We start from the raw sequence: 144,179 nt of genomic DNA, 5'->3' as shown, positions 1-144,179 counted from the left end.
AAGTATCGGGTGGGTCACTAAGGTGTTTCCCAAAATTCACAAGGATGCCAGGCTTTTGCATATAGTCTGGCCATTGTCTGCTCTCAGTTTAGGGACGAAGAGATGACTACTCTTTTTTTTTTTTTTTTTTTTTTAGTAAATATTTATTGTTCAGATTATTACATTTGTTCCTCTTTTTTCCCCCTCATAGCTCCCCTCCACCCAGTTCCCACCCCACCCTCTGCCCTTACCCCCCCACTGTCCTCATCCCTAGGTGCACTCTTTAATGGAAGATTCCAACCGTGCTGGCTGGAGCAGCCGGCACAACAAGCAGCTGTAATCACAGTGATATTTTCTTCTTTGCTGTCTAAATGCTTCAATTTTTATAATTTGAACTAAAACTTTGAATCACTCTTAAAATGATGCCTTATTATTTAGAGCAGTTAGAAACTCCCTGGGTCTGTGGATTCAAGTAGTGAAAGAAATTGTTGAGGTCAATAATTATTAAATTAGTTTTATTTCCAAAATTGGTATATTTTACCAAACCAAAAAATCCTAAAATTTGAAAATATTTTTTATAAATATAAAATAATCTTTTAATATCATGTTCATCATGAGCTTGAATTACAATGACTTAAATGGGAATGGAGTATTCAGAAAAATTGATGTATTCAAAAGGACACAATTACAGATACAACATTACCCCGATAGGTAAATGGACTAACAAGAAAAAATGTGAAACAAGATATTTACATAAGTACATTGGCATATAGAAATAGAATTGGTTATCATTTCTTTTTTAAAAAATGTCTTAATGTACAAAGATGGTCGTTTCATTTAACAGAAAAAAGCTACTTTTAAAAAAATTGTTTTTAAAATTAGTTTTGAAACTCTTCCCCCCACTGTTGTAGGAAAGTCAGGGTATAGTTTCAGAATATTTTCTTTTCTACTTAATGATTATTTATGGTTACAGGAGACAAAAATTTTGTTATAATTATTTATAATTTTTTCAAAGCTTTTGCCACGAAAAGAGGAAAAAAAAAACTGACATAATAGCTCAATGTAAAAGTCACATAACTTCAGAAGCAATATTCATTGAGTAACTGTTTTTTCTCATGATATGGCTATTTTAATTTAGGTTGTTTTTGTTTTTTCCCAAGTAAATATGTACAGATCATAGATTGCCTTTTTCTCCTTCTTTTCCTCTTCCTTCTCCTCCCCTTCCTAACCCTCTCAACCTTTCTCTTCCCCTCTTCCTTCCCCCTTCCCCTTCTCCCTTTGCCCTGCCCCTTCTCTCTTCCCCTCTTCCTTCCCCCTTCCCCTTCTCCCTTTGCCCTGCCCCTTCTCTCTTCCCCTCTTCCTTCCCCCTTCCCCTTCTCCCTTTGCCCTGCCCCTTCTCTCTTCCCCCTCTCCTTCCCACTTCTTTCTTCTGCTTCTTCTCCTAAGGCATGTGTGGTAGATGATGACAAGATGGGAGGATCTTAATACCATGTATATAGGCATCCACAACTAGGAAAATGACATAAACTTCTTTTTCATAAAGGCCAGAAGCAAGAAAGTTTAGAATAAAATTTACATAATTTTGTGGAAATATCTTAAAGTGAGGTTTTAAAATGCTAATGCCAGTAAAACCACAGTTAAATGTTTTCTGTGAACAATCTCCTGTTTTCTTCTGTTTCATCAGAATTTTTTTAAATAGTCCCCACTTTAAAAAAAATAAATCTAAGACCCAATTATGCAGAAAAAGATAATATCATGCCAGGTGCCTAATATATAGCATTATTTTTATTTTTTGCTTTGATATTCTAAAATAAATTTGTGCTGAAGGAAAAGTCCTTAAATAAATCTCATTCCAAATCCTTTTAAAACAGTTGTAATTATATTCACTGCCATCAGAACTAGCAGTCTTGTTGGGTGAGCATTGCAGCTTAAGATGTTTCTCCTGATTTCACTCTCAATTTCCTTGCTGCATCTATAAAAGAACAATAGAAATGTTCTGTTTCCCTAAGTCAATACATACATACATACATACATACATACATAAATTTATAAATAAAGCAGTAAATTTATTGGTTGTTAAATGCTTATTCAACTTGGAAAAAAAATTCAAAATCTACATATGTGTGCATTTTCTCTCACATATAGGAAGATCAGAGTTAGGGAGACTGAGCACTCTAATTTCTCTTGCTTTGTGGTTGGTATAAAGTAATTTTTGCATGAAATTTAAAAATTGCTTTAAATGATTTTCAATGTATTTACTTTCATAGTCAGTAGGTTAAACAGTATTAAGTATGTGTTCACTAGTAGTCATTTATTTCTTCACAGTAGCATTAGATTTTTACTTTCTACAAAGTTTGAAAGACTTTTTATTGTAAAATTTGCAAATAGCAGTTGACAGTGAAACAGGAAAATGTAATCATAAAGAATTATGTGACAAAGCTACATGTTATTTGGCTGCTTTAACCATTTTCTAAAATGAAATCTAAACATTTTATAAAAATATTTAATAAACCATAAGTCACAGCAAGATCTTTTTAGTCTTATTCATACAAATTGACGTTTCAGTTTCTTTTTTAATTTGAACTTGTAATTACTAAATATGTTCTTAAAAAAACTTCTTAATTAAACTTTTATTTTACAAACAAATATAAAAAAGCACTATTTTTAAACACCCACTCTGTTGGAGTATAATATTTCACTCAGTTTGGAAAATATATGGTACCTGCATTTTTGAAGATTAGCAAAATCTCTCTTCTCATACATGTGGCATTTTAAAAAAGCCAACAGGGAAATGTCAAAAATGCATTTCTCTAATCCATTGCTTCTTGGTTGAAGTACATGGCTTAGGACAGGATTGGATGGGAAATTTTGTCTGAATATGCTTACATATCTTTTGAATTTTAAATTGTGTGAATATATTATTGATTCAAAAAGTCAAATTAAAATTCAAAAGGAAATGAAAGCATTGTCTCCATTTTATATCTTATTTATTCTCATATTCATTCCTTCATTTTCTATACTATCAACTTCAAATTAATAAACAAGGAGGTAAATGAATGTTAACTGGAACAGTTAGGCACATTTCTGTTTGTATGTGGGCTTAGAGAACTAAATAACACTTAGTGCACATAAGTTGGATAATAGGTGACTGTTTTTCCTTCTCCCAAGGAGGACAAATACTAACACAAATTACAAATGCTTAGACCTAATCATCCTTTTGGAAGGAAATAAACCATCTTTATGTGAGTTCAAATGATAGTAAAGTCTGAGTCCCTTTTTTAAGCTCAACCTAGATTTATTTCATACCTTAATCAAGCTCATTAACTACCCTCCTGCTTGTATGTTTTGGGTTCATTACTATTTGAACTCAGCCTCATTTGCATGTTAGAAGACCCTTTCCTTGGAGCAGTGGTTCTCAACCTTCCTAATGCCGTGACCCTTTAATACAGTTCCTCATGTTGTGGTGACCCCCAACCATAAAATTATTTTCATTGCTACTTCATAACTGTAATGTTGCTACTGTTATGAATCTTAATGTAAATATCTGATAGGCAGGATGTATTTTCATTGTTCGCAACCCACAGGTTGAGAACCGCTGCTTTAGAGCAAGGTGATGCCAGGTGATGCCAGGTGAAGGTTGAATTAACAAGCATTTGTAAGTTGTCTGATTTGTTTTCATAAGTCAGTCATAGGATGATAGGTACTACAATAACGCTTTCTGACAGGAACACAATAAGCATTAGAGAACACATATTTTATCATTTAGTCTTTGCAACAACATGTCTGTGTGACAGCTAAGAGAATCTCTTATTTATGGAAAAGAAAAACAAAAAGTTAAATATAGGAGGGATTTACCAGAGAAAGCACATGTTTTGCTCTGCCTCTGGATGGTTTTATTGGTGATGCAACCTTCCCTAGGAATTAGAACTAGCACAGCGCTATAGGCATGGCATAGGGTTTATTAGGGAGAACTGACTATGCAGCTCTCCCTGTATTGACAGGGCAGTGCATCTCATTTTTCTACACTTAAACAATGTGTTTTCCTCTTTGGGCTACATTCCTTATCTTAGTTCTCAGTAGCCAACATGCTTTTGGGGGTTTCCTTTTTCTTCAAAAATACTGACATTACTTTTTCCTCCGTATCTGCTATGCTTTAAGTGTAGTCTGCAAGGACCTGAGGGTCATTGAGATCCTTTCAAGAAATCTAAGAGCTAAGGACTAGTTTAATAAGAATACTAAAATATCATTAATCCTTTGTCACTGTGTTGGCTGATGGTACAGAAACAATGGTGAGTAAAATACTGACACCGGAACATTGGTACCCATTACACAGGTAACCATCGTATTCTTCCTTGCTGCACACTCACAATAAAAACAAAAGCTAGTCACACTTAAAAAAGTCCTTAGTGAGTAGTGAAAAGTATTCATTATTTTTGTGGGTTTTTTTCGGTCTTTTTTCTTTAAGTATTCATTTTTATTAAATGTCTACCTTTAAATATACTAAGTCTCACAGACTAGGGTCTGTTTGGGAAAACAAGTCATACACAAATAGTACTTCTGCTGCCTGACAAAGACCAAGGTTTTATCTCTAGAAAAGCACTTGTACAATTATTGCAGTTTTGAACTGTTTGCCTTTCTCTCAAACCACTATTTTTACTTGAAAGAACAACTGAAAAAAAATGGTTATTCAGATTAAAGAATTCAGCAGATATTTTCTCAAAATTGATTGAAGTTGATATTGATATTGAATAATAAAAGGTGTCAAAACTTAAAAGATTTGCATAAATAAGTGAATCACTATTTTCCAAATGATCACTGGATGATGTTATGCAATCATGAATGAATAAATGGTCCTTTCAGAGGGCATGATAGAGTAGTGGATTTTAGTGTGAAGAGCAGAAAAATCTTTTTGCGTGGTTTCAGTTTCTACATAACTTAAGTTCTGGTGTAGTAACAAAGAACAATATCCACAATTATCTAAAAACCCTATTAGCATATTCATTTTTCTCTAACTACATATGTGTGTGAGACTAAGTTGCCTCTACACACAAGTAACACAATATCTCAATGGCATGCGTGATTGCAAAAATCTATATGAGACTCAGCTTCTTTTTTTTCTTTTTTAAGAAAAATCTTCATTGTTGAAAGTATTACATATGTCCCCTTTTTTTCCCCCATTGACCCTTTCTAGCCTGCCCCCACCTTTTACCCCAGGCCTTCACCACACTATTGTCTGTGTTACAAAAATATTCTTTTTTCTCCCTTTATTGATTAAGGCATTACATATGTGTCTTTATCTCCTCATTGCCCACCCCCCACTCATGCCCTCTCCACCCCCTGGTGTCTGTGCCCATTGGTTAGGCTTATATGCATGCATACAAGTCCTTTGGTTGATCTCTCTCCCTTACCCGCACCCTCCACTACCTTCCCTCTGAGGTTTGATGGTCTGATCGATGCTTCTCTGACTCTGTTTTTATTCATCAGTTTATGTTGTTCATTATATTCCACAAGTGAGAGAGATCATGTGATATTTACCTTTCTCTGACTGGCTTATTTCACTTAGCATAATGCTTTCCAGTTCCATCCATGGTAAGAATTCCTTCTTTTTTACCACAGCGTAGTATTCCACTGTGTAGATATACCACAGCTTTTTAATCCACTCATCTGCTGATAGGCACTTAGGCTGTTTCCAAATCTTAGCTATGGTAAATTGTGCTGCTATGAACATAAAGATGCATATATCCTTTCTGATTGGTGTTTCTAGTTTCTTGGGATATATTCCTGGAAGTGGGATTACTGGGTCAAATGGGAGTTCCATTTTAGTTTTTTTGAGGAAACTCCATACTGTTTTCCACAGTGGCTGCACCAGTCTGCATTTCCACCAGCAGTGCACGAGGGTTCCTTTTTCTCCACATCCTCTCCAGCACTTGTCCTTTGTTGATTTGTTGATGATAGCCATTCTGACAGGTGTGAGATGGTACCTCATTGTTGTTTTGATTTGCATCTCTCGGAAGATTAGTGACTTTGAGCATGTTTTCTTATGTTCCTTGGCTTTCCTTATGTCCTCTTTCAAAAAGTATCTAGATCCGTTGTCCATTTTTTGATTGGGTTGTTTATCTTCCTTTTGTTAAATTGTATGAGTTCCTTAAATGTTGGAGATTAAACCCTTACCGGTGATAACATTGGCAAATATGTTCTCCCATGCAGTGGGTTTTCTTGTTGTTTTGTTGATGGTTTCTTTTGCTGTGCAGAAGCTTTTTATTTTGATGTAGTCCCATTCGTTTATTTTCTCTTTAGTTTCCATTGCCCTAGAAGCTGTATCAGTGAAGAAATTGCTTAGGCATATGTCTGAGATTGTGCTGCCTGTGGATTCCTCTAATATTTTTATGGTTTCCCATCTTATGTTTAAGTCCTTTATCCATTTTGAGTTTATTTTTGTGTATGGTATAAGTTGGTAGTCTAGTTTCATTTTTTGCATGTATCTGACCAATTTTCCCAACACCATTTATTGAAGAGACTGTCTTGACTCCATTGTATGTTCTTGCCTCCTTTGTCAAATATTAATTGAGCATAGTGGTTTGGGTTGATTTCTGGGTTCTCTATAAGAACAGACATATAGATCAATGGAGACTCAGCTTCTCTTGTATTAATTCAGACATTAAAGAGTATTTGAAAAAATGTAAATAATGTCTCTCTTCTCACTATTTTTGAAAATATTATTTTTATAAAATAATATATTTATGTTTACATGTAATAGTCTTATCATTTTAAAATACCAAATAAATTAATGAGATAATAAATATAGTTAGTTTTAATCTCTAATGTGCCAAATCTCTCTCTCTCTCTCTCTCTCTCTCTCTCTCTCTCTCTCTATATATATATATATATATATATATATATATATATAACTTATATAAACAAAACTTTTTTGAGTCCTCAATACGTTTTAAGCATCTTAAGAGATCCTTCAAACAAAAAGTTTGAGAAACACTCTTCAACAAAAAATTCAACTAGATATAGAAACAAGATTAATCACCCTATTTATTTGCAAATATCTATCAAATTGAGATTATGCTAATAATAACTCAGTCACTGAAAATTGACTGATAATGTACAAATCATCTTTAAAGATCAGTTTGCTTAAATTAAATGGAATAACAGACAGTTGAATCTTGAACAACATGGGGGTTAGGGATGCTGACCCCTCCACACAGTCAAAAATCCATGTGTATCTTTTGACTCTCCCCAAACTTAACTACTAATAGCCTACTGTTAATCAGAAGCCTTACTGGTAATGTTAACAGTAAATTAACGTATTTTTATATTAAACTAGTGGCCCGTTGCAGGAGGATTCCTGCAAGAATAGGGCTTCCCTCCGATCTCTGCTGCTCCTACCCCACCCTTCTCAGTGGCTCCTACCTCGCCCATCTCTGTGGCTCCTACCCCACCTGTCTCTGTAGCTCCTACCCCACCTGTCTCTGCGGATCCTACCGCCCATCTCCCCGGCTCCTACCCTGCCCATCTCCACTACCTTGGCTCCGTTGCTTGGCTTCCTTCTACGGTATCTTCAGTCTTCACTCCCAGTGGGTAGATGCAAATTAGCCACCATCTTTGTTGGCGGTTAATTTGCATATCATGTTGATTAGCCAATGGGAGGTATAGCAAAGGTATGGTCAATTACCATGTTTGTCTATTATTAGATAAGACTAGAGGCCCGGTGCACAAAAATCTGTGCAGTTGGGGTGGGGGTCCCTCAGCCCGGCCTGTGCCCTCCCGCAGTCTGGGACCCCTCAGAGGATGACCACCTGCCAGGGTCCAACCCCAGCAGGTCCAGGGGTTCCCAAAGGCGTAGACGGAGTTGGCGAAGAAGGAAGGACATGGAGACAGTGTTCAGTTGATCAGCAGCCTAGCCAGGATCTCCAGCCAGGATCTCCAGCCAAGTTCTCGTCTGGATCTTCAGAGAGGTTCTGGTTAGGATCTCCAGCCAGGTTCTGTGTCCATGTTCTCTTGCTAGGTTCTCCAGCCAGGTTCTGTAGCCATGTTCCCTCACTAGATTCTCCAGCCAGGTTCTGTCCAGGTTCTCAAGCCAGGTTCAGTCACCAGGTTCTAGTCAGGTTCTCTTGCCATGTTCTATCCAGGTTCTGTAGCCAGGTTCTGTCTCTAGGTTCTTCAGCCAGGTTCTCTCGCTAGGTTCTGTCTCTAGGTTCTGTTGCCAGTTTCTGTCCAGGATCTTTTGCCATGTTCTCTCCAGCGAAGTTCTGTCTCTAGGTTCTGTGTAGGTTCTGTCTTCTAAGTTCTGTCTTGTTACATCTGTATTCATACCAGTTGATTCCAATCATATCAATCTCTATTTCAAAGGTTAAGGCGTTTCTAATCTCCATTCCAGGGAGTAAAGATTATGTAGCTTAAGCATAATTGTTCATAGTTAAAGTGATTAATTACCCGCCTGGCACTTAGTTAAGAGGTTTTGTTCCCTCCCTAACTTCAGGGGAAAATCCCTACCTGGGGAAACAACCTTTCTCAGAGAGAAGACCTTGGTTAAAACACATAGTGCCAAGAAGGTGAGCAAACATATTAAGAATAGTATGCCATATATGCCAGGTCCCTTGAAACAGCAAGCATGGACCGGCTCCCGGCAACCACCTACTGGCTTAGGCCTGCTCCCTGGGGGATTGGGCCTAAGCTGACAATCAGATATCCCTCTGGCAGCTTGGGAGCCCTCGGGGGATGTCCACTTGCCAGCGGGGACCAGGCCTAAGCTGCAGCCGGACATCCTTAGTGGTGGGAGCCCCACCCACCTCCACCGCTGTGCTGGCAGCCATCAGCCTGGCTTGTGGCTGAGCAGAGCTCCCCCTGTGGGGGCGCACTGACCTCCAGGCGACAGCTCCTGCATTGAGCGTCTGCCCCCTGGTGGTCAGTGTGTGTCACAGTGACCAGTCATTTCCAGTCATTCTGCTGTTAGGGTCAGTTTTCATATTACCTTTTTATTATATAGGACAGAGGCCTGGTGCATGGGTGGAGGCTGGCTGGTTTGCCCTGAAGGGTGTCCTGGATCAGGGTGGGGGTCCTGCTGGGATGCCTGGCCAGCCTGGGTGAGGGGCTGAGGGCCATTTTCAGACTGGCCAAACACCACGGCAACAGAAGCTCCCAGCCTCTCCTTTTTTTTTCTTCTTTTTTATTCTAGGATTTATTTATCTTCTATAATTGAAACTTTGTTGCTTTGAGTGGAGCTCAGAGCTGGGAAGCTTGGCTTCCTCCATCATTGGGGCAACCAAGCCTCCTGCTTGCTCCAGCTCTGTGGCTGCTGGCTGCCATCTTGGTTGTGTTAGTTTGCATATATTCACTCTGATTGGCTGGTGGGCGTGGCTTAAGGCATAGCGAAGGCATGGTCAGTTTGCATGTTTGTCTTTTATTAGTGTAGATGTATTATATATACCATATTTTTATAATAAAGTAAACTAGAAAATGTTATTAAGAAAATCACAAGAAAAAGAAAATACATTTATAGCATTTATGGAAAAAAATCCACACATTAGTGGACCCACACAAACCCATGTTGTTCAAGGGGCAACTGTTTTTTCTAATTTCTTTGAAAAGTTAAATAGACAAAGAGCTCCAAATTAAACCAAGTTAATTAAAAGCAGCTACCTCTTCATACATCCTGAGTGATTTAACACCCTTTAGTGGTGTTATTTACAGTGTTACATGTCTAAGCTTTGTTGTTATTTTTTTCTGGAGTGTTAGTTGAAAATGAAATAGCTAATTTGCATGTTTGTATATATTTGCAAATCATGCTTTAAAACTTTAATCCCCAGTACGTAAACCAAAAAAACAAAAAAAAAGAAGGATGAATTAGCACAATTTATAGTAATTATATTTATTCATGACCAATATTTTGGCATTAAATAATCAATTAAATCTTTTAAATTAACTAATGTGACACAATTTAAAACTATATACAGATAAATAGTGTAAAACATGTATTAAGAACTCAATATAAGATATAGATAACCTTGAGTGGGGTGAAGATGGGGGTAACAGGTAAATAAACAATATGTACAGAGATAAGATATTCTTTATCTTCCCTAGCTGCACTGTTATACAATGTATATTGTAAACACAGTCAACCCTAAACTACATTTAAACATGTGTGTATATTCTCTATATTTACATATATTTTTCTATAGTAGTATTTTTTCACCCCTGAACAAATACTTCAAGAGTTTTATGATGTCCTTGACACCTTTGGCAGGTTGTCATCTCCATAATGCAGTTTAGATTTTGTAATATTTCAGTTATTGTACATTTTGGTTTATTTTATTTAAAAAAAAACCCTGTTTTTATTCATAGAAATACAATTGAGGCAAATGTACAAATCATTGCTTAATGTCAAAATCAATGAATAGCCTCAATAAAGCACTCAGTAGATTTAAGCTTAGCGCAAATGTGACAAAAGAAGAAATAATGTGTTTAGAATTCTGTGATACTTACAACATACATAATTTTAATATATTAATAATATAATATTGTATTTAATGGATGACATGATAAGATGGATTGATATTCAACCAGGGGAATCCATAGACATTGTAAGGATACAGTTTGATTATAGATTCATTTTAAAAAGAAGAATATTCTAGAAATTATTTTTTAGGGGGGATAAAGTTTATGAGAGCATTTTAAGCATATCTTACCTTCTTCCTCAGACAGTTCTCAAGATATCACGTAGTGATCTTTTAAACTACATAATAGATCAAAAAGAACTCTTCAAATACTGAAATTGCACTCAGAATAAAATTCAAAATCTTTATTGTTTCTTTCCCTCCACTCTGACCTCACTCAGAATCACTTTCCCCTCATTTACTACAAACCATTATGGTGAGACTTCATCAGTTCTTTGCATAGGCCATGCTTCCTGCCTCAAAGCATTTTTACTCAAGCCCAATGATTCTGTTGAAACCTCTACCCTTGCCTAGCTGGTATAGCTCAGTAGTTGAGTATCGACCTATGAACCAGGTGGTCATGGTTCAATTCCCAGTCAAGTCACATGCCCGGGTTGCGGGCTCAGTCCCAATGTAGGACGTACAGGAAGTAGCCAATCAGTGATTCTCTCTCATCATTGATGTTTCTATCTCTCTCTTCCTCCCCCTTCCTCTCTGAAATCAATTACAAAATATATGTTTTTAAAAACCACAAGCCTCTACCCTCGTCTGGTTTTTACTGATTGATAAATGTTTCCAATTGCCCTTTTCCCCTCCCCCACCCCAATGCAACCCCTCCAACCTAAATTATTTTCTTTTACCTTATACTTTCTTAATTACCTGTGATTTTCTTGCATAGTAAAAATCATACTTTGTAAGTAGGTGCAGTATTCTCATATGAAAGTATGGTTTCATAATATCTTTCTCCACTTTGGAGAATGTTTAAATTGTATTCACTGTTGTGTTCTCAGTATATAAAATCTTTCACATAGATAACTCTCAATATTTGTTAAATTGATTTTTTAAAAAGTCAGTATGACTATCTATGCTCAGTTTCTTGCTCAGTAACCTGAAAAATGCCCAGCTCCGTGCCATGCTCAGTTACCATTAGTCTTTCTTTTTCCACATGTCATGTTTGTTCACATTATTAAAATGTGATCTTCTGTGTTTGAGTTATTAATAAAAATATTACCTTGTATTTTGCATGTCTGCTTGTTTTTTTCAAATTTATTTATTTTTTAAAATTTATTGGGGTAACATTGGTTCATGAAATTATATAGATTTCAGATACATAATTCCATGTGATCTGTATATTGTACTGTGTGTTTTGCACCCCATGTCAAGTCTTCTTCCATCAGCATTTATCTCCCCTTTCCTTTCTTCTACCTCCCAGATCTTCCCTTCCCTCTGGCTATCACCATACTATTGTCTATGTCCACGAGTCTTCCTTTTTTTACTTCTCTTAATCCCTCCACCCTCTCACCCAGTCCCCTACACATCCCCTCTGACAGTTGTCTGTTCTTTGCATCCATGTATATGTCTCCACTTTATTAGTTTATTTTGTTCATTGGATCCAACATATAAGTGAAATCATATGGTATTTTTCTTTCTCTGTCTGGCTTATCTCACTTAGCATAAGACCTGGAGAGTATTATGTCTGCATTTTTCAAAAAATGGCTTTATTTAGATATAATTATCATATCACAAAATTTAATCATTTAAAGTATATAATTCTTGGTTTTTAGTGTAGTTACAGAGTTCTACAGTTATCCTCATAACAAGAGGCCCGGTGCACAGGATTCGTACACTGGTAGGGAGCATGGCCTGCAGGGATCAGCCCACTGTGGGAGTGCCGCTCATTCCTGTCTGCCAAGAGGCTATGGACTGCCCTCTGAGTGGCTGTTCCCTGGTACAGAATCTTCTGTTGAGCTGGAGCACTTACCTCTCCAGGGTACCTGGTCAGGGCCAGGCCCAGGGACAATAGCACTGGAAGGCCGTGGAGTAGGCCTTAGTCCCACCGCGGCCGTGAACCCGCCTTCCAGCCTTTGGGGTCAGCTCTGCAGCTCTGCACTGTGCAGCCTTCGAGTGTCTGGAGGAGGTGGCAGGGAGTGAGGAGGAGGAGACTGGGGCAAGGAGGTGGCATTCGCAGCCTAGGTTCCTGCTGGTCGGCCTAGGGTTTACAGTGTGAGCAGCTGCTCATCCCAGTCAGCTGAGCAATGCTCCCACTGTGTTAGCACACTGACCACCAGAGGACAGCTCCTGTGTTGAACATCTGCCCCCTGGTGGTCAGTGCACATCATTGCGACTGGCCAACTGGTCGTTTTGGTGGTTCCGCAGTTCAGTCGCTGGGCTTTTATTATATAGGATGTTATTTTAGAACATTTTCATCACTTGGAAAGAAAACCCAGTACTCATTAGCCTCTGCATGTGCCCCCTCCTTCATAGGCAAACCACTAACATACTTTCTGTCACTATGCATTAGTTTAGAACATTTCATATAAATGGAATAATACAATATGTGGTATTTTGTGACTGGCTTCTGTTTTTTTAATCCATTTTTTAGTCACTAATATTTACTCACTCTTACAAAGATATCAATCTGTCATTGATCAAGACTTTAAAAAGAGGGTCCTTATCTACAGATAATTTGAGCAGCACTATTCTTAAAAAAACAAACAAACAAAAAAACCTCACCCAAGGATATTTTTCCATTGATTTTTAAAGAGAGTGGGCAGAGCGAAATGTCAATGTGAGAGAAAGACTTTGTTGGTTGCCTCCTGCACAAGCCCCTATCAGGGCCTGGGCTGAGGAGGATCCTGAAACTGAGGTACTTGTCCTTGACTGGAAATTGAATCCGGGACCTTTCGGTTTGTAGGCAAATAATCTATCCACTGTTCTATTTATTTAGTTCACTGGGAAAGAAGGGAAAACTGGCATGACCCAACCTTTTACCCTTGATTCCAGGACAAAACACTATCAGGACTTGAATATTCTCTTTAAAGATATGTATCACAATGAATTTATTTAGAGATTCTTCCTGGAGCCAGCTCCTTAGTCTTAGCCCCCTTCTCATTCTTCATTTTCTTTTTTTCCAAAATGTAAGCCCAGGAACGATGGAAGTTTCAGCTTATTTAAATCACAAGGATGAGCACGGCCACAGAACCACCCCGTGTCCTGGAAGAATCACAACCCTGTTCATCCCAGAAGCCACTAGTTACCGAGCTGGTCTTTAGATTTTTCACTGTCAAAAAGATAATATAAACAATGGGCTTACTTTCTGTTGAATTACAAACTCCTGAGGCCAGGTCATAATAAGTGAGTGCAATGTAACACGTATTGGTTCAGCTGCTTTTTTCTTTTTGCTTGATGAGACACATTTTAATAATGTGTAGGCATTACAGCATGTCTGTGATTTGGTCAGCACTTGCTAACACCCGCAAGGTTATTGCTTTGCTTTTGCACTTTTTAAAAATTTCACAATATCTGCCATGGCTAAATCAACTTGACATTTGCTTTGTTTTTTCTTCCACTACACAAGCAAAGGAAACACAGATGGTACTTATAGAATATTTCTTATACAGTTCTGTTGAAACTAATGAATTGTGAAATGAATCTATTCTAAAAATTGTCCCAACCGTAACTAGAATACCTCTTGTGGATACACTGTAAAAGTCAACTTCTTCACTTAAACTTACCTTTTTATTTGAAGATTCCCATTGTGACAAAGATTCTCATTGAGAATTTCTGAAATTAACATAATATATAATTTTTGTCTTAAATAACAAATATTACAAGAACCTCACTAATTTTGCCTAATCAAAATTATTTTTGGATCATAGTATTTTTATGCTAAATTAGGCCTATTAAGTGATATTGACTATTTTTTTAATTAAAGGCAAAACAAAACATAAACCCAGCAAGAATACCTAGAAACGTAAAAGTTCTTATTTTTGCTGTATGAAAATCTTTTTCCAATTCTCTCCAAATTTTAGATATGAAATATCATCTTTTCTGAGAATTCAAATGTCCTATTAATACTTTTATATCTATGCTTTATAAACACTAATCAAAGCAGATCAAAGGAAAAAAACAAAGAAAAAAGATTCAATTTAATAAATGTGTTCAACTCACAAGAAGATAAAAGAACACTGAGTTTTTTTCTATGAGAAAAGCTACCCTTTCCATGATCTTCAAAAGCTTGGATCTCCTGGGCAAATGGAGAAATCAGTAAAAACAAGCATCAGCTGTTTTTATTGATATTTACTTTGATCGTGTTAGTTAAGTATTCTTTGTGTCAGGCTAAACTTTACATAAATAGTTAATTAAGCATAAATTAGTATGGCATGAGGTTTTCTTTCCTACCAGTTTGAGATATTTTAGTTATTACCAAAGAATAGCCTAAATAAAAGGCTCCATTAGTGCTTAGTTTAATAATTACATATTTTAATTATTTTTCAAGATTGTGCATTCCTTGGCATTATATGTTTCTAAATTTTACAAGGAAATGAAAGAACCGGAAATGGTAGCTTCCATTAGAACAGTGGTTCTCAACCTTCCTAATGCCGTGACCCTTTAATACAGTTCCTCATGTGGTGACCTCAAATCATAAAATTATTTTCGTTGCTACTTCATAACTGTAATTTTGCTTCTGTTATGAATCATAATGTAAATATCTGATATGCAGGATGCATTTTCTTTTTTTTTTTAATTAAATCTTTATTGTTCAGAGTATTACATTTGTTCCTCTTTTTTCCCCCCATAACTCCCCTCCTCCCAGTTCCCACCCCACCCTCCGCCCTCACTCCCCACCCACTGTCCTCATCCATAGTTGCACGATTTTTGTCCAGTCTCTTCCCGCATCTCCCACACCCCTTTCCCCCGCAAGAATAGTCAGTCCATTCCCTTTCTATGTCCCTGATTCTATTATAATCACCAGTTCATTCTGTTCATCGGATTATTTATTCACTTGATTCTTAGATTCACTTGTTGATAGATGCGTATTTGTTGTTCATAATTTGTATCTTTACCTTTTTCTTCTTCTTCCTCTTCTTAAAGGATACCTTTCAGCATTTCATATAATCCTGGTTTGGTGGTGATGAACTCCTTTAGCTTTTCCTTATCTGTGAAGCTCTTTATCTGACCTTCAATTCTGAATGATAGCTTTGCTGGATAAAGTAATCTTGGTTGTAGGTTCTTGGTATTCATCACTTTGAATATTTCTTGCCACTCCCTTCTGGCCTGCAAAGTTTCTGTTGAGAAATCAGCTGACAGTCGTATGGGTATTCCCTTGTAGGTAACTGAGTTTCTTTCTCTTGCTGTTTTTAAGATTCTCTCTTTATCTTTTGCTCTTGGCATTTTAATTATGATGTGTCTTGGTGTGGTCCTCTTTGGATTCCTTTTGTTTGGGGTTCTCCGCGCTTCTTGGACCTGTAAGTCCATTTCTTTCACCAGGTGAGGGAAGTTTTCTGTCATTATTTCTTCAAATAGGTTTTCAATATCTTGCTCTCTCTCATCTTCTGGCACCCCTATAATTCTGATGTTGGTACGCTTGAAGCTGTCCCAGAGGCTCCTTACACTATCCTCGCATTTTTGGATTCTTTTTTCATTTTGCTTTTCCGGTTGGGTGTTTTTTGCTTCCTCGCATTTCAAATCATTGACTTGATTCTTGCGCTCCTCTGGTCTGCTGTCGGGAGTCTGTATAATATTCGTTATTTCAGTCCGTGTATGCTTAATTTCTAGTTGGTTCCCCAATATAACATCGAGGGTCTCATTAGTTTTCTTGTAGATCTCATTAAGTTTATCGGCGGCTTCTAAACAGTTCTTGAGAGACCTTAAAAGTGTGGATCTGAACTCTAGATCTTCCATTGACAATTTTGTCCTGTTTCTTTGTCTCCGCATTTTGTTATGCTTCCTTGGTGCACCCCCTAGTGGTCTTTGTGCGCAGTCTTATAGTTAAATCTTGATTGTTGTAGCTAATTCCAGGGAGGGTTTGACCTCCAGGCCAAGTGGCTATGAGAATCAGCTGTTTCTGCAGTGAGAGAACTTCTGTCCTCTAGGGAGGTGCTAATCTAGCCTTTGCCTGAGGCTATCCGGCAAATGCCTCTGTGCAGGGCTTGGGCGGGGCGGGTTGCACAGGATCAATAGGGTGGGGCCGGAGAGAGCAGTTATGGCGGCTCTCAGTCCTGTCCCCAGGGGCTCTGCCTCTCTGAGTCCCAGCACCCCCTGCAAAGCTCGGAGAGAAAGCTGCACTCACTCTGAGCAAAGCCAGACAGTCCCGCTTCTCCCGTTTGAGTCTGGGTCCCTAAAGACTCGCCTGTATCTGGAGCTCAGAGTCTGCGACTCCCTCCCGATTGAAAACGCCAACCGTGCCCTCCGCTGCCAGCCCGCTCGGTGCACTCCGCACCTCAGAATTTGACTTCAGCACTGCGCCTCCGCACCTCAGAATTTGACTTCAGCACTGCGCCTCCTCTGAGTGTCCGTATGCATTTCTCTTTCCTCCTAGTTGTAGGACTTCCACTCAGCCAGCGTTCCTGTGGTTCTGGGTGATGTCCCTTCCGTCTTTTAGTTTCACTTTTGAAGTAGTTGTTCAAGGCAGCAAACTCCGGCGTTAACCTATGCCGCCATCTTGGTTCTCCCCAGGATGTATTTTCATTGTTACAAATTGAACATAATTAAAGCATAGTGATTAATCACAAAAACAATATGTAATTATATATGTTTTCCGATGGTCTTAGGCAACCCCTGTGAAAGGGTCGTTCGACCCCTAAAGGGCTCGCGACCCACAGGTTGAGAACCGCTGCATTAGAACAAGCATAATGCATTAATGACAGAAGCTGTATTGGTTTTGGCACAAAAGTAGGATTTGTACAGCACATTCATACACATATAATCAAATTACTTGATCAATATAACAACCAAACTACAGCAGGAAGGCCGGGGAGGGTGGGAGGGCAGGAGGGGGGTGGGTAAGAGAACAACCAAAGGACTTGTATGCATGCGTATAAGCATAACCAATGGACATAAGACACTGGGGGGTAGGGGAGGCCGGGGGATTGTCAAGGGCGGGGGGGGAAAAAAGGAGACATATGTAATACTCTTTGTAATACTTTAAGCAATTAAAAAAAAATAACAACTGCATGAAATGACTGAAATGTATATATGCTAAAGGAAAACACTGCTTATTAATATGGAAAAAGGAAATATTTCTTAATAATTTTAGGAAAAATATAACAAAGTCCATGTTCCATTAAATATTTTACTTCATGATCTACTCATATTATTAGTTATTTCTTTGTTAATTCTTAATTATTTATCAGAAATAGTTCCCAAAAGACATAAATCTTTGTCTTTAGCTCAGATACAAATACATAGACAATAATCCCCTCTTAAATATTCTAAGTTATTAATAAGCTTTCAGAAAGTTCAATTTATTATCTATCTATCTATCTATCTATCTATCATCTATCAACAGAAGATCAAGTGTGTAAGTGGAATTCAGAGAAAGGGGCAAATCATCCTCTCCTGGCCCAGTGTGCACTTGGCTTCTTAACCTTTGCCTTCTCCATTGAGAGCTGAGTTTTAGACCCTAAATTTCTTCCAGAGGTATTGGAAGCAAAGGCCACTCATGTTAGGGGAACTGAGGGCCATGAATGAGGGTGGGAGGTCGTGAATATTATCATAGACAGGGATTAAATCTATAATGACAGGGAAAAAATATAAGGATTCAAAGGGATAAAATATGTGGAATTGACATACTGGAATTGACATATGCAATGCAAAATACAAATATTTATTATTTTGATCAGCTGATGGCATCGAGTGATCAGGGCCAGTGCCTGGCACCAGAAGCAAGGGTGAGCGGCTGCTCTGGCTTTGGCGGTGGGTGCGAGCAGGGATGGTGCCGGCAGCAGGTGTGTGCACCCAGTGGGACTGCAGCGCATGGGAGTAAAGAATTTTCAGTAAGCACCAGAGGCTCGCCCCAATGACAGTGAGCAGTGCCCTGCCTTGGTCTGGCACCCCCACTCATCTGCTCCACCATCCCGCCATGACCAATGCCCACCTTGTTCTGAGCTCTGTCTCCTGCTGCCAACATCCACCATGTTCTGCGTGTGCCCCCTAGCGGACAGTGCACATCATAGCAACTGGTTGTTTGGTTGTTCCACTGTTCGGTCTATTTGCATATTAGGGTTTTATATATTTAGATGCCCAATTTGGGGAGAACATTGCTAATGTTTACATATTAAACTTAAGAGTTCTAATGTCAATGTCTGATTTTGAAAACAATCATAGCAATGCTTACATTGCTCTAAAAGTTACTTGGAGATTAAAAAAATTGACCGTGCTTTCTATTTATAGAATACAATTTTACAAAAATCCACTCAAATGGATAAAGTCTTGAATGTAATACCTGAAAATATAAAACTCCTAGAAGAAAGCATAGAAGTAAGCTCCTTGACATTGGCTTAGAAAATCATATATTTTAAATTTGACACCACAAGCAAAGGCAACAAAAGAAAAAAATAAGCAGGTGGTACTATATCAAACTAACAATATCCTGCACAGCAAGGGAAATAATAAATAAAATGAAAAGGCAACTACTGAATGGAAGAAAATATTTGTGAACCATATATCTGATAGGGGTTAGTTTCCAAGATATATAAAGAACTCATACAATTCAATAGCAAAACATAAACAATCCATTTTAAAAAATGGACAGAGGAATTGAATACACGTTTTTTCAAAGAAGATATGTTCGTGGTCAGAAGGTACATGAAAATATGCTCAGCATCACCAATCATCAGGGAATGAAAACCACAATAAGGTATCACCTCATACCTGTTAGAATGGCCATTATCAAAAGGACAAGAGATAAAAAGTGTTGTGGAGAATGTGGAGTAAAAGGAATCGCTCTGCATTATTGCTGTAAATGGAAATTGGTGCAATGACACTGAAAAACAATATGGAATTTTCTCAAAATATTTAATATAGAACTTCCATACAATTGGACAATCCAACTTCTGGGTATATATCCAAAGAAAATGTAAACAAGATCTCAAAGATATATCTTCACTCCCTTGTTTTTTGCAGCATTATGCACTATAGCCAAGATACAGGAGCAAATTGAGACTCCATCAACGGATGAATATATATATATATATGCTTATATATTATATATATATATAATGACTTATTATTTATTAATGAGAAATAATATTAAGGAATTTCTGCCATTTGGGACAATATGGTTGAGTTCAGAGATCATTATACCAAGTGAAATAATAAATAAATACATACATACATACATACATACATACTATACATTATCGCTTAAGTGTGGAATCTAAAAAAAAAATAAAAAATCAAACATAGAAATAAGAAGAAACACAGGTATGAGGGGTGGGAAATTGGGAGAAGTTGGTAAAAGGGTACACACATTCAGCTTAAAAATTGACCTTGTTTTTGATTTACCTTTTAATAATTCTATATTATTTTAAATCATGTTTTTACTAGTTTTCCACGTTAGTATTTTTGAAATAATAGTATTCATTAGTTTCACATGTGTAAACTTTTACATCACAATTTATTTAAAAATAGTTAAAACAAAAATGTTAAAGATAGTCTGGTAAAACAGAAAAGGAGGGACGCCATAGTATGATATTAGATTAAGAAGATAAGTCAAAGATAAATCTTTATAACCTGTGTTTCTTTACACCTCATTCTCTTTGAGCCTCATCTTAAATGTCATTGAGGCCTTTCTTGGCTACTCTTTTAAAATGGGAGATACTGTCCTTCTGACCGCACTCATTGCTTACACTTTTTAAAAGAACATTTGTCAGTATCTTCTAGCTAAAAGACAATTCTCCATAAGTCTGTCTGATGTGTTTCTTCTGCACATCTTGCAAACAGAGAAACTTTTTGTTCTTTACTCTTTACAAAGATGTTTCTATGGGAAACGTTCTTGGAAGATACAGGACATATCTCCCTCCAGAGCAAAGTCAGTCATTTTTACTGCCCTTTATAAAGATTCAGGTTCCCAAAGCTAAGCGAACGATTCCTCTCTGGTAGCCCAACGTGTTGTATATATGGGCATCACCTGCCTTCTTCACTTCTTCCTGCGTGAATTGGAGTCAGAGATCCGGCAAAAGAAAATGATACCCTGGATAGTGCTTTTGCTTTGGGTAATTAAAATCCGTTGGCCTCTGATCTCATGTTTTCTGTCAACACCCACAAGACTGTGGCAAGCCGATTTATTAGTTTACTAGTAGAGTAAAATCTCAGACATTCACAACTCTCAATACCAATATGATTACGTTTTACTTTCTGATTTCTTATTTTCTGGCCTCCCCATTATGGTGTGTTGGACTTCTTGGAAGCTGTCCACCTTTAATAAGAGGGTCTATTGGATAAGGGGACAATGGCTCAACTGTATAGTGGGACTGGCCAGACAGGATTATTTTTGTGATTGACATTTTTGGTGACATATCAGTAAGAATGTTAACTACGACAATGTTATTCTAAAGAGCATTCAGGCAGGGTTGTCTTTTTCTTTTAGCTAAGAAGGAATCTCTATAATAAATACAATGTTATATTGTTTACAATTTTGTTTTAAACTGAAAAAGCATTTTTATTGTAGCCTACATTTTGCAGCTAATATAAAGACATATTATGTACCTGCAAGCTTTTTACCAGCGCTTGCTTGTCACATGTATAGAACATTTAAGCTGTGCCTCCTTCCACAGCTTATAGGCATCAAATTTTTATACTTGTTCATTAAATAACAGCTTGTAAACAGCCTTCTGTTGCATAGTAGTATAACCTGACTTCATTAGTTAATTTTGTTTTTATAATCTTTCTTATAATGTCTTACATGTATACGATTTTCACTTTCCAGTCCATCCTCTCTTGTTTATCACAATCTTACCGAGGTAGTGCACATACTTGCTGGGTTCTACCTCCAGTAATTTGGGGGAGGCAGTGCTGGAGGTAGAAAAGACAGATGTTGCAGTTTAAATCTACTTTCATATTCATATTTAGGCATACTTTTTATTCCTTATGCAAGAAGCTGCTAAAAAGAATCTATTCCAATCCTGTTGGAGGAGTATCAGCTTTCTGACTTTTTGTACTTGCAGAACTCTTGCTAATTACACGTATAATTGCATTTCTGTATATTTCATTCTCTTCATGGGATCTATTGTGTAAGGGACCTGTGTTTTAAAAATATATATTTATTGATTTCAGAGAGGAAGGGAGAGGGAGAGAGAGATAGAAACATCAATGATGAGAATCATTGATCAGCCGTCTCCTGCATGCCCCCTACTGAAGATCGAGTCTACAACCTTGGCATGCGCCCTGACTGGGAGCAGTGACCTCTTTGGCTCATAAGTCAACGCTCAACCACTGAGCCACAGGGGCCAGTCAGGGACCTGTTTCTAAGTACTTCTTGAAAAATAAGAAGTACATTTTATGATATACCATTTCTGTAGGAGGAGTCATCTCTCTTTCCACATCTCTTAACTTGGTGTGTAAATATTTTATTAGGACCTTTAGCTTAAAAATATTTAAAGATATTTTGTTATCCCTAAATAAAATTTATTTTATAGTGGATAGTTTTTTTTTTTACTAAAAAGTGTCATATCTGAAATTATAATATGCAAAAAATAAAACAGTGATCAGAATTAAGATATTTGTATTTATAAAATACTAGAGGCCTGGTGCACGAAATGTGTGCCCTTGGGGGCAGGGTGTCCCTCAGCCTGGCTTGCGCCCTCTCACAGTCCAGGAGCCCTGTGATCAATCACCCCAAAGAGGTAGGCCCTACCCACCCAGCCGGGGATCCACAATGGATAGCCCCCACAGAGCGAGGCTCCACCCATCTGCTGCAGTGCTGCTGTGGGGTAGCCTGGACCTTCCTCTTTGGGACGATTAATCGTTCCCCGTAGAGGGAGACCCTGCCCACCTGCCAGATCCTGCTTGTCGGTGGCCTGGGCCTCCTTGTGCAGGCGAACATGGGGCAATGGCCAGGCCCCCGACCAATCACCTCTCACCCGCCTCGGCCTGGCGCCAGTGATTGTCATAGCATGGTCGTCCAGAAGGTAATCCAGAAGGTCTTTCTGCTGTTCAGTGGTTAGGTTGATTTGCACGTTATGCTTTTATTATTATAGATTATTTTAGAAAACAATATGTGTAAAATATTACTCATCTATGTTGTGACAAACTTAGTAGGTTCTTTCTCTTGTTGAGCTAGGGCTTTTGCCAGCTAAAGTAGTGCCCATTAGCCTAGAAGATATTGATTTCCTCAATAACTATAGGAGGCATGAAGGAAAATATTTTCTCTTCAACTTAACTAAAACTATTCCATATAAAAAAATTCAGAATCTTATGAACAAAAATTATATATAGGTAGACTTAAATATATTTTTTCTCTTAAATTGCCATGACAATTTTATCTAGTGTTTTTCTTTATTAGAGAAAAATGCTTCAGCTATGGTATATCATAAAAAAAAAATCTGTCTTTACTCAAATCACACAGAAATACATTAACAGCTCTGAGCCCAGATTTTATTAGTTTATAAGACTATAATTCCAACTTTACTTTAAAAAGCATAGCATCAGCAAAATACACCCTGGCTTGCACCAATTTATGTGTTTTATTGAACTACCTGGTTTTACAACAGCAAAACTTTTCCACATAATTCACACGCCACATCAAGGAAGAACAGATTTGTGAAACCAGGTGTAGGAGTCCCACTGTTTCTATCCACTTTTTTAAAATGTGTGCTTTAACTGGAATTTTTGAAAGGAAAGGATTGCAGCAGCAGCAGTGCAACAGCCAAACCTGGGCCCCCAATGATGATTTGGTATTTGTTTTGTAAAGGCTGAATGTCCAGTAAAGTGCCATATTGATGAAAATATTTCGCCTCTTTGGATCTTTGTTCAATATTTCCACTTCCAGTCATACAGCCCATCTACTTGGAATATGGCAGGTCTCCAAGTAAAAGAATGTTTCAATAAATTCCACTGGCTGTTTGCATAGTTTACAAGTATGCTTCTAGATTTTTAAATTGGATTTTTAAATCAGGTTACTTAGGTTATTGGTTACTGTCATGAAACTACTTTGCTTGCTCATATTTTTGTGCTCTTTATGTTAGAATGATTAATATAAAATTAAGTGAAACATGTTACTGTCCTTTGTAGGAATACAATTCCAACATAGGCTAACAAAATCATTTCCTAATATGTATTCATGCATAAGATATGCCAAATGGAAATACTGATGCTTTATATGTCTTTTGCTAGCTTTTAATTTTAAAAAAATACATAAATAATGAAAATAAAATGTTTATATTTTTATTTATCCCCCCAAATGATGAAATTACCCAGTTATTTGTAACTATTTTATTAATATTATTATTTTAAAAGCAATATATTTTTAAAACATAGTTAAAAACTTTATTTCATAAATGTTAATCGTTTTCTTTAGAAGGAAATACAAAATGTTAAGTTTCAACATAAAGTAAGACTCACCACTGAAGATAAGGTTCTAATGACACCTAAAGCTTACCTCTCTTGCTTTGTAGGATGAAATAAATGGTGTGATTTCTGCTTTTAAAGGATAATAGAACAGAACAATTCTAAGATGCATTTCTTGAGAAATGAAAACAGGAATATCTTCTACCATTCTCCTTGTTCAACACCATCTTTTTTAAGAAGGAAATAAAAAAGATTATAATCTACCAAATAAAAGATATATTAAGATAATTCTTTTATGATATTTACTGCAGGTTTCATATATCTTGTAATAATTCCAAATCTGCAACATATTTCCTTCTTCTCAAAATTTAAGCCCAGAATCCTTCCTCTCAACCAACTCCCAGTGGCTGCTTTCTTCCCAATCAGAATGTTTGCTCAGGATTCACTGGAGGCTGAGCTTATGAGACACAAACATGGCCTGGCTGTGGTGGCTCAGAGGTTGAGCATTGACCTATGAACCAGGAGGTCATGGTTCAATTTCTGGTCAGGGAACATGCCCAGGTTGTGGGCTCGATCCCCAGTGGGAGTCATTGATGTTTCTATATCTCTCGCCCCCCTAACCCTAACCTTAATTCTTTCTCTCTGAAATCAATGAAAAAACATATATTTTAAAAGACACAAACTCAAAAGTTTGATCAGTCCTTATTTGTAGCAATGGCTAGGAAAACATTCAGAAGATTTGCTAGACTTTTTGTATTATACTCACTAGATTTGTTTTGCCATTATATGGATAATACCCAGTCAAGAGTTCCAGTGTGACAGGTATTGCTGAATAGCCTGGGCTTAAGACAGATAGTTTTCCCACTGAAGGCATCCTCATGGGCACCACCCAACAAGGTCTCAACCCATTTATTCAAATGGAAACCTGAGTCACCTTATTACCTGTACTGATGCCTCCCCGGTAGTACTCACAGCCAAAACCAGAAGATGTAAGAACAAAGATGAAAGCTTCTCAGGAAACTTGAGCAGCACTACCACTTTATTGATGTAATTCACATGGAAGTCTCATATTTCTCTTTAAAATAGCTATCTGTGCTTATATAGAATGGGAATCTAGAGGAAAATAACCATGTGCTTTGGGCTGGCTTAATACTGGAAAATATCTCATTCTCTTCCATTCACTGCATTTTATTCCACCACAATTAGACTTTTAACAATAAACAAGGATATCTAAAATATTTTACTGTTTCATAAAACCATCACATTGAAATGGAATTGACTGTTAAAATATAAGATAATCTGTACTTGCGGGTCTTATCTAATTTATGCCATTTTTATTGTTACGTTGCTAATGCTCTGCTATATACTAGTATACTTGTATAGAATGATTGCAGGAAATGTTTCACAGTGTTCCCATAATATCTATTGACAAACTTTTAAAATAGCTTATCCTCATCCCTCTTCTCATTTTGTTCAATGGGAACATTTCTTACACTTGGGTAAATGGAAATTGAATTAACTTGTGATCTGCTAAGGTCAGTTTTAAACATCATTATTCACTCAGTAGAACACATCAAAAATGATTAAGTATTTCATAAAAGGTGCGGGGGCACCAAATGGAAAACAACTAACAAAGTTGGGATTTATTAATTTTCTCCTCCAGCTTTAAATGTAACCAACTTTTAGACAAACACCAGCTATAGCATGAAGTTTAGAAGCATATGTAGCCAACAAATCAACTGAGAGACTAAACCTATCCCATTTACCAAAACCAGAAACAGCAGTCTGCTCATTCTTCATGTTTTTGTAAGAAATAAAGAATGTAGGTAACTGGAGGAGGGGGAGGGAATCTGAGTTATTTTATGGTTGTCATCTACTCTTTCCATTCAAGAAAGCATAATTTTCTCCTGGAAGGAAGCAGATTTCATGCCTCGGGCTGGGTATAAATCAAACAGAATGCTATAGCATAGACTGTAATTTTATAAACTATCATGTTGTGGAAAATAGAGTTAAGCTGCAATCTATGATGTAGTTACCATCCCTCTATGGAATAATTGAGTAATGGGCAAACAGCTCTAAAGAGCTTTGGCTGTTGTGATCTTTTGGCACCTTAGAGAATGGCTAGCCTCCTTTGGGTAATGATCTGGGGATGTTTTCCTCCTGCCTTTTGTAAAAATAGAAGAGTTGCTCATAGGCAGGTTTCAGTAGAGCCATGAACATCTCTTTCACAGCACAAATGTATTTTTTTATATATATTTTATTGATTTTTTTACAGAGAGGAAGGGAGAGGGATAGAGAGTTAGAAACATCGATGAGAGAGAAACATCGATCAGCTGCCTCCTGCACACACCCCACTGGGTATGTGCCCGCAACCGAGGTACATGCCCTTGACCAGAATCGAACCCGGGACCCTTGAGTCTGCAGGCCAATGCTCTATCCACTGAGCCAAACCGGTCAGGGCAGCACAAATGTATTTTTAAGCTATTTTAAAAATAGCATTTTTCCCAAATAATATTTATATTAACAGCTCTAAAAAATGTGAGGCATTTCTTGCAAGAGTTTACATTTAAAAAACAGAAAAGAAAATTTTAATGAAGCAGGATACGTGTTAAAATTTGATAGAGTTTCAGAATATCTTAGTTTACAATGATATAAATTGAATAAGTCACTGTGAATCAGCTCCAGCAAAACAGATCAGTTGGGACAAACAGTGACATATTAAATAGTGATCTTTAGCATTTACCTTGCATTTTTCATACTCAAAGAATCATCAGCTCTCAACTGCCCAGTGTGCTAATAGCATATAGCTTTTACTTTTTGGTCCATTCTCTGCTGCCTGCCTTCTGGGTATTTCGCCAGTCATCAGGCACCTCCATCACATGCTAGCCAGAGGAAAAGAAATGTGGAGTCTCAAATAACTCAATTTCATTCCTCATTCCAAGTACTTTTTTTTAACAGACCAGTGGAGGATACTTTAAAATCATCACTTAAACTCAAATATTACATTAACTTCATCTGTCTCTTATCCATATTGTGTCATTTGAAATTACAAGTATTATTCACTTTTGACAACTTGAGCACAGAATGTAGAGTCTTAAAGATATGTTTCTATGTTTTGTGCAAAGTACACTACAATTTAGGAAGTGCTTGGCAAATTCTTGCCTGTTTATTGTCATAATCTCTGTCAGATATTTTACTTATAAAATTTATACTTATATGTTTATTATAAGGAACCAAACCATATAATTCTGAATGTTATAATTTAATATTGTCAATAATATTAATAATGCATTTATTCCACTATTTATTTGTTCAAGCATTTATTAGCAGCTTTATGTGTGTTACATTATGTGAAATAACTCATACCATACTTATCTTTAAGAAGTACACTTAATTACGGCAAAGTTAAAATAGCATTCATTAAAGTATGCTCATAAATATTTGGGAGACTAGAGAGAAGAAAGCCAGTGATTTACTTGGTTTGGTAAATTGGTAGCAATATTGATTTTCAACATTCCAGACAGATACAAACTAACGTCAATATTAGGGTTGGCTCTTTAGCATAAGTTTATGAATCACAGAATCATGTCTAAAGATTGTGTGCCTTTCTTTTGAGCTGGAACTCCTTCTAATCTCACTAATTAATCATTTTCAGTTTTGTGTTTTTTTTTATTTCAAGTGAGAAGCAGGTGACTCTTCCTTTAACTTGAACAATTATTGACTATTATAGAGTTATTTATTGACCTAATTTCAATATTGTTGTGTCTCAGATAATAGGGAGCCTCAGGGGAAAAGAGAGAGTGATGAGGAGTGGCCCATAGGTGGAGCAGTCAGAACATATACAACATTTATTAAGTTCACTGTCTTGTATGGATACAGTTCATGCCCATCTCATTACAATAGTAACATCAAAGATCACTGGTCACAGATTACCATAACAAGTATAGTAATAATGAAAAAGTTTGATATATTTCAAGAATTAGCAAATGTGACACAGAGACACAAAGTGAGCAAATGCTGTTGGAAAAATGACGCTGAGAGCCTTGCTTAATGCAGGGGTGCCACAAACCTTAATTTTTACAAAACGAGGTATGCCTGTCTATATGTATATATACACGCATTTATATTTATACATGCACAAATAATTATCAGTCTGTACACCTAAGATTTGTGCACTTTCTTGTGCATATGCTATGCCTCAAAAAATTAATACCAGCAATATGTTGGTTATTTTAATAGAATCAATAGAAAGGAGAAAAATCCAAAGAAAAAAGAAAAAGTACTTACTGAAAGTAAAGTACTATTGAAATACTCACAAAGAAGGAACAAAGGCATACTTCTTGTCAACATAATTGTCAAGTCTTGAAACCCACAGGTATTTAATGTTGAAAAATGAAGCTAAGTTTATGAAACTCATAATCATAGAAATCACTACATAGCCAACTGCTTCCTAGGCAGCCACTTCGTTATGACATGTCTTTTTCTTTAAATGTCAAGTCCTTTTGTAACTTTCTTTAGTTTTCATTGTGATTTTGCACAGAGTATTCTAAATCGTTTTGCTGGGGGTGGAAGCCAAACCTAAATTCCACATGTGCAGGTGTGGAAAGGAAAAAGGAGGTTGTTGACTGTGTGGTTGAGGGGTAGCAGGCTGGGACAATACGAGTGAAATGATTCCCCTGTGACATATTATTGGTCAAATGAGGCACCTACAACACTTTTATTGGTGCTCCCTAGTCATTACTCGTTCCATTCTAATACAACCTTAAGCATGTGAAAGACTCATTATTGAATACCAGTTTCAGATATTTATACGGTGTGATATAAAGGTAAAACATCTTCGTCCTTAATTTTAACTTGATTTTCTGGGCTTTCTCTAGTCTCCAGCGGGTGCAATTGATAGTAGGTTTCTCAGGATTGTCAACAAATTGAGATCTTTCACATTTAACTACCCATGCAATTTTTATAACTTTAGTTTAATCTTGTCCTAAGGAATAGATACACACATTTTTATCACCATCATATTATTTTCTGGCCCTTTACTTTTGTTGGCTTTTCCCGATAAACTTTAAAATGCCTCACTTTAATCCCCTTCAGTCTCTCTTAAAGAACTTGTCCTTTCTGAAATGTTAACTCTAATTCTGACAGCTATATCCCATAGTAATTTTTTTTTTATATTCAGAGAATGTTATTGAGATGAATGTAGAACCTCTTTTTACTAATTGTAATTCTCGTGGTGTTATAAGTAACTAAATGAGTAATGCAAAATATATTGATTTTCATTAACATGTCCTTGTCCATGATTACTGGTAAGTGGGATCTCACAGGGCAAATGTCATTGAGAATAAAAAGTTCCCTGGGAATGGGATGAGTAGAATGACTGCATTTTGCCTCAGTGCTAATATGCTGGTGTTTCGTGGAGTTGTGTGAAATAGGAGCCAGGTAGAAGGTTGCACATTGAACTATAGCGTGTATTCTTGGTGAGCTCTACTGAACTGTAAAAAGCTAAATGAGCTATTTAGTAAAACCACAACAAAAACAATAGACCTCAGCCTCTAAGCCTCTTCTCATTCTCTTTCTATATCATACTGGTTTTCTTTGTGAGTTTTTATTACTCTAAAGCCCAAGACTCTGTTCACTTCTTGCCTCTTGTCTCTCTGTAATCTCATCAGTTACAAGGTTGTATTCAGTTCCTATATTCTAATGACTCAACTATATATTCCTCTCTTCCAGATTTCTTCTATTTACATAAAATTGGGGTATTTAATAAAAACCACAAAGATAAAATATGGTGATGATTTATTTGTGCCTGTATATTAGGAACAGTGCTTGTCTGACATTTATTAAGATGTCCTTTCCTTAAAAGAACCTTAGTGTTGTATCTTATACCCATTCCTCAGAATGCATCTTTTCTTGCCTTTTGGCAAGCTTTGTAAAGTTGGTTGAAAGCCAAAAAGGCTTGTTGTATTGGGAAAGAGAACTGAGGGAAATAGGCCTTTATTATGACAACTAGGGGCCCGTTGCATGAAGATTCGTGCAATAGGCCTTCCTTCCCTTGGCTGCCAGCACCGGTTTTCCTAGAGCACCTGGGACCCAGGCCTTCGCTCCGGCCACTGCCTTCCATCTTCGCTCTGGCCAGAGCTTTCAGTCTCCAGCCAGAGCACTGTTCCTGTAGCTCCTTCTGCTCCCCACCCTCCCCCTCATAGCAGGCGTTCCGCCCCACCTGGCCACTCCACACCTACATGCATGCTGCCCAGAGGCCCGGAGTGGCTGGGGGATGAGGCTGCTGCCATCTTTGTTGGGTTAATTTGCATACCACTCCTGAATGGCTAGTGGGTGTTGCGGAGGTATGGTCAATTTGCATCTTTATTTTATTAGTGTAGATTAGTTGCTAAAAGCGGGCTGTATTTAATGTTTACTGTAACTATGGGTGAAGACTTAAAATTCCTCCAGTCCTTGTTTATGTATTTCTCCACTGTTAACTTCAGGGCTTCCTTTCCCTGGTCCTGCTGCTCAGAGAGAGATTGTACTTACAGTTCTCACAGTCCTGCAGATGGGTTCCCTACTGTTATCCTGGAGCTTCCTTAGAGTGGAGGCAGAGGAAGGGGGCATTCTATGATCTTCCAATCAAGTCTTTCATTTGGCCTGTGTATTGGGGCTGTGGTCTTCACAGGTGTTTCAGACTGACCTCCATTGGTGTAACATTGTCTCCCTGTTGCCTACTTTGGCTTCAGTCCTCCTAATCTACTTCCTTGGAGGCCTGTCCCCCACTGACTATTTCCCCACTCCTAGGTGAGAAAGGCTGGAAGAGCTAGGGTGGGAAGGAATTATTTCCACCTGCTGGATAAGGTTTCTGAATTGTGCTGTGGCAAAGTGGCCCTTTGTTAAGGAGACTAGGACTGATTCACAAAGGGTCCAAGAGAAGTCATTGATTTTTTCTTTTGTCAAGGGCTTCTCACCCAAGAATATTTTTTTATTGATGAGAGAGAGAGAGAGAGAGAGAGAGAGAGAGAGAGAGAGAGAGAGAGAGAGAGAGACTGGTTGCCTCTATAGCAGGTGACCTAATTAGGAATGGAACCTGCAACCTTTTGGTGTAGGTAATGATGCTCCAACCACTGAGCCACTGGCCAGGGCAAGCTGTTTCTTATTGTAAAGATGGGAGCAATGATTTCCAAGGTCTTTATATGTAAGAAACTTGAAGCCCCTGCATAGTATTTTTAATAAAAAAGCATGAAATTTTATTTACTTAAATTGAACAGTATTAAAATAGAAGTTGAATTAAGGAATTCATTAGCTTAATTAGGATAAGAAAAATATTGTGAAAAGCATTTTAATGTTAGAGTGATTATTTTATACCATGTATTCCTTCTTCATCTCATATAATCAGTTACTTGTTTGAGAAAATGAGGAAATTAATGCATTTATATTTCATCTCACTTTGCCAACTATGCCCCAGTATTTTTTGTTCCTTCCGATGTGCCTTTCATTTTGATAGTGGCTTTATTTTATCTTTTTCTATTCCTTTTCTGATTTCTGGCATTGTGCTATTTATCTTCTTATATAACTTACAATTTCTTCTTTGAACCTGTTTCTGGAAATACCATATTGTTGCCAACTTCTTTGATTCTCTGACAAAATAATTATCTACATTTTTCCATGGTACCCTTAGGTAATTCCTCTTATAAAGTATGCATTTCATGTGTCTTTGTTCTTCCCTCTTGTCTTATTGAGGGGGGTGGGGGGAGCTATTTCTAAGCATAGCTTCTCTGTTGATTTCTTTCACATTGCTGCTCATCTGTGAAAGGTGCTAGGTACATGTTTGAGAAAAGCAGGGGGTAGAAAGAAGAGAGATAGAGCTCCAGTAATCTGCAGTGTTTATTTCAGCCTGATGCCTCTTACCAAATCTATCTCTTTTTTTTTTTTTTTTAACCCAGTGAGGAAGTCTCTTTCAAAGCTACAGCACTCAGGTGTCAGCATGGCTCACGGCTAAGTGCTTTCGTTCAAGTTTCTCTCCATCATGTTCCCTGCCTGCCTGGCCTTCTCCTGTGACATTTACTCCGGGCAGCTTCCTTTGGCTAAGGGGCTAGATTATAGAGAAATAAATGGCTTGACAGCACAATTTAATTTTTCAACTCCACTTCCATTGCTGTTCTCAATTGTCACACTGACTCAGTAGAGGGGAAATTCGCACTTCTGCCGTGGCTCACCCAACCTCTCTTTAATCGAAGAGTCAATAGAGAAATTCTTTCCTAATTGTCACTTGTAATATTAGAAAAAAACTGCTTCCAATTAGGTGTGAGGAGGCTGTTGGTCATCTTGCAGCTCCACCCTTTGTTTGGGCAACATTTCCCAGCATCTGGCAGAGTATCATTCATAGTATCTGATTGAAGTTATGGCCTTATTTTTTGTCTTGTTGCTATTTTGATGAGTTAGATAAAGGGGAGTAGAACGATGAGATAAAAATGTCATTTTCTGATATCAGAAATAATTTTTGTTTATCAGTTAAAATAAATAATACTGCCAGGGAAAAAAACAAGCACACAATGAATACCACTTGTCTCTTTTCTTCATTAACTTAGGAATTTTCTGAATAAGGTACCAATACATTTTTGTCTTTGAGGTGGGTGATGAAATGTTTTGGGCAGATTTTGAGGTTAATTAAATGTGTGTCAGATTGGAAATAAGCAGCAAGACCATTTCAATGGAAGGACTTTTATCTCTAGAAATTATTCTGTGCAGATCTCTTTGAAATCTGAGGATATCAGGTCTCAGAACACAGGACCAGACCTATGTCTTACCTGAGCATCTTCAAGAGCAAACTTGAATATTAATAAGTTCTCAGAGTGTTAGGATTCTTTTCTTTCTACAATTTTATCTTTCAGGTTATTGAGATTGCTTTTGTATTACTACCTCCATGTTTGTTGTTGTATATACTTCTAAAAGGGTACATGTTACCATAAACTCTAGAACAGAATAAGGAGAAGTTCCTTTCTGAGATAAGTATATGTATATACGATATTTAAGAGTTAACATATAAGAAAGACCAAATTTATTTTTTATTTTATTATACATTTTCAACACTAAAAGAAGCAAATAGCATTTTTGTTCCAGAGTATAGATATAGAAATAGTATTGTTGTTACAATGGCAAATAACATCATTTCCTGTAAGTGCCTTCTTTAAAGGCACAGATTTATTCCAATTATTTTGATGCCTAGTGTGTATATTACATTTAAGTTGCTAAAAACTTCCAGAGTACACTTGTGCAAATATAATGAACTAGAAGACCGGTGCACGGAATTTGTGCACAGGTAGGGTCCCTAGGCCTGGCCTGCAATCAGGGCCAATCGAGGCCAGGCTGATCAGGGCTGGGCCAGAGAAGAGGTGATGGTCAGAACAGGCCAGATGCCAGCGCTGGCATCCTCGGCACCCTGCTACTATGAGCTTCCCTGCCTTCCTGCCCCCCCCCCCTTGCTGCCAGGCCACCACCATGGCAGGCAGGCAATGGGCTGATCAGGGCCTGCCAGCCGGGGGGAGGGACAGGGCATGGGAGGTTGGCCACCACCCCAGAGGAGGGAGCCGGCCCTTGATCCCCCTGGAAAAGGGGCTGCATCTGCCACCACTGACCCCCGGTTCCCCGTCCCAGCCCAGGGGCTGGCCCCGATTGCGCAATCAGTGTCTTCCAGTGGGGGGAGGGACCATGGGAGGATGACCAGCTGCAGGGAGGGACCTTGGGAGGTTGGACAGCAGGCCACGATCGCCTGCGGGAGGTTGGCCAGCCAGGGGAGGTTGGCTGTGGGAGTGCACTGACCACCAGAGGAAAACTCCTGTGTTGAGCTTATGACCCCTGGTGGACAGTGCACATCATAGTGACTGTTAGTTCCGGTCGTTCCGGTTGCTTAGGCTTTTGTAAATATACTAGAGGCCTGATGCACAAAAATTTGTGCACTCGGGGGAGGGTCCCTCAGCCTGTCCTGTGCCCATTTGCAGTCCAGAACACCTTGGGGGATGTCTACCTGTCAATTTAGGCCCACTCCCAGGGGGATCAGGCCTAAGCTTCCAGTCAGACATCCTTCTGGCAGTCAGGGAGCCCTCAGGGGATGTCCAACTAAAGGCTTAGGCCCCCAACGGATCAGGTCTAAACTGTTAGTTGGACATTCTTAGTGCTGCCACGGAGGTGGGAGAGGCTCCTGCCACCACTTCTGTGCTGGCCAGCCATGAGCCAGCTTCTGGCTGAGTGGCACTTCCCATATGGAAGTGCACTGACCACCAGGGGGCTGCTCCTGCATTGAACGTCTGCCCCCTGGTGGCCAGTGCATATCATAGCAACCGGACATTCTGCTGTTCAGTCAATGTGCTTATTAGCCTTTTATTATTATTATAGAGGATGTCCCTATTTCCCCTCTTTTGCCCCCTCTACCCAGCTCTTGCCCCCCACTTCTCTCTGCCCATCACCATACTTTTGTCTGTGTCCATGGGTTGTGCATATATTTTCTCTGGCTAATCCCTTCTTTAAATTCACTTCTTTAAATTTTTATTTTTAGATAAGTGCTTATAACTGCACTATTATATATTTTCTATTATATCATTTAGAATTAGATATTTTTTAATTGAACCCTTGTAAATTTTAGCACAATTTAATAAATTATGCTAGAAGCAATTAGGAGATTTTTCATGTAATGCAGATACATTTCAATTAATATTTTATTAATTTTTAATTTTTTATATTTTAATTTGAAATAATCTCATACATGTAGAAAAAACTATAAAATACTTCAGCATATTATATGTACCCTTCACCCAATTTCTTAGGTGTTAATAATTTAAGCATAACCATTATACAACTAACAAAATTTGGAATATATTTTTCTTATAATCTCTTTAATGTTACTTAATCCATTTACTTTGTTTTTGTTAATCTTCACCCAAGGTATTTTTCCATTGAATTGTAGAGAGAGTGAAGGGAAAGGAAGAGATACATTGATTGGTTACCTCCTGCACATGCTCTGATAGGGACTGCAACTGAGGTACATGCCCTTGACTGGAATCAAACCTGAGACCCTTAAGTCCACAGGCTAATGCTCTATCCACTGAGCAAAACAGGCTGCAGCTTAATTCATTTACTTTTAATCTATATGTCTCTTTATATTTAAAGTGGGTTATGTTTTTGATTCACCCTCATAATCTGTCTTTTAATTGGTGCATTTATGCCACTGACTTGCAGAGTGTTTACTGATAGAGTTACTGCCATATCAGGCAGCTTCTGGGGCTTCCAGGGCACACCAGCGACCCGGGATCAGATCTTTTCACAGGTGGCAGGTGGTTTCTGGGGCTTCCAGGGCTGGCCAGCAGCCCGGGATCGGATCCAATCACGGGTGGCAGGCAGGTGACTTCTGGGGCTGGTCTGTGGCCCAAGATAGGATCCAATCACGGGTGGCAGGCAGGTGACTTCTGGGGCTGGTCTGTGGCCCAAGATAGGATCCAATCATGGGTGGCAGGCAGGCAGCATCTGGGGCTTCTGGGGCTGGCCTGTGGCCTAGGATCGGATCCGATCACGGGGGCAGGCAGGAGGCTTCTGGGGTTGCACACCGGGGCCTGGATGGCGGCTCACGCTGGAGGCTCGCACTGTCCCACCCTGCCCGCAGTGTGCAAATTAGCCACCATCTTTATTGGTTAATTTGCATATCACCCTGATTAGCCAATGGGAGGTGTAGCAAAGGTATGGTCAATTACCATGTTTGTCTATTATTACATAGGATAGATATGAATAACTCTTCCTTCTCTATTCTGAGGAAAACCCAGACAGTTTTTTATGTAATTAGAATCTCACAATAGGGTTACTGCCTTTTGTTATTGCCTTGCTTATCTGAAAAAGTGCCTAACTCCATTATTACTGTTAACTGAATATTGTGTAGTCACATAAATTTTTAATAAAATTTAAAATAGCAAAGTCAAAATACTAAAACAGTGAATCAAAATGCAGAAAATAAATTTACGTTGTCTTAAGTTCTTGAAAACTCTGGAGGTCCAGCTTTCTGAATTAAGAAAAAGAATTTTGGGAAATTTTCTCTTTGTATCTTTTTATTTTTTGTGTGTGTGTTGGCTGTTGTCATTTTTTTAAAAAAATTATTGCTTAAGGTATTACAAATAGTAGTACATATGTCTCTCTCTCTCTTTTTTTTTTTTTTTCCCCCACTGACCTCCCTCCAGCCTCCCCTATCCTTCGGCATTTGCCCTCCTCCCCTCGCTCCCAGTGTCTTGCATCTGGTGGTTGTGCTTATAGGCGTGCATACAAGTCCTTCAGTTGACCTCTTACCCCCCACGCCAACTCTCCTTTACCTTCCCTCTCTAGTTTGACAGTCTGTTCGATGCTTCTGAAAACTCTTTAAAGTATCAAATGTACTTCTTTAATATAATGTAAATGTAATGTGATTAATATCATGTATTATAACTTAAATATTTGTATTGAAACTTGAATGCATTGCTTCTCTTGTGTTAGAAAGTGCATTAGGCTCAAGTACAAATGCAACTTCCATCTACTACTTAGTAAAGCAAAATGTCTGAGGTACAGCATCGATAATTGGCAATTTCCTTTAAGCATCTTTTTAAAAATGATTATAATTATATGAGTTTCCAGTGATAAACACAATTAGTTAAACTTTAGCACTAGGTCATTAGGGTATCTTGTCACATAACATTGATGCATGTTATAAAACTGTGTTGTGCTGAAAGTATAGGACTACCAGCATGCAACAACTTCGTTAACTAGGCAATTAAAATTCTTGACAGTACGTTTCTTCTTGAATTAAAAACAAAAACAAAAAAAACAACAACAAGGAGCTAGCATTTCTTGGTTCTGGCTTAAAACCAAACAAGGAACAAACTTTTAAAATATCATTCCTGCTATACATTAACAGTTTTACAGAGTATCAATTGTAGGAGGAAAGAACTAAGAACTAAGGATACCGTATTGTAGGGTTTTTATCATCTATTGTGGGTGAGCATTCTTCTAAATTGTACAAATAATCTCAGGTGCATGGCGCTCATTAAATCGACATATGAGGTGACAAGGCAAGCTTAGAGGACTCTGTAGCAAGAGGTGGCCTCCCAGCCTTTTAATATCAGCTGCAAGTTTTCTTTTATTCCTGCCACAAATTCATTAACCTCAAACCCATTTTCATGTTTATTTACTTGAAACTCCTTACAAATGCCATTGTCTCCTACAATGGAATACGTTCTTTTTTTCTTTTTCTCCCCCCCCCCCCCAGGGAGATAAAATTAGCTGGTTTTCCCCCGTCATCAGAAAACCATGGTTTTAAAGTTTGGAAACCATTGTTTAACTCCATCTGATTCTAAAGGCATTTTCCTTTTCACCAGAGAGATTTTCTGATGTGGCTGAGATGTTTGCTGTTTCATTCATTCTCTATTTCCAGCAATTTTCTGTTGGTTCATTTTTGTTTTCTGCGGGTTGCTCCAGGACTCGCTAAGGAGTGACCTCCCCACCCTCATTGGAGAATGAGTTCGCATTCCCTGTGGAAGGTCCGAGAGGTCTTCTTTGCCAATGCAGTAGCTCCAGTCTTGCTTTCCTGGGTATTGTTTGGTTAGATTTTTCTGTTTTCTCCTTCTGAAGACTGTTGCCTCTAAGTTGAGAACACTGCTTTCAAGAACATATGCTGTTGCTTTTATTCCAAATAATGTCTTCTCTCTGATCTAAGAATTCTTAGTGCATTCCCAGTTAGAATTTTCTTGATCCGTGGATGTATTTAGTAGGGCTAGATGAGGGACACTGACCCAGAGTCTCACAATTAGTAACAATTCTAGCACCAGGACCCAAATGTTTTGATTCTCAGCCAAGACATTCACCCAACATTTTAAGCATTCTTTTCATTTTTTAAAACTTATCTTTATTGTTGAAAGTATTATAGATGTCCCCCCACCCCCCCCGCATTGATCTCCTCTACCCTGCACCCACACCACCCCCAGGTCTTCACCAAATTATGGTCTGTGTCCATGGGCTATGCATATATGCCTACCTGGAAGAAGAATCTAACCAATATGGATTGCTTTTATCAGTCTGTATACCATAACCTGAATGAAATGTTTTATAGTGATTAAAGGCAGTGTTGCATTGTCACGTATTAGCCATTTAAATGTTTCAACACTGGAGGTAGATTATACTTTTGAGAAAACTTAAAATTAATATAATAAGCATTTATTTTCAATGCAATATCTAGCCCATGGTTTCTAGCTACCCATATTTAGGAACAAACATGTAAATATGGGAATCAGCAAACTACATCCCATGGGCCAAATGTGGCCCATCACCTGCTTTTGTAAATAAACTTTTATTTAATTTAGTTACAAAAACGTATTTATTTATGCCTGTTTTCTTGCTTCAGTGGTAGAGGTCATAGTTGCAATAAAAATTGCAAGGATTACCAAGCCTAAATTATTTGCAATCTGGCAATATTTGGATATCTTACAATCTACAGAAAAGTTTTACCAAACAAGGTCTATAACAGTGATGGCAAACCTTTTGAGATTGGCCTGTCAGCATTTTGAAAAACCCTAACTTAACTCTGGTGCCGTGTCACATATAGGAATTTTTTGATATTTGCAATCATAGTAAAACAAAGACTTACATTTTTGATATTTATTTTATATATTTAAATGCCATTTAACAAAGAAAAATCAACCAAAAAAATGAGTTCGCATGTCACCTCTGACAACGTGTGTCATAGGTTCGCCATCACTGGTCTATAGGAACAAACATCTATATGCAATTCCTTCCTTCAAATAGCTTATATAGACTATACTAGTGGCCCAGTGCACGAAATTCGTGCACAGAGTAGGGGTGTCCCTCAGCCCTGTCTGCACCCTCTCCAATCTGTGACCCCTTCCTTGATGGATGTCCGACTGCCAGGATCCCTGCGGGATCAGGCCTAAACCAGCATTTGGGCATCCCTCTCACAATCCAGGACTGCTGCCTCCTAACCGTTCACCTGCCTGCCTGCTGATTGCCCCTAACCACTTCTGCCTGCCAGTCTGAATACACCCTAACTGAACCTGCCGGCCTGATTGATGCCTAACCGCTCCCCTGCTGGTCTGATTGCTTCCAACTGCCCTTCCCTGGTGGCCTGATCACCCCAAGGCTTTTATTAGTATAGATAGAGCAAGGGAAGTAAAAATAAATAAAATCAGTAATATGAAAAATGCTGTTAGAATGACACTTATGAAATGTGTCTAGAAAGACTAGATAGAGCACAGTGATCCCTCAAGTTCTTTCTTTTTCGAGCAACTGAGTGAGGAGAGAGCTTCATAAGGCATGTGTTATTTCTGTTGGTTCCTGAAATATAACTGGGTTTTCTAAGCAGAGGACAGAAAAAAGCATGAGAAAGGAAATAGATGGATATTGGGACAGTGGGAAGTGATCAAAACAAGAAAATACCTCCGCAGGACTTAGCATTGATTACTCCTTCCTCTTGGAACTTTCTAAAGCATCTGTAATTTTCTGAGATGATCATTAATACAACTGTTCATTAACACAATTGCCTCCAACCTCCAGAAGGTAAGCTTAATATTTGTGGAATGGATGAGTAAATGAATGACTGACCAAATTAATTCATGGATTGTTCCATTAGGCATGAAAGACTGCTGGGCAGTCCCAGAGGTCAAGCAGCATCACCACCTGGTAACACTGAACCTGGGTTGGTGACCTTTGGTACAATTGCTGCACCTTCTGTATTTCCTTTGAGCCGTGCTGGTATGCTGGTTTTTCTCCTACCGGTCTGCAGATCATAATTTTCCTTAATAAAGATGACAAAAGCAAGCAAAAGGGGAGTTGTATAGCCAGTTCCTTCCCAAATAGTTATAAGCATTATAACATCTGCTTTTGACCAAAGTATTTCTCCTTCCAGCTACAAATATAGTTTAAAAGTCTTTTTTCTGCAGTTTTATCTGGAGTTCTCACAGAAGCTTTGGTCACAAGCAGCCAAACCTGCCCCAGGGGTTTGCCCTGAGGCTTAGATCTATCTCTGTGGTCTGTTATTTCAGTCTTAGCAGCGGCTGACAAGAGCGAAGTTATCAATCCAAAGTGTTCCTCACCTATGCAAACATGCAGGTCCAGTTAACCTAGTCTGTTCCATAGCCACTAACTCTAGCTCTAAAATAATCTTTGGAAATGCATGTGGATCACTCAGTGTGAAGGGCCAGATGAAAGCCCGTGGGAAAATTTGTCATTTATCCATAATGAACATTTCTGCATAGGCTCAAATACTGATTGAAAGAAGCCATCATAAATTATTGTCACTTTGATACTTACATATGTTTAGCTTATAAAGCTATTACTTTATTTTTGTAAAAAGTATAGCTAAAACTTTATATAATGAACGATTATATCATATTAAGTGCTTTTTATGACTTTTTAAGAATTAATACTCAGGGTAGGAATAATATTATATTTATAGATTTTATTTCTTAGGTGAGATATAAAATGAATATTTACCCTTATTTAATATAATTATAACTTCAAAATATTATAACTGAATTTTAATTTTACCAGGATAGCAATTTTTCTAGTTTCATTGGTTTGCTAATATTATCTAACGAAATAGTTACCGTTTTCTTATATAATATACAATTGATGTTCTTTGACGAAACAACAACCCTTTCTCATGTTTCTTAGCCTTTCTGGAGGGAAAACGCAATTTTATGTTATGGTGAAATGGTCACACAAATGGGCTGTGATTTTCATTTTCAAATAAGATTGTTTTTTTATAAAAATGGAGGAATCAAATTCTATTCCAAATTACATGACTGGCTGTATCAGGCCACGGTTGGTTACTCATCTATGCAAACATACCGGTTTATGCCAGATGAAACAACTCTGGAAATAGGATTTTCAAGATCTGTAGAGGCAACGCAAATTGTTTGGTATGTGTTATACTTAGAAATTATTCAAAGCTTTTAGTACAAGAAATGTGACCATAGGGTTTAAAATTTAAAGTACAGGATGAAAATAACTCAAAATAAATCATGCTCCATTGGGTCTTTTGGTATTTTACAGTTTTGAGAAAATAAGAGAATTATAGATATTATGAAATAAAAAAATGAGGAAGAAATTATAAAAGACAAAAAAATTTAAGTGAGTATAAGTCTAAATATGCCCACAGATGTCTTATTTTTAGTGTTTTTGTATCTTTTTTTATTTTTAAATCTATTTAGAACAAATTTATTATTAAGAATATTTTCAGAATTGTACACTAAAATTATTCTACTCTATTTTCAGTAGTCTTTAAGAGAAAATATATATAAATACATGTATATATACATATATAATATATATATATATATATATATATATATATATATATATATATAGTTGCAAATGAGTGAGCAGTGAATTTGTTGTATCTTGTATGTGATAAAAATAAGTTTAATAAAATTTCTACATTAGTTATGTCAAACATGTTTTGGAGGCTAACAGACATGTTGCTAAAACTTTTCCTTATTTGAAGTAGATGCTTTGAACTGAATTGAAATACAAAGCAAGCTAGTTTCAAAGCCCATAACTCTTTTTAACCAGGCCATCCTGAGTTATAAATGGTAGATATATTTTTGAAGCTTTTGTTTCCTAAAAATGACTTTCTGCAGGAAAATAAGTTTGAAAACAAAATAATATTTGTCCCAATGGTATTCCAAATTCTTTCCATATATATCTTATTGTAGAATCCATATGTTAAACATTTTTGTACATTCTGCAATATTCAATCAACATCTGGCAGAGAGCAATCATTTACCCATAGCCATTTGGATTTCATGGCTCCATGTTCATTTTTTTGTTGTTGTTAGAATGGTCACTATAATTATGCAAAGTTGGAAGAGTATATCACAGATGCAAATATTCAAAACTAAATGCAGTTTGGACTAAATGATTTACAGCTGACCAATAATTCATTAATACATTATTTGGAAACATGTCAGGGAATTTACTGGGGATTCACTCTGTATATAGTTATTTCAGAGATAGGGCTTCTGGACAAATTAAGATTTAAAAAAAAAAAAATAAGAGCCTATCATTCCTGAATCTACTACACAATTTCAGTTGACCAGCTTTTAACATTTAATTGTTCTGGAACTTCATCCTGAAAGTTAATGTCCTCATGCTTATCTTATTTATTTATTTCTTAAAATATGCACAATTAGGTAGACTTTGTTCTGGAAATGTGTTTGCTTAATAGCACACAGAATAGTCTCTAAGTGCACTGAGAAACTTTGATAAAAGATACTTTATAAATCCCAGCTATTTTCATATACTGTTACGGTCTGAAAGAAAATGAGAACTACTTAGTGAGTAAAAACTTGGCAGTCATTTCCTCACATACAGGACCCTATTTACACCTACACAGCTTTTCAAAGGATGATTTTATTTCTCTGTTCAGTGTGAAGTAATTACTCTGCAGTTTCATTTCCGCGAGATATTTGCAGATGCCATCAAGATGACAGCACCTCATTGGGGGCAGCAGGCAAAGGCAAACAGTTAATCAAACTGTGGCCGTGACTAGCCAGATACGAGGGGCAGTTTCTCACAGGTCTGCAGCACCTGGATTTCTTCCGAATGGCACTCTGGAGCACGTATGGTTGGCTCAGCAAATTCCAATATCTTAATGGAAAGCATTTTAGAGAAGATAACAGAGGCACAAAATGCAGGCTGCAAGGGAAAAAAAGTATTTTTTTAAAAAAATGAGTTTTAGAGAGCGAGGAAGGGAAGAGAGAGAGAGAAGCATTGATGTGAGAGGTGCATTGATCTGTCTCCCGCACAGATTGATCCAACCACTCCTGACCTGGAATCAAACTGACCACACCTAGATGCATGGGTCAATGCCCAACCAACTGAGCTACAACGCCAGGGTGAAAACCAGTATTTAAAAACATTGAGTAAATTTATACTTTTATACATAAAATGGAGACTGCCTGCAATAAGCTCAAGAAATCATCCTTAAACTGTGAAGAAGACAAGAATTAGAAAGCCATGGTGATGGTGACAAATTTGCAAAATGAACTGCTGGTAAGAAATGGAAGTAAGGTGGGGATACCTATAATGCCATCTGAAGAATACTACGTGTGAACTGAGGTTCAATTAACATAAAGAAATAGCCAGGCAGGCTTGAAAAATGAATATTGCCCTTGCACTGTTTCTAGTAATTATGTCATCTAGCAGCAGGCAATTGCATATCTGCATTCTACACACCCAACACTGCAATGCTTGTTATCTTTATGTTCAAGATGTGAAAACTAGAATTATAAGGATGTGCATTGCAAGATTTTCAGAGATGACTTTGAAAGTCTCTACAGAACTCATAAGAAATTCAAATGATCAAAGCTTTGATGAAGAATTGAAGTAATATATTATCTAAATATTTGAACAAAGCTGCAGGTGATACCAAAAAAATCATAAAAATGTGAATCAAAGACTATGGTGTCGAATTCTCATTACTAGAGCATCTATGTTTTAAGAAACTCTTCTTCACCTATGAGTGAACATCCTGAATTTTAACGTATGTTCAAATTTCAAGCTTAAATTCAGCCTGAGAGTGGATTTAGATATCCCACCACCCTTTGCCATTAACCAACCATAGGAGTTTAGCAGAACTTCTGGCCACTGGAGTGTGCCATAGTAGGCCAAGTATTCAGTACAAAAAAAGTACCAACACTGCCATCAATGTCCTAGAGGTCCACGAAGCTGCTAGTCCAATTCTAGAAAAAAATGTTTCTTACAGATAGCGGACAGGACAATCCAGATGATCCCTGAGAATGAAGGTTAGTCAGTTTGGGCCATCATGGAGAACGAAGTCCCTATCAGTAAACTGAAGTTCAGCTCACCTACCTGCATCTCTGGGATTCTCAGACCAAATTTCCTTAGAATAAACCCGGTTGAGTTTAGTAATAACATTGATTTACAAGAAGAAATGTATTAAACCATACTCTACCTACTTCCTGGAACTAATAAACACTCAAAAATGTTTAAAGAAGAAAACAAAGATATGAAAAACAAAACTAGTCATTATTAAGCACACTGAAACAGCTATGATCAGTTAATAGTAAGAATATTTTCCTCAATTTTCTAGAGGACCAGAATATAGAGTGGATATGGGAAATTCCAACATCATGTCTGAATATGAAAAATAAAATGAACTGGGGTCACTGAAGTTGGAAGTAGAATAAAGGCAAGAATCTGTTACTCTAGTTTTAGTTCCATTTAAAAAAAAAAATGTGTAGCTCAGAGTGATCTATCATAATACCAGACAGAATGGCTGGTCACATGGCCCATCTTAACCAATACAGGACTGATAGTTATAAAAAAAAAATATTTCCACTGGTGGAGAGAAATTTCCCAAACCTGAGAGTGACAACTATCTCAGTGATTTGCATAAGAAAACACTATATTATATTAACTCTCCTCAACAGACAATAGGAGGAAACTGAGATGGAGTGATTAAACAACTTCATGAAAGTTGGCCTCAGAGACAACAAGCATATCAACTAGTGTCAGACAGTAGAAAGGACTTTACTTTTGTATAAACCTTGTACTTTTAAATTATTTTCCCTCCATTTTCTCAATTAACCTTTGTGAGGAAACCCCTGGATTTTAATCACTCACATTCTTTTGTCTTGCTTTTATCATTTTAACTGAAAAATAAAAAGATGGTACTTTATTTTTATTTCTGATTCCATACAGTTCTTCAACTGGGTTTAACATATTTTTTAACTTCTTTTATGGTAAAATATATGCAACATAAACTTTATTATCTTAACCATTCGAAGTGTACAGTTCTTAGTACAGCGATCTTAAATACATTCAAATTATTATTTAACTATCAGTAACACCCATTTCCAGAACTCCTCATCCTGCAAAACTGAAACTATGTGCCCATTGAAAGTGGTAAGTGAATAATACTTATCCAAAATTGCAAAAGAAATTACACAAAATATAATACAATAATTTTGGTCATCATTTTTTACAAATATAATTTACTTACTTAAATTCTACCCATAAATTTTCCTTTGGACCTAATTATTCTCGATAGAACATTTATCTTGAATTTTACTTCTCATTCATTTACTGCATTTATTAATTGAAGACAAGGGAATAAGAAAATGAAAAAGATTCTCATTATTGAATTAATTGAATTGGGACGTTGAAATGTGAAATAATGAAAGGAGAATGAAATGTATTTCCACAATCAATTGATCATTTTATACAATTCTTCCCCTTACATTCTCTCATTTTTCTTATTAACTATTTTATTTAATTTTGCCATATATACTTCTCTTTCTTGTTTGATACAGGCACACACATTTACATTTTTCTGTCCTTACTTACCCTGTATTCTCACAGGCACAAACAAAACAGCATTTAATCTTTTATACTCTGGGGTTTATGACTTCTTACACTTCTATTTTACATGTTGGTAAATCAGTTATGCATATTGGTGAAAGATAAGATTTGCAGAAATTGCTTGGTATTCAGAACCCACATTCTGAACAGAGAACCTCAAAATTAAATATTTCCATGTACCAAAATAGGGACTGGCATGGGAGGTATAAGTATACAAGTAGGGAAGGGAAGGAAAAGGACCGAGAATAAATGAGTACAGGGCCCCTGTGAAAAGGGGCCAGTTGCTACTCACTTCTCAATGTCGCCAAACATTCTGCTTTTTCAAAAGAAGCCAGAAATGTTGTTGTCATATAAAATGTTCTTATTTTTAAATGTTTACACAGGTTAAAATCTCTGAAGGCCCAGCAAAGTTAATCTGCATACCAAATGTGTTTTGTGTGGCTCCGATTTCCAACAACTGATCTAAAGCAACACATTTTTTTCATTACACTGAACAGAGCAGAGGCTGTCAGAGCTCTGTTCACAGGACCTGCAGACCCTTGAGAGAGTTTAAAGGCGTCCTCATCTTCCACTCTTCAATATACTTTAACAATTTCATGTTAACTAAAAATTGTCTAAGAATGCTTATATTAAATTGAAAAAAGAGGAAGTTTTTCTTTTTAACCAACATATTTTTTTCCTTTTCCTCTTTTTTCACACAGAGAAGACTCAGAATAACATATTTGCTTGCTTTCATTATTTCTATGTATTATCCATAGAAACCATTATAAATACTATTTAAAGACAGCATTTCATTTTTTAACATGCATATTAAATGTGATGGAACAAATATGTTTTAAGTGACTATATATTAATGTCCCAGAATATATTTCAATAATTATTAATAATTTTTTATCAATTATGTTTCCACTACCATTTTCATATTGAAAATCTTTATGTTGGTTCCAGATCCCCAAGCTTATATATTACTTTTTCAGTATGTGGAATTTTTTTTTAGTATTTCTGCCTCTCTAGTTACTAAGTTCATGTTTATTTATTTGAAAAAGTTTTTTCAAATAATTTTTTTAAATTTACTTTGTTAACATGCTTTGATATTTTGACTTACAAAATAATTGAGCTCTGCAAAAGTTATCCAATTATTAAAACTTAATGAAGAAACTTGACATTTAAAGAACCACTATAACAAGTATTTTATGAAATAAATAATGAACTCTTGCTTTAATTTATTATTTGTATAAAGGATCTTATAAATGTTAGATTTGTTTATAGCAAGTGCACATTTCCTTGGCATCTCTCTTTAGACTATAATTTGATAAAGGCATCGACATTATCTTACATGCCTATGAATTATTCAGATTTCTCCACATGCAATGTATATTCTGATATCTAAAGTCAGTCCAAAAATACTTTCTGTTTAATTTGAGGACATCTTTAACATTTTCAAGAGGGATCTATTTCTGTTTGCTTATTTCAAATAATTACCATAGCTAAGATTTATTTTCTTGGGTAGAGGGGTTGTGGAAATCTATAGTTAAGCAAAGGACAAAGTTGGTGGTGCCCCTTGAATCTATTCTACTATCAAGACTGTATTTCTTGTCTTACAAGTGACATTTGATATATGGTTGACCTTTACCTCTAATTCTAAAATTGTCAATTTTCCTCCCAATAGCCTCCAGTCAGGAAATTAATCAAAAGTTTAGGAAAATAAATTAGTTATTTAACTTTTGTCACTCAGCACTAAAAATAACATGAGAAATTTCTTGGTGCTTTCATAAGAAATACGCAGTGCATGGTTTTCTTTCTTTGACTACTTGGTATTCTTTCCTTGATTATTCTTTCTTTATTTGATTATTCCTTTTACTCTGGCCTCAGAATCTTCAACTTTTCAGTAACACTGACCTCTGTACCAGTCATTTGAGGTCACTTTCATTATCACTTGAAATTTTGTTAGGATGGCCTTCTCTGAAGCATCACTCTCTGAGTGTGTCTCCTAATGGTTTATATTTCTCACTTTCAAATATCTATTAACTAGATCTTTATCATTACCAAGAAGGAGCTCTGTAGTTATAGCATATTCTTCCACACCCCCTCAATATGGCATCACTTGCCTCTCTTCCAAACCAAAATCTTATAACCAACTTGTTCAAATTATACTTTCCTAACTATTCTTTATTATTATTATTATTTTTTTCATCATGATTTATCCCCTCTATTCCCTTTCCACCTTCCCCATGCACTCCAACAATCCCCACACTATTGTCCATGGGTTCTCTCTCTATTTTATTTTTCTTTTTCTTGCTCAATCTTTCTACCTTTCCCCAGCACCTTCCCCTACCAGACCTGTCTGACTGTTCTCTATGAGTCTATCTCTATTTTGCTTGGTAGTTCAGTTTGTTCATTAAATTTCACATGAGTGAAATCATATGGTATTTGTCTTTCTCTGACTGGCTTATTTCACTTAGCTTAATGTTCTCCAGGTCCATCCATGTTGTCGGAGAGGGTAAAACGGACTATTGTTAAGGAAGAATTATATAAATGGATTTATTTGCCCATCTGGTGTAGCTCAGTGGTTGAGCATCAGCATAGGAACCAGGAGGTCACAGTTCGATTCCCTGTTAGGGCTGATCAATGATTCTCTCTCTCATCATTGATGTTTCTATCACTCTATCCCTCTCCCTTCCTCTCTGAAGTCAATGAAAACATATTTTAAAAAAAATTAACTGGAATTATTTTTTTTAATTTTATTCATGAGGAACAACAATAAGAAACAATACCTCAAATGAGTATTCCAAAGTTCTCAGCAGTCTCTTCTAATTGGCTTGTTACCTCCACTTCCCAGGAGGATTATTTCTTAGATTGTCTCAGAATTAGGTCTACTAGAAGACCAGAAAAAGGACTGGCATTTCTAAACTCCTCCTCAGGATACAGCCCAAAATGCTCTGGTGCTCATTGTTGTATCTTCATGGTGATTCTTGCAGTGGTTCAGTCATACCAGATGAATGGCAATATTTACATCTCTATGGCTTTGATATTTATTTGAATGTGTGAATGTGTTTCTGTTTCCCACTGTATTTTATTTGCTTACTCAAATCTTTTCTTCATGTAAGCAGGGCATAAATTCCAAACTAAATGCAGGTACACCCGCATTAGGTTTCACAGTGCACATCCGTGTAGGGATCCAGACCACATGCCTTGCTAGAAATAATGCACACTACAGTGCCATGCAATTCAGAATATCATTTGCATCTGCATGAGGCTAACACATTTACAACAGTGAAAATAGGTTGAAGTTTAAACAAAGAAAGTGCTACATTTCTCATCTTAAGCTTCCAAATACTTTTCCCATTTAATAATAATTGGTACTGTAGTAAGGCTGGATTCTTTTCTGTCCATGCTTGATCGAACAAATACAGAATTTCTGATTGTAAAACAGCAGTGACTGAACAGAAACTAGAAGCAGTACTCAGAAGCCTCTCAGAAAAGATCTCATTGGGGCCTCTAAGCTCTGAACTTGATTTGCAAGTTAGATATAAATGCATAGGCTGGTAGAAACCTTCCAAAGATAAATGTGTAGCACTTTCTTGGTTTTTACTTGATCTTTTTTTTTTTTTAATCAAAAGGAAAAGTCTTTTCATAGTATCTGTTTATTCCTATGTTTGTTCTCCCTACTTACCATCCCAAATACCAGATTTCCTTTGCTTTCCTTGGGAGATAATTATGCTTCAGTAAGTACATAGGTTTTTTTTTTAAACCATAGTCTGCCTTCATCTATCCGTTTTAAACCTGTTTATGTGTCTTCAGAGGAATAGTTCCAATGACTATAATAATTCTGGAGTATGAGCATGGGTATTCCAAACAGCTGTGCTAATTCTCATGAGAATTCCCAAGAATGCTCCCTGAATACTTCATTTCAAGTGATTCAAGCTGGGAACCCCAGCATAGTCTTTCATTCCTCCCTGTCTCTTGCAACCATGCACTAGTCAAGCTTCTCCTATTGATGATGGTTATTTTAGCTTTGCATTTTTCCACAGCTGTTCTTTATTATTAGTCCTACAGTTTTGATTCTAGGGCAGAGTCTCCTGACTTCAAACTATTGCAATAACTTGCTGATGGTCTCTCATCTTTAATTGGAACCCACTCCCTGCCCCCTCTATAGTAGACAGATATGAGCAGAGTAGGAATGATAGGCCAGGTTACAGAAGTTCACTAGGGTGAAAAGCCCCAGGTGCCTAGAAATGGGCAAAACTGGGCTGGAATCTTGCACCATGGTGACCTTCCCATAGCATATAAAGTTTAGACCCTGTGATCTTTTATTTCACTGGTCATTCAGTTCAGGCCCTCCCCTGACCTTCTCCCCCCCCCCCCCATGTCACTCACTAGTCATGTGGTATATCCCCCTAGGAGAGAAACAAGGGGGTGGAAAATATCCTCAAAGGTCTCTCATACAAGCTCTTGCACAACCACTCCCTTAAGCATTAAGCCTGAGAGATAACATTTAAGCCTCAGTTGTGTTTCAGCTCCAGTCCTGAAATGCAGCAATGCCGGGGGGGCAGCACCATGGCTGACATCAGGACCAGCTGCATGACTAGTGGTCCCCTGCCCTGGCACTGACCAATCAGTGGAGACCATAACCCTGAAGAGACACACCTGGAAAGTTGATGACTGTTTCATAGAAATCCTCTTCTGAGACCTCCAGATAAAAGCCCTTAAGACTAAGGACCCAGTGGGTACACTCCTTCTCTGTCTGTCTCTCTCTTCTCTCTCTCTCTCTTCTCTCTTTTTCCCTCTTCTTCCCCACAGACATGTTTTCTCTGCTTTTGTTTTTCCTAAGCTCCAAGGGCCATTCTTTTTCTTCCTTAACTTTTTTCCTGAGCCCACACAGCCCAGCTGGCTCACTTCTTTTACAGTTCACTTCTTCTACCCAGCTAGCTTTCTAAATAAACTTTAAATTGTATTTGAGTTCCTTAGCTCTTAATTATTTCTTAGCTAGAACTCAAGGACCAAGGTCTAACATCTGGTGCTGTTTTGCCATTAACACATCCACTGCTGATAAGATTGACTTATCCAACAGTGAGATAATTTATTTTCCCTTAAAAAAACAAGCCCAAGCACCTTAGTACAGATTTTTTAGTAAATCATGAATTATCTGTTTAAATGTTCTTTTTATATTATGTTAAATACTAAAGAGAAAATTCAATAGAAATATATCAATCACCTTATTTCTTTATTTTAATTTTCAAAATAAGTCTCCAAAAATGATATATGAACTCAATTAATTACTGAGTCATGTGTATATTTTTTCACTAATAAAACTGAATATTTGTAGTATCTATTACTAACATTTAAGGTTCAGTTTATGTTAGAGGAAAACAAGACAGTAAGTGTACTCAAATTAAATAAATAATTCTAAATAGTAAAACTATAATTTACCATTGTATTTTAATCAGGAAAACAGAAATACACATGCAGGAGAAATGGTAAACATTTTTTTCCCCACTTGCTTTACTAAAGGAGATGATTGCAGAATTCTAGAAATACTTTCAACATTCTGAGTTGGTTGCATTTTTAATAGAAATAAGAACATCCTAATATATCTTGAAGAATTACTTTTCTTTCATAAAAATCCAATGGAAACACTGCTTTATCTCTCTTTGGCAGTCTCTTGGTTGGGCAGATAAATATCTTTGTTCTGAAAAGTGTAGACATATTTTCATGCCATTAATATAATTGGAACAGAAGCAACTGAATTTTCTCAGCTTCTTACACTATTATTATTATTTTTAAGTAGTTCCTTTTGAGAGCAACTTGGTAATTGGAAATTTGTCAACTTAAAATTCAGGATCTCTTGGTGGAATCAACCTCTTTAGAGAAACATAACTGGTTTTGAATATGGCAGCTGTATGGATAATGTGGGTTCCTACTTTGAACCTTTAGCCAAAATGATAAAGTATTTTTGTGCCTCATTCAAAAACAGCTTTAAGGGTGTTGTTATATTACTTTAACAAAGGTAGAGATACTGTGAATTATTTCAATTTAATTTAATTTGACTTAGAATGGAGAAATTTCCTTGGAAGTTTTCTTTCTTTCCTTTTTTCCTTCCTTCTTTCTTTCTCCCTCTCAATATTTTATTAAACAGCATTCTTGCAAAACTGGAATAATTTGTCAAAGTAGATTTTTTTCTGTAGCAAACATAGTCATCTGTCATTGCTTCTTTCCATTTAACTAATCACATATTTACAGATACAGAGTAATGGGTCCCCTTGGGCTCATACACAATGTATTTTAAAAAAAATGGTATAAAGATAAACACAGAACATATTCCCAATGTCAGCAGCGAATAGATGGCTGCTAGGATATTTACTTCCCTATTTCTACTGGTGTTCTAAACAAGAACACAGCCCTTACGTCCCCACAAAAATCATTATACAATCGAAATAAAAGCAGTATAAATAAAACACTTTGACAAGTGTCCTAGCTCTCTATTCCAATTGGATAGCTACACAATGACCTTCCTATTATGAAAAAGATTGGAGTAACATTACTGTACTTTTCTTCAACCGCAATGAAAAGATAACTACTCAGTGCTTTATCCCACGTGCGAGGGAATAAGTCTGTCTTGTTTATGGGTGGGTGAGGAATAGCTTAATATTCCTTATCTGCCTTTACTGGAATGAACAGAAAACATATCATGAATAATAAATATAGTGAAATACACAATGCTATTTGTCATATTCTGTTTCTTCCCTCAGTATTTAGTTCATCCTTTCCTTAAAACAATTTATAAAATTCTCCCAAGCCAGATTTGATTGTACAATTCCTGCCCATGGTTTTAAAATTTAGGATTGGTGTTAACTACCCTAGAAGGCCTTGTCGACACCATGATTCTATGGCAACACTCCCTGTGTATCTCCACCCTATACTTACTGCAGTGTGCGGAAAATATCACTGTTTCACGGAGCAGGTTGAATTCATTGGACTTATCAAGATACTATTGTTTTTCTCCAATATATGCTTATTCTAAAACATGCTTCTACTGTGCTGTTTCAAATCCTTCTTTTTCTCTCTGAGTTGTACACTCTATTTTTGAAATCATGTTCTCAATCTGATTTCATAAAATAATTAACTCAAAACTCAAGTTGTGCCACTCCTAAACAGGCAATGATTGAACATATTTTCAACCAGGAAATGAAATATTATCTTCCCCTTCTTAAAGGCCTCACTAAATTTAACAAGTGCTTCCCTGGGAACACCCTTTCTTACCTTCAAAACACTAAGCAGATTGAGCTCTAACTCTGACTGGTAAAGAGGTGAAAAAAGGCCTCTCTTCTAAATGATATATTTACACACACACAAAAGCCCAGGCTCCCTACCCGTTCACATGCTCTTCCAGGTACAGATCTCCAAACTAGCGTACCACTCTTGCCACTGTTCACCTAAAGACTCTATGCTGAGAATAAGAACTTCTAACTTAGTCCTGAATTATTCAAGGGAAGACTATCTCCACCCTGATTCTCTGCACTATTAAAAAAAAGAAAAAAAACTCGAAAAACCTCTGGTACTGGTAGATTTCAGTCAGTATCTTACACTACCGTTAACCTGTTATAAAGTTATGCCTTTCTTTGTCATGGTACCTTTCCTACAGGGTAAGCACAGTGGCCTTTTCATCTCTGTATCTCCACAGATGAAACCTATAGAACCTAGAGAAACCTCTGCAACCTATAGAAATGTGCAGTACTATAGATTAGAGTAAATGATTTTTGACTAAATGACTGAGTGAAGCTAATTGTTGAATTAACTATCTCTTGAGATATGTTTTGATAATAACTTAACCTGTCAGTGTATACTGTACAAAATATTATACTAAGTGCTTTATAGATTCCATCTTGAAACTTCAAACTACTCTGCACAGAAGTTGTGATTATCATTAATTTGTCATCAAGCTGAGACTCAGGAAAAAAAAGGTCTCCCAAGGTCTCAACTTTAGAAGCAGAGTCAGTATTTGGACGCATTTGATTCCTGAGTTTACATCACATCTACTATAACATAAGGCCTTCAATTAGTTGCCCAGATAAAAATTTTTTTTATCAAACTTCCCATTGGCAGGTTATATACACAAGTGCATATGCGCAGAAGTGCACACAGAAATAATTATTTAGACACATAGTATACTTATCCATATGCACACATATAATATACACATATTATATATGATAAACACATATGTTATAGCTATATCATCTATAATAATAAAAGCATAATATGCTAATTAGACCAGTTGTCCTTCCAGACGACCTTCTGTGCGAAGCCGGGCTGCAAGGGAAGCCTGGTCCCAGGTGCCTGCTGGCGGCGGGAGGGAAGCCCGGGTCCCTGGCTCCAGAGGGAAGCTGGTGCCTGCAGCTGGGGGAAGGAAGGCCTACTCTTGCATGAATTTTGTGCATCAAGCCTCTAGTTTCTATATAATTGTGATTTATTATACATAATTTCCTGTTTTTATTTTCTTATATAAGGATGTTAGAGCAATGAGTAAAACTGTCTGAAAATTACCTTAGGTACTCATTCTGGGTTGCTTAAATATTGAGCTACCTGGCCTGGCCTATGTGGCTCGGTGGTTGAGTGTCCACCTATGAACCATGAGGTCAAGGTTCGATTCCAGGTCAGGGCACATGCCCAGGTTGCTGGCTCGATCCCCAGTAGGGGGTGTGCAGGAGGTAGCCAATCAATGATTCTCTCTCATCATTGATGTTTCTATCTCTCTCACCCTCTCCTTTCCTCTCTGAAATAAATAAAAATATATTTTAAAAATATATATTGGGGTATCTGGTACCCTCTCCTCTCAGTGAAAGGTGATGTACTTAGGCTCAGGTTCTCAAAGAACTGGAATTTTCTCCTTATGGGGATGACCATTACATACTTTGGACTCAAATGTGTAAAGGGCTGGGCAACTGACATTTCCATGTCTCCTGTAAAATGCTGAAACCACTATCCAAGCTTCCTGGCAGCTTGTTTATTGTTCCAGTGACAGAGATGATTTCTTATACTTTCCTTATAAGATAGGAAACTCACGGGAAATACAGTCTCTTCACCGAAATGACTTATTTAACAGATGCCCTGATATGTCTCACTGCGAGAAGAGAAGCTGGAGGATGGGTGTACATCTCTATCCTGCTTACCCTTATCTTTAGGGAATCCTTTTTCCAAGATAACACCGGGAGCTAAACTCATATTAAATACTGTTGAGGATGCCATCATGAAACCTGATGTGTGACCTGGTGAAAAATAGAGAAATGATTGGAATAAGAACACAATTCTAAACAATGGAGAAACAACTGCAAAGGCAGACTTAACCAAGGTTTTAATGTGATAGGACACAACAAAGGTATCTTATCTTCCTATCCTTCTTAAAATTAATCTTGCCTTTCAAAGAAAGGCTGGAATCCTGGCTTACCATCCTATAGGTTTTCCATCATCCTTGAAAGTCTGGAGGCATAAGGAGGAGGGCAGGGGGGTAACGAGAGAAGGAAAGGAAATAACTGAAATAACTACTGGAGTTCCAACAAAGATGGTTCACTACTATTGTCAGTGAGAATTCAATGGCCATTAATGTCACCATTCCAAAAGAAAAATTACCTCCACTTTATCTATCAAATCGATATCTGCACAGAAGGAAAGTATCACAGATTGTAATCAGCAAGAAGCTCAATATATTGTCTGAGGTTCCTAAGCCACATTAATCAGATCCTTGTTTGAACTGCTATTAATGTAACATATTCACAAATTGTATTGAATATTCATCTGTTATTGCAGGAATACTTTTAAACTCCCCTACCATAAAAATATGGTTCGCAATTATATGAAGGTGAGGGGCAGGGGCAGGGAGGCAATATTTACATATCACCTGAGTAATAATTAAAGTTTATATAAAATTTCATAAGTCACCTATTGAATAATATTATTAATGCTGAGGGAAAAGTGATCTATATTGTCTTCATGACAATGATGCAGCATGGCTGTGTTATATTGGATAAATCATTTTTCTTTCTTACTGATTCCAGTTCTGCTATTGACTGTCAGTGTGTGCTTCCTGTATCTCCGTCATTGAATGCCTCTAAAGCGTTTCAAAGAAAAAAATCTTACTTTATTCGCTTATGTTTTTCACTTATGTTATTATTTTCCTAAAATACAGTGGTGGGGGCTGCACTGTTATGATGCTATCATTGACAGAACCATCTGGGCATCCTGGTTGGTTAGGTTGAGTATCTAAAGCCACTCCCTTCCATACACCTTCAAGTGAAATGTCTCTGCTCACATGAGGCCTTTCCTGAGTGCATTTTGTTCTCAGTTGGATACTTCTTTGCTGAGTGTGGGTACAGATACAGAAACACACACAAGTACGGCATTCTTTGCCTTCTGGAAATCCTTTATTAATACCGAACAAAGAGATGAGCTGCAAACACTAAAGTACTCATTGGAATGTTGTAAGATACTAGGGGTTTGCAAGATGAAAGTGGCTTTGTAAACAACATCAGAATATGACTTTTAGAACTAGGTGGGCCCCTTTATTAAACAGTTTCTTTGGCCTAGCTGGCGTGGCCCAGTAGTTGAATCTAGACCTCTGAATCAGGAGGTCATGGTTCAATTCACAATCAGGGCTCATGCCTGGGTTGTGGGCTCAATCCCTAGTGTGGGGTATGTAAGAAGCAGCCAACCAATGATTCTCTCTCAACACTGATGTTTTTCTCTCTCTCCCTCTCCCTTCTTCTCTGAAATGATTAAAAATAAAATAAGTTAACAGTTTCTTTGGTGTTAAATGATGATAAAAATTATTTTCAGAGATACTGTGAGCCAGACTTATCTTGGTTCTTCTAAGTTACCCCAGAAACTTAGTGTCCCAGACCACAGACAAAGAAGCATCAAGGGCAATAACTTTGGTGGGAATCAGGCACTGGGTCCAGTGAAACAGTAAGATAGAAGTTGTCTTCTTCATCATGAAGCTTAGTGTGTTATAAGGAGACCAACTAATAACAAAAAAATAAAATCATAAGAAACCATTAGTAATTAAATCTTATCTATTCCTGTTTCTAAAGAAGGATAATTTTGTATGCTGGGCCTAGTTATTGGGAAAATAGTAATTGGCATCAGATTTTGGTTGTTAATATTTTACTTTCCTCCATCTCTGCTTTCTTGTCGATCCTTTTTATCAAAATAATCTTCCTAAAATAAAAACTGATATGTGACTTCCCTGCCTAGAATCTTTCAATAACTTTGTGTTGCCTTCAGAATAAAAACCTAAACCTGGCAGGAGAAGGAAAGCTTGTCACTTCTCATCACTTCCTTCTGGAAAACTTATTCTCCAGTCACACCGAAGGATTTACGCCTGCCCCAGATGCCAGCTTCTCTCATACCTCTGAGCCTTTGCTTATAATGCTCACTACATGGAAGGGCCATCTCCTGCCATTCTCTACCTCCTTCTCCTCCTCTCCACACCTCTTTATTAACCGGTGCCTAACCAGCCTTCAAAATTGATGCAAGTGGTCAGCGCCTCTTTAATGAATGACTCGATCAGAGATCTATTAAGGGCTGATTACATGCCAGAGCACTTGTGATTATTGTTGCCTCAAAATTGCCCATGCTCCTCCATCTAGATTTCTTCTTCTAGGCCAGTGATCGGCAAACCGCGGCTCGCGAGCACATGTGGCTCTTTGGCCCCGTGGCATGGACCACAAAGTTTCAATCGCACTGTAAGTGTGCGCCCGAACATGGTATTTTGTGGAAGAGCCACACTCAGGGGGCCAGTTTGCTGACCACTGTCTCTAGGCTGTCTTTTATTTCTTCCAAACCAAGTTACATTTGGCTTAAGATTTAAACTCTCAGCATTTCTGTGGCTAAAAAAACTCACATTAACAAGTGATTTTTCTTTTTCAAAACACTTTGAATTTATTGGAAGTTTCTTAAAGCTTCTCCTCCCAGTACCTGGATATATTATTGAAAAGGCTTTTTGCACCGAAACCGGTTTGGCTCAGTGGATAGAGCGTCGGTCTGCAGACTGAGAGGTCCCAGATTCGATTCCGGTCAAGGGCATGTACCTGGGTTGTGGCATATCCCCAGTGGGAGATGTGCAGGAGGCAGCTGATCGATGATTCTCTCTCATCGATGTTTCTAACTCTCTGTCTCTCTCCCTTCCTCTCTGTAAAAAATCAATAAAATATATTTTTTTTAAAAAAAGGCTTTTTGCTAACCTCCAATATATTATTTCAAGTTCCTATGTGTCTATGAATTTGTGTGAATATTAAATTCAAATAGAAAAATAGCAATGTTTGATAGGTTACATAATAGTTTATTCACAGTTATTCAGTCTTCAACATAATAGATAAGAAAATTATCATAGCTAAAATATTATTTTGTTGTTCTTATTAAGTGGGACACATTTGATGATAATTTAAATATAGTTGGTCACATCCAGACTGTGAAAATTTGCACAATGTTCCTCAGAAATACAACTAATGAAAGTAACTGCTATCATGAGTTCTCTAAACACATTTGGCTCAATTTCAACTTCTATTTTTAACAGTTTGGGCATATCAACCTCCAAACTGCAGGCATCACAAGACCAGTGGAATAGGAACTCCCTGGTGATAAGCAAATGCACTGCTCTTAGCAACTTTCTCATCAATAAGCCAAAATGAGACCCGTTAAGGACCACAGTGTGATGCACAGCTTATGAAAATGGCAAATCCTGCTGTGTTGCTAAAAATAAGGAAATTCAGAGTTGTAGGTTAGAAACATTTATTCTTTTGTGAAGAGTTCTTTCCAGGTTAATGACACAGACCTTGAAAGAAGATTTCTGTTTCCAATTCATGGTGAAGGTAGATGGGAATCTTGAAGCTATGGAAGCAAAAGTTCTATTACTTTAAAACTATTGATTATGTTACCAAGGAACCTTTGTTACCAAGGAATCCTTAAAAATAAGCCACTGCCGTAACCGGTTTGGCTCAGTGGATAGAGCGTTGGCCTGTGGACTGAAAGGCCCCAGGTTTAATTCCGGTCAAGGGCATGTACCTTGGTTGCGGGCACATCCCCAGCAGGGGTTGTGTAGGAGGCAGCTGATGGATGTTTCTCTCTCATCCATGTTTCTAACTCTCTATCCCTTTCCCTTCCTCTCTGTAAAAAAAATCAATAAAATATATATTAAAAAAAATAAGCCACTATTTGATAACAACATCTTCATATTTCAGAATCAATGCTTTTCTTGACAGGGTTCTCTCCAGCAAGGCCATGAAAAGTTGTTATAAAAATTCACAAATTGCACATCATCCACAATGGAGGATTCTAGATTAGAGTAAATCTTCACTTAGGTTGTCTGTGGCTTTAGCCTAAACAATGTATCACGAAACCAATTTTACCACTGGGTTAATTGACATAAAGAGCAGTGAAGTTGCCAAGCATCTGATCAATGTTATAATGGCATTAAAAAAAAGGATGTCATTGGAGAACCTGCTGTATTTCCATGGAGCTGGGCAGCTTCAGGGTAGCAGCTCAGGGATGTCTGGCTGGGGAAGGGCTGGGTCGGAGCTCATGGATGGGACTCCAGCCGGGGCTAACCCTCCCAAGGAGTGGCTCTTCTCTTACCTGACGTCAGGAGGGATGTCTACATAAACTCTGAAAAATGGTTACCAGGAAATGTCAAGGGTGGAATAGGGGCAGAGGTATTTCCAAAACCTTGTACTCACGGCCTTATAATTGGTACAACTGTAACTTATAAACTTACTTTTTAAATAAAAAAGGATTCTGAGACTATTGTGTGTTTTAAATCCACTACTCTCAAATATGCTTATTTACTCTATGTACTTCAGAAGCCATTTAAAGCACCACTAATTTTAAGGTGTTTGTTGGAGTGTAAGCATTTTATAATATATTATAAATATTATATTTATTTTAGTTAACATTTCATAATCAAAATATGCAACTGTACAACTTAATGTAAATGTGTTTAGGTGATTTGGGAGCATTAGTAACTATTTCATAAGCCATCCAAATAATAGAAATTTGCACACAAATACCAATGTTCTGTAATTATTTAACAGATATTTCACAATATAATGCATAATCTTTAAAGTAACTTGAGTGCCTCCTGGTGTGTTATAATTGCTCTTTGTTGTAAATACCACATAAATAATTTATAAGCTTTTTAGGCAGTGCTACATTCTCTCTCCTACATAGCTGGTAACTATTTTAAAATACAAAACTCTTTTTATTAACTGGGAATGTATCACTTTAAAGTACTGCTACATTATTTTGGGAAATAATTGTCTTGAACTTTTGGAAATATCCTTAGAAATCATGCATTAGTGCCAGAGATTTAAACATATATCTCTCTATGATGACTAACATGATAAGATTCAGAATGAAGAACATCATTAGACTTTTATGAAAGTCACTATCAATGAGTTATTTGTATATGTACAATATGCATTTACAAAATAAGTGTCACAGAAAATTTGAAAGCAATAACTACAATTATATAACTTCTGCAGTCAGGTAACTTAAATTTTGTTTGAGGTAAAAGTTATTAAACATGGAATAATGAGATGGTAGTGATGTATTCTACTAAACACTCTATTTTGAATATGTCACGGCTGTGGGTCAATGGACAAAATGGGTGATGGGTCGATCACAAATTGATGCTACCTGGAATTAATAAGGTCTCAATTCTTCATGCCAAATATTTTACACATCTCTTCCCTATCATATTCCCTGAAGATTATTCCAAAATATCTCTGCTTGTTAATATCTTTGAGTCCTTCTATCCCACCCCCCGTAAACCTTCACCATTTGGAAATCAACTCACCTTAGAGTTTTGAAATAGAGCATAGAGATGGTCAGTAAGTAGGTGCAGGCTTTGAGGACAGAGAGAGCCAAAATCAGGAGGGCTTGTGTACAGTAGAGAGAAAGCGAAACAGTGAGTGAGAGTCCTCATGTGGACATTATAGAGGCAACCCATCAACGGCACAATCAGCATGGCAACAGTGCTCACGGAACAGGCATATGGTAGAGAATCAGGTAGGAGATCCACTCTCAGCTTCAGAAAGTCAGGCCGCAGGGACACTCATCTCCAGACACAGACCTACCAGCAATTCTGGAGGAAGTGAGCTAAACCTGGGATCTTGGAATATATGATCAATGGAAGGACTCAGGTTCAGATTTGAGACTCAGTTTTTCAGCCGGATACAGAGCCAAAGAGCACATATAGCATACATCTTGATGTGTTAATGACATCTGTTTACTGATCTCTTAAGCCTGGGCCAGGATAAAGGAAGCAGGGCACTTGTCTCGCGGAAATAATAAAGGGGATGTCAAAATATTAAGCAATCAAATTAAATAACATTTTATTGGAATATTTAAAAATCAAGTTAAGGCAAAAATTTATGATGAACAACATATTAAAGTTTTAAATTGTTAATCTATTTTTACTTAAGTAGCAACATAAGAGATATCATATAGCCTTAGGCACTTAACTGCCAAACAGATGATATAAACAATAAATATCTTAAGTGTATAAAAACAAAGAAAATTATAGATTTGTGAGGACTATAAAGATTTTTAAAATGGTTAAATCATTTTATTTTATTTAAAAAGTAAGTTTTAACTATATCTTTTAAACACCTGATATTTTCCTTAAAAAATAGTTTAGTTCCTCTTTTACAGGAAAAAGCATGTCACTTGCAAATTTTTAAAATTCTTTATTGTTTAAAGTATTACATATGTCTCCCTTTCCCCCATTGAACTCTCCCCAGTCGTTCCCATCCCCTCAGCACATGCCCTCACCCCGCTACTGTCTGTGTCCATGGGTTATGCTTATATGCATGCATACAAGCCCTTTGGTTGATCTCTCACCCGCCCCCGCTATCGCCTGTTCTGCCCACCTTCCCTCTGAGGTTGGATGGTCTGCTCGATGCTTCTATGTCTCTGGATCTATTTTTGTTCATCAGTTTATGTTGTTCATTATATTCCACAAATGACTGAGACCATGTGATATTTATCTTTCTCTGACTGGCTTATTTTACTTAGAATAATGCTCTCCAGTTCCATCCATGCTGTTGCAAATGGTAAGAGTTTCTTCTTTTTCACAGCAGCGTAGTATTCCATTGTGTAGATGTACCACAGTTTTTTAATCCACTCATCTGCTAATGGGCACTTAAAAAGTTTCTGCATAGCAAAAGAAACCACCAACAAAACAACAAGAGAGACCACTGCATGGGAGAACGTATTTGCCAATGTTATATCAAATAAGGGTTTAATCTCCAAAATTTATAGGGAACTCATACAATTTAACAAAAGGAAGATAAATATTCCAATCAAAAAATGGGCAAAGGACCTAAATAGACCTCTTTCAAAAGAGGACGTACAAAAGGCCAAAAGACATATGAAAACATGCTCAAAGTCATTAATCATTGGAGAGATGCAAATCAAAACGACAATGAGGTACCATCTCACACCTGTCAGAATGGCTATCATCAACAAATCCACAAACAACGAGTGTCTGGCGAGGATGTGGAGGGAAATGAACCCTCCTGCACTGCTGGTGGGAATGCAGACTGGTGCAGCCACAGTGGAGAACAGTATAGAGTTTCCTCAAAAAACTACTAGTAAAAATGAAACTCCCATTTGACTCAGTGATCCCACTTCTAGGAATATATCCCAAGAAGCCAAAAACACCAATTAGAAAGTATATATGCACTCCTTTGTTCATAGCAGCACAATTTACCATAGCTAAGATTTGGAAATAGGACTGGAAAGATTTTAGAAGTAAGAACTGACCTGGAATTTGAAGTAGAGGCAGAGCTGGCCAGTACTGAAAGCACTAAATACAGCTATACTCATAATTATCACAACTTATAAAAACAATAATCAATTTTACCCACCAGATTTTCCTCTTGGAAACAGTATTGTATTGGAAGGATTGTTTTTATTAACATCATAGGGTGAGAATTATACTTTAAGGACATGTTTTTAATAACAAGATATGATTCGACTTATGTAAGATATTTTAATGGATAGGTGTTTTTTAATAATGACCAAAAAATGTCAAATTCACTGTTCCAACAATTTCCAAATGCAAAGTACAATAGTGTCAACCACATGCACATTGTTGTGTAGCAGGTCCCTAGAACATCCCCATCCTATATCCACTGAACAAGCAACATCTCCCTGCTCCACCTCCCGCCAATCCCTAACTGAAAGATTTTTTATTTGAACATTTAGTCTGAGGTACCATTATCATGTTTGAAGATAGAAGCTGGATAGATCTGAATCTTCTCTCTGGCATCAGAGGTCAAGGCAAGTAGGCACAGTAAATCTGAAGGCTCTATTGCCTAAGGGTAAAGATGGGAACTATTTTGAGACTGCACAGTGAGGGGGTTTGATGAGGTAATCAAATGATGAAAGCCTGATTGTCTTGCTATTTGATGTGTGCTGTAACCTGTCTCTCATATATCCCTAACATATCATCAGCAGTATTCACTAATATTTTTGTGGAAGTCAAGAAAACAAGGAAAATCATAAAGAGGATGGTGAGGAAGAATAGATATGTAGATAACACATGAAAAGACAAAGTACCTGCTTGTTTTGTTGGATATTTTTGCATTTTGTAGAAGGGTACATGAAGTCTCTTTTAGCTAATGTGGCTGTGAAATGATTCTGATAAACCTCCAATTTTCTGATAAAACTGCTGAAAAACTGACATTTGCACTGAGAACTAAAGACGAGGACATTGGCTATTTTTTTGGAACATTTATTCTACATCCATTGTAGATGGTGTGAATTGCGAAAAATTTCCCCAAACTATGCCTTTATGCTTCATCCTTTGAAATGGAGCAAGGCAGGTATCCTTAATGGCCATGGGCAAATAATTAACTCTTCCCTACTCGTTGTCACTACCTCAGGATAGATTAACAAACAAGTTATCCTACTACGTTGAAATCATTTTATGAACCAGAAAAAGCAAAAGCAAAAAAGAACCTGCTACTTCTTCTTCCTAGAAATAACCTTCCAGGATATTAATACAGATAAAAGAGAAGGAGAGATGAGCAAAGACATACAGACATCAAGATGTTTAGGTAGGGGGGTGGGGAATAGAAAGCAAGGAAGGAGACATACAATTTCTGGGAACAATGCAGTGGGGGGTGTAAATTTTTCATGCACTAAAATTATCCAAAATCATCAGCACTCAACATATCTGACTATACATTCAGAGACGACTCTTTATGCTGTAGCCTTGACGTAGATCACTGATGCTTAGGCATTGCAATTGGCTGTACTCATTATTCTGAACTATTTTATATTGCAGAATTTAACAGTGATGAGAAAAGGGCATTGGGAGAGAATAGGTCATTCCACCTCTCCAATCTCTAACAAACTTGAGATCTAGAAACCTCTATTCAATTCAAGGCTAAAAATGAAGCCAGAGAGATAACAACACAGGAGCCTTGAGATATTAAAGCATAAAAAAAGAAAGCATTTTAATAAAAAGAGAAACACATTCCTGAAAATAATTGCAAGAATATAAACAGAATAAATATACTTATTTTTTTTTTTTGTCCAAAAAAGGTCTACAACTTTTTTTTTTAAATCCTAAACTGAGGATATTTTTCCGTGGATTTTTAGAGAGAGTGGAAGAGAAAGGGAAAGGCAGAGAGAAATATTGATATGAGAGACACATCGATTGGTTTCCTCCTGCAGGAGCCCCGACCAGGGCCCAGGCTGAGGAGGAGCCTGCAACCAAGACATGTGCAGGCTGACACTCTGTCCACTGAGACAAATCAGCTAAGGGAGGTCTACAGTATTTTAATAGTAAATACCTCACACAACATTGTGTGCTAGAGACAATGGAAAGTCTATTGAAAAGAAAAATATTTTAACACATGAATTTTATATCAAATCAGAATTTCTGATATGTATAAAAGTTGAAAGACATGATTCAGAAAATATAAAACTCCTGTGTATAATATATTTGCAAACAACATTGTAAGTTAATCAAATTCAGAAAATCAAGAATGGAAGCACATCATCCCATTGTATAGGTATAGAATAGGTAGTTAATGCCATACTGCTGAGGCCAACAAAATTAAATTATAATTGCCCTTAATGACAAGCATCTCTTATATCATTGGTTAAGGCCTGGATTCTGACACTTAACTGACTGGGTTTAAATTGGGCATGAGCCATTATTACCTCTAAAATTGTATGTCTGGTACATGCTTAGTCCTTGATTAGTAGAGCTATTGTTATTGTTAGATATTTAGATATTTTATATTATTATATATAATGTGTAATTCATTCACCATGTTTCTTTTTTTTCAATTACAGTTTACATACAAGGTTATTTTGCATTAGTTGAAGGTGTACAGCACAATGACAATAATATTCTTTACAAAGCGATCCCTTGATATTTTTAGTACCGACGACACCATGCATAGTTATCACAATATTATTGACTATATTCCCTATGCTGTGCCGTACATTCCTGCGGCTATTTTGTAAGTACATTTGGTACATTTCTTAATATGGATGCCATTATTTTTATTTGGAGAAATTCCTAGAAGTAAAATTTCTTGGTCAAACTAGAGGAATGTTTTAAGGGCTTTAAGTACTAACTCTCATTAGCAGAGTGCATGAAAATATGTGAAAATGAATTACTCCTTCTTCCCTTTAAAGACAATTCTTTTAATTTAAAAAATTATTTTAAAATGAATAGATAACATTGACATACTGTTATTTAAACATTGAATTTGTAATTGTGAAACTGACATTTTTGTACAGTTAGTATCAATTTATTGTCTTTTGTTAATTGTCTGTTTCTGCAGGATATGCCTGTTTCTATTGGGGTATTGATGTTTTATTAATGAATAATCCAAAAGTTCTTATTAAAAAAGAGGGAATCTGATCATTAAAGTAATAATTATGTAGCAGTAAAGTATATAATAGTAGATGAAATGAAAACAGCCTGAAAAATATTGAGTAAGCTTTTTATCCTTCATAGTGAAAAAAATGAATATTATGTTATCTTGACTATAATAAGAAACAAAATATAGTCTAGAAATCAGAAAACAAAATAGTGAGCAAGGAAGTTAAACAAAAAAGAACTAGAAAATTTTCCTATAACATAATGACAGAATTCAAGCATATCACAGATAATAATAAATTTAAATAAATCTATTAAAATGGCTAAATTTCTTATAAGCATTTTTAAAATGAATAATTCAAGAACACAGTGGTGAAAGGAGACAAAATTAACATAAAATGTTACAGAAAATTAAAAGTATACTTGAATTTTGAAGAAAATTTCATTTTAAAAAGGAAAAATTAGAGGATAATTTTCCTGTAAGCTATTTTTAAAGGTGGTGTAAGTCTGGACTACTTTTATAAATTTGATACTTGAACAAAAGTCAAGAATTAGATCAAACGCTTCCTATGTATAAACATATTTCTATTAATGTATGTAACTAAATAAATCTGAAAACTGAAGAAACTAATTATTCCATAAATTAAATATTTGGGAAAAATGAAGTTAGCTGGTTTGCAACTAATACAACACCAAAAATAAATTGAGGTCATTTAAATAAAGAAAGAATGTAATCACACAAAATAGAAAAAAATAAAGGTGAATTTTCATTGATCTTATATTTCAAAAATGTTTTTCTAAGCTTACAAACAATGATAGAAGTCATATATGTACACATCATTAAACTTGGCAATATAAAATAAAATCATTTAAGTGAAAAAAATAATATAAATAAGTTAAGGCAATTAAAAATAACTCAGAACATATGGGCTGCCGATATGACAAATACTGGGTTAATATCATGTATAAAGGGATTTTCTAAAAGATGGGAAAGCACTAATAAACCAATAAAAAGGCCATGAATTGACAATTTCCAGAATGTTCATCCTCATTGGTAATGAAAGAGATTAAAATTAAGATAACAATGGAATAATTTTAATATAAGATTCATTAAAATGTTTGAAACTTATAATCACCAATATGGCTGAAGAGAAGGTGAAAAGGTCTCCTAAGAGCTTTAATAATGTCCTTATTCAACCTGGTCATTTTTTTCTTGCAGCTGTTTTTCTAATGAGAAATATCATAGCTATGTATATGTGACCTTTGTATATAATGTCATTTATCAGATGGTTATTTATAAAATCAAATATTATTAAGAATTTCAATAGATTCTCAGTAAATAAGTTATGAAACATAATTTGAAGGAAAAACTATGAAATATTAAAATGACATTAGAATTGTAATCAATAACATTTAAATTGTTAACTACATAATATTATTGAAAAAAATTGAAATATCTACCCCAAACAGTATAATATATATCTGGAGGGCAAAATGGAAGGATCTATGCCAGGGGTGGGCAAATTTTGAAACATAATTTGAAGAAAAAACTATGAAATATTAAAATGACATTAGAATTGTAATCAATAACATTTAAATTGTTAACTACATAATATTATTGAAAAAAAATTGAAATATCTACCCCAAACAGTATAATATATATCTGGAGGGCAAAATGGAAGGATTTATGCCAGGGGTGGGCAAATTTTTGACTCGAGGGCCACAATGGGTTCTTAAACTGGACCAGAGGGCCAGAACAAAAGCATGGATGGAGTGTTTGTGTGAAATAATATAAATTCAAAGTAAACATCCTATATAATAAAAGGCTAATATGCAAATCAACTGAATGGCAGAATGACCAGTCGCTATGACACGCACCAACCACCAGGGGGCAGACGCTCAACTCAGGAGCTGCCCCTGGTGATTAGTGTGCTCCCACAGGGGGAGTGCTGCTAAGCCAGAAGCCGGACTCAGGGCTGGCAAATGCAGTGGCAGTGGCAGGAGCCTCTCCTGCCTCTGTGGAGTGCTAAGGATGTCTGACTGACGACTTAGGCCCGCTCTAAGCCATCAGTCGGACATCCCCTGAGGGCTCCCGGACTGCGAGAGGGTGCAGGCTGGGCTGAGGGATCCCCCAAGTGCATGAATTTCATGCACCAGGCCTCTAGTCATTACATAAAAGGGTACGGTCTTTTTTTTTTTTTTTTTAGTTTTATTCATTTCAAACTGGCCCGCGGGCCGTAGTTTGCCCACGGCTGATCTATGCCAAACATGGATAATCACTTCTGAAATGTGATATTACAGGTAATTTGTTTTCATTTGTATACTTTCAATCATTACTCATACTTACCATGTAATACTTTTATTATTATAAAATCACATAAAATATAAATATCAGGAAATAAAGGTAGTGTGGGATGTAAAGGAGATCCCCACTCCCAAGTTACAGCTTTCAGAGGACAGGTACTGGGGTGGCCACCCATTACCCCCCTAGAGCATCTGCATAGGCTGTCATTTACATCTGCCGTCATGTTTGAATGGACATTAGAACAGCAGTGCCCTAGGAGAGCAGAGCTCATGGTCAATTTTATATTTTTACTCTCTTTAATGTATTACAGTGGGGCCTTGACTTATGAGTGTCCTGACTAATGAGTTTTCCGAGATATGAGCCATCTCTCGGCCGATTTTTTGCTTTGAGTTGCAAGCTAAAATTCGGATTACGAGCCAGCTTCAGATACCCCACCGCTAGTTGGCGCAGCGAACGTCACAGTGAACGCCACAACATCAGCCCAGCATTCAATTTATTGTAATGGTGAAAATTGATTTGACATACGAGTAATTTGAGTTATGAGCTCCGTCATGGAACAAATTAAACTCATAAGTCAAGGCCCCACTGTACTTCTAACTCATATGTTCTCAACTTACCCACCCCCCCCCACACACACACACATACGTATCATGCTTTGCTGTGTGTAGGGGATGGGGAGGGGAACATTTGTACATCTTTTAAATCCCCAAATCCATGAGTCAGAGGATGTCAAACATGGTAAAACATCAGAATTATCTAGAAAATTTTAAAGAAATAATATCCTCTCACCTACATATATCCATAAACAATATACATCCACAAATACCCAAGTAAACCTTAAGCCCATTTAAGTCCTACAATCTTCTAGTCCAAACGATAGAATTTTATAGTAATTAAAATCAAATAATTTAATTTCCCTGAATGACATACTCTCTAATGATGTTCAGTAAACTTTTGGGGGTTTTCAATTAAACTAAATTTCTAAGCAATTTATAAATCTCTACCCACATTTCAGATCAAGGTGTTAGGAGACACTTTGGGTATAATAAGATCTCTCAGATTATTAACTAGGATTCTGCAACTTTGCGTATTTCAACATCTCACAATCCTCTAAACTGTGTCAGCCTTTTCCCCAAGTGTGTAGGAAGAAAATAATTCAGAAGGGGTTATGGGTAACTTTCCATCTACTTGAGCAGAAGAATTCACTGTGAGCCTTGCTGTTTTTTTTATTTAGGTATTTTTAATTTCAGGAGTGATGATAAGAACTTCAAAGTGAGATTTCCTGTGAATCTCCAAGTTGATGAGGCACAGTCACTGGTTCTTCTCACCCCTGTGCTTCCGATCTCATCTGTCTGATACATGCTCCAATACATGCAGCACTCTTATTATTTTTCATTTCCTGTGGGATGTTTCTTCAGGGTCTCCAGTGAAATCCACCAGCATCCTGCATGCTCTGTTTATTGCGGAACTAAATGAAGCATGCCGGGCAGCATCTGAAAACAATTAAAAATAATTGAAATGAGCTGTGGACTCTACTAGTCTCATTAAGTTTTATATTTCATCCTCCACACATTGGGGAGGTTCAGATCAAAAACCTCCCATCCCTCAGGCCTCCTGCTGGCAAAAGAGCTCCTTTTCCCAGGGCAGATAAAGGGCCGTTGGTTTGGGATGCTGGGGCCAGGATCTATGACCAGGCAGGGAAAATCCAGATCACTGCCAAGAGGCTGCTGTGGGAGGAGTCGATGTCTCTCTTCATGAACTGCCTTTTAGCAGCTGCCTCATGAATTAATAAACAACAGTATGAATATGCACACATCCCTTATTGAGAATTCACAAGCACATTAATCAAGTAGGTCACATGCAACTCAGGATATTGAAGTTAGCTTGTCTGAAAGGAGAGAGAGAGAGAGAGAGAGAGAGAGAGAGAGAGAGAGAGAGAGAGAGAGAGAGAGAGAGAAAACTATTTTTTTAAAATATTTAGTTATAGAAGGAGTGGAATAATAAAAGTTTGAAGAAAGTCCTGAGATAAAACCATGTTTCCAAAGTTTACATGATGTCAACTTGGACACAAATAAGTTAAATATCACAAATGTTATATTGGAAATGATTTGATGATTAAGTTATATCAAAATAATATGGATACTCTTCTACAGAATATAAATATATCTATTCTAGAAGACACTTTCTGAGAAGATAAACTCATTCCCTTTTTGTATCCAGAAAGGCCTAAGAAATTTAGCTGTGAGGTAATTATTCTTAGAGAGATATTTAATTTGATTCAATGACAGGTATGAGGAAATGAGATTAGCTCTCACCGTGAAGGATGATTCCGACATGAACTTGGAATAATGTGTGCGTAAGAAAGATAAAAGCAGGTGTTTTATTAAACGGATAGCACTTGTGAAGATTATTCTATTGGTGAGGATTATTCTATTGGCAGCACTGTGGATGTGCGTGTTTGACAGAAAAGAACACTGGGAAGTGGCAAAGTACAACTGACCTTTAAATTTTCTGTTTCCAAAAGATCTGATTACCCTTAGGCTCGTCTTAAAATGGTCTTCCCCTACCAACTGCAGAAAATTGATATTACAATTTATTCCAAATGATCTAGTTGATGAGGCTTGGAACTAGAATCACTTTACTTTCTATGAGTGGATTAAGCACGAGAGAAACTCCAGCATTTCAGGTAGAGGACCCCTTTCCCATAAAGTGTGTAAAAGTGTGCTGATTCTATCAGTGCTGCATTAGACAATAACACACTCTTTCCTGCCTCATCTAAGTACAAACAAGAACCACTTATTCTTCCTCCTTCAAGACATTCTTTGTGATAATAACAGCTCACCATTATTAAACACTTGCTGTGTACCAACCACTATTCTCAGTGCTTTACATGCACTTTCTCAAAAGAGTAGACCTATGAGGGAGAATAGGTCTATGTTTTCTCCACTTCTGCACATGCTAATAAGAAAAGTGCAGCTTGTTTATGTAACATTGAAATGCAGAGCTAGGACACAAGACCCGACATTCTGGCTCTTGCACCATGTTCTCTTTTTGTAATTATTTTTATTGATTTTAGGAAGGGAGAGGGAGAGGGAGAGGGAGATAGATATAGAAACAACAATGATGAGAGAGAATCATTGATGGGCTGCCTCCTGCACACCCCCTACTGGGGATGGAGCCTGCAACCCAGCCATGTGCCCTTGACCGGAGTTGAACACAGGACCTTTCAGTCCACAGGCCCGATGCTCTATCCACTGAGCCAAACCAGCTAGTGCTTGCACCATGTTCTTAACCATCGCACCTACTGCCTTTATGGATCTTGTCCAGTCTTCACTTGTTTTATTTAGACACAAAGTCCAGAAGAGAAAAGAATAGGAACTGAAAGAAGTTCAACAAATCTGGAACAGAGGAAACATAGATTATGAGAGAACGAGTGGTTTGTGGTGTGAAATGAAGCTAAAGACTAAATCAGAGTCTGGAATGCCTACCGTCTCAGTCTGTGCTAAGGAGCATGCTTTATTCTAAAGCAATAGGAGGCTCATGGAGAGTTCTAATCATCGTGGTTGGATGAGCAGGCTTGCCTTTCCAATGAAGCGCTGATAGAAAGTTTATGCGGAAAATCAAAGGTTGCTACAAAAGGCTATTTCTATGGTCTGTACAGAGATGCAGCTGTATTTTTCCCTGAGTATGCTGGGTGATTATGCTATATGTATTTAAACAATGTGCAAGTAGATTGAATTATAAGAAGCCGTAAGAACATATATATGCATTATAATAGGCTCTAAATACATTTTATTTTTTTAACCTGTTTCTTTCACAGAACTAAATGGATAAATTTCCCTAAATCCTTCTCATACCGAATGTGTTATGTGAATACTCAAGTAAGCAAGTACAGAATACCAGGAAAAGATAATTTCTCTAGGAGATTGGATATGAAATTTTATTAGCACATTTAATAGTTCTCAGTGTAACCTTTTCTAGTGTGCCCTTCTAGGCCCCTGGCCAACACTAATTTCCATATCTACATGAAATTGCAACCCTCTGTTGAGGGAACTGCGAAAATGAGTTTGAGATGATTATGGTTCTATCATTATGTTTCTTGCATCACAAATTTTTATTTAAACTGTTAAGACAGTTTAAAAAACAAAAGTCTCTATGTCCCTAGAAATATTTGATCCTTTATTGCTTTTCTTCCACTTGTTCAGGAATACAGAAACCTCACCTATAGTTTATGAGAAAAGAGTATTAATAATACATATATTTGTATGTGTTTGTATACATAACTACAAAAAAGAATATCATAACCATCATTAGAAAGTAAGATGATATAATTTAAAAATTGTTTACCTGAATGTTTTCAAAAATTTTAAACTTATGGGCAAATATTTAAAATTAAGTTCAATAACTCTTTATACATTTTCATGTCAGCGTAGAGTCTATTGTTGGCAGCTGGCTTAAGAGATATCCATTAACTCGTGCTTGATGGCTCTCTTCTCTATAAAGACCATATGGAGAGACCTCAGCAATCTCTGCAGGAAAAAGAATTAAAATGATTAGATTTTCTAAAGTCAATAGAAAATTCTGTCTATGGAAAATTCATAACTTCCCTTGGAAGTTTCTACTAAGCTAACATGAAGGAATAGAGAGAATTCCTGAGCTGCAAGATGTAGAAAATAAATAATGTCCTACAACCACAGAAGTCAGTCTCTGTTGGTTAAACATTAAAAAAAAAATTCCCTATAAAAAAATTCTATATCAGTCCTTAAACCTCATTTGTATACTGATCAAACCGAAGCCTTCTTTCCAGGAAGAGTAATTTGCCACCTGAATGACTTCCTTTCTTGTGTTATATGTGGACTTGGGAGAGAAGCAGCCAGGAAGGCAAAGCTACAGTGTCTGAACTGTCCAGGTGCCAGAGTGACTGTCTATCATTTCTGCACATGGGCACATGTCAGTGTTGTCAGGAAGGCTTTCTCCCATTTTCTTCAAATTTCTTCTCCTTTCTTTGTCTGGTTGAAAAGTTCCATCATGAAATGGCTGTGCTAAAGCCATAGCCCTGCAGGTGATTTTCAGAGGTTCACAGGGCTGCAGAAATAGAATGCCCCCAGTTTTGTAATAGCACTCATGCATTCAGGAAAGAAAGGCAATAATACACTAAGGGAGAAAAAGCAGTTTGCGTTATTGTGTTATTGTCTGTATTTTTTGTGTGTGTGGAAAGGAGTTAAAGAGGTTGAAGAAATGTATGAGCTAATGTGATTTTTTAAAAAAGCAGTTGCTGAATTATAAACATGTTGCTTTAAGAAAAGTTGAAAGGGATAAGAAGATATAAGGAAGATTATTTGCATAATAAAACTTTTCATGTCACAAAAGAACTTCAAGAAAGATTTTAAAAATAAGTATTTTTCGTCTTGAATTTGAGCTACATTTTATTCCCACAAATTAGGTTTATGTAAATTTTTTTTGAATATTCACTATTTGCAGACTTAGAAATAAAAAATAATGAATGTTTCCTTGAGAGACAAATTTCATATAAAATATTAACTGCACACAAAGAATTCTTTTTTTAGAGAATGATGATTCTTTTATTACTTTCTGTTTATTGATAGACGATAATTTTCTCTACCTTTAAATCTTTTTCCTAAATGAAAAGTATTGATATTAAACGACTTAAATTGTTTTAAAATATAATACTTTTGCAAAAATAAATCCTCTACAGTCCAGTGTTTCCTTGAGCAGAGAAGAATTGTAGTGTGTTCCGCAGTAGTGTTTGACTTGTGAAATAGCTGGAAACTCATTCTTCTCCATTAAACAGCCTTGCATGGTTCAACAGCTACCTTCTGCCCTGATCACTGATATGGGTGATCATTTTTTTGTTACTTCTAACCTCTGTGTAATAGAGATTAAGTACTAGATGAATGGAGTCAATGTCTAGTATTGTAACTAAAAACTACATTAGAATGTTTGGGGGAAGATGGAGCCACTTAGAGGTGAGAGTCAGATGGGACAATGAACACAATTTGATTTTCATGTCTCTTATCTACTTTATGAAAGTCTAGATTAGGTAGAGTGTAACAGGTTTGTCCTTACTGCCTGTCTCACTAGCTATTTGGGTGGTACTGTATTTACTGGGTGTTATTTGTTGACTCGTTCTTGCTTGCTTTGAGATTTTTGAACAGAAAGTGAATGTGAGACCACAGTAATGAAATCACTGTGCTTTCCTGTGCAGAAAAAGTATCTGGCCAGATACATACACTCAATTCCATTGAAACTGGATGAAGAACCACCTCCTTTCGTATTTTAATACATTTGTAAAGTGCATATCTATAACAGATATATTTGGAACTTCATTTGCTCCTATTGTTAGAGAACATTGTAAAAATTAAGTTTACACTATTAAAAGCCAAAACACTGGTGGAAATTACTTGGTTGAGCACGGACCTTCAAAATGACAGCTGGAATCAGAGAGGGGGGAAATATGCTTCAACTTTTCCTGATATTCATAGGTGTTTTTTAAAAAAAAAAAATTTACATTTTTAAAGATAAAAATACTTTTATTGGAAAATAAAGAAAATATTTTCTGTTTATAAGTATCTAATTATATTAGGAAACACGCCTAATTTTCTCCTGATGCACAGAGAGCTCTAATAATATGAAAGGAATTTTTATGAAAGATCTGATTTTTTTGCCCTTCTCTCTTGGTAACTACAACTATATATTGATCAACATTTTCTGCATACTTTCCTTGAGAAGCCAAACTACTTTATTTAATTAGGTAAAAACAACCCTACCACATAACAGTTACTTATGGAGAGGACATTCCTATCAGCAAAATGAAAACTTATTAATAAAGAGACAGCCAGGCAACCTGAATTATGATGAGAAACCTGAAAAACAGAATCAGGCATGGCTGCTAGCCCAGGGCACGTCTCCGGGGCCAGGGTGAAGGTGATGTGGAGGGAAGAAGAGCCATGAGAGAAAGATAAGAAATGAGAATGTACACCTTAACAGAACTGAATAAACTTTTTCATACCTGAAAGTGATTGGGAAGTTATTGCTCCCCCCGAGATGCCATTAGGGGTGGGAAAGGGAGATTTTTCAGAGCATGATTAAAGCTAATCTTAGAAAAAAATAAAACTTGCATATCTGTATCACCCCATGTTGATTCAGTGCAACAAATGTAGGAAATTTCCAAATTAAATGTGGAAAACAAACAAAAAGGCATTTTCTCCTTTAGACTGTTCATGTCCTAACCTATTCATTTCAGTAAGTTAATACATTTAACACATTCACTTTATCAAACAGAAAATGGTTACTTGTGCCAGGCTGCGCCTGTTCCCTGAGTGGCACCAAACCAACCTTTAAATAAGGTTCAGCTCAGAGATCTAGCTTGCTCTAGTTCTGTTAAAAACAAAACAAAGAACATACTACTTACATTTCTCTTTGCCTAAAGAAGTCCAATTTGTAAAATTTAACTGTTTTGAATATAAATCTTCCCCATAGGGGGTCTATAATTCCAAGATTTGAGCATCAGGAAACAATTTGTTACAACTGAAAGACATGGGCTTTGGGAAAAAAAGTAAATCTGAACTCTAATTATTCTTCCACAATTTATTTTTATGAGACTTTGAACAAGAATATTCTAAGCTTTAGTTTACTTAGGGTTAAGCAGCATTATGTGGTGACGGATGAGATTAATTCAAAGAGCAAAGGCATCTAACACAATATTTATAAGTGTACTTAACAGTAGTCAAGCTGATGTTACTGAGCCTCTACTGCGGTTGCCATCCTGAGCTGTGATCCATGAACGGGTGAAGTGCTCCCTCCTGCCGGCATATGCATGAGTGACGGGATTCCCTGGAGACTATCTTCTCTAAGGAGAGCCAGTTTCTCCTAAACAGTAGTTTGATAAAGGGCAGCATGATTATAGGCACAGGAGATCATCAAAATGATCTCCAGCCCACCTCACCAGGCACTTCTGTCTGAGTCTGCAAAGGACCATGAAGTCTGGGATAAAAAATAAATAAACCAAAAGAAACATTAAAAGTTGTGTGATATATTACAACTACGCAGTAGCATTTCATTGGCACTTATCATAAAGAAAAATGGTAAAACTAAATAGGAAATTAAAAAGTAAAAAATATAATAAATTTGATGGATAAAATGGAAGGTTTCAGGTGTGAGTACAGGAGGTGCAATTCCTGGGCAATCCAGAAATTATTAAAAGCACATTATAGAGGTCTTTATGTCCTGCAATAACAGTGAATGCAAGAGTGAGTCGGTGAAAAATATGTTGTTTTATTTAAAGCTTATGCATAACTTCATGAGCAATTTGAATAAGTAAAGCTAAAATGAGAGGTTTTTCATTTATTGTTGCCAGTTTTCTGTGTCATTTTCTCTCATTCCCTTTATAATTAAGATTCTGAGTGGAAATTTTGCATGATTCTGTTTTTTGTTTTTTTTTCCTTTTTGAGATTATTTTATTTTAATTAAACTTATTGGGGTGACAATGGTTAATAAAATTATATGTTTCAAGTGTACAATTGTATGATGCATTATCTGTTATATTGCATTATGTGTCCATCTCGAAAGTCAAATCTTCCATCAACATATATTTGACTCCGTCTACCCTTTACTACCCCCCGCACTCCTCCTTCCCACTGGGAATCATCATACTGTTGTTTGTGTCAATGTGTATTTACTTGTTTTTCTTCTTTTTATTATTTGTTGCATTCAATTTTATATCCCACTTATGAGTGAAGTCATATAGTTCTTAACTTTTTGTATCACTTATTTTGGTGGAGGAAATTGAAACAACTATCAAAAACTTTCTGAAATTTAAAAGTCCAAGACTAGATGGCTTCACCACTGAATTCTATAAAACACTCAAATAAAATTTGATACTTATCTTTCTCAAACTCTTCCAAAAAATTGATTCCATACTTTACAGTCTCTCTGATATTACCGATACTCAATTTATGTTAACTTTAATGCATAAATAATTTATAATCTTTTCACTGTAATTGTTTTTATAAAATATATTGTACTTAAGTACTTTAACAGGCTTAAGTAATGACTCTGGAACATGCTGAAAGCATAATATAGATATATTTTGTTCAAAAAATATTTTATGTGACATTGATATTGTGTAAGATTCGTGTAAATATATGTGTATGTATATTTTTACTAAAATGAATTATAATAGGTATTAGAATTTCTCAAATGAATAACCAATTCATAAATATACTGAACCTAATTATAAATGCTTTTGTGTATGGGTATATTGATTCAGTCATCAATGAGTCGGTAAATTTCATGGATATCTACTAATATGTTTTGTGGTAATCTCTCTAAACTGTACCCTTGATTTTCATCTGCTCCCTCTTAGCCACTGCTGCTGATGTTAAACTTTTATAATGCTCCTCAAATCTTTTATCTCACATGTATCTTTTCTTCCAGGAGTTTTTAAGTAATGTGTAACATGCATAAGAATGTAAAGTATGGAACATGGCACACAATTATCTTACAATTTTATGTTTATTCATTTATTATCTGACTTATTGATCATGAAGTGATTAAGATTCTCAGTACTGGAAACTGTTTTTCTCTCTGTTTTACACATCCTTCTTCTCTGCCCAAGAAGTTTCTGTTTATCCATCAAGATTTAGATGAACTGTGTTACTTTCAGCATAGCATTCACAGACTCCCTGAGATGAAGTTAATTGCTACCTTTTCAGTGGTCCCCTGTGTCTTTATTGCTTATTGACTGACCTGAGGGCAGAAGGTAGAAAAAATTTCTCCCCACATCCTCTGGTTTGACAAAAATGATTTTGTTGCAATTTCCTCCATTACTTTTGACCCACATATTATACCTTTCCAGAGAGATGCAATGAATTGTCTGATTCCTAAGTGACAGTATATAATATATTCCAATTTTCCCAAAGTTAGACATAATGAATTATTTTGCACTTGAGTTGAATAAGTATGAACAATGAGTTGTAATGAAATTTTTTTTCATAATCACTAATCAGCAGATTCCTCTGAAACTATTATAGCCGTTTGGGCAGAAGATGGGAAAATCTGCTGACTAGAGTCTCTTTTCCAGACATTACAAAGAAAAATTCTGTATAGTTTTCTGAAAAAAGGTAGCTTAAAATATTGCTAATTGACATTCAGTTTCTACATTAGTGAAAAACAATAACTTCTGAGAATTTCTGGAAAGTTTCTAAGGAGTAGACATCTATATGAGCAACAAACATAGAAGTAATTTCTTTAGTTTCACCTAAATTATATATTATTGATTATTAACTCTAAAATCTTTGAGGAGGCAGTGAAAAAGATAAATTAGTATTATGAACCAAGACACTGAAACATTAAGAAATGATAAAAATAATAGCTTTTTACTAATTGAAGCCCAGGAAAGTAAAAATTTCATCTCAAGAAATTAAAAACAAACTCACATAGGCGTGTCCTAGACTGTAGTTTGAAGGGCCATACAATATTTACAGTAGAAAGAGAGAAATATGCTCTGAATATCCAAAGATGACATGTTTAGTAGTATAATGTGTATAGTGGATATAAAACTTAAGGATAAGGACCACAATTACAGGTGAGGGTCTGGAGAACAGAATAAACCTCTGTTGATGAATCTCAACTCAGAAAGGTACCTAAGTTATTAAGAGCTCCATAGCACAATTCAAATATAGAAAAATTATTTCCAACATACAATATCCTCTAATGTTCTATCACTCTCCTGTCTTTTTATCTGTATAAGATTAGAAACTGTGAAAGAATATGTGATACCTGTGAAGACTTTCACTAGACATAAAAGATACAGAAAAATGAACACAATTTTCCAAATATCAGAGCAACCATCAGTTTTCAGATATTTTAGTCCAACTCAAGTTAAGCTCGAGTTCTGAAGAATTACAAGAGTTGAAAAGATGTAGTCCCATTTTCCCGTGGTCCATGGGGAAATTTCACTTACTAGTATGAAGACTTCTTTACCTTGATACTCTGTCATTTCCTTAACCTTACATAAGTCAGCAGTAGTACAAATTTAAGGGAAATAATGTTGTTTAATACTTTATATTTGGCATGGAATACAGTCATACCATCCTTTTACTGTTCTATTTCTAAATGCATAAATGACAGGGCTTTCAGTACTTAGTACATGTCCACACTGTCTGAAAAAAAATGTTTGTAAATTCCTTTTATCATTTTCACTAGAGAATTGTTGCATTCTGTAATTTAAAAATAGTATAGCAGGAGAAAAATGATCAATATACTTTGTAATGGTCTTCTTAAGAAAATAGAATAAACAAATAATTTTTTTTCTTATAATCTTTTTCTACTCCTCCAATAGGTATTTCATTTTATTAATTTTTCATCACTGTTAATAAATTCCTCAAGTCTGGTAAGTGGTTGGACTTGGGGGTTGCTATTGCTTTCTAGCATGGGTTTTTACCTATTTTCCTCTTTTTCTTCCTGCATAAGATATTCCTTCTGTCCTACAAGTGATTACTTACATGAAAGAAAAGCTTCTGAAAGGTAATATATCATGAAAAAGTGGATCAAGTGCTGTGTCCTCTCTGAGGGATAGCAGACTTGCTTTGTGTTATGCTGCAAATGGCCATGCTCAAGCGGAGAATGGCTCATTTTATCATGTGTAATTATTTAAACTCAAAGTCGCCTTGGTACTTCTGTTAATGTTGAGAGTTTTTAATCTATTTTAGGTGATTTTTATCTATTTATTTTGTTTAGAAATTTTATCATGTAGAAGCAAAATATAAATCTAGCATTCAACAAACTGTTTCTTTTAAACAGTAATCATTTAATAAATATTTATTTGTTCAACAAAATGTGTTGAACTCGATATATGCTAGGTACTTTGAAAATATGTAGGAATGATGTAGTTTTTGATGTTAACATAAAGAATTTTCTAACCTTAGATCTAACGGTGTCTGGGTTCAGATGTAGAATTACCCCTCTCTGAAGTACTCAAAGAAACACGCCAGACTCTAGGTAGGAATACAGAAGGTAACCAACTATATAGATGTCAATTTATATACATGGTGTGCCCCCCAAAATGTATACATACTGTAATAGCTTATAGCTCAATTTTGAAAATGAGATGGATTTTTTTAATAAACACTGTCTTCATAATTAGTTAAAGTATGTGTATACATTTTTTGAGGATACTCTACATATATCCTTCTTACAGCTCTAGAACAAAAGTGATTGAATTGTCTTCTGTATTATCCAGTGACACCCCACTATCATATACCTGAACTGTAAATGTATATAGACTTTCTCAGCTTATATTTAAACATATTTTTAAGCTTTAGGTCTTACTAATTTCTTAAATATAGTTTAAACATGCAGCAAGTTAAAGTACAGGACTCTGGCCCTTAATGTTTTCTATAGTAATACATTTGACTCATTTGCATTGATTTGATGCAATACCCTAAACCTCTTCTGGGAGACTAGGATGGAAGATAGCAATGCTTAGTTGCAGGAGGTACATATGTACCTGAGGTAAACCAGGAGAATTGTGTGTACAAATTTCAATGCTAATACTTCCTTGCTTGCAGGAAGCTGAGGGCTAAAAATATTCAAGTTAACCTAAATTACAAATGGATATTTAATGAACTAATTTAAAAGTACTGGGGATTATATATAAAGTTTGGGCTGTGTATTAAAAAAAGGATTTAAGATAAATTATAAAGACACATTCTATTCTCTGATGTTTTAACATTGGTCAATGTAAGATCTGTAAACAATATATTAGGTATGAAAACTCAACAGCTAAAAAGTTAGTGGTAGTAGTATTTCTTCCTCTCTAAAATTCTTTTTGGACCAAGTCCCCAGAATTTGTGAAAGTGAAAATGTAAAATTATGTATATTTATCATCTTTTTCAAATATGGATTCTCAATTCTGATAAAATGTAGAAGGTAAAACTTCAATTTAGAGTATAAAATAAAATCAAGAATTGCTGAAAAAAAGCCCACAAATTATTGAGCTGCACTGATACAAAATGTACTAGAAATATGGACACGTCACATGCGAGGAGAGACTTTCCTGCTGAGCTGGGTTAATGGGTTCAGGTAAGCCAGTGGCCCCAGGAGGTTCTTCCCTACTTAGCGTTTTTCCTTCAAGGACTCTCCAGGTGTTTCTGCTGTGACACCAGATTTAGGACTTGAACAGCAGTGCCTTTTGATCTCCTTGCAGCTGCTGTGATTAAGCAGACACACATCACTTGCTGTGCCACAGTGAAAGAAGCGTGTGGTTCACCTTTGCTGAATTAGTACCCACTGAGCACCGCAAATATTTAAAATGTCAATCTGTTTGATAATGTCAGAGAGGCCTGCAAATACCACAAAATGGCACCAAGGAAGCATTCAACACAGACAAAGGAACATTTAACATCTCTCTCCTTCAAGGTAAATGAGAGTTAAATGGATACAGTAAACCTCTGGTGAAGCTACTGAGGTCAGCAAATTTAATAACCCTAAGTGAGACATGAGCTTATAACTCACTGTTTTAGTATGTTCGCTCCAAAAGGAGTCCTATTCCTGATCTTAAACACAGGCTGTTGCAGGAGAATTAATTTATATTGACATAAGATTAGAGAGTTCTTATCACAAAATCCAGCTTAAAGAGAAGACTTCAAATTTCACGTGACATCTTTATTTCATTTACAACTATTTAATCCCAAAAGGCAGCAAAGACACACACCATAGTGGTGTGAATTTTGGAAATGTTAGCAAAACAGAGACCATACCAGATTTCTCATAAACTTGCCACAACCTGCTGGTGCTCACCTCAAGCCCAAATGTAACTATGCTTTGTGGTAAATTGATTTTCTTTTTAGATAATAACTATTTTTTGTTGTTGTTAATCCTCACGCAAGGATATTTTTCCATTGATTTTTAGGGAGAGGGGAAGAGAGAGAGCAAGACAGAGAGAAACATCGATGTGAGAGAAACACATCGATTGGTGGCCCCTGCACGAGCCTTGACCTGGGCCCTCGCCGGGGAGGAGCCTGCAACCAGGGTACATGGCCTTGACCAGAATCGAACTTGGGACCATTTGGTCCACAGGCTGATGCTCTATCCACTGAACCAAATCGATGAGGGCTAGATAATAACTATCAGATGAGGTCTCTACTCAGAAAATATTGATATACAATCAATATTTCAAACATTTTTTGTTTTTTTCTACCTTTATAAGTATTAATTAGGGTAAAATATGTAACTTCTATCAAAATACCCAGGCTATTCCTCAATCACAGAACATTAGGAAATAAGTGTTCAGTGTCGTTGGGCAGCTCTGATCCATGGGGTGATGTAGCATCTAGGAGGGCAGCTCTGCCATGTTCACAGAGCACTTCCAAGGCCACATGAGTCACTATCATTCTCGCCTGTGGAAAGGAAAAGAGCTCTCTATTTCCACCTACAAGGTGAGGTGGAAGTTGCACATATTCCTGTCACAATCCTCTGGTGGACTGTCACATGACTGCACTTAGCTACAGGTGTGAGAAATATAGATAGTCTAGTGTCCAAGAAGAAAGCAAAAAAACATTAATTCTCTCCATGACATATTTATTCATCTATAAGTTTCAGAGTGATTCTATTCTTATCACCATACAGGGAAAACAATGAGACTTTGAATTGAACCTGATAGAAAAAGAATGTGAACACAAAAATTAAAAACATTTAAATATTGATAAGTGTAAAATTCCTATATAAAATGTTAAAATATTAATGAAACATTTGTGTCCTCACCCAAGATCACACATCTCTCCTAATGAACACAGATTTTTTTTAAATATATTTTATTGATTTTTTACAAAGAGGAAGGGAGAGAGATAGAGAGCTAGAAACATCGATGAGAGAGAAACATCGATCAGCTGCCTCCTGCACATCTCCCACTGGGGATGTGCCCGCAACCCAGGTACATGCCCTTGACCGGAATCGAACCTCCGGACCCCTCAGTCCGCAGGCTGACGCTCCATCCACTGAGCCAAACCGGTTTTGGCTCTCCTAATGAACACAGATTTTTATTTGTTTTGTTCTATGAAAATGAGTAAATTTTATTTTTGTCACTAGCTTTCATAGTGAAAAAGTTAAAATAATGGAATCAAACTTAACTTAAAATACAGTAAATATTTATGACCAGAGTTTGAAAATTATAGGAAACTCATAGTTGAAAGTAAGAGATTATTAACAACACTATATTTCAAAATTTTTATTTTATTTTCTGAGAGAGGTCTCATCTAAAACACTACACCAGTTCTACTATTATTTTAGATTGTTGCATAATGGATATTATGAGCATTTACTCATTTTAGAAAACCAATATTTTGGAAAGGAACTTTATGCTTGATTGAAATTTCCCAAGCCTAATTTTATCCTATTAATCCTAGGATAAAATAATCCTTCTATCCAACACTCTCTGTCCTCAATTGGTGCTTGTATGCTTTCAATAATTACAGATGGTTATCATTTTTCTTTTAAACTACCTCTGAGCCATGCTTGTAAATTATAATTACTTAATTTGGAAGAAGGCAACCTAATTTGATGAAATGTATCACATTTAAAATAGGAAGAGTGAAGACTTAGAATTCAAAAAATGAGCACTGCTGCAATCTATGTGGAATACTATTTCAAATTCAATGCTGAGTTGATCATTATTATTCTTCCCACATGAATCAATCCCTTTAACCCATTCATCATTTTCATTGTCTTTCTTGGAAGTTTCCCCACTTTGCCTTCATCATATATCACTTTTCTAACATGTTACACTTAAATGGTACTATTGTTTTAGATTTAGTCTTAACAAAATCAAATAGTGATACACTATCACAATTTTAGAGTTTTTAAGTGTTCTTATTTTTAACTTGAATTTTTGTCAACAGGTATAAAAAGATTACTTCTCTGTATCCATAGTTTTTATTCTCCTTAGTATAATACCCATAATTCATTAATTAATTTTGTCATCTAGTGACTATTTCTTGAGTGCCTACTAATGGCTAGGCACCATACTACATACTGGGGCTTCTATGATGAACACAAAGAGACACAGAACCTGTTCTATGGAGTTGAAAGTCTAGGAGGGAAAGACAGATATTAATGAAAGAATCAAATATTTACATTTGAAACTATAGATGTAACAAACATTTTGAATAAAAGATAATAAGTATTCTCCATACTTACAATAAAGAAAATTGACCTAGTCAGTGAGAATAGGGAAAGTGAGGATATCTGAAGATGATTTGGCTGAGCTATGATCCAGGGAAATGCTGGAAATAACTAGGCAAAAGCAAAGGTTATGAGAAGTAACAAAGGTACCAGTTTGGGTTGGAACAGAGTATATGTGCATTCTGGAAAATAAGATGTAAGCTAGTCTAGTAAAGAGTATGTTGTGAAGTTAAGACTAGAGAAGTAGGAAGAGGCTTAAGCCACATCAAGGATTTGGTTCTCTATTTAATTCTTAGAATTCTTTAAGCATATGCATTATATGACCAACCTTTTATTTTGGAAAAATACTCTGGTTAGCTATGGAGATCTCAGTGAGGGTGGCATGAGATGATTCAGAGAGTAAACTTAGAGGGTTATTCCTCTCTTTTATATGAGAAATTATTTTAATTTGAATTATGGTTATGCAGATGCAGACAGATAGATTCACTCAAGAGCTACTTAGGAGGTAATCAATAGGACTTTGTATAACACAGAGAGATAAAAAGGGGGAGAGGATATTGAGAATGATTCCTTAATGGGAGATGCTAGTCAGAACCAACACGGAAAGACCATTAAGTTTAACTCTGAAAATTTTGATTTGAATTATTCTAAAGATAGAATAATGAGTTAAATATCCAGTAGAACTGTCATATAGGCAGTTGAATACCTGGGTCTGGTGCTCAGAGGAGAGGTATGGTCTGGATATAAAGAGCTGTTTTATGAAGGTGAAAAATTAAACCATAGGTACAAGTGTAATTACGTAGGTATAACATTTAAAGTGAAAAGAGAAAAACTATAAGAAAAATACTTGAAGAACTTCAACTTTAAAGACTTGGTGAAGGATAAGCCTACAGAAAAGGTACACATAAAGAATTAAAGAAATGTTGTGCAGGAGGCAGCCTATCCATGATTCCCTCTCATCATGGATGTTTCTATCTCGCTCCCCTTCTCCCTTCCTCTCTGAAATCATTATTTTTTTTAAATAATTAAAAAAGTGTTAAGATAGTGTCATATCAAGTAAACCAAGGTAATAGAGTGTTTAGATATAAAGGCCAAGGAAACAATGTCAAATGCTTTTGAAAGTTTTCTTAAGACTGATTGTGCCAAGCCAGCTCACCCAAGGGTTTGGAAGCCTGAGTGAGGGCAGCGAAAGAATGTAGAAATGACAGACAAAGAGAATAAGCTGGGTGGGTGGATCTCCTGTGCCTGGCTGAGGCCACAGAGAGAGACCCAGAGGCAAGCTGAGCCTTTGTTTTATAGCCAGGGGTATATAAGGAAGTGGTCACCATAGTTACAATGTTCTTGTGAGTTTCACTTGTTTTGGCAGCACTTGCTATATCTCCCACAGCCTATTAGCTTCCCAGATAAGATCTAGGGAGCATCATAAGGTCAAGCCTAATTATGCTAAGAGGACTGTGCCCTCTAACCTGGGCCTTGTTTGTGGCTTTGCCAACAGGTCAGTCCGAGGCTTAACCCTATAGCCACGCCCTACAACTGATAATAAAAAAAATGTTTGTTAGATCTAATACCATCTGGTCATGGATCAGCTTAGAATGGAATGAGAGATGGATTCAGTGACAGACAGAAAAATGCAGTAAATAAGTGCAGATCTCTTACAAAAAGTTGACTGAAAAGATAGGGTGAGATCAAGCAATGGTTCGAAGGACTGCTGTATTCATTGTTTTTACTATTCCTTTTATCTTTAACCCTTTGCGGTCGTTTGTCTACTCTCAGCCACCAAAGCTTTTTTACCGTTCCGGTCGTATGTCTGCTCTCAGCCACCACAGCAAGGAACCGTACGAATCTTAACTCTATTCATTCATGTATCAGTTCATAATTTCTCTGAAAGCTCTTAAGTGTCTAAGCGACCTTGTCACGAACCAAAACATTGCCCCGACAAATCGGAGATATCGAAACTCAATATAAACAAACGCGGTCGTTCCACACTCGCCATGCAAAACACCTTGGCGAGTCAGTCGCCTTTTGAGAGTGAAGAAATCGACAAGCTTCGGAGATACTTCGCAGAATTTCAAATAAAGCTTTACAAATTACATTCAACTGTAATTAGGCATTCTCACTTGTTAAGGTATTTCAAAATAATACTCCAAAATGGCAAAAAGAAAGTTACCGAAAGAAGTGTACTGCGAATCTGAAAGTAACGATGAAGAGTTTTATTTTGGCACCTTGAATACTGACTCTGACGTAGAAAGTGATAACGTTTGTAGTGATTCTACTAGTAGTGACGTAGTTCTAAAAAAGAATTAATAAATCTTGTTTATCCTTCATAATCTTGCATGTTATGTATCACTGCTCTTTCAATGGAAGTTAATTCTGGCCAGTACGACACCCGTGTCCAAATTTAATACGACCGCAAAGAGTTAAAAATGCTCAAATAAGAAATACTTGATCATATTTAAAGATTATTAAAAAGAAGTAAATGGGTTGAATATCCACATGAGAGAAAAAATAATCACTCATTGAGAGAGGTGGCAAAACAGCTAGGAAAGAGGTGCCTGTGTTTTATCAGCAGAGGAGAAAATGGTGGGTGAGATTAACAGAGCAGTGGAGATAATATTAGGCATTTAGCCTTCTGATAACATTCATCTTGTTTGTAAAGTAGAGGCTTTTCAGTCAGAAATTTGAAGTCCTTGCAAAAAAAAAAAGTACTTTCAAAAATAGTCCTTGAACGTTAAGACGGTAATTGGGAGCAATTGTTAATATATCTCTTACTAGAAGCCATTTCCCTTGGTAAATCCTAATTTTATTGGGATTATTAAATTAATAGAAAATAAAATGAGTGTCTCTTTTAGGTACCCATTTGTATGTAAATTATACAAGTATTACAGAAAAAGTAGTAAGTGGCCTAAGACTCTTTTAAGTTTCTTATAAAATTTGAATTGAAAACGACTTTACATTTAGAATGACAAGTTTTGCCTTTTGTCAAATATGTTTCTTTCCATTTGACTAGCAAACCATTTCAATTATCTTCAAATGTGTTTAGTACAATAAATACTTTTTCAAGAGTGTTTTAACTTAATTGTTAAAAGTATGGCTTTTAGAAAGATACTGTAGTTTATAAATGGTAAGGACTATATATACTACCTCAGTGAGTTCCAGATCATTTACTTTGATGCCATATCTTCAAAATATTTAGAAGAAAATGTCATGTTCAAAAAAAAAAAATCAAAAGGAAAACTTTTTGGGCCCTAGCTGGTTTGATTCAGTGGATAGAGCATTGGCCTGGAGACTGAAGGGTCCTGGGTCCAATTCCGGTCAAGGGCACATGCCTGGGTTGGAGGCTCAATCCCCAGTAGGGGGCCTACAGAAGGCAGCTGATTGGTAATTCTCTGTCACCATTGATGTTTCTATCTTTCCCTCTCCCTTCCTCTCTAAAATCAATAAAAATATATTTAAAAAGAAAGAAAAACTTTTTGGCAAAAGCATTTTAATAGAAAAAATATAATTTGCTATTGCAAAATTTGAAACATTTGGGGGTGAGAACAAAATGTAAAATCTGTTAAGTTTTATTGAACATTGTTCATGTTAGTGTTATCATCACAAGCTTAAAGTATACCAGGGATAATAAACAAACAGATTAGATGGCTTCTCTATTATACTCAGAATCTAATAAAAACAACCATTCCTCCTCCCAAAAATATGTTACCACTTTCACAACATTTTTCTCTCCCTCACTTTCATTTTATTACCATTTAACTCCTATAGAACAAATATATATCAAAAGGAGATAGTGGTTTTATACTGGCTTAAAGCTGATATAGTGACAACAACCATTGATGCTATGTTCTCATCTTGCTCAAGCTAAAATGCTTTTTGAAACAACACTAAATTCTGAGTAGATAAATTGATAAATCAATTTCTGCAAAAGTAAAAGATTCCTACATTTTCAAAGATGGATTGTAAAATTACAGGTTTAATAGTGATTCTCAAGCTTCTTTGTAATGTCTGGCACAATTGAGGGACTCACACATCTGATCAATAATTGTTATCTAAGGCAATGGGAAGGGATGATAAGCTGATGAAAAGAAATATAGTTGGATGACATTAAAGAATGGAAAAGATATATGTGGTCGATGGAGACAAGTAGTTTTTTAAAATGCTCATCTAGCCCCAGCCGGGTGGCTCAGTAGATTGGATCATCATCCCGTGCACCAAAAAGACTGCAAGATTGACCCCCATCGGGGCACATACCTGGTTGGGGGTTCCATCCCCAGTTGGCTCTCTCAAAATCAATAAAAACCCATCTTCAGGTGAGGACTAATTAAATAAATGCTCATCTGCTTATCAGAATAAGTTACCAATGGGCAACAATCCTGAAGCCACCTTTAAAAATCACTGATTTATTAAGTTTGGCTATTATGTAGAAATCTGGCTTATTTACTGGCACATTTCCAATGGATACATGAGCGAAAGAGATATAAACAGAGCCTCTGCAGTGAGATTTTAACTGTTACAGGATCAACACTGTGCTTTCATTTTAGAAAATGTATCAGCCCAAATGTCCAGCAGTGGATAAATGGGTGAACAGATTGTAGTGAGTCCAGTCATACCTTGGAGATATTGTGGGTTAGTTTCCAGACCACTTCAATAAAGTGAATATCACAATCAAGCTAGCTTTTTGATATATCAGTGCATATAAAGTTATGTTTACACTATACTGTAGTCTATTAAGTGTATAATAGCACTATGTCTATAAAAACAATATATACCTTCATTAAAAATACTTTATTGCTAAAGAAATGATAGCCATTATCTGAGCCTTTAGTGAGTCATAATGATTTTGCTGGTTAAGAGTCTTGCCTTGGTGTTGATTAAAATGCATTATCTTCAAAGCACAACAATATGCAGATTATTACTTATAGAAGCAACTATAGCTATGAATATATACAAGGGTCGGTACACACACATATATTTCCTTGCTCTGTCAGTTGAGAAAGTCTTATCAGATCTTATATATATGTTGATAGATATCCCAGACATAGAGTGAAAATGAAGCAGAAAAAAAAAAATCATGTGAAAGAACAAAGGCCAAATTTATAAAAATTTGGTAATAAATATTAACTTTCAAATTCACAAAGCTCAGGAAATTGCAAACAAGATAAATTCAAAGTAGACAACAGCTAGGGCTATCACGACATAATTAAACTGCTGAAAAGATAAAGAAATAATACTGAAACAATATTCACAATAGTCAGGAAAAAAGACTCATAGTGCTCAGAGTGAATAATGATAAAAATTACTGTGATTTCTCATTAAAAATAACAGATGCCAGATGACAAAAGCATTGCATACTCAAAATGAGAAAAAATAAGAAAAAGTCTAAAATTCTATGTATAATGAAAATGCTCTACACAATGAGGATAGGATCATTCAGTTATGTTAACTGGATTCATTTTCCAACTTTCTTTATTTCATTTTTAAAAATTAAACTTTTTTAGAAATACGACTATAAATAATTCTCTAACTGGAATTGGACTTTTGAAAGTACAGGCATTATATTTTAAAATCTCTTTTCCTGGTTTGTGTTTTAAAGTTAATTCATTTTGGCTTATTTTTCTTCTCTCTTTGTTTTACTATAAAATAATTTTCTAATTTATTAATATAAGAATTTCTTTTTGCCTTTGTTTTTAAATAATAAATTTAAATTATAGATTTTATTTGAGTACAGTTTTAATAGCAGACCATAGGCTTTCTTATTCTTTATTTTACTAAATACATGATGAGTTGTCATTTGGTTTTTAAATGCCTCCTTTATACAGGGGTATTTAACCAGTGTATTTCTTAAAATTGAAGAAGTTTTTGTTTGTTGCCATTTATGCTTGAACATTGTAGCATATCTCCTTTTGGTACTTTATGCAGAAGTTCTTGGGAGCATTGATTTCTGCTTGTGGCTCTCAGGGCCTTTATACAATTGGGCCATTTAGATTTATTGTACATAAAAACTTCATGAATCATTTTATTAATAATTGCTAAAGTTATACTTTGATTTATGCTAATTAAGGTGATGATTTAGTATGTAATAAAATAATGCAATCCTGAATGTAAGTAGTACGCAACCAGAAGAAGTATAACACATGTGTGACAAATAAAAGTGGAATGTAAAGAAGCTAAGAAATGTTGAGAAAATGGAAACTACTTTTTAAGTGACTATTTGATTACTATTGAATCTTAATTCTCTTCTAGAAGAAATTTAAAATTTTAGATTTTGAAGAATAATTACTAGCTTATCAAATCAAATATTATTGAAGTAGAAACATATTAAGATTTGGGACTGAAAAGAAATGATTGAATACTTAATATTAAGTACTACTTTAACTGTCATTTTGGAAAATGTGAAAAAATGAGATATTTAATACCCATAATGGGTAAAATTACTTAAGTATTTTATTGTAGTACTTACTCTTAAGATGTAAAATTACTAGTTCAGAAGCCCCAAACACAAAACCCTGCCTCGATTTGTAATTGAAATAACTCAAAATGTAGGCAATCAGATGAATTAACCAGCTAATAATAAATGAATTAAGAATAAATCTATAGAAATAATAAACATAATATCATAATAATAAATGCTTATTCACAATGTCAGGTGACAGATACTGTAAATCATTTAAAACAGCCTCATATCATAGTTATACCTGCATTTAACAAAGAAAAAAATGAAACTCAGAAAAGTATTTTGTCAAGGTTAATTTTTCCAACAGCCTCAGTTACCTCCCATGCTGCCTATTAAAGTAAAAACACCAATATAAAGACAAAACTATACAGAGAGAGGACATTTTAGAGCTTTATATAACAGAAACTAACTTAAGAAAGGAAGAGATGAAGTTATCTCATGAAATCCAAGGGCACAAATGCTTATTAGGTGCCAAGATTGGCTCCAAGTGCATTCTATGTATTAGTTCATTAAATCTTTGCAATACTCCATAGAATTAATATTGAAATAATATAATTTTAGAGTAATATATTGATTACTATGGAGTAATATACTATTACTATCATTTCCATTTAAAGATGAGGAGACTGAGGCACAAAAAGTTAAGTTTCTTGCCTGTGGTCACAAGGACGGAGGTAGAGTTACATGGTACCAGGGCCTTACTGGGTTTGGCAGTGGAAATAAACAATGGAGATAAAAAAAATCCATCCGAACTTTCTTTCTCAGCTCTCCTATGTCATGAACATACTCCATTCTCTCTCTCTGTGTCTGGCTTTCTCTAGTCATCGGACCGAAAATATATGAACTATTGCTTCCAAATTTACATGTCCTATGTCAGTCATAAGTAGCCACTCACAGCCCTTTCTGAGTCTTGTAGATATAACAACTTGCAAGAGAAAAATCTATTTGAGTCAGCTAAGTTAGCTGTCCAACCTTGGTCCAACTTGCTAAGAGTAGAAAGAAGAGATCATGGATTCCACCTTTCGGTTTTTGGCTGGGTTCCTACCACTGTAGATATAGAGGAGTGAAAAGTCCTCTCAAAAGGGAGTCACTCTGAATAGACAAAATAAAACAAAAAACTACCACTGAGGCAAAAGTAAGAATCAGGAAAAACTAAGAACGGACCATTGGTGTCCAGTGTGCTCACCATTACACCACAGAACAGAAGATTTGACTTTGGGTGTTGAGCACACAATGCAATATACAGATAGTGTATCATAGAATGGTACACTTGAAACCTGTATAATTATATTAATCAATATCACCCCAATAAATTAAAAAATATAGGACTTAAAAACGAATAGACTGCTAACTATGGTACAGTAGCATCATTGGTTTCATGCCCATTTCTCTTCCTAGAAGCCTGTTCCTTCAATTCATAAACGGTGTCTTACGCAGCTTTGTGTTTACACATATGCGGCCACTGTCTAAGATAAAGATGCTGATGTAAAATGACTTGGAAGTGAGCTGCATGACATACTAATTATTATTTCTCCATGACATGCCTATAATTTGTTAAGTATCCTTCAAGGGGTAAATGCGTCAGAGAAAATGACTCCAGACTTCTAAGGAATTATTCCCTTTTTATTTCTGTACTTGAGTTAGATGGGTATTTTCTTAATCACATTAATTGGGAGTGGGGAAAAAGAAATAGTGGAAAGTAATGCATTCACAAAAATAGACACTAAGAAAGCCAGAAAGTCTGAATTAATGTGATGCAAACCTCATTCCATACATTGAGGAGCCCAGGAGCACAATGACAAACTCAGGGATCTCTCACAGGGCAGCAGGGCAGTGACAGGCCGGAAAGAGGCCGACATCAGGCCGTTCATTAAATGGACTCAGAAGTTAATAGAAATTACTCACTCAATTTAGATAAATAACAAAGGTTCGCCCAAGCACTTTCGGGCTGTAGTTAAAAGCATATATTATGTTAGATAAAGACAGAGATATTATTAATTAGAAGGCAAAAAAATGCATGAGCTCTAAGGAAAAACAGGCATTTTCAAGAAAGCGTAGGTCTATGGAGGGCTGGGTGCTTCAGGTTTCCTCTCTGCCCAACTGGTTCTTCATCTTCCTTTGGATCACAAATAGTTTCCTGAATTTGACAAAGGTTGTTCCTGAGGCCATTAATATAAGCATGAAGACAGCATTTTACATGCAATTTAAGGGGATCCAGACCCATCCATGTATTCTTTATCAATCATTGCACTTCAAACTGACCAAAGGACCTGCTGGAATAAAACACAGCAATAGAAAACCCCAGGGAGTCCTATACAAAGGCATGGCTCTAGGGCCATGGTCGGCAAACCGTGGCTTGCGAGCCACATGCAGCTCTTTGGCCCCTTGAGTGTGGCAGTTCCACAAAATACCACGTGCAGGCGCGCAGGTACAGTGAGATTGAAACCGACTTCGTGGCCCATGCGCAGAAGTCGGTATTTTGTGGAAGAGCCGGTATTTTGTGGAAGAGCCACACTCAAGGGGCCAAAGAGCCGCATGTGGCTCACAAGCCGCGGTTTGCCAAGCCACAGTTTGCCGACCACTGGTCTAGGATGAGAGGGAAGACTTGGTTAGGCCATTGTTAATAATTAGCATTTGATTATAGTTTTCCCAACTCTTTTCTATTCAGTACCTGACTAAGGCATACATACAGAATAGGGAACTTGACCAGATACACAGATCTTAAATAACATTATCTGAGATTAGCAAAATGCTAAAGAAATTGAAGGGAGCTTAAATATAGTCAAGGACAAAGGCCTTGGTATGATTAGCAACTTTTTACCAATTTTCATTCATCTCATCTGTGAACATAGTATTATTTTTAATGTATGCAGTAGTGCAATCCCTAACCAAAAATAAAAACTTGTCTTAAACCTTTTTAAGAGTGGTTTAAACATAATATTTAAAATATTCAGTATGATCACTCCAATTATTTATGAATATGTGTGTAGTGTGTGTGTGTGTGTGTGTGTGTGCGTGTGTGTGTGTAGGGGAGAGAGACAGAGACAGGGAAACAGGGAAAAACAAAGGTGTAGACAAACTTATAGCTACAAGATTAAATAGAGAACATTGATTCTAAAATCTTTAAAAGTGTTTGAAAATTCAAAGACACATACTACACAGCCAATTTAAGAAACTAGAGCAAAAAACAGTATTTTAAATACTTCTCAATCTAAAAAGATTCCTTATTTCTGCAAGGTTATTTTTTAATGGAACATGCTACAGGGTGCCCCAAAGTATATTTTGTTGCTATCTGAAAGAGAAGTGGGTCAGATGTGGCAGTAGATCATTTCTAGATTCAATTCATTTAGATACATTGGACAGCACAAGTCCCTGGGGGCACCCACGAATACTCACTGCATTTAGCCTAGTCAGCCATTTTGAGTAAATTGAAAAGACTTGATCTCACACACAATGACAGAGGGTAAAGGGACTGTGAAAAAAAGTCAAGATTCAATTTAGTGTAGATAAGAGTTCTGCTTTTACTTGGCAATTGAAAATGCTTTCCAACTCCATTGAGATGAGAATTCAAGTAGTTTATCCTTGTTGTCACTCTTAAGTAAGAAACGTATTGTCAGAAAAGGAGGAAAGTAGTGTTCATTGAAAAGTGAAGATATACAAATAATCCCCAATCAAAATTGGATACATTATGATAACTAACATATTAGCATAATAAGCAACACAGAGAGTCGAGTGGTGGTGAAAAATGATTGGGTTCAGAGAAAGGTGATACAGGAAGGTGCATGCATTTCGGAGAAGCAATTTCCAAAGGTGGTGTCCTATAATCTAATTTTAATTTAGGTTCTTCTGTCACAAGAGAATGCTCAATGATAGTCAAACAAATACAGGGTGGTGCAAAAGTAGGTTTTACAGTTGTGAGTATACAAAACACAGAGTTTATTCTAGTATTTGTATGTATTAGTCACTGCATTATTTTCCATACAAACAACTGTGAGCCTACTTTTGTCTCTGTATGTTCACTGAAACTTGGAGTGGATCTATGTGATATTATGTCATCTTTGTATAAAGAAAATTTATAACTAGCACAATATTATCACTCAAGTCTTAGGTTAATAGAGTAAAATTAAATAAACTAAAATAAAGTAAGCTGAAGTTAGATTTCTTTGTACCACATAAGGAAAAATGCAGGGGTCAATATGAAGATGCAGTGAGTGCTGCCAACACACAAAATTCATTGTCTGGTTCCAGACGTAACTTCATAACTCTTTTTCTAACCGATAATTTTGGCTCCCTGTGGTACCTGTTCAACCTAAAAGAAATTAGAAAAATTTATTCTGGGACCCTGGTCAGATGGACATGGAAATGGAAAACATTGGACAACATTTACCAAGATTAGCCAAAGCAGATGAAGCTGATGAAGAGAAAGTTCTAGTATGGGGACAGGGTAAGTACATAAAATAGAACTAATAGGAGAAGGTCTTGGCTCAAAGGTGAGAGGAGGTGATCAACCATTATCTGAACCATGTTTCAAGGGAATAAAATAAGACTTGACACTGATGATTGCCTTTCGCTATGGTGACTTAGCCTTTTATTTGGCAATCTCCCAGGGACACAGTCACTTGAGAAACTATCTGTGCTAGGGGATATCATAAGGATTTTATGGTCTGTTAGGCAGAAGGTAAGCATCCTTTCTTCTGAGTGTGTCTTGCAAAGCAGCACCTGGTAGTTTCACCAAGGAGAAAGGGTCGCTGTCTGTGCCCTAGATTTTCAGTGATGATTCCTCCCGTATGTTTTTCTATGTAAGGCATTTGATGTCTGAAAAAGTCATTCATAGGTCTCTGTTTTATCGAAAAGAATCCCATCCAGTGTACCGGGATCCCTAAAGCAGTGGTCGGCAAACTCATTAGTCAACAGAGCCAAATATCAACAGTACAATGATTGAAATTTCTTTTGAGAGCCAAAATTTTTAAACTTAAACTATGTAGGTAGGTACATTTTATTAACTTAATTAGGGTACTTCTAAGCTGGCCTTTGCTAAAAACGTCTTCAATCTGATTGAGGTAAGTTCCCTGAGGTCGACCCCTTCCAACTCTCCCATCCACACTTGTCTTGTATAGTTGTCTCGTCTATCTCCTTTCCGAAAACCGACTTCTGTGCATGGGCCACGAAGTTTCAATCGCACTGTATGTGGCACGCCTGCACGAGGTATTTTGTGGAAGAGCCACACTCAAGGGGCCAAAGAGCCGCATGTGGCTCATGAGCCACGGTTTGCCGACCACTGCCTTAAAGCTTCCGAGTCTGGTCAACACTTAGGAAAATAAATGTTGTGTTTCATTTAGTATATTGAGAATCATGTTTGGAAAAAGATATCCCCAAATGCCTCCAAGAGGAGGAGTAAATACCACAGTTACAACCAAAGACTCCTCCATTTTTACTTAATGAAATGGGAGCCAAAATAGAGTAGCCTAATGTTAACCCTAATCTCTAAATTTGCCCTTGATTCTAGCATTTTTTTTCATATCATAAAATACTTTTAATGTAACAGAAAATAATTCTCCAAGACATGTGTGTTTTTCATGTCTTTGGAATTTTGGATGTGAAGCATTAATTTTTAACATTTTGATGACCAGTTGGGTAGATAGAAATGAAAAAGAAAATATCACTGGATAGTCAGTGTGTTTGGAAAACTTATACCGGTAAAACAGTATTCACCCATTAGAAAAATGTAAAAGCATTTAAATGAAATATTACATCAAAGAGACTGAATTGACTATAAGTAGATGCATTAATATGATAAATCTGAAAAATAATTCTCAGAAATATAAGTTCCAGAAGATTAAATATATTAAGATTACATTTATATAAAGTGAAAAAGAAGAAAAAGGCAATACGAAGTAGCATGTTGTTTAGGTATTCAAGCCTATGTGGTAATGCCATAGGTAGAACAGGGTCGGCAAACCACAATCTACCTGTTTTTGTAAATAAAGCTTTAAATGTGTTTAAGAACCCAAACATGCACTTACTTAAGCATTGTGTGTTAATGCTTTTACACTGTAATAGCTGAGTTAAGCAGTGATAACAGAGACTGTATGGCCTGTGAAAACTAAACTATTTACTATCTGGCCCCAGCTACTTTTTATATTTTATGAAACCTGATCAATGTTATTTCTAAAATTAATATGAATGAGTATGGGCCAATAATAACCAAGCACTTCTCAAACAAGAAGAAAGTGGTACAGTTTGCCTTATATACATAAAAATTATTATAAAGCTCTATTGAATCAGATAAGGTATGAGTGTAAGAATAGAAAAATAGCTCATTTGAACATACCATGGAACCTATAAATAGACCACACATAAGCCAAATTTAGAAAAATAGGGAGTTTTAATGATGGTAAGATAGTTTTTTAATGTGGAAAATTGAATATGGATAATTATGTACACCACATATAGAAATCCACTCTATATAGATTGAATTCATTTTAAAATTTGTAAAACATTTAGAAAAAATACATGAAAATATTTTTGGATATGGAAGAAAAAATTTCTTAAACAGAAACAAAATTTACAAATTATAAAGGATAGAACTAATACATACAACTACAGTTAAACTAAAAACCTCAGTTAATCAAAATACATCACAAGGAAATGAAAATAATAAATCACAAACAGGAAGAAATTGTTTGAATTACTATTAAAGCAAAGATTTTAGGAAATACTTTCCAATCTAAAAGAAGATAACCAATCCAAGTTAAAAAAAAAAAAAGCAAAGAATTTAAGACACTCCATAGAATAAATATATATTAATCCTTATCCAAGAATATATTTTTTGTGGAGAGAAGCTACAGCATTTGGACAGGTTCAAGCCTCCGACTCATGAGAGGGCAAGTCTTCTTGTGGCAAAGCCATGTGCAAATCCCAGCTTGGAGGGCAAAGCCCTCCCAGCACAATTATAGCCAAAGGCTATGGTTGCAAGCTTGACCTTATGGTCCAAACCTATGATCCCAGTTTTCTGAGTGATGTGGGCTGCAGGAGGTGCAGCAAGTGCTGCCAAAACAAAGCTTGATAGAGTTCAGGGACATGTAATTGAGTAAATTCAAAACCCGCGAGAACATTGTAAACATCTTGACCATGCCCTTACTTTGCCTTGCGGAATCTGGCTATAAAATGAAGACTCAGCTTGCAAGCTGTGGCACTGTCTCTTCATCCAAGAGCAGAATTCCACCTAGCCCCAGCTTTATTCTCTTGTCTACCTTTAATCCTTCAACACCACCTCTCAGATTCACCCCTGGTCATGCTGGGTGTGGCACAATTTTTATTGATTTTTAGGGAGAAAGGAAGTGGGACAGAGAGAGAGAGAAACATCTATAGGTTGCTTCCCTTACATGTCTCAACCAGGATCTAACCTGCAACTTAGATATATACCCTGACTGGGAATCAAACCCACAACCTTTTAGCACATGGGATGATGCTCCACCCAATAGAACTACCCAGCCAGAGCCATATATTTTTAAAATTCAATAAATATAAGAAAATTTATAAATCAAATTACAACTAAAATTAAATACCATTCCATGTCGTCCTTCCCTTCTACACCTATACTTAATTCCATTAGACATATTGATATTGTATTCTGATGCTTGTAAAATGACTTGCTACTTGTTTTCCTACATACAACAACTGCCTAATCAATTCTTTATATTTTGTAGATACCATAAGTAATGGATTTATATTATATGCTACATCTTTTTGGTGAATATTAATCCTAAATATGCTGGAAAATGTTTCACAGATCTTCACAGGGGGAATAATGTCTTTACTGGGGCATCATACGTTGAAGCTTACTATTCACATATACAAAAGGATGGGGTAGGGAGCAAAGAATGTCATTTCCAGTGGAGTGTACATATGTGCTTGTATGTGTGCTTGCTTTTCCTTTCTTGAACATTTCTTTAGTTGGAACAAACATCAGCTCCTTCTTTGGGCATCGGATTGTGTCCTAACTCTATTAAAGTCTGTGGTGTCTAGAAGGACTAAGCAGTATCCAGACGAAATGCTTATGGTCACTGTGGGAGATAACGGGTCCACAGAGCTGTTTAGCACCAGACACTGGGGTTTTTTCCATTGGAACAAGACATGCCCACTGGAAATAGGTTATGGGGAGAAAACCTGAGAAAGAATGGGTGCAAGAAACCTATGGATCAGACAAGGACTAATAATGAAGAGATTTAATTACTGGAAAAACATGTGGAGAAAAAAACAATTGTGTGAAGGAAGGGCAGAAATAAGGACAGAGAAGGAGACAGGAACAAAATAACAAAATAGGAATGGGCAGGAACGTCACATAATTACACAATTAAGAAAGACAGACAAGGAATGAATTGCCTTCTTTCTATCATAGATATCAGGAGGAATCTGTGCTCAGTCACATAAGGATCCTCATTTCCTTAGACCAGTGGTTCTCAACCTTCCTAATGCCATGACCCTTTAATACAGTTCCTCATGTTGTGGTGACCCCCAACCATAAGATTATTTTCGTTGCTACTTCATAACTGTAATTTTGCTACTGTTATGAATCATAATGTAAATATCTGATATGCAGGATGTATTTTCATTATTACAAGTTGAACATAATTAAAGCATAGTGATTAACCACAAAAACAATATGTAATTATATAGGTGTTTTCCAATGGTCTTAGGTGACCCCTGTGAAAGGGTCGTTCGACCTCCAAAGGGGTCGCGACCCACAGGTTGAGAACCACTGCCTTAGACTTTTAACTTCAAAAACAACAAACTTCAATTTTTTTCTGCTTCCCCTTTAATTGCATTTGGAAACTTTTCCAAAAGCAGTATAAGCTATGTATACTTTTCCATCCTTGCAACTGAATTTCTATATTGATTTTTCTGTAAAGAATATTTTCTGTCAATTATCTAACTTCCTTTATTGCAGACTCAATTTCTCTCCTCTCCCTAAAGTCAATCTTATTGTCATCCTTGACTTTTTCTCTAACCTCATATTTCAAATACAGATACTATTGAGCAGGATACACTTCAAATGATAAAGCAATGAACTGCGTGCTTTGATCTTTTTGGTAGATAGACAGTTATCAATAGACTAGCAAGTACTGTGCATCCTCAGAAATGATTTTTTAAATGATTTTCTTGTTCTCCCTTTTCAGTGTTTGAATGTTGTTCTTTGTTTCAGTCAGGGTTCTGGTTGGAAGAAACAGAGATCAACTAATTAAAGCAGAAATTAAAGTGTTGAAATGATATTTCAAGATTCACAAACTCTATAGGAAGACTAGACAACCATTGGAGATATGCATAATTGGTAGGGACCAAGGAGTTTAGTCAGCAGAGAAAGCATCCAAAGTTATGCCCAAGAATATTCTGTTTAATACAATATTGATGACAGCAATATCAGACACTCCACTATGTCCACTGCATCCTCACCACTGCTGTCACCTCAATTCATGTGTCAAATTGCCTTGTGTCTTTGGCTCATTCCCTCAAGATTCAAAGCCCCAAATAGAAGCACAGAAACTTGATTTATGTACCTGTATCCTATATCTCAGGAGTCACCTAAGAGAAAATATTCAGTGGGCTTCCAATATGGGAAATTATGCCTCTGGCCACATCTTACTATTAAAGTCACTTTTCTCTTTACATATCTCATGGGTTTTTCTATCATTTACCATACTTTATATACCTAAGACCATTCTAATATCCAAATCATGAATTTCAAAATTTACCCCATGTATCAGAAACCACCTCCCTCTTTAGTCAATAAGGTTATCAGTCCTCTTCAAACCTGTTTTGAATATAAGGCCTTTCTGTTTCAATATTGTTTATGTCATACTATGAGATGAAAATTAGTCATGTTTTGACACACTTGGTATAGAAAATAGCAATTAAAATTTATGAAGTGACTGCATATATTTTTAAAAATCATGTTAAAATTTTATCCTCTTAAAATAATAGAAAAGGGAATATACAAAGCTGTGCCTTGTTAGAAGGGAAATCTTTAAGAGAAAATCTGGAATTTTCATATCATATGTCATTCAGGAAACATGTTTTGGGGAAAGGCAGGTTCTGAAAATCAAGAGATAAAAAAGATAGAGGATATCTGTATTCCTATTAAATTTGGGTTGTCATGGACTGTGTATTTATGATTCCTCCTTTTGATTATCATTTTATATAGATTAGGGACTATGGATTTCATTCTTACGTATTTTTATACCTATGACAAGGACACAATACACAAATGAGCAAATATGAATTTAGAATTTAAATTAAATTTAAGTTATTACATTATTTAATAGAAGTTATTTTTTCTTTTTATTTCTAAGTTATCTTATGTCAAAAGGGGAACTTTTATCTAATTAAATATAATATAAAATATAGTCCAACTTTGTAAAATTGAGAATGGTACAAAGGTATGATCTTCTTGAATAGATTTTTTTGTTGTTAATTGATTTAGAGAAATATATGCTCATAAAAAAACAAACCAGAAAATTGAAAAATTATAAACATTTAAAAGTGTGTTTCTGACCAAAATCCTATCAAGTGATTTTGTGGAAATCAACAAACTAACTCTAGATTTTATAAGGAACTGCAAAAGTCAGAGTAGCCTACATAATACTAAAAGGATGGGGGCAGGAAATGTGCTCACCTGTTTAGTTTGGAAATGAGTTGAGTCTATAAGATAAAGGGAAAAAGAACTGTCCATAATACCTGAACTCTAATTGATAAAGTTGTTGCCATGAGGGTATGGATTAATAATACTGACAGTGCTGTACATGCATATCTTCATTGAATAATTAAGGAAATGCATAGTGGATGATCAGAATAAGATTTCTCCTTGTAGTGGCAAGTTACAGATAAGCAAGGGGAAGAGACCATGTTATAATGAGTTAACATTGGAGACATCCATAAGAATTCAACTTGACTTAATATAGATTCAAATGTGTACACTTAGAACAATATATATATATATATATATATATATATATATATATATATATATATATTAGTATGCACATATATATTCTTTGTCTTGTCTACTAACAGGCACTAGAAGCATAACCAGATAATGGTTTTTAACACCATTCCCCATTAGAAGAAATCAGGAGTCCTTGGAGAAATAGCTGACTCTAGTACTGGGGTGGAAAATATACAAGATTAGCCTATAGCACTGTGTAGATACTAAAACAAAGTAAGCAAGAGCTAAAAAAAGAAAAAGAAAAAAAGTTAAACCACTTTGACTAAGGTATGTTAATGTGGCACTGGAACCAGCTAGAAGTGTTCCCAGTGTCCAAAGCTGAAACAATTTGAGCAGTGAAAAAATTAAATATTATTGTTCTAATCCAAAGTATAAATATCTGTGAGTCTATGCAGACATAAATGAATGACTGAATGAATAAATAAATAACTGGGGAGTTAGGAAAATCTCCTGTGCACAAACATTACAAATAATTTATATGTTTACTCCACTCTCAAGGAAGTGGACCATAACTCTCCATTCCTTATGTGTTGACTGAACATAGCAACATTTCCAAACACCTCAGTATAAAGGGTTGTGGGGATAATCAATTTACAGTAAAGAAACATGACAAACACCATTTCTGCCAAGTGATCAAGGTTAACACAACAGTGTCGATCATGCTGATAGCATGTACCCTTGGCATGATAGGATGTGATGGCATGAGAATAAAACCCCAAATCCCAGTCTATTCATAGGAAAACCATCAGACAAACTCCAATAGACAGTTATCCTACAAGACCACTACTTCTCAAAGTTGTCAGTGTCGAGGAAAAGCTGAGAAATTCCCGCAGTCAAGAGGAGCCTGAGGCGGCGGGACGACTAAATGTACTGTGTTATTCTGAATGGGAGCTTGGAACAGAAAGAGTATTGGTGGAGGGGTGGGGGGAGAATAAAGTATGGACTCTAGTTAATAATAATGCATTAATACTGGTTCATTAATTTTGAATAATATGTTATACTAATGAAATATGTTAGTAACAAAAATACTGATTGTAGAATATGTGGAAGTTCTCTGTATTATCTTAGCAATTTTTTTTTCAGTAAATTTAAAGCAATTTTAAAATTAAAAGTTTATTTTTAAAAAGGTATACTCCTCTCCTATGCAAGGCCTAATTCTGCATTTCTCTTCTCAGAGGTAAGCATCAGTTTCTTAGATGGCTTTCATTGTCTTCACATTTACAGCAATATATATAATACTTGACATGTAATATATTTAAAAATATACATGGCAACAAATATAATGTATTTTATATGCATATATGTATATAGAAGGGTGGGTGTATTTAGAGAGATTCATGATTAATCATATTTATATTCATAACACTGTTTACAGTGGGGTTTTGACTTACGAGTTTAATTCGTTCCCTGACGGAGCTAGTAACTCAAATTACTCGTTTGTCAAAGCAACAGTGAACGAGTGAGACACGTGATGCTGGGTTGATGTTGTGGCGTTCACTGTGAAGTTCGCTGCGCCAACTAGCGGTGGGGTATCTGAAGTTAGCTCGTAAGCCGAATTTTAGCTTGCAACTCAAAGCAAAAAATCGTCCGAGAGACAGCTCAACTCGTAAAACTCGTTAGTCGGGACACTTGCAAGTCAAGGTCCCACTGTACATTATATATTTAAAAGCATATATATTTATGTTGCCCTGGCCAGTATTCCAGTATTTATAAGTGGTTAGAGCGTAGTGGTTACAGAAAGGGCACATACCTGGGTTGCAGGTTCAATCCCTGTCCCCAGTCAGGGCACTTGTGGGATGCAACTGATTGATGTGTCTCTCTCACATGGATCTCTCTCTCTCTCTCTCTCTCTCTCTCTCTCTCTCTCTCTCTCTCTCTCTCTCTCTCCCCCCCCCCTCAACCATCATTGAGTGAGGATTAACAAAAAAGTAAATAAAAATAAAAAAGCATATATATTTACAAACATTTTTGTTTACATAAAGTTCAGCATTCTAAATATGCACTGTTCTGAATACTATTTATGCTGATACATATGGATTCATTTCATTCATGTTCTAATGGCTAGTGGCTGGCATAGCATTGTGTGAATGTATCTTAATAGATTTAATGAACTTCTTATTAATGGTGAAGCATGTTGATTTTGCATATATGTGATTATATTATTCTACGGTTAAAATTTCTGTGTTAAAATGTATATGCGGATAAGTTGTTTAATAGATGCACCAATTGCTCTCCAACTGGACTGGTAGCACCATTTCACCCTCCATCAGCTATGCATAAAAGTACCTGTTATACCAGTGATAATTAGCTGTATCATCTATTATAAAAATGTCATATAAAAGTATATTCTATTGTTGCTTTAATATATTTTTGAAAAATATTATCAAGGTTGCACATCAATTTGCTATTTAAAAAGTCTTTGTGCCACCAGTCAGCAGTGGCAAATAGGAACTTGTTACTCAATAGTTAGGCAAATGGGTAGCCATTGAGAAGAGGATTAAAATTACATCTATATCTCATACCAAACCTTAGGTATAAACCACAAAATCGTCAATAATTTAAATATTTAAAAAAATGAAACTTTAAAGTACTTGAAGAAAAAGCGGCTAGGGGGATAAAAAGGGGATTATTTTGTGGCTTTCTAAACATCTCTCAGAAACTATTAAAAAAATGTTCAGAAGCCATAGAAAAAAGGTTTGAATCTTTAACCACAGAGAAATTGAAATTGTGTGCAAGCCCAAGAAAAAAACAAAAGCAAAACAAACACAACAAATGCAAAACTATTCATATACACACAAAGGAAAAATGATACTGAAACATATGAAAGATATTCAATCTCATTCACACTAAAAAGAATTACACCAAGATTATATATATATATATATATATATATATAATATATGTGTGTGTGTGTATATATATATATATATATATATATATATATATATATATATATATATAAAATCTATCCAGACTGTCAAAACGCTAATCATTTGACAACACTCTATTTGCAGGGCTCTGAGAAAAAAGTGCTACTTGCAAACATTGCTGGCAGGGGTGTGAAATAGTTCAACCTCTAATGAAGGAAAATTTGACAGTGTCTTTCAAAATTGCAATTACATTTACTCCTTGACTCAGGAAATTCATTTTGGGGGATATGTCTTACAGATAAACATAGAAAATGATCTATGTACATCATTCTTCATAGCATTCCTATTTATAATAGCAAAATATTGAACATTTGTCAAAGGGCCTTCTATATGGAACTCATTGAGTAAATTATATTATAGTGGAATATGTATAGCTTTCTAAAGAATGAGATGCTCTCTATGTAAAAAAGGAAAAACTCCACATTATATTTTTACATAAAAAAAGAAAAAGTGTGGTGCAGTAAACTGGAAATTATGTTACATTTTGTGTAAGATGAAGTGAAATAGAACTATATATTTGCATTTCTCTGTCTATATAAATAAACAGTGAACAGATACATTTTAAAGACTACTATGAGGCCCAGAGCGTTGACCTATGAACCAGGAGATCACAGTTTGATTCCTCAATTCCAGCTCAGGGCAGCCCAGGCTGAGGGCTCAATGCCCAGTGGGGGCCATCCAGGAGGCAGTCGATCAATGATTCTCTCTCATCATTGATGTTTCTATCTCTCCCTTTCCCTTCCTCACTGAAATCAATACAAATATTAAAAAAGAAAAAAGAAAAAGACTAATACAAGTTGTATCCACCAGGGGGTGGGGGTATCATATGGACATGGGCGCAAAGATAGGAATAAATGTTCAATGTTTTTCATTATGTATCACTGGATTTTGATCCCTGGGAATATTATTTATTTAAAAAAACAAATTAATTAATTAAAAGATGCAAACTTCTTCCGTATGCCCTTTGCCCATTTTTATATTGAGCTATATATTCCTTTCTTAATGAATATAAGAATTCTTTACAAAATAGATTGATCCAATGTACTATATTTGTAAACATATTTCTTCACATTTGATATTTGTTTCTTGGCATTGTTTGTGATCATTTTCCCTCTTGGAAAAATATTTAATGATCAAATTTATCAATCTTTATTTTATGGCTTTTTAAAAGTAGCTTATTTAAATGGTCTTTGTTGCCTTACTATGATTAAAACAAAATTCACCTATTATTTTCATATAGTTCTAGATGGTTTTTTTTATTTTTAACATTAGTCTTTGTTCTACTTATTATTTAATTTTGGTGTTTAACAAAAAATGGAGATTTGCCCCACCCTGAAGAGTTCGACTAGTTGTTATTGAATGATGCACCATTCCTCCACTGATTTATTTTTTATTATTTTTTCAATCGTCACCAGAGGATATGTTTATTGATTTTAGAGCAGAGGAAGGGCTGAAGAAAGGAAGAGAGAGAGAGAGAGAGAGAGAGAGAGAGAGAGAGAGAGAGAGAAACATTGATGTGAGAGAGAAACATCGGTAGGTTGCCTCCCACACATACCCCTACCTGGGATCGAACCCACAACCTAGGTATGTGCCCTGACCAGGATTCAAACCCAAAGTCTTTTTTTGGTGTACAGGAGGATGCTCCAACCAACTTAACCACCCAGCCAGTGCTCCTCCTCTGATTTAAATGCCACTTTCATCTCACAATCTCTTTTATGCACTCTATTATCTTTATTTCTGATCACTTGACCTGTTTTCTGTTGTTATAAATACAACATTTCCCCCAACTATATTTTCCCCAACATTTTTGTTTCTGAAACAACTATGAATCTTTGTTCATTAATCATTTAATCAATTACTAAATATTTTATAATCCTCTTAATTTTTTAGTTAATTTCTTGGACTATACAAATATAAAATGACATCAGTCAAAAATATTAACTCATTGAATAAACTTAGAGTCATAATGTGTGCTTTAATTAGTGCTAACTTGTCTAAATGAAGTCACTTCTTGGTAATCCATACACAATAGGAACATATTAAAGTTGCCTGTGTTGTCTCTGGGTGCCTTATTGTAACAATTTGTTTTGTTCTCCAGTATTCAGTACTGGTAAAAATTGACAAAAGACAAGAGTGTAAAAACTGCAGACTTTTTTTTTTTTTTTAGAATCCTCAAAATCTATTTAGTGTACGTAAGATTTGCAATTATTTTTCCCCATCAGCCACAAATATAATATTCAACTTTAGATTGAATGTGGTTCAGGGTTCAGATGAGTCTGCATTGTCTCTAGTATAAGAGGATGAATAACGATGGAGATCATTAAATCAGCAGCATAAACAGATTGCTTTGTAATGTATAGCCTTATTTTCATCTAGAATATTACATCATAACTCTCGGCTAGTATTTTTCTCTAGAATAATCAATATTCAATACAATGTAATAATGTTAGCTAACATTGCAGAAGGTTTTCACAAATATTCTGCAAAAGTCTATAGGACAAATTGTCTCTTTTGCACTTGCATTAGTTTGCTTCAATTCAATGTTATTTTCTTAAGTTGCTTCTTGTTTCTTAGTAAAATTAATAGTCATCAGAGTTCAGTTATTAATAACTTGGTTATGACTGTGTTCTCTTTTATCATTTCTCTTTGGAATGTTAAATCCTTTTTACTACCTTTTCAATTATCAAAATTGAAAATGGTAACAAATACCAGGTTCAATCTTATACATATATATATATGTATATATATATAGAAGATTATATATATATATATATACACACACACACACACACACATATATATATATATATATATATATATATATATATATAAAACATAATATGCTAATTAGACCAGATGACCTTCTAGATGAAGCCAGGGCTGCAAGGGAAGCTTGGGTCCTGGATGCCAGAGGGAAGCCAGTGCCAGCAGCCGAGGGAAGGAAGGCCTACTCTTGCACAAATTTCATGCATCGGGCCTCATATATATAAATTATATCATATAATTTTTAAAATGTAGGGCACATATCTATAAGTATTGAATGAATATATATATATAAACTGTTTATTTATCTTATTTCTAAGACTGCATTGGGAATGCTTTAGAGGACATTTACATTCTATATTGTGGGGTGTCCATGTACTGGCTTGCTTTGTTTGGTGACTTTTCACATGCTCATATATATAGTCAGGATCTGTCTATCAGTCCCTTCCATGTTTGTGAATAAATTTAATTCAAAAGACAGTCCATTTCCATAAGTGTAAGTAAAGGTATTTGGGGAATAAAGTGATTCTGGGAAGTTTTATTTATTTTATTTTTAAATCTTTGTTGTTGAGAGTATTATCAATGTCACCTTTTTCCCTCCCATTGCTCCCCTCCACCTGGTTTCCACCTGCCCCAGGCCTTCACCACCCTATTGTCTGTATCCACAGGTAATGCGTATATGCATATAAGATCTTTGGTTACTCTCTCCCTTCCCCCCTTACTCCCTTCCCTCTGATATTCCTCAGTCTGTTCCATGTTATGATGCCTCTGGTTCTATTTTATTCATCAGTTTATTTATTTTTTTCATTAAATTCCTTGTTCGTTTATTTTGATTTTTAGATTCAATTGTTAATAGATATGTATCATTGCCGTCGTCGTCTTCTTCTTCTTCTTCTTCTTCTTCTTCTTCTTCTTCTTCTTCTTCTTTTTTAATATATTTTTTATTGATTAAGATATTACATATGTGTCCTTATCCCCACGTTACCCTCTACCCCCCCCCCCTTGCCCTCATCCCCCCATTGTCCATGTCCATTGGTTAGGCCTATATGCTTGCATATAAGTCCTTTGGTTGATCTTTCCCCTTACCCCCACCCTCCCCTACCTTCCCTCCAAGGCCCGACAGTCCAATCAATGCCTCTCCGTCTCTGGATCAGTCCTTGTTCATCAGTTTATGTTGTTCATTATATTCCACAAATGAGTGAGATCCTGTGGTATTTATCTGCTCTCCAGTTCCATCTATGCTGTGGCAAATGGTAAGAGTTCCTTTTTCTTCTTCCTCTTCTTAAAGAATCCCTTTCAGCATTTCATATAATGCTGGTTTGGTGGTGATGAACTCCTTTAGCTTTTTCTTATCTGTGAAGCTCTTTATCTGACCTTCTATTCTGAATGATAGCTTTGCTGGATAAAGTAATCTTGGTTATAGGTTCTTGGCATTCATCACTTTGAATATTTCTTGCCACTCTCTTCTGGCTTGCATGGTTTCTGTTGAGAAATCAACTGACAGTCATATGGGTACTCCCTTGTAGGTAACAGATTTTCTTTCTCTTGCTGCTTTTAAGATTCTCTCTTTGTCTTTTGCTCTTGGCATTTTAATTATGATGTGTCTTGGTGTGGTCCTCTTTGGGTTCCTTTTGTTTGGGTTCTCTGCGCTTCCTGGACCTGTAAGTATATTTCTTTCACCAGGTAGGAGAAGTTTTCTGTCATTATTTCTTCAAATAGGTTTTCAATATCTTGCCCTCTCTCTTCTTCTGGTACCCCTATAATTCTGATGTTGGTACGCTTGAAGTTGTCCCAGAGGCTCCTTACACTATCTTCATATTTTTGGAATCTTTTTTCTTTTTTTCTTTTTCGGTTGGGTATTTTTTGTTTCTTCATATTTCAAATCTTTGACTTGATTCTTGGGATCCTCCTGTCTGCTGTTGGATCCCTGTATATTATTCTTTATTTCAGTCAGTGTACGCTTAATTTCTAGTTGGTCTTTCTTCATATCCTCCAGGGTCTCACTAAATTTATCAGCAGTTTCCATAAAATTCTTGAAAAACCTTCTAACGTGGCCTTGAACTCTATATCCAGTTGTTTGCTTTCCTCCATTTCTGTCATTTGTGACCTGTTTCTTTGTCTTCGCATTTTTTATGCTTCCCTGTGTTGGTAGAGTGGTTTTGTGTGCTAGGTGTCCTGTAGGGCCCAGTGGCTCAGCCTCCCCAGTTACCTGAGGTAGCTATGCCTTGGTTGTTGTAGGATCACTGGGAGAAATTGACCTTCAGGCCAATTGGCAGTGAGAATCAGCTGTGTCTGCAGTGGGAGAACTTCTGTGCTGAAGACACCCTTCTGGGGCAAGACTTGCTTCAGTGGGGCTTTGGTGCTCACTGAGTCTGCTCCCTGAGTGTGTCCCTTATGGATCTGAGGAGTTGTAATCTGGATGGTCCCCCTCTGACCACTGGGTACACTGGCTCTTGGATCTAAGGAGGTGCTAATTTAGCCTCTGCCTGAGGTTACACAGCAGGAGCTACGAAGAGAACTGCAGATTCCCCTTCCTTTTTTGGAGTTTGGAGGTGCCCTGATGAGGCCCAGCTGTGAAGCAATGCAAGCTGCTGTGGGGCCTTGGGCCTTCTCTTGGAAGTTCTGGGTCTGTCTGGCCCAGCTGCAGTTTGTTAGGTAATTTTCAGGTTGCAAAGGGCCAGGGCATTCATATGCAAAAGTCTCTGCCACAGTCTGGGTGGGGCGGGGTCTCAGGGAATCAAAGGGTGGAGCAAGCAGCTATGGCTGGTCCTCAGCCCTTCCCTAAGGGGCCGCGCGTCTCAGTGTCCCGGTAATTTAATTGCTGTAAGCACCTCTGAGGGAAAGCCGCCCTCAAGTTCCGAGTTCTGCCTGCTGCCAGACAGTCCAGTTTCTCCCCGTATGAGTCCTGGGTCCCCAGAGACTTCCTGGAACCAGAGTTCAGAGCAGTCGGGAGCTTTTGACTCCCTCCCAATTCAAAAAGACAGCCGCGTCCTCAGATGCCAGCCCCTTTCCGCGCACGCGAGCCTCCGTACCTCTGCACTTTACTTCCGCAGCTCCTCTGGCTCTCAGTGTCTTTTTCTATTTCCTTCTAGTTGTAGAATTTCCACTCAGCCAGCCTTCCTGTAGTTCTGGATGATGTCTGTTTTGTCTTTTTGTTGTATTTTTGAAGTTGTTGTGGGAGGCAGCAATTTCGGTGTTTACCTATGCCGCCATCTTAGTTTCTCCTCCTCCTCCTCCTCCTCCTCCTCCTCCTCCTCCTCCTCCTCCTCCTCCTCCTCCTCCTCCTCCTCTTCCTCCTCCTCCTCCTCCTCCTCCTCCTCCTCCTCCTCCTCCTCCTTCTTCTTCTTCTTCTTCTTCTTCTTCTTCTTCTTCTTCTTCTTCCTCGTCCTCTCCTTAAAGAATACCCTTCAACATTTCATGTAATACTGGTTTGGTGGTGATGAACTCCTTTAGCTTTTTCTTGTCTGTGAAGCTTTTTATCTGACCTTTAATTCTAAATTATACCTTTGCTGGGAGGAGTAATCATGGTTGTAGGTACTTGCTATTCATCACTTTGAATATTTCTGGCCTGCAAAATTTCTGTTGAGAAATCTGCTGACAGTCATATGGTTGCTCCCTTGTAGGTAACTAACTGCTTTTCTCTTGCTGCTTTTAAGATTCTCCTTTGCCTTTAATCTCCTTTGCCTTCTTTGCCTAGGCATTTTAATTATGTTGTGTCTTGGTGTGGCCTCTTTGAGATTCTCTTATTTGGGACTCTCTGTGCTTCCTAGACTTGTAAGTCTATTTCTTTCACCAGGTAGAAAAAGTTTTCTGTCATTATTGCTTCAAATAGGTTTTCAATATCTTGCTCTCTTTCTTCTTCTGGCTCCCCCATAATGCAAATGTTGGTATGCTTGAAGTTGTCCCAGTGACTCCTTATACTGTCTTCATATTTTTGGATTCTTTTTTTTTCTTTTTGCTCTTCTGATTGGGTGTTTTTTGCTTCCTGTTATTCCAATTGTTTATTTGATTCTCAGAATCATCTACTTTACTGTGAATCTCTGTAAATTATTATTTATTTCCATTAGTATATGCTTAATTTTTGACTGGTCCTTTTTCATGTCTTTGAAATTCTCACAAAGTCTAAGTCCCTTGAAGCTCTCTTGGAGTCCCTTGAATCTTGCATTAAGATCCTTGAGCATCCTTATAACAATTATTTTAAACTCTGTATAGTTTGCTTGCTTCCATTTCATTTATTTCTCTCCCTGAAGATTTATTCTGTTCTTTCACTTATAATGTATTTCTTTTGTTTCTGCATTTTGGCTGCTGCCCTGTGTTTGTTTCTGCATATTAGGTAGAGCTGCTATGTCTCCTGGAATTGGTAGAGTGGCCTTGTGTAGTAGGTGTCCTAGGGTGTAGTAGCCTCCCTAGTCACCTGAGCTGGTAACTCTAGGTATGCCCCTGCATGGGCTGTAGTTGAGCCTTGATTGCTATTGGTGTCACTGGCCGTAGTTGACCTCCAGGCCAATTGGCTGTGGGGTTCACTTGATGTGTAGGAGATACTCCTATGGAGCAGGATTTGCTTCAGTGGGGCTTTGGTGTTCACTGAGCCTGCTTCTTGAGTGTGTTGCTTGTGGATGTGTAGAGTTGTAATCTGGTATGGTCGGTCTAAAGCTGTCAACCAGGTGCACTGGCTCTGGGGCCTCTTGGGAGGTACAAAGTTAGCCACGGTCTGGGGCCACCTGGCAGGAGCTACCAAGTGATCTGCAGATGGCTGCTATTTGTATTGGGCTTGGAAGTGCCCAGGTGAGGCCAAACTGTGATGCAAGGCAGGATGGTACTACTATCAGGTCTCGGGCCTCTTATCGATAACTATGGGGCATGCTGTTCCAGCTGTTGCTTATTTAAGAGAGTTTATGAAAGTCTGAAGCCTGAGCCAGGACAAGCCATTCATATGGAAAAGTCCCTGCAAATAGTTTGGGTGGGGCTGCAAGTTGGATGTGGTGGAATCCCAAGGAATATCCAGGGTGGAACAAGCCATGTGGGACAGACACACTCATGGAAACTCAGAAATGGCTGCCAGTCAGCTCTGTGATGGGGGAAGTTCCAGCATAAGAACAATGACCCCTGGGAGCACCCCTGTTTGAGAGAAAGCTGCCCTTGAATTCCTGCCCTGTTGTGAAATAATTCAGTTCCTCCCCTTATGTCCCTGGTTCCCCTAATGCCACCACCCAGCACGGAGCTCAGAGGGAGTGGGACCATGTGTGGGCCCTGTAAGAGGAGCTGAGTGGGACTTCAGCAGCCTCCATGTCCCTCAGCCACTGTTCCCTCTGATTTTTATAGCCCAATGTTATAGTGACCTCTCTTTGCAACTCTGGAACCCTGATCTAGGGGTCCGGTGTTGGGCTCGGCCTCCTTGCTCCTCATGGGAAGCCTCTGCAGCCTAGATATCCCTCCCGATTAAAAACAGACCACATGTGGCCCTAACCAGTTTTGTTCAGTGGATAGAGCATAGGCCTGCGGACTGAAGGGTCTCAGGTTCGATTCCAGTCAAAGGCATGTACCGTGGTTGCGGGCACATCCCCAGTGGGGGGTGTGCAGGAGGCAGCTGATGGATGTTTCTCTCTCATCGATGTTTCTAGCTCTCTATCCCTCTCCCTTCCTCTCTGTAAAAAATCAATACAGTATATTTTTTAAAAAACAAACAACAGACCACATGTGGGTGCTGGACCAGCCCATTCTGTGCCTCTGCCCCTCCTACTATTCTTAGTGTGCTTTCTTCTTTACTTCTTTAGTTGTAGGACTTCCATTTAGCCAGCTTTTAGGTGTTTCTGAGTGATAGTTATTCTGTATTTTAGTTGTAATTTTGATGTGGTTGTGGGAGGTGGTGAGTACAGGCATTTACCTATAATCACCATCTTGTTTCTCCCAATTCTGGGAAGTTTTATTTTTGTTGTTGTTGTTGTTGTTTTTTGTTTTTGATTTTGTGATGGTTATTTTTTTAATTCTTTATTGTTTAAATTATTACATATGTCTCCTTTTCCCCCCATGGACCTCTCCCCAGCTGTCTCGCCCCCCCCCCCCCAGCACATACCCTCATCCCCCAACTGTCTGTGTCCACAGTTTATGCTTATATGCATGCATACAAGTCTTTGGTTGTTCTGATTCTGGGAAGTTTTAAAAATAATTCATAAATATGTAAATTAAGTTGTCAATAAAGGATTGATTCTCTTAAATACTTAATCACCAAGATTTAATCATAAATGCAGAAGTGTGTTTTTCAAAATATGTATGTTAATAGTGCTCATAATGTGGAACAGTACATACTAGTATTTGGAGAATCTTTCCAGGCAATGATTAGAAAATTATGGTTTTTAAAACTTTCATACTTCAGATACTTCTAAATGTGTGTATCTTTTTTAGTTTGAATTACAAAGTATTTCAGTCATTTAAGAAGATAAAAGACAAAGTAATAAAATTAAAAAGAGTAAAAATTTGAATGAGCACTTTCTATTATAATAAAAACTAAAATTTTGGGGCTAATAGTAGATTATGACACTTCCTGTAGTTATCAGAACACTCCAATTCCATTAACTGTGAAATATTGCTAGGTCTGGGTTTTAGTTTTTGAGCATAGAATTTTTATTTTGACATTTTTAAATAATGAACATTGATATTCTTTCTTTTAAAAACTCTACTTATAATTTATTATTTTATCATTTATAATTTTATTAAAAGATTGTTCAAGTTTTATCTTTTGAAACACTTAAATACTGCTTCATATGTCTGGTCGTTTTTTTGTCTTAATGCTGAATGGAGCATATATCTTCACACTTTTGAGATATTTAGTATTTCCTTATTTAAAATATTTCTTCTATAGAAAACTGTGTAATATATATATATATATATATATATGTGTGTGTGTGTGTGTATATATATATGTATGTATGTATATATGTAGCATTTATGTAATTTTTCAAAGAACTGTATAAATTTGAAGTAGCACAATTTTAAGACAGGGCTGGGAAATGCATGTCTATACCAGAATGTAACTATTTAGATTCAGCTTGCTGTCACCCTGGAGAAGCCTCTTATAATCTTAGCAAGTCTTTTCTTAGTTAAATTAGACCACAGCTTCTTATGATTTTGACCCATTGCTTTAAACTTTGACTTCTGGGAAAATAAAAAATGTTCTGCATTTATTCTACACCATTTTTAAAAAAGAACTAGTACAACTGTCCTGATTCTGGCACACCCAATAACTAATTTCCATCCCTTTAATGTGCATTAACTTTAAATGTCATTCTTGCTACATTAATCTTAGAATTTTTAAAGTATATTAAATCAGTACTAGGTTTGAGGACTTATGAAGGCCTAGGTATTGGGTCAGGCAATTTTTTAGATTATCCTATTTAATAATTACAGGAACCATGCAACATAATAAATAATTCTCAAATCTCAGTGATTTGACACACTAAAAGTTTTGGTCTATTCATCTCACAATTCATTGAGGTCAGCAGAGGTTGGAGGTGGCTAATTACATGTGGGAGATTTACATGGGTAAGGCCAAGAAAAAAAATGCAATTTTCATTTAGGTTCCAATGGCCAGAGCTCAGTCACATTGCCCAAATCTAACTACAAAAGAGATAAAAATGTGGTTTGGCTGTGTAACCAGGAAGAAAATGAAATCAGTTTGCTGAACACGTAGCAATATTGCTTCCTCAACCCACTTTTCTCAATAAAAGATGCCGGTCCCTTTCCTTTTTCCAAATGCCGGAAACACTGCCTTCCCAGTGAAGTAATGGCCCAGTTAATACCTCCAACTCTAAGACAAGGATCATGGAGAATGCACAGTCTTCTAATTGGTCTGGATGTGGCTCTTTGGTTCCATTGTCAATCCCCAAACACGGTGAAGTTGAGACAACACATATTCCTTATTGGAAAGGGAAAAAATAAGAGTCCCAGTAAGCTTATACTTTGCCTTCTAGTTTTCACAGGTAGTCTTAGAAAAGGTGCAGCCATTACCGCATGCATATTTAGCCACATACCCTGTTTTTCTTTTCCTTATTGGTCTTTTCTTAAACAATTAAGCCCTTTATACTTAAGCCACTTTACCCTCACTTCCAGTCTAATCCCTCACTGAAAGTTTCTGTTTTAGTCAAGATGAGCTATCTATGTAATCAACTTCCAAAAAAATCATGTGGCATATTACAATTATAGACAAAAATAATATAAATTCTATAATCTTTTATTACTCTGTAGTCAACTGTCCCCAAAGTTGTAACTTCATTTCCTACTATATAACAAAGCATATTCATGAGTATTTAAACTTGTTTTAGTTTTTCCCTTTGGAAAAAAATATCTTTCATTTGATGATGGTAATATAAAGTCTTATCAGACAACTCTGTCTCCCAGATATCTAAAGAAAGAAGCAAAGAAAAGAAGGATGAAGGAGAAGAAGAAGAAGAAGAAGAAGAAGAAGAAGAAGAAGAAGAAGAAGAAGAAGAAGAAGAAGGGAGAAAAGATAAGACAAAAAAGGTACATCACTTAGAATTAGAAACATTTTTTTTTTTTTAAAAAAAGTGGTTGTTCAGGAATGAAACAAACAAAAAAAATCTCAGCTGTGTATCCCCACCTCCACTTTTAGAAGTCATAGTGGTGAGTGGGAAAGATGAAGAAAACTCTCTTGATATCTTTAAATAGAGAGTTTCAAGATGATTCTATTTTCCTTTTTAGAACTGACGAGAAAAAGAAGTTGTTACTAAAAACATATCGGAAAAGGTAGGAAATAACTACAGTTGTCTAAAGGCAGTGAGGTACTAGCATTCTCTCCCAAAAGAATGAAATAATCTAAGATGTTGAGAATTCTCACAATAAATACGAATATATCACCTGAATAAATGAAGTACACCTTCATAGAGACAGTTTTTAGTTGTGTTCAAGGTAAAACATTGAACTCTGTGTTTCAGGTTCACTATTGTAAAATGGGGATTGTACTTAAATGACCTATAACAATAAAAGGATAATATGTTAATTAAACTGGACATCATTCCGGACGACCTTCCAGATGAAGCCAGGGCTGCTAGGGGAGCCTGGGTCCCGGGTGCCTGCTGGTGGCTGGAGGGAAGTCCTGGTCCTGGGCACCAGAAAAAGCCAGTGCCAGCAACAGGGGGAAGGAAGGCTTACTCTTGCATTAATTTCATGAATCAGGACTCTAGTATTATTATAATTAAACTAGAGGCCCAGTGCACAAAAATTTGTGCACTGGGCGGGGGAGGGGGGTCCCTGAGCCCGGCCTGTGCCCTCTTGCAGTCTGGGACCCCTTGGAAGATAATGACCTGCTGGCGTAGGCCTGCTCCCGGGTGGCAGAGGGCAGGCCCAATCCCTAGGTGCAGCCCATGGTTGGGCTCAGAGCAGGGCCGATTGGGGAGTTGGGGCACTGCCCCTGTCATGCATAGAGCAGGGCGGATTGGGAGGTTGCGATGCCACCCTCAGCCACGCTCAGGGTAGGGCCGATTGGGGGGTTGGGGCACCGCCCCCTGTCACACACAGAGCAGGGCGGATCAGGGGGTTGGGGCGCCGCACCCTGTTACATTCAGGGCAGGGCCGATGGGAAGGTTATGGCTATACCCGGTCACACACAGAGCAGGGCCCGTGGGGGGGTTGGGGGTAGGGGCGCCATCCTCTATCACCCACAGAGCATGGCCAATCAGTGGGTTGGAGCGCCGCCACTGTCACACTCAGGGCAGGGCCGATGGGGAGGTTATGGCTCTACCCCGTCACACACAGAGCAGGGCCCGTGGCGGGGCGGGGGGGTTGGGGCGCTGCACCCTGTCACACACAGAGCTGCAGGGTGATCAGGGGGTTGGGGAGCTCCCCCCTATCTGGCACAGAGCAGGGCTAATCAGGGGGTTGGGGCGCCTTCCCCTGTCCTGAACACAGCAGGGCAGATAGGGAGGTTGTGGCCCCGCCCCCTGTCACACACAGAGCTGCAGGGTGATCAGGGGGTTTGGGCGCTGCCCCCTCTCATGCTGATCCTGGTGCCGGAAGGCATATTACCCTTTTACTATATAGGATAGAGGACTGGTGCACGGGTGGGGGCCAGCTGGTTTGCCCTGAAGGGTGTCCTGGATCAGGGTGGGGGTCCCCACTGGGGTGCCTGGCCAGTCTGGGTGAGGGGCTGAGGGCTGTTTTCAGGCTGGCGGATGACTGAAGCTCCCAACTGCTCCTTTTTTTCTTTTCTTTTTTATTCTGGGCCAGCTTTAACTCTGGCTCCAGCTCTGAGGCCTCTGCTGCTGAAAGCAGGTATCTGGTTTGTTTGGGTTCTATAATCGAAACACTGTTTCAACTCCAGCTCTGAGATCCCAGCTGGCTGAAAGCAGGTTTCTGGGGTTTTGTTTAGCTTCTATATTTGTAAGAATTTTCAAACTGCAAGCTCAGAGGCCGGCAGCGGCAGGCGGGGAACGTTGGAGTTCTCCGTCACTGAAGCAAGCAAGCCTCATGTTAACTTCAAGCTGCCTGGCTGCTGGCCGCCATCTTGGCTGCCAGTTAATTTGCATATCGCCCTGATTAGCCAATGGGAAGGGTAGCAGACATACGGCTAACTACCATGTTTCTCTTTTATTAGATAGGTGAGAAAAGTCTACAGTGCTTAGAACCATGACGACGACAAGTGCTCAATAAATATTAGCTATTATTATTATCATTATTTTAATGATGGTGGTTTGCAGTTCATTTTGCCTGTTTTCTGTTTTGGAATCATTTCACTGTCCCGCCCTTCCCCACCCACCATGGCAGGCAAGCCCATTGACTCTTAGCTCAGCATCCACACACAGCCTCAAAGGATAGCTTTGGAAAACCTAAAATAGAGGACCTCCTTTTTTTCTGACCCTCTGTGCAACTTTCCTTTTGTATAGGCCTCAGGGAAATACGTGAATAAGCTTGTGCAACATTTCAAATGACAGTTGAATTTTTTAAAATGTTTTTTTATTGATTTTAGAGAAGAGGAAGGGAGAGGGTAAAATAGAGGGAAAACATCAATGTGAGAGAAGCATCCGTCAATTGGCTGCCTCCTGAATGCCCCTCTTTGAGGATGGAGCAACTCTGGCATGTTGAGATCACCTCCACTCTTCTCTCATTGTTATCCTTAGTTCTTTAAGCCATTTCTCCTGTAGTTGCCAAGGACCAGAAAATCAGGATACATGATTCTCTTTTCCCCCTTTCCTCTCTTGATTACCCTCTTTGTCTCTCTTGCATTCTCTACTGTTGTATAAAATACCATATAGGCCTCATTTTCTATGTATGCCTTTACTACTGCAACATAGGGAAAAGAAATCTGTGGTTTGAGATCTCCAAATCCGTTCTCACTGCAACAACCTGGTTTGCAAGAGTTTACCCATTATATAATCCTAGTATGAATGCCAATAACTGAAAATTACCTTGGTCTTTCATTCTGTATTCCTCCTATAACTTTCTTGTAGGGAGCGGGTATAGGGTCAAGCCTCGGACTGACCTGTGGCAGCGCCACAAACAAGTCCCAGCTTGGAGGGCAGAGCCCTCCTAGCACAATTAAGCTTGACCTTATACTCGCTTCCTACACTTTCTAAATCAATATCCAGGGTAGGCCTTGCCTTGGGCAGACTGGATTAAAAGTCTTATATTCAGATTTGCAAATGCAAAAAGTATATTAATTATTTTTTTTATTGTTAAAAGTCTTACATACGTCTCCTTTTCCCCCATCAAGCCCTCCCCTATATTAATCATTTTTGACATATCCTTTCTATCGCCAATATTTCTCAACAGACAATTAGATTAATTCTCCAAAAGAATATTTCCACTTTTTTGTAATATGCATCATATCATACCTCTTTCATCTCAAAATTTATCTTTCTATAGAAGTCTTTGTTATGTTCTAACTCTCCCCTAATTTTTCTTAAAATGTTTGAGAAATTATCATAATTTCATTACACAAAATTCACTTAAAATAAGTGCTAGTCAATGGCTAACAAGAAATTTAATACCTTAAAAGTTAATGTTATGAAATTGGTCATATTTTTGTACATTTTAGTAAAAATTAAATTTTTATCATAAGAATATTTACCATTGTTACAGTTAGCAGAATCTAAATGTGGGTATCATCTTGAAACATCAGCAATTTTTCTGTGATTAATTCCTGACCTCAATATCCATTAACCAGTATTTAGAGGTTATAAAAGCAGAAACTAGCCGAAACAGGTTTGGCTCAGTGCATAGAGCGTCGGCTTGCGGACTGAGGGGTCCCAGGTTCGATTCCGGTCAAGGGCATATACCTGGGTTGTGGGCACATCCCCAGTAGGAGATGTGCAGGAGGCAGCTGATCGATGTTTCTCTCTCATCGATGTTTCTAACTCTCTATCTCTCTCCCTTCCTCTCTGTAAAAAATCAATAAAATATATTTTAAAAAAAAGAAGCAGAAACTAGGATGTAAACAGGAGACTTTAGGATATAAAGGCAAAACAAATATTTAAATATTGGTGGATTACCACTTCAATAGTAGGGTGCTTATTCTTACTAAAAACTAAAATAAAAGACTTTTTGTCACTGAGTATACTAGTACTTCACAGATAATATGTATAATGAGATTTTTATAAGAGAAAAAAACATGGTGGGCATGGCCTTCAACCTAGTAGCAAGTTTTCTACAAAAACATTAAGAGCATTACTTCAGCAATGCCAATTAAAAAGTGAAATTATGCAAAAATTATCACCTTTTCACTTGTCTTCCAGCTTGCTGCATTATGTAAAAAACAGGACTCTTTTTCAGAAATATGATCCATAACAGTGGCAACAATTTATTTCCCTCCTGATTCAATATATCAGGCCTCTTTCAATATAAACACACACACACACACACACACACACACACACACACACACACACACACACCTTCCTCACATAAAGGAGGAAAAAAAAACCAAATGCTGTAATTCTAATCACATTTCTTTAATCACATATAAAATGATGAAAATATTTATAATAACTAGCATTTTATCATATAATGTATGCCAGATGCTGTGGTATTTAATTTATATATATATATATTATCTTTTTAAAAATATGTTTTTATTGATTTTAGAGAGATAGAAAGGAATAAGGAGAGATAGAAACATGAGTGACAGAGGAACACTGATTAGTTGCCTCCTGCATGCCCCACACTGGGGATCACACCCACAACCTGAGCATGTGCCCTGATTGAGAATTGAAATGGCTGCCTCTTGGTGTATGGGTCAATGCTCAACCACTTAGCCACACCAGCCAGGCCATATTATCTCTTTTAATTACAATAATTCCATATGAGATGGATATTTTTAGAAAGAATAAATTGAGATTTAAAAAGTTAAACCAGCCCTAACCGGTTTGGCTCAGTGGATAGAGTGTTGGCCTGCAGACCAAAAGGTCCCAGGTTCAATTTCGGTCAGGGGCACATGTCTGAGTTGTGGGCTCAGTCCAACAGGCAGGAGGCAGCCAATCAATGATACTCTCTCATCACTGATGTTTCTATCTCTCTCTCCTTCTCCCTTTCTCTCTGAAATCAATAAAAATATATTAAAAAGTTAAACTACTCTTCCAGTCAGGAATTTAGGACTGGCTAATTCTGAAGCTCACACTCCTACTGGCTATGCTAAACTGCCCTCAAAATAATAAAAAAATACTTAAACATTACTCCCATAGTCAAAGCTTCTATATATATATATATATATATATATATATATATATATATATATATATATATATAATTAATTTTTATTTATTTATTGAGAAAGACAGAGACAGAAACATATCAATTTGTTGTTCCACTTTTCATTGGTTGATTTGTGTATGTACCCTGACCAGGGATTGAACCTGCAATATTGACTTATGGGAATGAGGCTTTAACCAACTAAGCTACCTGGTCAGAGCCTAGATTTATTTTTTAAAACTATTTTTTTTTTTTACTTAAACTATTTTTGCTTACTTATAACAAGGATTTTATCAGACCACCTTACCTCCTTTAAAATTATTATAAGAAATAATTTTCTAAAGAGTATAATGATGTCTATCTAATATGCCCTAACCTTTCCACAGAGATATTAAAGAATAATTCTATTAATAATAATAATACCTTATTTTTTAATTAAAAATAATTCTCAAAGCCTATTAGGAGTCTTATTTTATTTTCTCTTTAGGTCTGTGAGACAAGTCCAACAAGTATTTAATACCTTTATGGATAATTAAGTAAAGCATACACAGAAAACCTTTTGTTAAAGATAACCTTTTAAGAAAAGACAATTATAGCCAGCTGGCATGGCTCAGTGGTTGAGCATCCACCTATGAACCAGAAGGTAAGGGTTTGATTCCCAGTCAGAGCACAAAACCAGGTTGTAGGCTCCATCCCCAGTGTGGGGCATGCAGGAGACAGCCAGTTAATTATTCTCTCTAATCACTGATGTTTCCATATCTCTCTCCTCTCTAAATATATATATATATATTAAAGAAAAGACAATTATACCTAAAACATAACTAGGAGGTGAGGGAAGAATGAGGGTGGAGAGGTAAAAACTTGTGGTGGAAATGTGTGGTTTCCTACAACTTAGCACTTTTTCAGAACCTTTCTGTTTGAGAAAATTGTGTTTTATCCATCCCATGTACTTCCAATTCAAGCAAAAGCCAGAATCCCACTTTCCTAAACTCTATTTGCATTCATGGTGCTGGCATGTGACTTAAGCTCTGCCAGTTAGACTCAATTACATGAGACTTTAGTTCAGACATGGGTAACATGAGAAAGCAGAAACTGAGTAGAATCCATTTGAGGAAGATGTGGCTGTAAAAGAATCCAGCTTTCAGGGCAATGGGATGGAGATTCTCTAAGGCAAGACAGCAACAAGTATGATGGCTGAAAGGACAGAACAGGACTGGTAGCTGTGTCCCTAACCCCTCTTCCAAGAAAAAGCTGCAGAATGTATCAGTTACTCAGCCTGCCCTTATCTCGGCCAATGGGAAAGCGGGGGAAACTAGCCCAAGGCCTAAAGTATGCTAGCCACCCCCCCTGTCTTTGTGTAACCAGATCCTAGCTGCACCCTGCCCTTGTATCACTAGCCCCCGGCCCTCACTCAACCAACTAGAATCAGCCAAATCAGTGGTCAGAGTGTGCCCCCACCCCCTGACCCCAAGCCCTATAAATTCTTTGTTCTCTTGGAACTCCGGGCTCTCTTGAACCCTATCGCTGTGTCGGTAGTGGGGGCAGAGGGACCAAGCCCCAGGCTTGAATAAAGACTCTATGCTTTTGCATCGGACTTGGCGCTCCCTGGTGATGTCCTTTGGGGGATCTTGAAATCTGGACATAACATTTGGGGGCTCGTGCAGGAGCCCCAAGACTCACAAGGGACCCCAATCCAGAGAGTCTGACTGAATGCGGTAAGCATCTGTGTGTTGTCCGTTCTGTTCTGTGTGTTGTATGTTCTGTTCTGTGTGAGCTCACTTCTGAAATCTGTAGTTTCCGAAATGGTCTAGGTGAACGTACTGGGGGACCACGGACAGGAGGAGTTGAAGGATGCTCCAATCCCCCATCTGGAGGGGCGCGGAAACCCCTCACGGGGGGAGTGGGTTCCCTTTGAGAATCTGAGACGAGTGGCACATGGCCATCGTCTAATCTGTAGTTTTGCTTCCGCGGAGTCGGAAGGTTGTTTTGGTTTTGCTTCCATAGAGTTGGAAGACTGTATTTCTCTGTTTTTGTGCATTTTTTTCTGTTTTCTGTGGACTTACTGGACAAACATTATGGGACAGACTCAAACTACTCCTTTAAGCATTATGGTCATTTTAAAGTAAAGGGCTGGGCCAAACCTGCTTGCCAGCCTCAGGTGTGGTTTTCCAAAACTGCTGGGAACTTGGAACCTTGAAGCTTACTGAATTCAAATGATAAAAAACTCATGTCTTGCATTTTTTTACGTTTATTCTTAAAAATGTTACTGATTGAGAAATGCTGAATATTTGACTTGCCAGCTAAAAGTTTAAGGTTCGGATTGAATTGGGAAAAACTGTGTGTTGTGGTAGCTAAATGCCTTTGCTGAATGAATGTCTGGTGAAAGTATGTGAGTGTGGAGGGAGGGGGCCTGCCCTCTCCTCTCCTTTGTATGGCTCCACAACTTCGGTCAGGCAGGCATCTGAGTGAGGATCTGTGAAAACAGGTCACCCCCTCCCTTGTCTGTCTCTCGTCACCGATCATCATGAGGTCGGGACAAAGTAAACCTACTGTTCTTAATTACATGTTAGAAAATTTTAAAGGGATAAGTTCTAGGCTAAAATAAAGGCTGGCTAGGTTCCAAGATTGCTTAGTTCTGAGATTGCTTATTAAAAAAAAAAAAGCAAGAGAGAAGTCTTTTCAAGTTAACTGTTTGCTTAGCAAATTAACAAGGTGGTAAATTTCAAAGAACTTGTTATTTATGGTTTTCTTATCTCTTTGGAGGACACAAAGGGCTTACACCTCCACAGGGAGGATAGATTTACTGGCCCTAGTCCTGCCTATGATGTGTTTTGTTCCACTTGCTCTTTTCAATTATTCATTAGAATCCTCATAGAGGACATAACCTGGTCTTTCCCTTCCTCCCTCATCCTGATTCTGAAAGCATCTGTAACTGGATTTCAGATGATCTCCAGGCTTTCTGTCTGCAAGGGACCTCCCTGTGCACCTGTTATCTTTCCAGGCCAACTGAAAGTAATCAGATTGGGCTGAGAGAAGGGGGGCGGGGGTGTTTGCAGTTATGCTACTAGCTGCAGACCTAACAGGTCTTATCAATGAACTTCAAGATCACAAAAAGTCACAGTTAGTCTTTCTCTGTCCTGGTTTATTCTTTTTAACCCCTCCAATGCTGAGTTAGACCGATACCTGTTCTTAGTTTTGTCACAAAATGTCTAGATATATCTTAAGAGTAAAAATACTTTAAAATGTGTTCATAAATATTAATCTAAAATTGCTGACTGTTCACTTTTGGTAATCATTAAAAGATTAAGGTTTCTAAGAATAAAAATTCTAATACGTTAAAAACACCTAAACTCCCAGGAGAAAAGCGGAAGAGGAACAAAGCTGAAGTCTGCAGCCACCCTGGTGATTTAGAACTGTTTGCCAGGCAGACTTAGCCCCTGAAAGCCAGGTCAAAGAAGCGGGGCTGGATGCCTGAGCTGAGCTGCTACGGCCCTGAAAGAAGAAGCAGCAGCAAGCAAAGTAGGGAAAGTTGCGGATAGAGCTAGCAAAAGCTCCCTGTTTAAAAATGTACTGAAAGGGTTCAGTACCTGTTGCTGCTGGAAGAGGAGGGGCTGATATCCTCTTCCAGTGCACTCCCTTGGAGGAGGTCTGATTGCTGCTTTGCCACAAAGGGAACTGGTGGGAAGGCAGAAAAAGAGGGGCCCTGTAACTGATAAACAGGGTTAACAAAAGGGCACTCTCCCTGGACCTGGGAGCCATCAGAACTTTGAAATTCTCCAAGAGAGGAGGAGTCTGGCTCAGAGACTGGCCGAGACTTCGTTGGGTTGGGAGAACCGGAGGCTGCGTATTGAAATTGTAGACTGCGGTTTGCTGGGCAGAGGTCCAAGCCCAGTTGTATAGCGGTCGAGCTGCCTGTGTACAGCAAAGCAGCTTTCTCCTGTGCCAGAATACATTTTAAGGAAACTGGACAGACTGTGTTTATAGCTAGAAAGAAGAACTGGCCGCAGTGCACAGCCCTGACAGTAACCAATAGAAAACTGTATAATAAACTTAAATGATGCCTACATCTTCATGGACATGGCTCCAAAGAGACAAGGACAATTTTGCCCCATAAAGGAAGGTCAAGAGTAGACTTTAGTCACCTCCCTAAAATGTTTGTATATCCCTACCGTATCTCATGTTTAGTAGCAGAAGATTTAGCTGCCTGAAGCAGCCATGGTGTCAATATTATGTTTCATTGTATTAATATGTTGTATTAACCTTCAGTTCCCTTACAGGTTTGAATGTCGCTGTAGCTGCTGAGAGGGCAGGTGCCCAACTGGGCAAAGAAGAATACCCATCAGGTTTTGGTCTCTATTGAGAGACAGTTGACAGTTGGCAGCCTGTGTACTGTCTTGCAGGCCTGGGTGACCATGCCCATGTCAGGGGTGGTACAAACCTTGGCTGTAGAGAGCTGGGAAAGGCCTGTTTGGAATAGAAGGTCTGAGGCATGGTTGTGCATTTTTGAAGGACATGGAGGGAAGGTGTAAAGGCTGGTTTGAAAGTATAAAATTTATAAAGGCTGTGTACATGATAAGAAGGAAAAGAGAAATGTTAAAAGAAAATGAATCAAATAGTACAAGCCAGTAAGCCAGAGAGAGTAAATAATTTACATTCTGCCTCCCTAAACAGACGGTAAATAGTTATGCCAAAGTACTTAGGGGGGACTGATAAAAGAAATCCAAGAGTTACTGTTTTGTTATAACTCTGAAGAATCCATGAAAAGAAACTGGCAAGCAAAATCAGAAAATCTTAGAGCAGAACAGTATGTTTTTCTCCTTATAGAATTCCTCTGAAATTTGGCAATGCTTAATAAATCATGGCATTACATTTCTTTGCATAGATTCAATAATACTGATTCCTAATAGTGGTTTTATTAACAGAAAACTTTGACTGGAATATCATGTTTTAAAGAGACCTGTCTGGACTCTGAAGACTTGAAGCCAATAAGAATGCCATGGGAAAAGCCTGGTATCCTGCTTAGGAGCCCTGAAGATGGCTGGTGCTGGAGCATCAGGCCCATGCCCTACCATCACTGGCGGTTGGTCAGAGTAGAAGGGGAGCAATAAGGATGCCTCTGCATCCCTGTGGAACCCCCACACATTCTGGGCCACCACGAGTAGGAGGGTTATTGAGATGGGCCTTAAAGCCTAGAGCGTGGGCTCAGGTGAAGTTGCTACAGGTGAGGGATTCACCTAACGCAGCAGATACTGCAGGCAGGCCTGATGGCAGCAGGATGGCTTGGCTTCCTGGCCCGATGGGGCACATTAAGATTCAATCATAAAAATTCCAGCAAAGGTAGTCAGTTACCATTCTTGTTGTGTTTATGCAAACATCAGGCCCAATTGAATATAGTAGATAAATTAGTCTTGATTTGGCTTTTTGATAGCCATAGAGGAATTTTAAGAAGAAAAATCCTATTTCAAAGAGGTTGTTAAGACTAAAATGGTTTCTTTCCCTTCCACCGGACCATTTGTTATAGTTTGTCTCTGCCAGGTCACAAGCCCAGCTTCTTCTGCACCCAGGACAGCAAGGAACCTGACTGAAAGGTGACTTCTGACCAGACACACCCGCTGCAGATCACCCTCAAGAAGACAGCGGACCTCGGCGGACCCCTTGTAATCCTCCTGATGCTGTTGATTTTCGGCCCTTGCGTTATTAACAGACTAGTCCAATTTGTCAAGGAATGTATAGGAGTAGTTCAGTTGATAGTTCAGTCCATCTCATGATTGAGCCGGAAGTTCCAAGACAAGGAGGAATGAAAGGACAGAACAGGACTGATAGCTGTGTCCCTAACCCCTCTTCCAAGAAAAAGCTGCAGAATGTATCAGTTACTCAGCCTGCCCTTATCTCAGCCAATGGGAAAGCGGGGGAAACTAGCCCAAGGCCTAAAGTATGCTAGCCACCCCCCCTGTCTTTGTGTAACCAGATTCTAGCTGCACCGTGCCCTTGCGTCATTAGCCCCTGGCCCTCACTCAACCAACCAGAATCAGCCAAATCAGTGGTCAGAGTGTGCCCCCACCCCCCGACCCCAAGCCCTATAAATTCTTTGTTCTCTTGGAACTTCAGCCTCTCTCGCACCCTATCGCTGTGTCGGTAGTGGGGGCAGAGGGACCAAGCCCCAGGCTTGAATAAAGACTCTATGCTTTTGCATCGGACTTGGCGCTCCCTGGTGATGTCCTTTGGGGGATCTTGAAATCTGGGCATAACAATGGCATTCGTGTCTGTAGCTACCGTGGATAGTAGACCCAGCAAGTGTGGGTTGGGCATTATTCTTGGCTCTGTGGCATCTAAGCCCAACCTTTTGGCTTTCTTGATTGGTAAACTCTTTCATATTCTTGAATATTTTTTTTTCCAAAAATACTTTAAGAAGTTTTTAATACTTGAATCTGAGATCACTGACTGCCACAGAACAAGGCTATTGAAGCCTCCTATATCTTTAAGTGATATACTTTATTATTGAGTATATCTTAAATAATAGTCACAGTAATAATTCATTTTGTTAGAAAAAAGCAAATTTTTACTATTTTCACTTGTTAATGTAGCTTCTTGGATATAAGCACTTAAGCCCTAGAATCACTGATAAGATGACATTTCATATGCTGGTAATTACCTCAATAACATAGTTAAATTCAATGACTTTTCATCCACAACTGTGTGTATAATAGGTATTATGTTGAGCATTAGACATATAAAGATAAATAAACATATTATCTCTGAAGAACCTATAATCCAGGAAGACCATGTTTTTAATAAAATTGTTTTCAATTCTTTCTCAACAGGGCTCTTAAACTAGATAACTAACATCAATAGTTCACGTTTTAAAATTAGAAAATGTAACTTTCTGATAAATAGTACAGATGTAAACTTTAAATATTTATGTATAGGAATATAAACATTAATTATTGGATCTGGTCTTATGTATTTTTATAGGGAAATATTTTTGAAATAATAGAATGAATATAGGATATTAAGAGAGTCTTTGGAGGTTAACAAAGAAAAACTATCTGTGCTTTATGCTAACCTCTTATAATATTATTCTTTCAATGTACATCTTAAGACTCATGGATTAAAAATAATGAGGGCTAAACAAGATTAAGTGGACAATAATCACAGTAAAATAAACTAAGGTAAGCATAGCTAGTTTAATAAATCACAGATTATTGGTCAATATCACAGGTTCTATTATTTCTATATAATTCATGATTTCTATCTCTTGGGTTTTATTGCTCCTAAACTTACTGTAAAAATTTCCACATAGAGTTTTGCTAATAAGTGATTTTGATGGATTTTTTTCTCTATAATTTAAACAATTATTTCTGGGAGGATGGATGGCTCAGGGGCAAGCACTGTTCCTTACCCTGATTTCTTATACTTCCTGATCTGGCAACTTGCCAATGTTATCTCCCAAATATTCATATATTATATTGAATATAATATGTCCTTTAAAAAATGTTCAGGTTTTCTTTTTTTAATTCATTCCAACCAACTAAAGAACCACATATACAGTATCATAAAAGCTTACATTTTAAATGGCAATAAATTATTTTCATTTGCTTGAACTTATTTTACCTCTACCAGAGATAAGATAAGGTACGTATAGTTAACTTCATTTATTTATACTGACACCTGTTGTCTAAGGAGGCTACAAAATTTATTCATGTAACTCAGCTTATAATGTTTCTCCTAGACAACATTTCAGAAACGCCACTTTCTGGAGCAAGTCTCTCCATTATATTGTACTACACTTCACACTAACCATGCAATGAAAAGCAATACTAGTAATTTTAAACTTCTTGAAAATATATTACATTCTGCATTTTGTAATCCAAACAAAAAACTCTAACTAGATGAGGAAACCGAAAGAGAAAATGTCAAAAGCATAAACAGAACTCAATCTTTCTGGTTCTAAAGATACCATAGATATGCTATCATAGATACCAAGCTAAGTCTCTAGGAAGCTGGCTCAAAGCAGCAGGACAGAGTATGGAGTTTGGGTGTAGAAGACACGGTTTCAAATGTTCTTTCTGAGGCTTTTCAGCTGTACCTCAGCCAGGACTCTCAACGTCAGAGTCTAGATGTTCTGTATTGGTGGTTGTTGGTGGAGGTCTGTTATTTATTTGTGTTCTTTTCTTGTTTTGTTTGAAACTTTAAATTTGGATAAAAAAATAGACATCCCTAGACTAGTCGTAAGATTGCTATGAAATGATGCAGTGTGTGACACTTTGTAGTCTATAAGGACTGACACAACTTTGAGAAATACAGAAATTGCTATTTTATACAAGTCTAGCCCTCTATCACCACTAGAAAAATCACATTATGGAATGGGATGGGATGTAAGAATGTTGATATTGGAAGACATCTCCAGTTTCCAATAAAGAGTAAGTGAATGTACTTCACTTCCAAGGTCCGTGGAAGAAAGTGGTTTATAAAGTGATGTCAGTGTGTTCCACCAATCATGGTTCATGTTTCTCATTCCAAAATATGAAATTGTTATATAGGCAGGATGCACCATAATAAAGTCTATGAATGTGAATTTATGAATTTGATAAATTTGGAATAGCTTCTAAAGTCCTTTCAACTAAAAAAATTGTACATATTAACTTTTAATTCAGTTACTTAAATTATCATCAAGACTCTTCCTTCAGAAATATAGTTATGTAAACACAAAATTTGATACAGAAGCATAGATATGTGATTGGTAGAAATATTCTTTATATATTTAAAAGATATTTTGGCAGATACACTTATGGCAAAGAGGGTTAAACCAAAGTGATCTCACCATTCCTTCTCAACAGTGACACTTGTGACCATGTAATACAATATTTGCTGGCAGGGATTCCAGTTCTGTAATTCCATTTTGCTCCAAAAGCACAGTGCTACAACTCATTTTATCTCACTGTCATTAAGGTACATATTGCCTTTCTGGTCCATGCACAAGGAATAAAACCAGACAGTTCTGGTGCTCTAAGGACAAGAGCATTTCACCCACCTATCAAGCCCAGTCTGTTGGTTTTGCTCTTGTTATTCAGACATAAGTGAATATTAATGCCATGAAAATGTAGGATGCTTACACCAAGTATGTGGAGTTATAATATGAAGATTTAAAGTTTGTGTTATCATTTATATTCTATTTGACACTGAAAAAATTGACAAAATTCCCTACTTCTTTATCTATTAAATAGGGTTAATAATAACCTTCATGCAATCCTATCTAATAATAGACAAACATGGTAATTAACTGTAGCTCCGACACGCTTCCCATTGGCTAATCAGGGCTATATGCAAATTAACTGCCAACCAAGATGGCGGCCGGCAGCCAGGCAGCTGAAGCGAACAGGACGCTTGCTTGCTCCAGTGAAGGAGGAAGCCAAGGTTCCCAGCCTGCTGCTGCTGGCCTCTGAGCTTGCACTGTAAGAAACAATGTTGCAATTATAGAAGTTAAACAAAACCCAGAAACCTGCTTTCGGCCAGCTGGGCTTCAGCCAGCAGGACCACAACAGTGTTTCAATTATAGAATCCCAAACAACCCAGATCCCTGCTTTCAGCAGCCAAGGTCTCAGAGCTGCAGCCGGGCCTCAGAGCTAAAGTCGGCTCTCAGCTCCAGTGACAAACACAGAAGGCAAATAAATCCCAGAATAAAAAGAAAAGAAAAAAAGGAGAGGTGGGGAGCTTCAGTCGCCCACCAGCCTGAAAACAGCCCTCAGCCCCTCACCCAGACTGGCCAGGCACCCCAGTGAGGACCCCCACCATGAAGGGGGTGTGACCAGCTGGAAACAGCCATCATCCCCTCATCCAGACTGGCCAGGCACCCCAGTGGGGACCCCAACCCTGACGCAACAAGCTGGTGGCTAATTTGCATACTGAAGGCGGGGCAGCAACGGGCAAGGCTATCTGCTGTCCTGGGACCTGGATCCATGACCTGGCAGGCGGGGGGCAGCGCTTGAGGCTCTCCACAGGACCAAGACACTGATCTGTGACCCTGGCGGGTGGGGGGCAGTGCTTGAGTCTGTCCGGGGTCCCAGGACCCTGATCTGTGACCCTGCTGGGCAGGGGTCAATGCTTGAGGCTGTCCATGGGACAAAGACACGGATCTGTGACCCTGCCGGGCGGGAGGCAGCTCTTGAGGTTGTCCGTGGTCCCAGGAACCGGATCTGTGACCCTTCCCGGTGGGGCGGCAGCTCACACAGGGGCGGATTGGCCGGGGTTGGGCAGGGCAGGACACCTGGCTTCCACCCAGCCCCAGTCACTCTGGGCAGGTGAGCAGCACAGAGAGCCTCTGGACAGGGGAGGCAGGCTGGTGGAGGGCAGCCTGTACTCCCCACATGGCGGTGGTGACAGCTGTGAGCGCGCCAAGCTGAGCCTGCAGGCTGAGCTGAAGTAGCGCCTGCAGGCCATCAGCGCCCAGGAGTGGCTGCGCAAGACCCGCCTCCTGGCCCAGAAGGTGCAGGATCGCAGGGACAGCCACCGTGGCGGGCCAGACTGACATCCTCCTGGCCACACCACGGGGGTTTGCAGATCTGCAAAGCCAGAGGCCTCCGGTGTGCACATCCCCCCTGGCGTGCGAACATCCCCCAGCACACTGTCACCCTCCCGCGCCTGCAACAGTTGCAAACCAAGGCGTGCACAAGTTCCCCCCGCCTCTCCACTGCACTGCCATCAACCCAGCATGCCTAACACCCCCACAGGATGTGCACACATCCCCTCTGATGCGCTCACATCCTTTGGAGAGTGTCTGGGTGTTCTGGGTGCTGAGGGTGGGCGCCTGTGAGATGACAGTGAGAGGGCAGAGTGGTGATGCCCTGTTCCCTCAAAGGCCAGTGCAGCTACGAGATCACCTCTGGGGGGTTAATGCAGGTGCTGAGGCAGGAGCAGGTGCAGATAGACACACCTGGTGGGCACGGGTGGCCCTCGCTGAGGTGCCTTCGGTCAGTGTTCAAGATCAAGAACCCAGAGGCGGAGAGGAATTCCGTCCTCTCAGTGAAACAGTGGGATAGTCGGGGTGACTGTAGAGGAGGAATGTGCACTTTGGGTGCCAGCACCCATGAGTGAAGGCTGCCCTGACTGAGCCTCGCTTGCTTGGGGCCTAGCGCACTCCTGCCGGGCAGCGGGTGACAGGACACGCTTTTCCAAATTAATGAGAGAAAACATTGATTCTCCTGCTGCCCACGAAGGTGGAAAGTGAAGTGGGGAGACATGTGGGGAGTGAGGGCGGTTCCCTGTCTGGGGGTTCCAAATCTGCTGTTGGTTTCTTTCACCGCTGACTAGAGATATATAGGGTGTCCCCCCAAAATGTATACACACTTTGAATACCTACTAATTCCAATGGTTTTAAGCATAAGAAAGAAACAACAATGGAGCTGTTATCTGTTAAAAGTGTGGGCACAAACAGGTAGTTGGACATTCCCTGAGGGGTCTCAGATGGGAGAGGGTGAAGGCCAGACTGAGGGGCTCCTCCCCCACCTCAGTGCATGAATTTCATGCACCGGGCTACTAGTGTCATTATAATTATATAAAGATTATACACTGAAAAATATTATACACTGAAAAAAATATTGTATCTGGTTAAATTTTAGATTCTATGCAGTGAAGTTGATAGCCACAGCGATACCAAATGTGACATTTAGACAAAACATATTTGTAAGAGAAGGAAATACTGATTTATTCTATCACCTCTTGCATTGTTTTTTTGGTACTGAAAAAAAACAAGATCCACTTTGCAAGCCATGTTTTTTTTTTGGTTGTTGTATTTTTTTTTTTAATTTTAGGGACAATAATAAAAAAAACTGTCATTTTGTGCTGCAACTAATTTATAGACTCTAGTATTTCTTTGCTCTCAAATTCTAAACTGAAAATTATGTATTCCTTTGAAATATCACTATTAAAAATTTAATAAAATAAGGCAGTTTACTTACTCTTTTTCCCAATTATAGCTTAAATGTTTATTCATGACCATATGTACTTGTACTATGTTAAAAGAAACTGTATACCAATTCTTTTTGCACTAATGTGTCTTTTACTGTACCCAGACATGTGAGGTGCACCAGGGACCTGAAAGCTATTAGTTTACACCCACGTTCTATCCAGTATATACATTTGCAAACGAGAAAACTTGGGACTTGAAATCAGAATTTAGAGGAGGGAATGTAGAGACTTTCCAATTCAATCTGTTCTTGAGGAGGCGAGAAAACTGGGACCCAGGTACTTGACGTGATGTGTGTAAAGTCACGTCTCTGGTTAGTAATGGAGGCGGGTATTCAGTGCTATTCCCTGAGCCCATAGCTTCCATCTGCATCCTGTGCTTTCCGGTGCTAATGTCTCTGTCTGAAACAGTTTGTTTCTTGGGTGTGAACCTCAACTTTCTGTGACCCCCTCAGGGCTACTTTATAAATATATCTCAAATATTTGTGATTTCATTGGATTTCCTTACTTCTCAGATTTGTGATGATTCATACTATGAAACTTCCGCTAGGGTACAGCCTCAAGTAGTAGTTGTAGCAGACATGTGCATGAAAGAAAGCATTTTTTAAAAGACCTCAAAATAGGAATGCAGCTGTATAGAGATATGGACAACCTGTATGTGATATACATTGGACAAACAACATTTTTAAACCCCCAAAAAAAGAGGAAAAGAAAGAGAAGAAACAAAGAAAACCCTGGACATCCACTCCCTAAGAATAACTCCTGCGTTCTCAAAACAAGAATTACTGGTAGGAAAAAGTTCTCTCAGTACAATATGGTTCTAATTAAACTTCTGCTATTGTCAAGATAAATGTTACTAATTCAACAAGAGAACAAAGCATATTGAACAAAGATTTCACTGACCACTTCATCTTTCTATGTTTGTTGCCAAATCTGAAACCAAAGGGGTTTGAAACTAAAGTGCCTATAAGTTACTTTGCAGTTATAACTTTTGCAATTTTCAAGGCATTTAACAGATCCATTACCTCCACTTTTAAGTTTCTTATTTACTAATCAACATGAAAAACATACATTTCCATTACCCACAAAGTTCAAAACTTTCAGTACTTTTTTAAAAGTAAAATGTTAGCACCTCATTTTTAAAAATTTCAGCACCTCATTCATATTTTGTAAATATCCATTGGTTAGAGTCTGCAATATTAAATAGATATAAAAGTAAAGATGGAAGAAGTGAGGGCTCTGAGAATGAATATGTTGCATTTCTAATTTAATCATTTAGTCCGAATAACACATAAGAAAATATTCTCAATGTGATGCAATTGTCTAGGTAATGGCAGCATTTCAGTAATGCAAACCAAGCATGTCAAACTCATGGCGCATGGGCTGCAGGCATCCCACAACGAATATTTTTGTGGCCCAGCCAACATAATGGTATGTAAGAAACGTTTTAATAAAAATTTCATAACTTGATTTTTACAATATCCTGTTATACATAATTATTAATAACAAACTACAATGTTCACTAATGCCTCATTACTATAATCATGCTCCATTCATTTCCCTTATGCACCTTATGCGCAGGTGCACCATTTCTCTCCACTAATACTAGCAGCAAATATTTAGCAGCTGATTGCCACATCATTAGTCTTGGACTGACTTTTTTTGGTGTGCACAACAGGAAATATTTCACTTTCAGAGAACAAGAAAAATAGGTTTATTTGCGTTACATTTTTGTGGAGTTTTTCAGTGTCTAGTACGTTAATATTCAACTAAAATATTAATTTGTATTAAAATGTTCTATTATTTTATGTTAACAACTAGAGGCCCAGTGCACAAAATTTGTGTATGGAGGGGGTCCCTAGGGCCCGGCCTGCACCCACTCGAAATCCGAGACCCCTTGGGGGATGTCCAACTGCCAGTTTAAGCCTGATCCCACAGATCAGGCCTAAACCAGCAGTCAGACATCCCTCTCACAATCCGGGACTGCTGGCCCCTAACTGCTCACCTGCCTGCCTGATTGCCCCTAACCTCTCGCTGGAGGACTTCTGGCCAGGGTGAGGGGCCATGGTTGTTCTGGTCTCTGGTCATTCTGATTCTGGTCGTTCTGCAGTTTCGGTCACTGGGCTTTTATTATATAAGACTAGAGGCCTGGTGCACAAAATCGTGTGCACAGGTGGGGGTCCCTCAGCCTGGCCTGCACCCTCTCCAATCCAGGACCCCTCGGGGGATGTCCAACTGCCTGTTTAGGCCTGATAAACTGGCAGTCAGACATCCCTCTCACAATCTGGGACCACTTGCTCCTAACTGCTCGCTTGCTGGCCTGCCTGATCACCCCTAACTGTCTCGCCTGTCAACTGGGTTACCCCTAACCGCATCTGCCTGCCGGCCTGATTGTCCCCCAACTGCTCTCCCCTGCCGGCCACATTGCCCCTAACTGCTCCCCCCTGCAAGCCTCATCACCCCATAACTGCTCTCCCCTGCTGGCCTCATCACCCCTAACCACCTCTGCCTTGGCCGGCCACCCTGGCTTTGTCCGGAAGAACATTTGGAGGATGTCTGGACTAATTAGCATATTACCCTTTTATTAATATAGACTAGTGGCCCGGTGCACAAAAATTTGTGCACTTGGGGGCTGGGGGGAGTGTCCCTCAGCCCAGCCTGTACTGTCTCCAATCTGGGTCCCCTGGAAGGATGTCCTACTGCTGGTTTACAGGGATCAGGCCTAAACTGGCAGTCGGACATCCCTCTCACAATCTGGGACTGCTGGCTCCTAACCACTCGCCTGCCTGCCTGCCTGATTGCCCCTAACCACTCTTCCTGCCAGCCTGCTTGCCCTCAACTTCCCCCCTGCCGCCAACCTACTCACCCTCAAATGCCCCCCCCACCAGCGTGATCAGCCCCAACTTCCCCCTGTACCAGTGTGCTCACCCCAACTACCCTCCTTGCCAGCCTACTTACCCCTAACTGCCCCCAGCCCCTGCTGGCCTGCTCACTCCAAGTGGCTCCATATCCTATTCCATTTGTGTCCTTTCCACCCCTAAGTTAATGCCATGTCCTTAATATGTGGTTGAGATGTCTCTGTGACTGAGCTGGGAAACCTTTCACATTTCTCTTTTCTTTTCTTTCATCTCAGGATAACTGAGCTCTGGGGTTTGTGTGGGACCAAAGGCCCTGGGAATACAATGCTGAGCCCTCTGAACTCATTTTATTCTTTACTGTATTTGATTCTTGGGGCTGAATTAAACATGAAAACAGAAGAAAATATACCCTTAGATATAGAATCTGAGTCATTACCTGGAGATTTCTGTGGTAGTTGACGCTGAGGCATGAGACACATGTGTTTATTGGTCAGTTTCCTCAACTATGGAATGAAGGTCAATCCTGCCCCTCGGATCCATTGGAGGTTGGATATGATGCATCCAGAGGGATTAACTGGCAGCTCTGAGAATAATATCAGAAGTCAACAGACACTTGTTTCCTTTACCCAGACAGAGTTAGAAAAACACACCTCCTTTTATCATAACAGCAGCAAGGGCCATGCCTGTGGGAGGAGGAGCAGGGAACCAGGGCTTCCCCATTGCTCTTTCCCCGCCCTCCCTCCCTCCATCCCTGCACTGGTCCAGCTGCTATTGCTACCTTGGAACCACTCAACTCAGGGTCTGGCCCCGCCCATCTCACAGGGAGGAGCATGCACAGTTTCTTGCAGACACAGAAGCAGCTGTGTGTAGGGAGGTGGTGGTTTTCCCCCTGAGCAGGCGCTGAAGTCCTTGTTGAAGTCTCCACTCTGGAGCCTGCAGCAGCCTCTAAGATCACTGACCGGACCCTCCACACAGCTCATCCCGTGCAGTGCGCACGTGGTTTAAAGGTATTTACAAGCCCTCTCATTCAGGATACAAGTAACACTTCCGGAAAAACCTCAGAAGTTGAAGTCACACTTAAACTCTTTCCATCTGCTTCATTTAAGTTTCATAAGTCGAGTCCTGGGAGGCTGCACAGTGGAGGCGCCACATTCCTTTCAGTAGAAACTGAAGATTGATAGAGCCTTCCAGCTGAGAGGAAGGACCAGGAGGTCTGCCTTGCGCCTATTCCCAATCCACAGTCCTGCTGCTTTGCTGGTGGAGCCTCCTGAGCCCAACACCCATGGCCTGGGCGCACAGGGGGCGGGGCCGCCGCCATCGCCATGTTCAGTCTGAGCCCAAGCTGATGGCTGGGGCTGCACTCGGGAAGGGCCGCACACAGGGCAGGCTGCACATGGGGTGGGTCCCCTGCCATCACCGCGTCCTGCCTGAGCCCAGCAAGGATGGCCAGGGCTGCACAGGGGGCGGGGCCCACACCATCGCTGCGTTCCCTCTGAGCCCTGCACCGATGGCTGGGGCTGCACTCCGGAAGAGCTGCACACTGCGCGTGGGCCCCTGCCATCCCCTTGTTCCACCTGCTCTCCACGCCGATGGCCTGGCCGCACATGGAGTGGGCTGTACACAGGGCGGGCACCCCTGCCATCCCCATGTTCTGCCTGCTCTCCACGCTGATGGAGTGGGCTGTACACAGGGCGGGGACCCCTGCCAACCCCATGTTCTGCCTGATCTCCACGCCGATGGCCTGGCCGCACATGGAGTGGGCTGCACACGGGGCAGGAACCCCTGCTATCCCCATGTTCCGCCTGATCTCCGCGCCAATGGCCTGGCAGCACACAGGGCAGGCTGTACACAGGGCGGGCACCCCTGCCAACCTCATGTTCTGCCTGATCTCCATGCAGGCCGCGCATGGAGCAGGCTGTACACAGGGCGGGCACCCCTGCCATCCCCATGTTCTGCCTGAGCTTCACACCATGGCTGGGGCTGCACTTGGGAAAGGCTGCACATGGGACGGGGCCCCCTGCCAACCCCATGTTCTGCCTGAGCTCGTGCTGATGGCCTGCCCGCACATGGAGCGGGCTGTACACAGGACGGGGACCCCTGCCAACCCCATGTTCTGCCTGATCTCCACGCCGATGGCCTGGCCGCACATGGAGTGGGCTGTACACAGGGCAGGCCGCTTTCACTGCTTTCTGCCTGAGCCCAGCAAGGATGGCCTGGCCGCACAGGGGGCCCCACCATCGCCTCCTTCCATCTGAGCCCCAGGGCCACTTTTGCCCTGCCACCCGGCTCTTAGCTGCCACTTGGGTTTCCGATCACTGAGTGGCAGGCAGCTTCTTCCATCCTTCCCCTTTTGCCTCCCAGCATTGTGCCTACATATGCAAATTAACCACCATCTTGGATGGCGGTTAATTTGCATATTGCCCTGATTAGCCAATGGGAAGTATGTCAGAGGTATGGTTAATTACCCTATTTGTCTATTATTAGATAGGATTACTCATTTATTTCAGCCCTTTGTATTCAGCATGTCTCTATGAAATCTAAGTTCCTATGAAAATTGAAGCTTTGGGGGGTTTTTTGCAGCCCACATATTAGCCTTTGAGTTTGACATGCTTGATATAAACCAAACAATTACTCTATTATAATAAATAAATGGGAGGGGCACTGTTAAAGTATTGACTGCTTGTTAGCTTATTTCTCTAATAAAATGTTGGTCTCTACACATTCTATGTATTTTTAATCTATCATTTTCAAAGCTTATAGGTAATTACTTATAACCTACCAAACGTATAAAAATTTTTCTCCCACAAAGGAAGGAATGGTGAGAGAAAAATAAAGTGAGCTGTATGTAAAAATATTGCTCAGTGACAGTTATCCATGTCATTGTAAGAAGGTAATTATCTTGGATGACCAGAATCAACAATCACATTTAACACTGCATCAACTTCTATCAAACCCTTACCAGAGACTTTAGCAAGAATGGACACAGACACCAGGAGGGTGAGGGCATGAGTGGGGGAGAGCGGTGTGGGGGGGGGGGGGAGTAAGGACACATATGTAATACCTTAATCAATAAAGAAAAAAAAAGATGTACCTCCTTGACCCAAGTGAAACAGAATAACTCAACTGTAATGTTTTTAATACAAAACAATATTTTTCTGTACATTTTGAAATCTTGAATTCCCAATAGTAAATGTAAATGGTATTAAATTTTGATCCATGGTTCTAATAAAGAGAAATTTTCTTTTTTAAAGAAAGAATAGTTATATTATCTGCATCAGCTCAATTATTTGGTCTACCTAGAGGTGCAGGTAAGCCAGGTTCACTTAGAGAAGCGCGGCCACAGAGGAGCCTACTTGTATAATCCTCATTAAAAAGCAACTCCCCCCAAATGATGTTGTAATAAATACTTTAAAAGAATACAAGTTATTTCTTCCTATCACAATATCAAAAGCCTATTTCAACTCAAACTTAAGTCTTTAAAAATGGGAGATAATAATTATTGTGCCATTTTTTTTTTTTGCTAAAAGCATATATATTGACTCAAAAAGCCCCTCCCAAGTTGTATATTGTGATAAAATGTACAACATTGTGACTTAATAATATTAATAATATAATTAATAATATTATATTGCATATTTAAAAATTGCTAGGGGAGTAGACCTTAAAACGCATCTCAAGAAAAAATTGTAACTATGTAAGGTGACATATGTTAACTTAAATTATTATGGTGATAAATTTACAATATAAAAAAAAAAAGAATCATTATGTTATAAACCAGGAAATAATATAATATTGTATGCCAATTACAACTCAATTTAAAAAAAAGGAAGTGAAGGGGAGCAGAAAACTGATAACAGAAAAAAAAAATGAGATGTTAGAAGTCTATGCAAATCAAACCCAACCTTAAGGTGACACATCTGTATAACAAGACAGTTGGAATGAACAAATGAAGTAATATTTAGTTTAAATTGGATTTCAAGGTTTTATTTTGGGCTACATTTTTCTTTGCTAATATATTTTTCTCTTCCCTAAAGGTAGCCATAGGCATGGCACTATTAGTAATTTTAAAATTAATCCTAACCCTAACCCTAAAACTATCCCTAAACCTAACCTAACCATAACCCTCACCCTAACCGAATCCTAGCCTTAAACCTAACCCTAACTCGAACCCTAACCTAACCCTAACCCTAGCCGTATCCCTAACCTTAACCCTAACCTTATCCCTAACCCTAGCCTTAGCCCTAATCCTAACCCTAAAACTAAGCCTAACCCTAAACTTAACTCTAACCCTAACCCTAACCCTGACACTATCGCTAACCCTAACCCTATCCCTAACCCTAAGCCTAACCCTAACCCTATCCCTATCCCTAACCCTAACCCTAACCCTAGCCCTAACCCTAACCCTAACCCTACCACTATTCTTAACCGTAACCGTAACTGTAACCCTAAACCTAATACTAATCCAAACCCTAACCCTAACACTGTCCCTAAACTTAAAACTATTCTTAACCCTAACCCTAACCCTAAACCTAATCCTAACACTAACCGTAGCCCTAACTAACCCTACCACTAACACTAATTGTAACCCTAATCCTGTCCCTAACACTAAACCTAACCCTAACCCTAAACCTAGCCCTAACCCTAACTGTAGCCCTAACAATAACCATACACTAAACTTAACCTAACCCTAACCCTAGACTTATCCATAATCATAACACTAACCCTAACTATAAGCCTAGCCCTAATCTTAACCCTAACCTTAAGCCTAGCCCTAACCCTATCCATAACACTGGTCCTAAACCTTATAAATAACTATGTATTTTCTGGAGACTAATAGACCTGAAATAAATCCCCATTCTGTCATTGTATAGCTGTGTAATCTTGGATAAATTTAACCTCTTTTGAATGTAATATTTTTATCTATAAAACTAGAGGCCCAGTGCACGAAATTTGTGCATGGTGTGGTTCCCTGGCCCTGCCAGCGATTGAAGCACAAGCATCTGGCATGGAAGGGCAGGTCCCAGCTGACCTCTGGGCCCTGGAAAGCACTTGGGCCCTGGGACCTTCATACGCCCCCCTCTTCCTGAGTCCCCACAAGGATATGTGGTAAGTGCAGCCTCTAACTCCCACATGGCAGCCGAGTGGTAAGTGCAGCCAGATGCTGCAGGTCAGGGCACAGCATGTGCCTCTGGGCTACCCAGCAGCACTGCACAGAAGCCGGGAGGGCAGCACACTCTCTCCCAGCCAGCCTCAACAGACCAGCTCCTGCATGAACCCATGGTGAGCCTGACCAGCCCCTGCGGTCCCGGCAGCTGCAGCCTGGCTCACCCAGAAGCCCATTGTGGCCGGCAGCGCCTCCACTGCCAATGCCTCATCACTGACACCCACCATGTTCCACGCCGCCCCCTGGTGATCAGCGCATGTCATAGCGAGCAGTCGAACTCCCTGTGGAACTCCTGGTTGAGCGGATAATTTGCATATTAGCCTTTTATTATATAGGACTAGAGGTCCGGTGCACAAAAATTTGTGCACTCGGGGATAGGGGGTTCCTCAGCCCAGCCTGTGCCCTCTCACAGTCTGGAACCCCTCGGGGGATGACCATCTGCTGGCTGAGGCCCACACCCCAGGGGATTGGGCCTAAGCTGGCAATCAGACATCCCTCTGGCAGGCCGGCAGCCCTTGGGGGATGTCCACTTGCCAGCAGGGAGCAGGCCTAAGCTGCAGTCGGACATCCTTAGCACTGCTGAGGAGGCAGGAGAGGCTCCCACCACCACCGCTGTACTGGCAGCCATCAGCCTGGCTTATGGCTGAGCAGAGCTCCCCCTGTGGGAGCGCACTGACCACCAGAGGGCAGCTCCTGCATTGAACGTCTGCCCCCTGTTGGTCAGTGTGTGTCATAGTGACCAGTCATTCCCAGTCTTTCTGCTGTTAGGGTCAGTTTGCATATTACCCTTTTACTATATAGGATAGTGGCCTGGTGCACGGGTGGGGGTTAGCTGGTTTGCCCTGAAGGGTGTCCCAGATCAGGCTGGGGGTTCCCACTGGGGTGCATGGCCAGCCTGGATGAGGGGCTGATGGCTGTTTTCAGGCTGGCCACACCCCCTTTAGAGTGGGCGTCCCCACTGGGGTGCCTGGCCAGTCTGGATGAGGAGCTGAGGGCTGTTTTCAGGCTGCCCGCACCCCCTTTAGGGTGGGGGTACCCACTGGGGTGCCTGGCCAGCCTGGATGAGGGACTGAGGGCTGTTTTCAGGCAGGCCAAGCCTGCAACTGAAGCTCCCAGTCTCTCCTTTTTTTCTTTTTGTTTTATTCTGGGATTTATTTACCTTCTGTAATTGAAACTTTGTTGCAGCTCCAGCTCTAAGGCCGCTGGCTGAAAGCAGGTATCTGGGATTTGTTTAGCTTCTATAATTGCAACATTGTTGCATCTGCAGTTCAGAGCCCGGCTGCAGCAGGCGGGGAACCTTGGCTTCCTCCATGAGGCAACCAAGCCTCATGTTTGCTTCAGCTGCCTGGCTGCTGGCTGCCATCTTGGTTGGTAGTTAATTTGCATATCCTACTGATTAGCCAATGGGAAGTGTAGTGGAGGTATGGTTAATTACCATGTTTGTCTAGTATTAGATAGGATATCTTCCATTGGTTTCAGAGAGGAAGGGAGAGCGAAAGAGAGACAGAAACATCAATGATGAGAGAGAATCATGCATTGGCTGCCTCCTACATGCCCCACAGTGGGTATCGAGACCACAACCTGGGCATGTGCCCTGACAGGGAGTCAAACCATGACCTCCTGAGTCATAGGTCTATGTTCAACCACTTAGCCATGCCCGCCGGGCTCTTGTTCTTATTTTAAAGGAGAGAAAATTAACACTCCAGAGGTCAACTTGCCCAAAACAGCCAAGTTATGCAGTGGCAGAGTCAGCGGGGTGGTGGGGGACCGGCTCTAAGCTCCCACTCATGAGGCCTCTGTGTTAATTACTTCAGCCAGGTGGGCGGGTGGACAGACACTGTCTCTGGCTCTTCAAGGGGCACTTCCTCGAGGCTCTCAGATTCCCCGTATGACCCTGCACCCTCCCTACCTGCCATGGGAGCTGAGGAGGGTGGAGGAAGGAAAGGTCCATCTGCAGTTCACCTGGGAGGGGACGAGGGAGGGGCAGAGCTGGGGGCACCAGAGACCCCAGGTGGGAGTTAGAGGCAGCGATCTGGATGCCGATGGCTCTGTCCCAGCATTTCAGGAGTGTTTCTTTCTCCAGAAGCACTGCAAGCATTGCCTTAGGCCTTGGGACTTAGGGCTGGTCTGGGCCATTCTGTTCTGTGGTGTGGGATCCTCTCTGTCCTAGAAACTGGAGTCAGGGATTGGAGTCAGACCACCTGGGCAAGCCCTTGGCATTGGACCCTGAGCCCTTTTGTGCCATGCATGATCTGTGTGTCCACAAGGGGGCTTCATTTTCCTAGTTTTCAACATTTGCTTTCCATAATACTATACATGCTGTGTTGGTTTATTTTTTTTTTTGTACCAAAGATAAAACCATTGGCTTGTTTCCAATAAGTACTTGTCATCACTGAAGAGAGCTTGGGTGGGTGGGTGGAGGGATTAGAGCAGTCAGACGGGAATGACCCACCTCCTGGATGTCAGGGTGGGAGGCTGGTCATGAACATTCCACGTCCCTCATGTGGAGCTCAAACTAAGGTATGGGTTTCACAGTCAGACACTCAAAATGGAGGGGATCTGACCCCAGGCCCCTTCCTGGCAGCTGCCAGAGAGCCTGCCTTCCCAGGGGCCCAGCTGAGCATGGGGCCTCCTCACTCTCCCCCACCCCCATTATTCCTCACGCTCTGGCTTCCCTCCAGCACACCCCAAAGCCGCCACCTTGGCTGCTACAGTTTCCATTGTCTCCTCATCACCCTCAGGAAGGGTGCTGTTGCCTCCGGCTCTCTCCTGCCTCCTCTTCCCCCTCAGTCTGCTCCTGACACAGAAGCCAGCAGGTCCTCACCGATAGCCCCAGTGCCTCCCCTTGCACTCAGGGGCCACCAGGTTCTCACAGGCCCTCGGTCCATGCAGGATGTGCCCCCTGACCCAGCCCTGACCCCCTTTCACTCGGCCTCTTGCTCATCCTGCTACCCCTCCGTGGGCTGTACCATCTGCCTAATGCCCATCTCCAGGCATCCACCTGTCTCTCCTCCATCTGTCCACTTTCCCTCAGTGAGCCTCCCTTTGTCCCTCCTCGGGGAGCCCCTATGAGGCTTCATTCCCATGTTTTCATGGTGCCTGTGCCCTCTAATGGCTGCACCTCATGTCTGTCAGAGGCTGTTTCCTCCCCGCACCCTATCCTCTCCTGGCAGAATGCTCGCTCCTTAGGACAGGGCGGCTGGCTCCCTGCTGCTCTTCGAGCACCCGGGCATGCCTAGGACAGGGCGGGTGCTCAGTCAGGGATACGGGTTGAGTAAGATGCTCAGGCAGCGGCTTAGGTGTAAAGGCAGACTCACTTGGAGCAGAGGGCGGGTGAGCTCTTCGCACAGAACTCAGGATGGGGCCGTGGGAGCCAGTTGCTCCTTTTCTCCCAAGAAGGCGGGAGGAAGAGAATGAAAAAGGAGCAGTGTGTGTTTTCCCTCAACTACTTAAAAGCTGATGATCTCATTCCATTCTGAAAGCTATGAATAGAAACCCTTAGATCCACCCTGTGAGGCGGGTTCTGGGATTACGTGAGATTCCGTGGAGAGTACATGGCCTTCACCTGCCACAAGGTGGGTGCTTAGTAACTGCCAGCTTTCAGTGCTGTGATTTGTGCACTGGTGGGGG

At 38.1% G+C, this 144,179-nt stretch overlaps 1 long non-coding RNA gene across 1 annotated transcript; it reads left to right on the top strand.

Moving 5' to 3' along the window:
- The first annotated feature begins 39,301 nt into the window (after positions 1-39,301).
- LOC308521174 lies at positions 39,302-126,762 on the top strand. Its single transcript, XR_013996142.1, has 3 exons — positions 39,302-39,494; positions 115,266-115,388; positions 126,088-126,762. It is a non-coding gene; the product is annotated as an uncharacterized lncRNA (long non-coding RNA).
- The last annotated feature ends 17,417 nt before the right edge of the window (positions 126,763-144,179 follow it).

This window comes from Myotis nattereri, assembly GCF_964212035.1.
Source record: "Myotis nattereri genome assembly, chromosome: 6".
NCBI classification, from domain to species: Eukaryota; Metazoa; Chordata; class Mammalia; order Chiroptera; family Vespertilionidae; genus Myotis; species Myotis nattereri.
This window is presented reverse-complemented; position numbering and strand designations above follow the sequence as displayed.